The sequence below is a fragment of the Rhineura floridana genome, chromosome 2 (assembly GCF_030035675.1).
Source record: "Rhineura floridana isolate rRhiFlo1 chromosome 2, rRhiFlo1.hap2, whole genome shotgun sequence".
NCBI lineage: Eukaryota > Metazoa > Chordata > Lepidosauria > Squamata > Rhineuridae > Rhineura > Rhineura floridana.
Genome location: NC_084481.1, coordinates 159,824,677 through 159,968,855, shown reverse-complemented (window position 1 = coordinate 159,968,855; position 144,179 = coordinate 159,824,677). Strand labels below are relative to the sequence as shown.

The 144,179-nt window shown below is 41.6% G+C and overlaps 2 protein-coding genes across 15 annotated transcripts; one reads left to right on the top strand and one right to left on the bottom strand.

Moving 5' to 3' along the window:
• The first annotated feature begins 3,366 nt into the window (after nucleotides 1–3,366).
• On the top strand, nucleotides 3,367–16,275 carry ATP6V1D (ATPase H+ transporting V1 subunit D). Its single transcript, XM_061613181.1, has 9 exons — nucleotides 3,367–3,609; nucleotides 7,348–7,465; nucleotides 7,666–7,745; nucleotides 11,157–11,224; nucleotides 11,990–12,034; nucleotides 12,703–12,806; nucleotides 14,049–14,115; nucleotides 14,902–14,980; nucleotides 15,608–16,275. Exons 1-9 carry the CDS (start codon nucleotides 3,569–3,571, stop codon nucleotides 15,744–15,746), a joined length of 741 nt encoding a protein of 246 aa, XP_061469165.1. The 5' UTR covers nucleotides 3,367–3,568; the 3' UTR covers nucleotides 15,747–16,275.
• Nucleotides 16,276–28,491: 12,216 nt separating this feature from the next.
• PALS1 (protein associated with LIN7 1, MAGUK p55 family member) lies at nucleotides 28,492–130,308 on the bottom strand. Of its 14 annotated transcripts, none has more exons than XM_061611048.1 (15): nucleotides 130,218–130,300; nucleotides 110,234–110,431; nucleotides 105,714–106,233; nucleotides 92,336–92,544; nucleotides 79,784–79,861; nucleotides 78,993–79,139; nucleotides 76,358–76,519; nucleotides 74,213–74,290; nucleotides 58,749–58,932; nucleotides 45,917–45,988; nucleotides 44,837–44,908; nucleotides 41,472–41,639; nucleotides 40,491–40,693; nucleotides 38,643–38,753; nucleotides 28,492–31,199 (listed from the first exon to the last, which is right to left on the bottom strand). In XM_061611048.1, exons 3-15 carry the CDS (start codon nucleotides 106,114–106,116, stop codon nucleotides 31,023–31,025), a joined length of 2,064 nt encoding a protein of 687 aa, XP_061467032.1. In that variant the 5' UTR covers nucleotides 106,117–106,233; nucleotides 110,234–110,431; nucleotides 130,218–130,300; the 3' UTR covers nucleotides 28,492–31,022. The 14 variants fall into 14 exon arrangements, with proteins under 14 accessions (XP_061467032.1, XP_061467030.1, XP_061467029.1 ...); XM_061611046.1 differs by lacking the exon at nucleotides 130,218–130,300 and adding an exon at nucleotides 124,623–124,815; XM_061611045.1 differs by lacking the exon at nucleotides 130,218–130,300 and adding an exon at nucleotides 124,334–124,579.
• Between the last annotated feature and the right edge of the window lie 13,871 nt (nucleotides 130,309–144,179).

The following is a 144,179-nucleotide window of genomic DNA, read 5'->3' as shown; positions in this document are numbered from 1 at the left end:
ATGGTATTGTCTGCATATCTTAAATTATTGATGTTTCTTCCTCCAATTTTCACACCTTCTTCATCTTGGTCCAATCCTGCTTTCCGTATGATATGTTCTGCGTACAGATTAAACAAATAGGGTGATAAAATACAACCCTGTCTCACACCCTTTCTGATGGGGAACCAATCGGTTTCTCCATATTCTGTCCTTACAGTATCCCCTTGTCCAGAGTATAGGTTGCGCATCAGGACAATCGGATGCTGTGGCACCCCCATTTCTTTTAAAGCATTCCATAGTTTTTCATGATCTACACAGTCAAAGGCTTTGCTGTAATCTATAAAGGACAGGGTGATTTTCTTCTGAAATTCCTTGCTCCATTCCATTATCCAACGTATGTTTGCGATAGGATCTCTGGTGCCTCTTCCCTTTCTAAAGCCAGCTTGGACGTCTGGCATTTCTCGCTCCATATATGGTAAGAGCCTTTGTTGTAGAATCTTGAGCATTACTTTACCTGCATGGGATATTAAGGCAATAGTTCGGTAATTACTACATTCTCTGGGATCCCCTTTCTTTGGAAGTGGGATGTATATTGAATGCTTCCAGTCTGTGGGCCATTGTTTAGTTTTCTGTATTTCTTGATGTTTGTCAAAATTTGGACAGATTCAGTCTCAGTAGCTTGTAGCAACTCTATTGGTATGCTGTCTATTCCTGGTGATTTGTTTCTTCCAAGAATTTTAAGAGCAGCTTTTACCTCACATTCTAAAATTTCTGGTTCTTCATCATATGGTTCCTCCGTGAATGAATCTGTCATCTCTTTTATAGAGTTCTTCAGTGTATTGCTTCCATCTTCCTTTTATTTCATCTTGGTCAGTCAGTGTGTTCACCTGTTGATTATTCAACGTCCCTACTCATGGTTTAAATTTCCCTTTCATTTCTCTAATCTTTTGGAACAGGGCTCTTATTCTTCCCATTTTGTTGTCCTTTTCTATTTCCATACAATAACTATTGTAATAGTTTCCTTTGTCCCTACGTACTAGTTGTTGTATAGTTGCATTTAGGGTTCTGACTGTGTTTCTATCTCCTTTTGCTTTTGCTTTCCTTCTCTCTTTAACCATTTTAAGAGTTTCTTCAGTCATCCATTGAAGTCTTTCTCTCTTTTTAACAAGAGGTATTGTCTTTTTGCATTCTTCCCTGATAATGTCCCTGACTTCACTCCATAGTTCTTCTGGTTCTCTGTCAACTAAGTTTAAATCCTCAAATCTGTTCCTTATTTGATCTTTATATTCTTCCGGGATGTTATTTAAATTGTATTTTGGCATTATGATTGCTTTGTTGCTCTTCTTTAGCTTTACTCTGATTTTCGATACGATCAGTTCATGATCTGTACTGCAGTCTGCTCCTGGTCTTGTTTTTGCAGAAAGTATGGAACTTCTCCATCTTCTGTTTCCAATTATATAATCAATTTGATTCCTATATTGACCATCTGGTGATCTCCACGTGTACAGTCATCTTTTTGGTTGCTCAAAAAATGTGTTGGCAAGAAACAAATCATTGGCTTCACAGAATTCAATAAGTCTTTCTCCTGCTTCATTTCTGTCAACTAAGCCCCATTTCCCCACAATTCCTAGTTCTTCTCTGTTCCCTACTTTTGCATTCCAGTCCCCCATGATTATCAGCACATCTTGTTTTGGTGTGTGATCAATTTCCTCCTGTACTTCTGCGTAAAATCTCTCAAATTCTTCTTCTGCGTTTGATGTTGGAGCCTAGACTTGGATGTTATGTTAATAGGTTTCCCGTTTAATCTCATTGATACCACTCGCTCAGACCTTGTGTTGTAGCTCCTAATTGCTTTTGCTACATCACTTCTCACTATTAAAGCAACTTCTTTATTTCGTTTCTTCTTTATTTCTCATTTCCTGCATAAAATATTTTGTAGTTGCCTGACTGAAAATGTCCCATTTCAGTCCATTTTAATTCACTCACGCCAGGTATTGTAATGTTGATACGCTCCATTTCTTGCTTGACAATTTCTAACTTTCGCTGGTTCATGCTTCTCACATTCCATGTTCCTATTGTGTGCGTCGTACAACTCCGGACTCTCCTTTTGCGTCTGTGTGCATCAGCCTCTGGGCTTCCTTTCGGCTTTGACCCAACTGCGTCATTAGTCACAGCGCTACTCGTACTTGTCCTTTGTCCTTCCCCAGTAGCTCGGTGAGTGCCTTCTGACCTGGGGGTCTCATCTTCCAGCACTATCTCGTGTTGCATTTTGGATACTCTGTTCATAGGGTTTTCGTGGTAAGAGGTATTCAGAGGTGGTTTAGCATTGCCTTCCTCTGAGTTTGGATGCATCTTAGTCTGGTGTTTCAGCTTTGACCATCCGCCATGGGTGCCCCTGCTAGGAGTCTAGCCAGTGGAGGCAGAGTGCCTGGATATCTCAGGCTGTAACCCTCACTGTACTCTTACCTGGAACGGAGTCCACTGTTCATAACAGGTACAACTGAGATTTGTTTGGATTTTTAGCCAAAAATCCCCTCACAAACCAGGCTGTAGGAAATATCAGTCTACCGTAAATGAAAGTGCTACCCTATTCCCATCAGATCCTCCCAGAACAAATTCAGTGCTGTTGCATGTATATTATTTATTTATACTATTTCTATGGCCATTAATATTTAAAAATACCTCCAAGCAATGTAAAGAAAGTAAAAAAATCTAGAACCCTAGTAGTCCATTGATTTGCATGTCGCCATACTGCTTTTTAAATGTTTCAAAACTTAAAGGAGGGAAAAATCAAAATTTTGCACACTAAATAAGAACTGAGTGAGAAACTGCAGAAACTCTTTGCTGAAATTTTCTGTTTGGTGGCGGGAGCGGGAGGACACGCTCCTACTATCCAGTCACACTTAAACTAAAATCCTGGATGTCTCCGCAGTTTTTTGTATAATTTTCTCTTCTGCTCCAGAAAACCAAAGAAACAAATAAGGAATCTAGAATTTAAACCGCCTGTGTGAGTCTAAAATGCAAACCAACATACAAAATATATGGTGTAATTGGAAACCGCTTTGATTTTTTTCGTTATGAATAACGGCATATAAATACTTTTACAAAATAAGCTTCCAAGACAAAGAATAAATTGATCTTATTAAATAGAATCCAAAGGACAGAACGACGCCATCATTGGGAATATAATAACCTTTCTATTTTTAGTGGAAATTCACTTGTGCACTACTCCCTATTTTGTTCTATTTCTCTTTGACATATAATCGCCGAAGTCTCCGCAGACCATAGATTTTCTTAAAAAGTTCTTCCATATTGAACTCTATATTTTTGCCGGGTACAGACACGTGACTTCCGCCGCCCTGAGCACAGCGACGAGTTGAACACCAACGGCTTAAGGAAAGTCCTCGCGGAGGCCCCGTCTTCTCCTCCGTGAGGGGCAGGGGGCGGGGTTTAGTTGTAGGAAGCGGAAGCAGAGGCCGGGCTGCCCTTGGTAACCAAGAGGAGTCACGTGACGTGTGAGAACGCAGCTGAGGGAAGGAAGGAGCAAGCGGTGTTTCTTTAGTGATCTCCATCGAGCGCTCCGGGCAAGATGTCAGGCAAAGACAGGATCGAGATCTTCCCTTCGCGGATGTGAGTGGCGCTTTTCTTCTAGCTCTCTGGCTCGCTCCTTTCGGGGCGCTCCTTGATGATGGATGGGACCAGGCAATCCTTGCCTGTGGGCCCCATAGCCTGACACTGTGTATGCTGAGGGAGTATTACTCTCAAATTCAATCTGCCATGGATGAGTTAGTCCTTAACACCTTTTTGCCATCCTCTCGCTGTCACGGTGATAGCAACGTGCATTTTCACACTCTTGTCAGAGCAGGCAGATTTGTAAAGTAGGTGTGTAATTATCGCTATCCAGTGACCCTAAGAGCCCAATGAATGGTACCTATTCTGGATTGCACAACTTGGAATTAAAGAATGTGGCGTTTTGGTGCAGTGGTTAAGGTGCTGGACTACGACCTGGGAGACCAGGGTTGGAACCCCCACACAGCCATGAAGCTCACTGGGTGACCTTGGGCCAGTCACTGCCTCTCAGCCTCAGAGGAAGGCAATGGTAAACTACCTCTGAATACCACTTACCATGAATCTGGGGAGGAGAAGAGAAAGAGTGGATTGCTTGGTGGGGTTTGAGAGAGTTGTTTGCCAGGAGAGAGTGAAGAAGGAGGGAGGTGGAGTTCGGATTAGTATTGAGTAAAACCATATGCTTATGTGCCTTAAGAAGAAATCTTGTTAATCTTGTTAGCTTTGTTATCTGTAATAAATACTTAATTTGGTTTACCAAAGGCCTGATCCTTGGCTGGGGTTTCACAGACCAGAAGGGAGGGTAAGATAATGACCAAGGCTGAAGGGGAACTGTAACAAATGGTGGCAGCGGTGAAGAGAATAACAATACCAGTATTCAGAGTCTCTGGGAATACTAGTATTGGGACGTTACTGGTGGTTGCCTAGCAGGGGGATCTGTTGAGATCTGTGCTAGAGCGGGGAGAGAAATCATAAGAGAGAGCGGTCTGGACTGGTGGAGTCCCTGGTGGTGCCTAGAGACAGGCAGTAACCACGAGCAGGTAGGAACCTGACAGGGAGAGCCAGGGAAGGACGCATCATTGGGTCGCCATAAGTTGGAATTGACTTGAAGGCAGTCCATTTCCATTTTCCGACATGGGGTGCAGGATTGAAACTCTTGTTGCAAATTCTTGTTTAAATCCCTTTGTTCTTACTCAGATATTCATTGGCCTTGTGTGGGGATTTTACTCTTGGTTAATATTGATCTGTGTTATGTTTAGAGGGTTGTGGGGAGAATGAATTAGAATAGAAGTATTTTTACCTATCATATAAAAATCCTTCCTTCAGACAAAGACTTGTGGAGTTAAAAATGTGGAAGTGAAATCTGAGTTATTTTCAGGTCAAAACAGCCCATGCTTTGTCATATAGTCATATGTCTTTGACAACTATGGAACAGGATTGTCGGTTTCTCTTAATATGAAATGTTTGGAATGTGTCATAGCAGGGACACTGGAGAATTATTTCTAATATATTTGTATTAGATAGACTTTCTTTGTAGGAAGAGGATTGTAGGATCGAGCAGTGTTAAAAGGACCAGGGGAAGAAAGCCTCCAAGTGATGCTTAGAAATAGAAAGCTTATTCTAGTACATAGGATTGCAGCCTTAGTAATTCTAAAATAGTAATTACAAAAAAGTAATTGTGTTTAGTTTTCAAACTGAATTTTGAGTTGGAGGACTGAACTTCCTCATGGGCGCTCTTAGTTTGAAGTTTGTAACTCTTCTTTGTCTTTTCTGGGCCATAAATTTTACTTCTAGTATCTAGACTGGCATTTTCTCATTTATACACATTGCAGTACTGTTCTGTTTACTGGAAGTACCATTGATTTTGGTGGCTGTATGTTAGATTGCAGCCCTGCAGTACAATCCTGGGCAGAGTTGGGTGTCTCTAAGTCTGTTGATTTCATTGGGTTTAGGCGTGCCTAACTGTATAGAATTTTTAAGCTGTTGGAGCAGAGATGGGGAACCTTTGACCTTCCAGATGCTGGTGGAGTCCAACTCCCATCATCCCTGACCATAGGCTGTTCAGGCTGGGGCTGATGAGAGTGGGACTCCACCAACATCTGGATGGCTGTTGCTTCCCCAGCCCTGTGTTAGAAAGGTTTGCAATTGATACTCTGTGCAATAGGAGTGCAATCCTATGCATGTCTATGTAGAAGTAAGTCCCATTGAGTTCAAAGGGACTTACATCCAGGTCAATGTGTATAGGATTGCAGCCTAAGTATCCCTATTTTTCAGGTTTTGCTGAACACTGAGTGCATAATTAGTAGAAAGCTTTCTTATTCTGATTGGATAGAATCATAGAGTTGGAAGGGGCCTAGAAGGCCATCGAGTCCAACCCCCTGCTTAATGCAGGAATCCAAATAGGCTGCTGCTGTTGCTAGCTCGATCCTTTGGAATACTTGGGTTGTATGCACTGCTTCCCCTTCCTTTCCTCTCTGCTCCCCCAAAATCTGCTCTGTAGCCCCCTCCCCAGTCCTCTGGAGTGATTTTCAGAGTGCCTAGGGAGCTGCAAGGGAGAGAAGAGGTAGGGGAAGTTTCATAGCATGAGCAGAATGGCAGTGTTGGATCCAGCCCTCTCTGCATAAACAGCCTTGTTTGAATGACTGTCCACCTGGTGGTAGTATTTAATTTATGACCTAAGAATGTTGGGAGGCCTGGAGTCGCATATAAGTGAACTTCCAGTACTAATAACTTATAATTTTAAGTATTTATTTCTTTATGTTTTGTGAAGAAGAAAGTGAACATGGCCACTTGGTTGCGAGTATGGATTCCTGTTGGCATAAATCTTATACAGATCAGCACACTTCCAGTATGTTTGCTAAATCTAGCCTGACATTCTTGATGGTAAACAAAACCATGTTTAGTGTCCACACATAGTTTTGCTGAATCTTGTTTCAACTAGTAAATGAGTTAGCCTGAGATACAGAGGCAGTCGTGCAAGCCAGTCAGTACAGGAATGCAAATGCCAAACTTTGCCGACATTTTGAAAAGTTTCCAGTTCTGTTCCTTAAGTTGATTTTCAGATTAGGCCATTTCATTGAGACTCATTGTAACTCTTTAAACAATTGACTTGAAATTTCCACACTCAGCATTTCCAGTGCTATTCAGAATTAGTACATTGTTAGGGCTCCAATTACTTTTCCTTGGAAATCGTGGGTGGAGACAGCAGTTACCCAACAGTCACAAATCACGCAAGTCAGGCAAATTTATAGAGTGAGTACAGGCAGTTGTACTCATCCTGAGAAGATTGCAAGCATGTTGAGAGCTAGTAGTGTCCAGCTATTAGGTGAGGCACATGTTTTTGCCTCCTTACTATGATTGGAAAAGTGAGATAGAGGGGTGTGATGTTTGGCTCATTATGTGCCAGTTTTCAGATAGCTACCATTGGTCAAAGGATTCCCTGTGCCCATGCTGCCATTCAAGCATTACCAGGCAGGTAGCTTTTCTAACCTGTACATGAAAAAAGTAGTACATGATGTAGCTCTCATTTTGGCTTGTGTTAATGGTAATAGAGGCGGTTCATAATGCCAAACACATTCTTGAGTGGGGAATGTATCATATGACAGAGCAGGGTTTTTTTTTTTGTAAAAATACTCATTGGTACTGAGAACCTGCACTTCTTTCTTTTTTTTTTGCTGCCCATGGCACCCATTTTGTTACTGTGACAGAGTTAAACTGATTCTGAAGTTCTCCCTATAAAACAGGATCATCTTCAGTGACAAGATTAAAAGTATTTCTCTGTCCCTTTTCTGAATTTGACAGGGCTCAGACCATCATGAAGGCCCGTTTGAAAGGAGCCCAGACAGGTCGCAACCTCTTGAAGAAAAAATCTGATGCTCTGACTTTGCGATTCCGGCAGATTCTAAAAAAAATTATTGAGGTAGGGGGCTTTAATATATTGGTTTTACTTAGAAATTCTTTAGTTTTATTTCATATCATATATGCTATTACAAGAGCAGGAATGCGTTTTTCTCTTTTTAAAACAAAAAACAAAACAGCCCCATGTCACACTTAACTCCCTTTGTCAGTAGTCACCTCAGTGCCGCCGTCTGAAAATATCCTTTTTTGTTCTATTTGCAGACAAAGATGTTAATGGGTGAGGTGATGAGAGAAGCAGCTTTTTCACTTGCTGAGGCAAAGTTCACAGCTGGAGACTTCAGGTAAGGCTCAGAAACGTAGGTGTAGTGGGTGGGGGCTTCCATGTGAGACACTGGGCCCTCTTCTCAAGACGTGAACTGTTGACCCCTTTCTGTTTGTGAAGGAGATTGAGATGAAAATTCCTGTGAGATGAAAAGGCAGAAGGCAAACCCATTGGAAATTAGAATTGTAGAGTTTGGAAGGGTCCTATAAGGCCATACAGTCCAACCCCCTGCTGAATGCAGGAATCCAGATTAAAGCATAACTGACAGGTGGCTGATGCCATTGTCATACCACCCTAACAGCTAGGATGTTTTTCCTGATGCTCAGTCGAAATCTGGCTTCCTGCAACTTGAGCCCATTATTCTGTGTCCTGCACTCTGGGATGATTGAGAAGAGATCCTAGCCCTTCTCTGTGTGGCAAACTTTCAAGTTCTTGAAGAGGACTCTCATATTTTCCCTCAGTCTTCTCTTCTCAAGGCTAAATATGCAAAGTTCTTTCATTCTCTCCTCATAGGGCTTTGTTTCCTCCCCTGATATTGCTTGTTGCCCTCCTCTGAACCTGTTCCAGTTTGTCTGCATCCTTCTTAACGGGCGGTGTCCAGAACTGGATGCAGTACTCCAGATGAGGCCTAACCAGTGCCAAATAGAGGGAAACTAATACTTCACATGATTTGGGAACTATACCTTTGTTAATGCAGCCTAAAATAGCATTTGCCTTTTTTGCAGCCACATCGTAGTCTTGGCTCATAATCAGCTTGTGATCAACAACAATCCCATATATTTCAAGAGGGTCAGCAAAGATAATCAGGCAGAAGAAAAATATGAGGGCAGAGAGTAGCACTTTGGAGTCTATCAAATCTAAAACCTTGCTTTTTCTGCTGATTGACAAATGACTCCTTGAGTTTCTGTGGCTTTATGTTATGGTAGGAGCCATTACTTACTCTTTTAAATTAACCTATGCTGCGTAAGAACATGTTTTGAATACTGATCAACATGGGTTTGGTGTGGTGATTGCTTTGAATGCTATTAAAATGGCAGTTTACTATATTATGACTTTATATACATTGTAGGAATATTCTGCATCCATAAAATGTAACTGCCTATTTTGCAGGTGTAAATCATCCCAACTATCACATTTACGGATAACAAAAATGTAACTGCATCTTTTACTGGTTCAAGAGCTTGAGACATCAGTTCAGCTTAGTATCTGAAAAAGAAGTATCTCCTATAGTTGATACTTGGTAGGATAGCAAGATACTGTGTCCTGTATGCACTTTACTGTGATTAAGCTCCAATATTGGGTCTTATGTCTGAGGAAACATACATAGGATTGTGCAACACAGAATCATAGAATAGTAGAGTTGGAAGGGGCCTATAAGCCCATCAAGCCCAATCCCCTGCTGTCTGCAGGTACCCAACTTACAGCATGTGCTCAGTTTTTTAAAAAAATAACTGTGTACATTGTGTTAGTACTAGGTATAACTTCCAGAAAACATAAGAACATAAGAACATAAGAACATAAGAAGAGCCTGCTGGATCAGGCCAGTGGCCCATCTAGTCCAGCATCCTGTTCTCACAGTGTCCAACCAGGTGCCTGGGGCAAGCCCGCAAGCAGGACCCGAGTGCAAGAACACTCTCCCCTCCTGAGGCTTCCGGCAACTGGTTTTCAGAAGCATGCTGCCTCTGACTAGGGTGGCAGAGCACAGCCATCATGGCTAATAGCCATTGATAGCCCTGTCCTCCATGAATTTGTCTAATCTTCTTTTAAAGCCATCCAAGCTGGTGGCCATTACTGCATCTTGTGGGAGCAAATTCCATAGTTTAACTATGCGCTGAGTAAAGAAGTACTTCCTTTTGTCTGTCCTGAATCTTCCAACATTCAGTGTGCCGTCCTTCTCCAACACTCCCTCTCCCTCTCTCTGCCATCCCTTTCATGGGATTTGGTGGAGCCTGAACTACCCTCTGGGGCTGCAGTAATCTGCAGTGATTTGCTCTCACTTGCTTATTTGCCAGTTCTGGAGGTGGGGGTTGGGTATGGGTGGAAGTACTCTTTATTTCCTTTTCAGGGCTCTTGCTGTGTCCACTCAAGAAGCAGCTGGGTGCAGGGGAGTCCTCAGGGGGGGTGCTGCAGACAGTGAGGAGGGCAGGCACCCTCCCCTTGGATTTTGTCCCTCAGCAGTGCAGCTTGTGCTCACAGGGAAGAGCAGTGCTCCCTTCTGAATCTCAGTGCCTTGGAAGAGCTCTGGCTGGGTACCCATCTTCATGCACCCTCCCCAAATGTGCACAGTGTAATTTCCTCCGTCACCTATTACTTTGGACAGCTGCTTCACCTGGTGCCACTTGCAAGAATTAAATCTAAACATGTATTCAATCAATAGCCATCTGTCTCTTGCACTGGACAACGCAAAAGCAGTATATCTACATCCACTGTAGGCAAAGTCCAAGTGATACATCTGTCTGTCTCTTCCAGCCATAGTGATGCCTACCGGCTTTATAACCTGGATGTCTTTGGATACAAGATTCACAGCAAAATGGGCATTTATGGTTCTGTGCCCTTGCTCTTGGCACACAAGCCTGATAGAACTATTGGGATCTTCTGGCTGAATTCTTCAGAAACTCTGGTGGAGATTGTCTGTCCTGAATCTTCCAACATTCAGCTTCTTTGAATGTCCACGAGTTCTAGTATTATGAGAGAGGGAGAAGAACTTTTCTCTATCCACTTTCTCAATGCCATGCATAATTTTATACACTTCTATCATGTCTCCTCTGACCCGCCTTTTCTCTAAACTAAAAAGCCCCAAATGCTGCAACCTTTCCTTGTAAGGGAATCGCTCCATCCCCTTGATCATTCTGGTTGCCCTCTTCTGAACCTTTTCCAACTCTATAATATCCTTTCTGAGATGAGGTGACCAGAACTGCGGCTGCACCATAGATTTATACAATGGCATTATGATATCGGCTGTTTTATTTTCAATACCTTTCCTAATTATCCCTAGCATGGAATTTGCCTTTTTCACAGCTGCCGCACACTGGGTCGACATTTTCATCGTGCTGTCCACCACAACCCCAAGGTCTCTCTCCTGGTCGGTCACCGCCAGTTCAGACCCCATGAGCGTATATGTGAAATTCAGATTTTTTGCTCCAATATGCATAATTTTACACTTGTTGATATTGAATTGCATTTGCCATTTTTCCGCCCATTCACTCAGTTTGGAGAGGTCTTTTTGGAGCTCTTCGCAATCCCTTTTTGTTTTAACAACCCTGAACAATTTAGTGTCATCAGCAAACTTGGCCACTTCACTGCTCACTCCTAATTCTAAGCAAAGAGATTGGAAATTGCACCTACACATCTTTTGAATACTTACTAATGCTTACATGTGAGAATGTATTGCATATGTTCTTGCAAAACGAAAGTTCATTTGTTTTTACAGTACTACTGTGATACAGAATGTGAACAAAGCTCAAGTCAAGATCAGAGCTAAGAAAGACAATGTAGCAGGTGAGTGTCTTGTAGCTAAGCATAATATACCCACATTATAAGTCTTGGAAAGCCTTAACGTTACTCATTGTGGTTTGTAATAGGATCAGAGAGTTGGAAGGGATATTGGAGGTCACCTAGTTCAACCTCCTGCTCAATGCAGATCTGAGATCTGGGATGCAACTACAGCATTCCTGATAGATTGTTATCCAGCTACTGTTTAAATACCTCCAGCAAAGGAGAGCCCGCCATTTCCCGTGGTAGTCTGTGATACTGGCAAAACAGCTGTTGCCATTAGGATGTTCCTCCTAACGTTTAGCCAAAACCTGTTGGTTCTAATCCTGGAGCAACATGAAATAAGACCGTTCCATCGGTTGTGCAGTGGCTTTTCAGATATTTGAAAACCATCATGCCTCACCTTCACTTTCTCTTCTCCTGCCTAAGTATACCTAGCTCTTTCAAGTATTCCTTGTCGGATGGTTCCCATACCCCTCACCATCCTGCTTGCCCTCCTCTAGACACCCTCCAGGTGTCCCTCTTAAAATGTGGTTCCTCTTACACACCTAACTTCAGAGGATACTTTCTGGTTTGTTTAAGCCACTGCTTCCCATGACATCTGAAACTGGAAATTGTGGTTTAAATGCTCCCTATAAACCAGGATTGTATCAGCTTTAGCTCCTTATAAGGGTACAGTCAGGAGCCATAAGAGAAAACTAGATGGAGGCTGGAATGGAAATTAGGAAATATAACTTGTTAATTACACAAGTTGTGGTGTGGCTTTTACAGGTGTGACCCTTCCTGTTTTTGAACATTACCAAGAAGGAGGTGACAGTAAGTAAAAAGTGATTTTTCTTCTCTTTATCTCAAGAAGCTTTGGTGTGAACCCAAATTTACTAAGCTATGTTTGAGAGCCCTAAAAACCATATTTTTCTGTCATTGGCCTGCGATATAATAGACTGTGGTTATGTCAGGTTTTTACGGCTTTCCAGTAAGCATTCATCAGTTTTTATCTCATAGAGTTGGTTGCTTTTAGGTACTGGAGGAGAGGTTAACATGTGGAAGCTGATAGGAGAAGCTGCGAAATCTTTCCACTATCCTTTGAGCACCTGGTGCCTTTTAAATGGAATCCTGAGCTTTGGGAAGTAATAGAAAGTGTTGCTATTTTCTTTAGTTTGGTCAAAATTGCATTATTTGGGAAATATCTGAAGGGTCCCCAACCGTCAATTAGATTTTGAGGGTGCAGTGGGAGGAGATGGGGAAATGCTATTGCATGAGGGGAAATTCATTTTGCAAGTGACCTGACAGCATTGGACATCACCCTTTATAATTATTTGTATTTTCCATATTGGAACTGGAAATTGAGATGAGTGGCTTGGCATTTCTGTCATGCTTGGAACCATCCTCCACTCTCTAATGTCTTTTGGTGATTTAGTGTTCTGTTTGGAGGTTGACTTTTCTTCGTAACGCAACCGCTACCTGTATCGGATGAATTGTTTCAGGTTATGAACTGACTGGTTTAGCCAGAGGTGGGGAACAGCTAGCCAAACTGAAAAGGAACTATGCCAAAGCAGTAGAACTTCTTGTGGAATTGGCCTCCCTGCAGGTAGGTGAAGACAGAAAACTGTCAAAAGGACCTCTGGTATGGCTACGTTGTCGGACATCAAACAAAGGATTGTAGCTCAGTGGTACAAACCTTTCAAAGGGAAGGGCCATAGCTCAGTGACAGAGCATCTGCTTTGCATGCAGAAGGCCCCAGATTCAGTCCCTGGCATCTCCAGGTAAAGCTGGGGATGTACCTAGTCTGGAATCCTGGAGAGCTGCTGCTACTCAGTGTACACAGTACTGTGCTAGGTGGACCAGTAGTCTGACTCAGTTTAAGGCAGCTTCCTATGTTCCTTTGCTCTAAAAAAATATTATTTTTGTGAGGTTTTTTTTAGCATCTCCTCCCTTTTCTGACACATTTATTTATTTATTGTATTTGTATACAGCCCCATACCCAAAGCGCTCTGGGCGGTTTACAGTAACATTCACCTGCACTTGTTTTAAGATACCCTATGAGTGCGAGAGGGAACTGTGTTCTGTGCTCCACCTAGATTGTACAGTGCTACCTGGGAGTGGCATTGGAGTAGGTGTAGCTAAGTGGCTTTAGATTGCAACCTTAGGACTTGACTTGATCTTGACTGATTAGGTGGTAATTGCACAGACTCCCACCTTGTTTCACTAGGATCTTGCTATATTCTAACATCTTTGAAAGGAGCCCACCACTTTTTTGTAGGTTTGTTGAATCTGCCTATCAGTTTGTACAACACTGTGTGCTCACTTTTGTGTGCATGTGTGGATATATATGTTGTACAGTCACCCCCTCCCAAGGTCACTGTAACAGCATAAGCTATAGAATCTTGAGTAAGAGTTTACCAACACATCCACTTCCCACCTTACAAATATTTATGTATTTATTATTTGATTTATAACCTGCCCTTCCTCCCAGCAGGAGCCCAGGGCTGCAAATATAAGCTAGAATGTTGATAAGTCAGCCCTGGGAGCAGTGAAGCAAGCCTGTTTCTGTTTTGCCATTTCCCCCCAAACTAGGCTGGTGTATAAAAAGCTGTACTAGCAAGTTTGGAAGACTACACTCTCAGTAAATACTGTGTTTAGGGAAGCTTGCATATGAAATACTGGATGAGTGACTAAACCTGCATGATGCCAGATCAGTTCATCTTTGTTAGTAATGAAAGTCCCATATATTTATGGGCATGTCTCTGCTCAGGTCCTAGGAGCCAACCCACCATGCTTTTTGGCAAAAATAATGTCTCATTTTGTACTGATTTTTTTTTCTTTTATGTAGACTTCGTTTGTTACACTAGATGAAGCTATCAAGATAACCAACAGGCGTGTGAATGCTATTGAACATGGTAAGTCAAAGGACATAATCCTTGTCATTTTCCTTCAGATGTCCTGGACTACAACTCTTGGGGATGTTTGTAGCCCCAAACATCTGGAGGGCATCAGGCTGGGAGAGGCTCCCTGAGATGCTCTTGAGCATAGATAGGCAATGTTATCTAACTATGGGCAATGACCTGGACTAGTGATACTATGCAAATCTTGGAGAAGAGATTGCAGCCACTTTTCTCCTCGCCAGTCCTTTTTGCCTAGCATGCTATGTGAACCAGGCCTGTATGGAGAGCAGCGGTCCATATCTGTACTTGCTGTGAAATTGGTGTCTGCCCACTTTAAATTGGGTAGTAGCTTATGCTCTCTAATATACATCCTCTTACCACCATGGGATTCAGAGTTGTGATGGAAGGTTTTTCTAAGATCCCATTTCATAGCACTACCTTTGAAGAGGTCAGAATCCAGAAGAATCAGTTCCATAAAATGACATTTTTTCCACAAACATTTCAGAACATATTTCAATTTTCAGTCTTTTCATTCCAATAATGTACTGGAAACCTCACTTTTTGAGCAGGAAATCTGAGACTGGAAGACCAAGCAGTGCCTCATGGAGTGTATTTTGTTTATTTCTATTCAGTGTGTGTGCTCTCTCTTGCACATATATGTTACGTGTTTAAGATCAGGTTGCTGCAACTTGTGCATGTTACAGTTCAGAAACATGGGTGTCAGTCACCAGAATAATTAGCTTTTTTCATGGCTGCCCTCGAGTTTCTATATTTATTAATAGCACTTCTACTTTTTCATAGTGATTATTCCCAGGATTGAACGTACACTATCTTATATCATAACTGAATTGGATGAGCGAGAGCGAGAGGAGTTTTACAGGTGAGTGATTTCACAATCCAAAACCAGAGAATTTTGAATCTGAAAAATATTCTTAGTTCATAGTTGTGCAAGATAAGAAAGATAACATCAAAATTCATATTGCATCAAAATGCATCAAAATATGCATCAAAATGCATATTGGTTGCATTTTTTTCTGTACTTTCAGAGCATCTGAAAGAACGGAATTATGTGGAGAAATACAAGTGTGAACTGAGTTGTACATAGGTATAGTCAGCAGCTGCTGAGACCAGTGTCCATGATCACAGTTGTACTTTTCCTGCCCTCTGTGGTCTTGGGAATAGCTGTTGACCACTGCAAGCTGTGGGTGGAATCCAATTGGTGCCTTTGTGGTCACAATCTTTTGATGCAGTGCATGTCTCTGTGCACCAGGCCGCTGCAGAGAATGGGATGCCCATGTATACTTCCTGCATCCCTGTCTAGCTGTCCCTTTTCTGCTTGGAGATTGTCCTAGCCTTTTCAAATTCTTGGTGAAACTGGTAATAAATCCAGATAAGATCTTTTCATATTTCCTATGGTGTGTGTATGTGTGTGTGTGAAGAAAGGAAACGAGTCAGCTATTATCTGCCCACCAGCTTTAGCAATAATTTAGACTTTTTTGCTCTGCAGATTAAAGAAGATCCAAGAGAAGAAGAAGATACTGAAAGAAAAGAATGAAAAACAGCAAGCGCTGCGGAAAGCTGCTGGAGAGCATGAGCCTGCCAATTTGCTGGCAGAAGAAAAGGATGAGGATCTTCTTTTTGAATAGCTGTGTACATCTATCTGTACAATGCAGGACTCAGCAGTGAGTTTGAGATACAGTTCTGGACACGTTGTAGCATTTTGTTTGGTGTATTAGCCTGCATTCTCCACTCTGGATTTATTCCAGGATTTTTTTCTATTGTGGAAAACAGCTAATATTTGTCCACTGGATACATGCATGAAGTAGAAACACTTCCAGTTCTACTTACCTCCATTTCATTTAGTTGGCAGAGAAGAACTGAAAGTTTTGCTTCTGTTGTTCTTTCTGCCATACTTAGGCTTCATTTTTTTCATATACTGCCAGATTTTTGTGAGCAAAGTTACTGTTTTGATCTGTTTTGTGTTCACAAGTGACAGCAAATACAACAACCTTGCAAATCTATTAAACGAACAGGATTTTTTCAAAACCTGACCAAAAAAATCTGTGTGCTTATCATACTTTGTTCCTTTTTTTAAAAAAAGGAACTGCTTCTGTTCGATGTTGAATCCGCCGAATCATCTGCTTGTGCTGAAAAATCAGTAAAGGAATCTGTCTACACTTGTGTTGCGTAATTTTTGTAAAACACTCATGAAATCTTCAAACTAGGTAGATGAGAACAACCTGACTGCACAGATTTTCTTTTCTTTCATTTGAGCAAGTATTCTATAGTTAAATGATCTCTGAAGTAGCTGGAAAAAGGCCTCTCTCTGTCATTCTTTGTCATACAGTGCATGCTTATTTGGCCTGCAATTTGACAGTAAGTTGTGATTCTCTATGCCTAGCAATCAGGTTGAAAAGCATGTTGTAATATCATGCCACTTGATAAGTGATCCTATACAATAGAAGGATATTAATCTTTATGGAATATGGGTTAAACATAATGTGATTCTGCCCTTAGACTGTGATCAAAAAAGGTACAATCATTTTACTGTTACAACTGAAGGTGCATTTACATGGGCATATAAGCTTAGCATTCTGGATACTCTGTTCATATGGTTTTCGTGGTAAGAGATATTCAGAGGTGGTTTACCATTGCCTTTCTTAGTCTGGTGTCTCAGCTGACCATTCTGCCTTGGGTGCCCCTGCTAGGAGTCTAGCCTCTTGGTGTAGACTCCTGATGGCATTGCTCTTAGATTCTTCGACACTCTCAAACCCACTCACCATGTTAAGGTGTGCATTCTAGAGGGCATCCAAAATGCAACACAAGGTAGTGTTGGAAGATGAGACACCCAGGTCAACAGGCACTCACCAAGCTACTTGGGAAGAACAAAGGACAAGTACGAGTAGTGCTGTGACTAATGACACAGCTGGGTCAAAGCCGAAAGGAAGCCCAGAGGCTTATGTGAGAAGCATGAACCAGGGAAAGTTAGAAATTGTCATGCAAGAAATGGAGCATATCAACATTACAATACTTGGTGTGAGTGAATTAAAATGGACGGAAATGGGACATTTTCAATCACGCAACTACAAAATATTTTATGCAGGAAATGAGAAATTAAGAAGAAACGGGCTTGCTTTTATACTGGGAAGTGAAGTAGCAAAAGCAATTAGGAGCTATAACACAAGGTCCGAATGATATCAATGAAATTTAACGGGAAACATATTAACATAAACATCATCCAGGTCTATGCTCCAGTGGCAAATGCAGGAGAAGAGGAATTGGAAAGATTTTATGCAGAAGTACAGGAAGAAATTGATCACACACTAAAACAAAATGTGCTGATAATCATGGGGGACTGGAATGAAAAGTTAGGGAACAGAAAAGAACTAGGAATTGTGGGGAAATGGGGCTTAGGAGATGGAAATGAAGCAGGAAAAAGAATTGCTGAATTCTGTGAAGCCAATAATTTGTTTCTTGCAAACACATATTTTGAACAACTGAAAAGATGACTGTACACATGGACATCACTAGATGATCAATATAGGAATCAACTTGAGTATATGATAGGCAGCAGAAGATTGAGAAGTTCCATAATTTCTGCAAAAACAAGACCAGCAGCAGACTGCAGTACAGATCATGAACTGGTAATATTGAAAATCAGAGTAAAGCTAAAGAAGACCACCAAATGCTAAAATACAATTTAAATAACATCCCAGAATAATATAAAGATCAAATAAGGAACAGATTTGAGGTTTTAAACTTAGTTGACAGAGAACCAGCACTGTGGAGTGAAGTCAGAGACATTATCAGGGAAGAATGCAAAAAGACAATACCTCTAGTTAAAAAGAAAGACCGCAATGGATGACTGAAGAAACTCTTAAAACGATTCAAGAGTGAAGGAAAGCAAAAGCAAAAGGAGACAGAAACATGATTAGAACCCTAACTGCAACTATACAGCGGCTAGTATGTAGGGACAAAGAGAACTAATTACAATAGTTATTGTATAGAAGAGGACAACAAAAAGGGTAGAACTAGAGCCCTATTCCAAAAGGTTAGAGAAATTAAAGGGGAATTTAAACCAAGAGTAATAACGGAAGCACACTGACTGACTGAGATAAAATAAAAGGAAGATGAAAGCAATACACTGAAGAACTCTATAAAAGAGAGTGTGCTTTATAGATTACAGCAAAGCCTTTGACTGTGTAGATCATGAAATACTATGAAATGCTTTAAAAGAAATGGGGGTGCCATAGCATGTGATTGTCCTGATGCGCAACCTATACTCTGGACTAGAGACAACTGTGAGGACGGAATATGGAGGAACTGATTGGTTTCCATTGGAAAGGGTGTGAGGCAGGTGTATTTTATCACCCTATTTGTTTATATGCAGAACATATACGGAAAGCAGGATTAGACCAAGATGAAGGAGATGTGAAAATTGGAGGGAGAAATATCAATAATTTAAGATATGCAGATACCATACTCTTAGCAGAAACCAGTAATGATTTGAAATGAATGCTGATGAATGTTAAAGGGGAAAGCACAAAAGCAGGACTACAGCTGAACGTCAAGACTAAAGTAATGACAACAGAAGATTTATGTAACTTTAAAGTTGACAACGAGGACATTGAACTTGTCAAGGATTATCAATACCTTGGCACAGTCATTAACCAAAATGGAGACAAAATCAAGAAATCAGAAGGCTAGCACTGGGGAGGGCAGCTATGAGAGAACTAGAAAAGGTCCTCAAATGCAAAGATGTATCACTGAACACTCAAGTCAGGATCATTCAAACCATGGTATTCCAGATCTCTATGTATGGATGTGAAAGTTGGACAGTGAAAAAAGCGAGTAAGAGAAAAATCAACTCTCTTGAAATGCTAAAATTATGAAACCGAGGTTATCATAGTTTGGACACATAATGAGAAAAGACAATAATGCTGGGGAAAACAGAAGGGTGTAGAAAAAGAGGAAGACCAAACGAGATGGCTTGATTCCATAAAGGAAGCCACAGACCTGAACTTACAAGCTCCGAATAGGGTGGTTTATAACAAATGCTACTGGAGGTCGCTGATTCATAGGGTCACCATAAGTTGTAATCGACTTGAAGGTGTATAACAACGAGCTTAGTACAAAGATGTCCCCAGCCTCTCTTTATACTTTGGAGGGGGAATTAGCACCTTTAGCATTGCCTACTTACACAGCTATGGTGTTGTGGTACCCTCCTGTGCTTCATGCATTAAATGTTTCTAGTTTTACTGAATTAAGAGGGTAGGAGGCTCCTGGGGTAATCTGTTCTAATTTGTCCCCCGCGTGCTGTGGTTTATGTCCTTTATGATATCTGGAGGGGATTTGCCTTAATTTAGTAGTGTAGTGGCAAATTCAGAAGTGCAAGCTCTCTTCATGATAGTCATGCTTCCTTCTAAGATTATACAATAAAATGAGCTTTATTCTCTCTTCCTTGTTTGGAGAACTTTCCCTTTCTGATGCACTACAATGACCAATGCAGATCTCCATGTGTTGCCTTTCAGCTAGATCTATTGTTTTCTGTGCATGTACAAGGGCAAATGCACTAAGATGCTATCAGGTAAGGAACTTCCTTTGCTGAGTTTCCCTGCTTGGTTGTCACACTAAGATTAGGAGAAACTGCATTTGGGTAGAGCAATGAGCTTTGGGAAAGTTAAGCATGGAACTTCCTGATCCAAATTTCTGGTGTTGGCTGCACCTCTCTCTCTGTCTCTCTCTCTCTGGCATATTCATTTGCATTTCACTTTACCATGCATGACATACATCTATATCATTTAAAGCTAAAACACCTTCTTTCTCTCTCACACACACACATATACTCTTCCCCTTAAATGTATTTTTTCTCTCTTTACTTCCTCCTCCCGGCTTTGGGCTGGAACAAAACTAAACGCCTTTTCCCTCCCCCCCTTTTGGCTGCTGGGTTGAGAATAAGATCCTTGTTGACAAACAAACTGGAGGGCATGCAGCAGAGAGAGCGAGAATGCCTCCTTCAGCCAAAGTTTTCCTCTCCTCTACCATCTCTTCCATTTTCATTTGGTTGCTCTTCATTGTCATCTCCACACTCCTCAGCTCTTCCTAGACGCACTTTCTTCCTCACCAAGACATCCCTAGGAGCCAATCAACATGAAAGGGCAGTGTGTTAGCTACTGAGAAAACTCTTCTCAGTTGTCCGCTTGCCTTCTGTCATTCTGATTGGCTCCAATCAGCAGGACAGGATGCTATAGTTTTGAAATAACACCTTTTTGAACTAATAACTTGACATACATGTTATACCTGATGAGGTCTACAAGTGTGCAAGCTTTCAAAACAATCTGATAAAATTTGCCACAGGTGCAGCAGGTTACAAAATGCTAGAATTGTCCCTTTCTATTTCAATTTTTATACAGGTACACTATATTTTTCCTAATTTTGGTGAGAACTATTGGCACACTTTATTCAGGCTTGCTGAGAGAGACACACTTTCATTGGTTTAAAGTTCTGAGCACTGGTTCAAACGTTAAGGTTTTCCAACCTCATTAAAGCCTATGGCAGCAACCAATGTTTAAAAAATAGTGTGCCCACCCTAAAAATGTTGAAGTGAAAAATTATTGCAGTGTTTGCAGAGAGCCACCTTGTGTGTGCTACATAGTGATGCGGTATTAAACTAGGGCTTGCTAACCTTGTTGGTCTGTGAGCACATTTGGAAACTTGACAAAATGCTGTTGGTACTATACCCCCTCACACACCTCAACTCCTCCCCCAACTTTCAGAACGGAGAGTTGTCATGCTGTTGTTTGTTTAAAACAAACAATGCTAGGATATACACCAAACGTGTATGTTCATTATAGAATCGTTGGAAGGGGCCTATTAGGCCACTGAGTCCAACCCACTGCTCAATGCAGAAATTCAAGTCAAAGCATACTCATAGAAAAGTAATTAAATGGTTATACCTGCTAATCAATGAAGTTTATTTCATAATTAAGAAATTAGGTTAGTGTTAAAGCCCATGAAGATGTAACGCTTAACCTTAGGTTAAGGCGATTCAGGTTGCAAGTGTCTCAGCCCATGGCCCGTTAACCATGGTTAGGGAGCATTACGGCTCCACTGAGCGAAAGAAGTGTGATTCAAAGATATTGGTAAATAGAAAGTAAACAAAACATGCTATAGGATTGTGAAAAGTATTTCTGTCTGTGTATGTAGCCATCAAAATAGATGATCTGTGCATAGAAGTGCATATATAACTGAACTACAAACTATATTCAAAAATTAAAGATACAGTACTACTTTCATGTTTAACAGAACATAATATTGTAATACACTTTCTCTTGAAAATTCAATTACTGAAAAAACCAACAGTCTAAAACCATCTCATGTTGTCTCAAACTCCACAAGGCAGGAAATTGGAAGCTGCAAGGCTGATACCTCAGCAGATGTGCCTCATAACACAGCAACCTTCTTTGAAGACATGGTCCAAGCGCCAATCAGGTGGGAGCTTTCAAAGAGGTTTCTTGTAACTGCTGATTGTAGGCTTCAAAGGAGCCCGCTGTAACCAATAGAGGGGGAAATGTTCCTTTAAAAAGAGCATTTCCCGCTCTGCAGAGAAAGCTGTTTGTATTCAAAGCTCTTCCTCCAGTGCTTTGAATGTAAAGTGCTTGCTCTAGAAAGAAGAAAACGCTCCATTTAAACAGCATTTTTTTCTTTCTATAGGAAGCAGGTTTTAATCAAACTGCTGGAGGAAGGGCTTTGAATACAGCTTCCTCCAGCCCCCTTGCCTGTAACAGGGAGTTCCCAAAGGGCTTTGCAGTTACCACCAATCAACTGATTGGCAGTACCGGCGAACCCATTTGTGGCTCAGCTGCAACTTTACCTGTCCCACACCTGATGTCATATATCAGGTGTGGGGAACCTTTGGCCCTCCAGGTGTTGCTGAACTACAGCTCCCATCAGCCCCAGCAAGCATGGTCAATGGCCAGGGATTATGCCATGTGTAAGGCAGGTGGGTGTAGCTTGGCCAAAATGTCTTGACAGGCCTAATTCTCCACCCCTACTGTGTAATGCCATAAACTGTGCTTGCTTCCAACTTACCCTCTATGCACCCACACTTTCCCTTGATGTTTTAGGCCAAGGTAGTCACCTCAAATGCAGCATTTTTAGTCTTACTAGGGTTGGTACACTGTATACTATAAAATAATTGGGTAAAGTTTCATTTTCTTCTACTTTACGTAGTTTCCTTTTGCTATCTTGTATCTATTCCTATGCCACCAAGAACATAATTTGGAATGGCTCTCTTCACTACAACATGCTTTCAGTTTCTTCATCTGCTACTACACTACCCATGTTTCACTTAACCATTAATTTGTATAGAACAGTAGTTTCCAAACTTTTTTCTCCACAGACTACCTGAAAACTGCTGAGGGTCTTGGTGGAAGACTTAATGATTTTTTTGCCAGCTGTGGCAATTGTAATTCTATAGAATTCAAATTGTAATACAATTAAATACAATATAAGAAATAAAAATACAATTAAAAATCAATATGAATATTCAATGTGATGGATGTGTTGCCCCCATCTTCAACCACAAATCCACAGACAGGCCATGGACCACCTGAATAAAGCTTGTGGACCACAGTTTGGGAACCCCTGGTACAGACATTTTTTGAATTAGTTACTAATACCAGAAAGCTGGGGCGCCACTATAGTAGGGCAAAACAATATGGCAGGGTTATTTTAACTTTGGGTAATAAGTGACCACCAACAACATTTTACATCTTAGAGATGGCTGGCTGCTTACTTAAAGGAGTATCCTTTCTGAGAGTGATGCTCTTCGTCAGCATATTTTAATGCAAAAGTATTATGATGCTAATTTTCCCTTGGAAAAAATTTATTCTCCTTAGTTTTTGTGGTATTGTAGAAGGAATATTATCTCACCCTTTCCACATTATACAGCCAGGCTACACTTTATACAAAAAACAAACAGTACTACATCCAGGAAGTGGACGGATAACTCCAAAGTATCATAGAAGGCATGTTACCTGAGTTTTGAATTCAGAGTAAGATTAATACAACACAACCTATGTATCAGACAGCTGGTAAAGCACAGTGGGGAGGAGATCCTGGCTGGAAGTCCAGAGTCTATGAGTTCAAATCCCCGCTCGTGTCTCCTGGGTGTAAAGGGCCAGCTAAAGATCACCCCCACAGTGAGTGGCTCAGGGGTTACGTGCCCTGCCACCTGTGCAGCCGTGGGCAAGCTGCATAGCCCCAAGAAGCCCAGTTGCCCCCCAGCTGGCAGTTGCAGACAAGGAAGGGGCTGGCTCGTGCAGCTGTGGCAAGCTGAGCAGGCCCTAGCCAGCCGGGGAGGACTAACCTCAAAGGGAGGCAATGGTAAACCCCCTCTGAATACTGCTTACCATGAAAACCGTATTCATAGGGTAGCCATAAGTCGGGGTTGACTTGAAGGCAGTCCATTTCATTTTTCAACCTATATATCAGCTTCCTTATCCCCCTCAATTGGACCAATAAAAAATAAATAAAGCAATAAGTGACCTTTATTTTTCGTAAGCAAATAATGTTGCAAGATATGCTAATTCCTTTCCAAAGGACAATGAAAAACCTCCACGATTAAACATACATATTCAAGTTTCATTTTTCAGTCAAGTACCTTGCCATCATGATGTTACAAACTTGTGCTGAAGTATTAAACCATGTTAAAGTTCTCTTGAAACTTTTAAAAAGCAAGACTGCCCCCCCCCAGTAGTTTTAGGCCCACTTCAGACATTTGTCTGGTTCACATGTCATGGTAAGCTTGCGACTGCTTTTCTCCATTTTTTTTTAAACTCCCACGTCACACTGAGCATGTTGTCTTAACCTGGGCTTGTGGTTAAGCTCTCTCCTCACTAATGACAAACTGTAGCTAAGAATAATACCTTGACTATAGCTCATGGTCAGTGAAGAGAGAGCTTAACCATGAGCCCACATTTGGATTAGCTCAGTGCAGGGGGGGGGGGGGAGAGATAAAGATGGGAGTAAAAAAGATCAAGAGGCTGGGAGCCTGGATGTTTGTGCAGCCCTGGTAAGCCATAGTTTAAAACCAGGCCATTCTGATTATGCAACTGCCACTGGCAATTAAATCATACAGCCAACTCTGTGAAGCCAGTTACTATATGAAGCTGTGCCTAAGCGCTTCTGGGGCAAGTATTCTGCCAAGATACCATAAACAGAGGGTCTTAGGTACTATACCCAAGTACTCTTTAAAACTCACATCCTGACCCTACAGATAAGTGCTTGCACTGACATAGCTACAAGGGCAATATCTGCTTGACAGATTAGTATAAAAGTTTAGGTGCACAAGATTGCACTAATGCAGCTGAATGCCTAAAGGGCTTCAGGGTAGTACAAAAGGGAGCTGGCTTTTGTTTTCATCCCTTTTGTTAGTACATAATGGCTTTATTTTATTTATTAATTATTTGATTTATATCCCACCCTTCCTCCCACCAGGAGCCCAGGGCGGGAAACAAAAGCATTACAAACAGTTTGGGGGGGAAAATGGACTGTCTTCAAGTCAATTCTGACTTACGAATAGGTTTTCTAGTCCAGCACCTTAACCACTGCACTACACTTTAAAACATAATAAAAACAGACTTTAAAATACATTAAAACATCTTTAAAAACATCTTTTTAAAGCTATCAAGACATCTTAAAAAAGGCATATTGTTTTAAAAAAAGGTTTAAAAACATATTAAAAAGCAATTTTAACACGGACACAGACTGGGATAAAGTCTCAACTTAAAAGGCTTGTGGAAAGAGGAAGGTCTTCAATAGGTGCCGAAAAGATAACAGAGATGGTGCCTGTCTAATATTTAAGGTGAGGGAATTCCACAGGGTAGGTGCTGGCACACTAAAGGTCTGTTTCCTATGTTGTGCGGAAGGGACCTCCTAATAAGACGGTATCTGCAGGAGGCCCTTGTGATGCCCCTGTAGTGTTTGTATATTTATGGAGCCAGTTTTGTAGGTTAAATATGGTAAGTAGAGTGAGTTGGGAGGGGGGAATACATGTGATAGAATGTTGAGGAATGCTGTGATTGGCTGAGAGTCTGGTGGTTGAATGTATAAATGGGAGAATGACAGTTGGTCAGAGGTTCGGTTCTGGTTTGGGGTTGAAGAGGGTGAGGATGGATGTGTATTCAGACGGGTAGTGAGGCAGGTTTAGGACTAAAGTATATGAAGTAAAAGAAACTATAATATGTTGAAGATCATTTATATGTAAACACATGCATGACAACTGAATTCAAAGTAATCTTGTTTATTCCCAGTGTTATTTAATAAATCTGTTTGGTTTAACATGCCTGATCCTTGGCTGGGTTCAGAGAAGGGTGGGCAGAGCAAATACCAAAGTTGGAACCAGTATCTATGGTGGCAGCGGTGAATGGTTAGCGTATCAGCAGCAGGTATCCAAAGTCAACCCAGGGCTGTAGTCTTTAAAGACAGAAAGATACAGGGGGAGTTGTGGCCTGAAAGTGTACCTAGACACTTAATAGCTATCTGTTAAAGGAGGAGACTAAAAAGCACAGTCTCAGGGCAGCATTGCTTTCCAGTGTGCCAGGTAGTGATGCCTAGTGGTGGGATCATGAAAAATCCGTGCCAGGGCCAGCACAAGAGAGGAGGTCTGACAGCCCTCACCTGCAGAGCATAGTGATTGACTGGGTATATAAGGGGTTAGGCAATTTTTCAGGTATTCTGGTCCCAAGCTGTATAGGCTTTGTATGCCAAGAATAGAACCTTGAGCCTGGCCCAGTAGCAAATGGGCAGCCAGTGCAATTTTTTCAGCAGTGACATGCTGGCAATACCCTGCCCTAGTGAGCAGTTTTGTACCAGCTGCAACTTCTGGACCAACCTCAAGGGCAACTCCACATAGAGCGCATTACAGTAATCTGGAGGTTACCAGTACATGGACAACAGTGGTCAGGCTATCCTGGTCCAGAAAGGGCCATTAGCTGTCTTACCAGCTGAAGCTGGTAAAAGGCACTCATGGCCGCGGAGGTCACCTGGGCCTCTAGTGACAAAGATGGATCCAGGAGCACCCTCAGACTACAGACCTGCTCTTTCAGAGGGAGTACGACCCCATCCAAAGCAGGCAACTGATTATCCGAACTCGGGAACCACCAACCCACAGCTCTTGCATCTTGCTAGGATTCAGACTCAGTTTGCTGGCCCTCGTCCAGCCCACCACTGAGTCCAGGTAGTGGTCTAAGGCTTGCATGGCCTCTCCCGATTCAGATGTTATGGAGAAACAGAGCTGGGTATCGTCAGCATACTGCTGACACCTCATTCCAAATTTCCTGATGACCGCTCCTAAGGGCTTCATATAGATGTTAAACAGCATGGGGGACAAGATGGTACCCTGCGGCACCCCACAGCACAACTGCCAGGGGGGCAAAAGATAATCACCCAATGCTATTCTCTGAGAGTGACCTTGGAGATAAGATCAGAACTACTGTAAAACAGTGCCTCTGTGATGTTCCTGCTTATATTGTAAATATGGCAAGTGCTGTTTATATAGAAGACATATGGTAAGTGAAGTGAAAGAGGAGGGGAGAGTACATGAGCAGTAGAATGCTGGATGATTGGCTGAGAGTTTGAATGGCTGGGAGTATAAATGGAAGAATGACAGTTGAATCTGGGTGGTGCTGTTTAGAAGGTGTAAGGAGGTGGTGTTTGAGAGGTTGAGAGAGAGGTGGAGGTTGAGGTTGTGTTTAGATGGTGTTTGGAAGAGGTGAATTGAGGAGGTGGATGGTGGTCGGTGTTGTTGAGAGTGAGTCGGAGTTCTGAGGCAATTAGTAAGAAGTCAAGTACCTAACAGAATATAGATGAAACCATACGCTTGTGAAACATTCTAAAAGTAATCTTGTTATTTCTAATTCTTAATAAATATACTTTCTTGGTTAAACATAAGCCTGATTCCTTCAGCTGGGAACACATACCAAGGGGAATAGCAAAGTAACCAAGGCTGAACAGTTGTATCGAATGGTGGCAGTGGCGGATCGGAGGAAAGTGTATCCAGTCCCACAGAGAAACCCAGGGCTGTATGCTTCAGAGACAAGAGGCTGCGGGGTGGGGTGGGGTTGTGAATTACCTATACCCATAGACACAAGGTATCAAGATAGCCTGGCAGAGACTAAGGCACAGTCTATTGGCTAAAAGGGATACAGAGTGTGGGGTAGTAAGGCCTAGCAGGGGGATTTGTTGAAATCTGTGCTAGAGCTGTAAAGGGTAAGAAGAAAACCTGACGTTCCTGTCTGCCGGCAGCCACAATTGAGAGCTTCACAGGTGGTGCTGGGGGAGGACGTCACAGCCTCCAATACCCATTTCACCAAGTTGGCCCAGAAGGATACCATGGTCAATGGTATCAAAAGCAGCTGAGAGATCAAGAAAGAGTAACAGGGTCGCACTCCCCGTCCTTCTCACGATAAAGGTCATCCATCAGGGCGACCAAGGCCGATTCAGTCCGTAACCAGGCCTGAATCCAGACTGGAATGGGTCAAGATAATCTGTTTCATCCAAGAGTACTTGCAATTGCTGCACCACAACCCTCTCAATCACCTTCCCTAAGAAGGGGGAATTTGCGACCGGTCGGTAATTGTTGCAGACCAATGGGTCCAGGGTGGGCTTTTTCAGGCTTTAGGATGTGCCACCATATCACTGTGGATGTATATCAATAACTTGGAGCAATCTTGGCACTGCATACCATAACACTACAGACTATGCTCAAGCTGCAGTCCTTTTATCCAACCCTCTACATTTTATTTCCTGGCACAATGGCCTGCAGTGCTAAGCCACTAGGAAGTTAAATATGTTAGCTTACAGATACATTTACAGTAGTTTACGTGCTAGAAATATAATTTTACATTTTTACATTAGTGTGTAGTTTATAATATCTCAAAATAGAGTGCAGGTAGATATCAAGCTTCAATCACAGATTTTATAGGTTTAGACATGCTTACCTTAAGAAGAAAGGTTGTTATTCCCTCACCCTGTCTCTTTCATTTTTAAAGAAACAATATTATAGTCACAAGGAATATCTTTCACTTGGTTAATGAAGTATTTTTCCAATTTAACTAGCTTAGAAGAATGGAATAGCATTAAGACAAAGCTAAATATAAACACTGGAAAAGGTTTATAATTTTTCTTTCCTCATTTTCCTTTGCCCATTTTTCTGTATGACAATATTGTGGAACATCCTTCTCCAAACATTGGTAGTAGAGGAACTGACCATTTCAATTTAGTTATATTGATTGATTTCTGAAAGACCTGTGAATTATTACTGTTTGCCACAGTTGCATTTCTGTAACCAGAGTTTGAATTTTTAGGCCACCACTCTTAACTCAAAAAGGGGCAGGTGGCAGGCGCATTTAATATATATGGGAATTTCTCCATACAGAAGACTATATCCAGTTAAGTACTTAATCATCTCAGAAATTCAAAAGGGATTTTCTGCTTAACATACATCATTCTTAACACACTGACTGTTGTAATATGCCAAAAGCAGTATTTCATATACTGTCCTAGAGTGCAATATGGATTACATCAGCATTTTCTTTTTTTTTACATTTAAACATAAGATACTGAAAAAGTTTTTAGATTTTTTCCCCATGGCTACAAAAGTAATTAAATTTAGATCTCATGGACATCAGCACCATACCTCATAAAGGATGACAAATACATACATTTCAGTAATCCACAGACTAAAATGATGCAGATATAACACTTTCCTTTCCTTAGCCATAGTTAAAGAAGTGGGAATAGGCCATAGCACTGTGTGCTCTTTTCCTCCCTAGACCCTTCTCTTTGAGTGCAAATTCTACCATCCTTAATCATAATTCTTCTACTATCCTTAACCATTGCTTAGTATTGTAACTTTGGATTTGTAAACAACTTCAGATACTGGTTTCAGATACTAGGGCATAAGCTTAACCATGGTTAACGGGAGTGTAGAGATAGCTAAGGCAGTGGGGCAGGGAAGTGTGTGACAAAGGAGGGGGGAAGGATTGTATGATCCCATAGTCCATTCCTGATCCCCTAACCATGCTTAAGGGGTGGGAAGTATTACATCGGCACTGGCCCAGGCTTTACGAATTTTTACTATCACATCAGAGCAAAGGAAGAAACACAACAACATTCATTTTTGTGCTTTGCATTCTAGACAAAGTTGACAATTTGAGATAAATAATTACTTTTGAGGTTTGACAGGGATACACAGATAATTCCATATCACTTCTATTTTCCATCCAAAGGTTTTATTGGATGGAGGCACACTGTTGAGTGATTTTACAATCTCTTGCTGCTACACTCAAAGACTATTTGCATATATGCTGCATAGGATAGGAGCTGCTGGGTGTTTCCCAATTTCTCTTTTCTCTCATGGTGGGGGAATGGACCATAATACTAACTGAATAATTTCATTCTTAAATAGTCCCCCCCCCACTCTCCATATGTCAGTATATACTATGTTTAGCTATGAACACAAAACGGAATCTATCCTGCCTGGATTTTCTGTTTAATCCTTTAGAGAAAAATATAAAAGAACATGGAAAGAAAGCTAATTCTTAAACTATTTGGTTATATTCAACTGCATGTTGAAGTAGTTCCAGTGTACGACAGTATATAAAAATAACAGCTATGATTGAGAACAAAGAAAAACTACTAATATTCACATTAAGGGTGCCACCCATAAAGAAGCAACAAAACTAGTCAGTTTCAAAGGCAGCTACAATTGGAGAAAATTCATAAATGAAATAGCTGTAATATCTGAACCTTCATGGGTATTTTCAATTTCACATAGAAATATACTTGTTCTAGAAAGAGAACACACCAAGTTCCTAATTTAGTAACATTCACATTCTCCCACTACTCATTTTATTTTACAACTATATCAATTAAGTCCAGGGTGAGAACTGGGCTATTTAACATTATTAACTCCAGTTAACTACCTACATGACCAACAGCCATGGGACATCTTGTGCCTAGGTATAAAAATACAAGAAAATACTCTAATATTTATCATCCAAAAGCCTGTTTTCCTGGTTATAAAAAGACACTTTTACACTGTACGGAAGCAAAGTCATTGCTTTTTAAAAATAATCCATATAAGAATTTATATTTTCATAAAAATATAGCTTCCTTTCTAAATTTTTCTATAGTTCCATGGAATAACAGTGGCTCCCAATCAACAGATACAGCGAAAAGGAAAAGATCCATAAAATATCACATCTAAAATATCAGTGTGTATATACCTTCCATGGGGTTTATGGTTATTTAATAATGTGAATCTGATTTATAAACTGAAGACAAAAAAAACTGAAATACTTACAATGTACACATTTTCAAAAATTGCAGTGTGACTGGATAATGGAATGTTTTATCACTAAGAAACTGAAGCCCAAGAAAGCAACTTCAGATCAAAGTAGCCCCTTTATACAACTGAGAGGATTTACAGATTAATTCCTCCATTTCCCTTGCATATGAATTCTTTTATCCGATATCCTATAAAGGTATCTTTGCAAGCTACAATAATGTCCGCAAAATAATTAATTTAAAAATGTTAAATAACAATTAACAATTTTTAGTGATGAGGGATTGTATACATAAATTTACCTTGAGAAAAAACTATAGACAGAAAAGGTAAACTTAAAACAGCCATTTGAAAGGCTCTTCAAATATTAAAAATGTAGTGGCTTGTTCAGAATGTCCATGCCTGATAAAAAGGTAGTGAAAGGCCACACATTCTAAATCACAGTAGAATTGTCTCAGACTGCATGATTTTTTTTTAAAAAAAGTACACTGATCATCAGTGCACACAGAGGACTATAGGTTAACAGGATGAGGTTTCTGCTGTTAGTCAAGTTCTTCCTTGGAACTGTCTTTCACCGTAGCCAGGATGACGGAACCCACTGAGGTTCTGTATCAAGTTTGTTAATTAAACGAAGTAATTCTTGGTATGCTTTATCAATATCAGAATTCACAATAGCTGTATCGAAGTAATGGCCATTATTTTGCTCCATCTCTCTGGTTTTTTCTATAATTTCTCGAAGTTCATCTGGCTGAAAGTGAAACACAAGTCAAAAGTAAATATGCTGTGTCAGTGGATACATACACACACACACACACACACACACATGTAAACAAATATTGAATCTTGTGCAAAAAGCAGCACTAGGCTGCTAGGAGGAAACAAAGTGTTAAAATACAGGCAGGCCTGAAAATCAAACCATGTGTTATTAGGGGACAATCCTATCATCCCAGGGATCATAGAATTTGCAGGACTGGCTCTTGCCAATAGCCATGGTCATCTCTTCTTTCCAAGCAGTGACCAGGTCTGAATAGAACTGCTGATTAAACCTGCAGGAAAATCCCCAATGATCTCAGCAAGCCATCTGGATCCATTAGGATTTGGCAGCAGGACATCAAATTTGCATCTTCACCCCTTCAGTGGCTATAAGTAGCCTTAAAGTCAAAGATGATCAGACATGACCTGTCTATGACAGAGTCAGTGCTGGCTCCTCAGCACAGATCATCTTCCACCGTTCAGTACAGAATCCCGTTCCGTGCCCGGTACTTCCGGGCAAAGGGGCGAGTTTGTGGCCACAGCCAAAGCTCAGGCCGCCATCGGGCGTGCACGCGGCGCGCCGGCGCGCCATCGTGACACACAGGAAGGAGGCGGGGCGGCTGAAGGCCATTTAAGGCCACTCCACCAGCCTCCCGCCCTCCTTTGAATTTTGGCGGCGGCTGCTGCGCGGCGCGGGGAGCCTTCAGGCGCGGGCGAGGCATGGGAGGCCTTCCGGCCGCGGCGGGGCCTTTCGGCCGCGGTGGGACCTTTGGTGCGCCAGCCTTGCGGGGGCAGCAGCGGCGGCGGCGGCGGGACGCAGGGGGCCTTCTGGCCCCGGTGAGGCACGGGAGGCATTCGGGGCACGGCGAGGCCTTTGCTGGGCCGGCCTTGCAGCTGCGACGAGACACATGAGGACTTCCGGCGGTGGCGAGGCGCGGGAGGACTTTCAGCCGCGGCGAGGTGATGTAAGGAAGATTTATGGTTGCGTGCCTAAGCACACTTAGAGAAAAAATAAGGCCGACTGAATGCGGTGAGAATTACTTCTAAGTAGCATACAAAGGATCAGCCTGCTTATGCTATTCTTCCCAGTTGCCATCAAGAGGTCTTTTTCAGCCCTTGCACTCGGTAAATAAGATCTAAACTAGTGCTTTGTTGTTTGATTGTTAATCACGCAATGAGTGCCAGCCAAGGACCTTTACCAGCTTCCTTTTAATTACTTGGTTGGCTTCTTGGTTTTTCTTGAAAGCACCATCCTGTGCATTAGTGAGAATTGCAAGCATGGCAATGAGGTTAAGAAAGATTTTGGTCCCCAAACTACTTGATTAGTCCTGTTGATTCTCTGTGGCTGTTCATAAAAAGGCAGCTGATTCATTATCTCGATCTACCCATGGAACTATAAAGAGCAAGCTAGCATTTAATCCATGTTTTTCAAAGTATCCTAGCAGGAGGATATGTTAATATGCAGTGGAGATGGAAAATGCATCTGAAGTTTAAATGAGTCAGAACTGCAGATCCCTGGATAGTGGGAAATTCAGGTGGTTGATTTTTGTTTGAACATCAAAACCATTCAGTACAATTTAGTTGAGTGTTTTTGTTTAAAAAACAGCTGCTTATTTTTGTTGTCAATCATTTAATTCCTGTGGGATATATATAATTATTTTAATTCCTGATGTTCACTTCCCTGAGAACTGAAAATGCAACAGAAGGGTGGGATATCAGTGTTGGCTGTAATGTATGTATGGAGTGAAGGAGGGAGTGCCATTTGGGCTTGTCTTTAGGCAGCAAAAAGTTTTGGGCCCTCACTGCACAGAATGGTGAATCAATGTGATACAATGTGTGACAATACTGTTTAAAAAGGGATTCAGTTGAAGAACCAAACTGAGGTACCACAACAGTTTATGAAAATGAAAAGCTAGGTGATCTTATGATTATAAGTCAGCCTTCCCTAACCTGGTTTCCTCCAGAGCTTAGCAGCCATGGGTTAAGAACATAAGAAGAACCTGCTGGATCAGGCCAGTGGCCCATCTGGTCCAGCATCCTGTTCTCGCAGTGGCCAACCAGGTGCCTGGGGGAAGCCCGCAAGCAGGACCTGAGTGCAAGAACACTCTCCCCTCCTGAGGCTTCCGGCAACTGGTTTTCAGAAGCATGCTGCCTCTGACTAGGCTGGCAGAGCACAGCCATCATGGCCAGTAGCCATTGATAGCCCTGTCCTAATCCTCTTTTAAATTTAATCCTCTTTTAAATTTCACCCTCCTGCTGCCTGTGGCCGCCACTTCTTTTGCAGAATAACCTAGAAAGATGCTCTGTCATAGCGTAGCGGCCATTTGGATTGGAGCAATGCAATGTAATTACAAAGAGCAGAGGCTTTTTGAGGAGGCTGGGGGGCAGCTGGAGACAGAAAGGAGACGGCAGGAGCCAGTAGGGACCCCAGTTAGTGCTGCAACCTCACCTCCAAAACTACCTCTACTCCAAAATGCCATAAACCTCTGTCCTAAAACCCATTTAATCTGTGATATTCTGAGTAAAAACACATAGGATTCTGCTGTATGCGTGCAATCACATGCACCCTTCCAGGGGAAGAAGTAACGATACACTCGGGGATTTTCTCATAAGTAAGTATGCATAGAATTGGTCCAATTCATATTTTTCTGAGTAAATTATTTAAACATAATGGAATTAATCACGTGCAGGCTGCACATTTGCTTGCATCTTCTCTTTAGCTAGTTTACAAACTGGTCTGTAGATAAGGTGCCCACCTTTTTTACAGGCCTCTAGTCCTGTGCCTTTAAGAGGCATTTGATCTGCAGACAGTAGAAGATGACATTGCTTAACTCCATGCCATCTAATAACTGCTGAATACGAACCTGCTATTAAAGGCACAACAACAAGCCAGAAGGATATGTGGGGCCAGGTCCCCTCAAAGGAGTGGGAAGCAGCCCCCAGCAGAGGCTGCTCGAGAAAAGTGTCCCTTCCCAGCTACGCTCGAGGGCTATGGACCTTGCTTGCAGACTGCCCAGTTATGGGGAGACTCATTTTATGATGTGGTTTTTCTTTATTATGCGGTTTTCCGGATCCTATGGACGCACTGGTCCAGGGGACAATTGATGAAGACATACAGTTGGGCAGGGTTATTGGCCCCTTCCCATCATCCCCTACCTCAAAGTCTACCTGATTCACCATCTGTCATACAAGTAGGGTCAGTCAGTGATGCCTTATGGGCAAGTGTGGCAGCTAATCTGCCTGCATTGCCGGCTGTTACGGTGGATTTTGAGCTGCTGAGTTTTGCCTGTTAAGTCAACTATGCAGCAGAGCATTACCTAGGGGCTGCTGTATTCTTGCATGGAGCACTTCAGCCCCTTCTTGGAAGGGACAGTCAGGAGACGAGAGGGCTCAGAAGCAGTGGCGCACTACTTTCATGATTTACAGTTCACGGGTAGGGCAGACTTTGGGTGCATGTTAGCACCTGATGGCACAGTTTATAGCGTAGCTATGAACTGGGGGGTTCCTTTGGCAGCTGGGGAAAGGCTGCCCTGGAAAGCTTGAACTGTTGCAGATCAAGATCCTGGAGTTTTCAGGGGCTGGGGAAGGTGTTTGCTTCCTGCCCTTCAGGTGTTGGGGGCCTTCTACGGTGGGGGTTATGGTGCCATAACAGGGATTTCACAGCCTTACCACAAGTTCAACGTTTTTGGCTGCCTTATGCGCCAACCTGTGGTGTGGCCCCCTCCTTTCCTGCGGCGCGTCAATGGTGTTTCAGTTAGAGGAAGGACCGACTCAGCTAGTCCCATACCGCATACTGGGAGGTGGGGGAAGGGAGTCAGAGATGGCCATATGCCTATCTGCTGCCCCAGCATGCTCACCAGCTATCAGAGGGCAGGAGGGGATTCCTGGGAGTTAGGGGCTGGCAAGGGCTATGCAAAGTGTGGCCTATTCCAATGAATCACGTGCTGGAATTCATCACAGATGGTAGGAGTGTAGCTTGTCTGTCAGTGTGTCGCAAGGTAGGCTGGCAGGGGGCCTTTAGGACCATTCAGATGTCTTGGGATATGTCATGTGCTGGCCAGCCGGCCCATGCACACCCCCATACCCCTTATCCTCATCATCCGTGTTCACCTGACCTGCCAGGGATTGTAGATCAGTGAGGTGCCGTGTGACCATCCTGTTTCAAAGCTCAGCAGTTGCATGTAGCGGCCCTCACACTTAATTTGGAGCCTTCCAGATGGGGGGCAAGGGTGTTTGGGGGCCAGGTCAGACTTCCAGGCAGATCAGGGGTACAAGAGTCAGTCCACATTATTTTACCCTCCCCCTGGACTGGACACTTCCCCATGACGGCGTTATAGTGTTTTTGGCCTGAAGCTACAGGCCTGGTTGCCTGATATTCAGGGGGAGAGATCTTCCCTTATAAAGTTTCAGTCTAGTGTCGCAGTGCCCGGGAGCAGACCCAGGGGGGTTTGAGGGACATGCTCCTCCGGAATGGGGGTTGCCTACCCGGCAGTGGAATTGCCTACCTGGGACGGTCTATTTGGTTTTGGTATATGCAGGTGCACGCCGTCAGGAGGTGGAAGTAGGGGGCGCATGGAATACATTCACCCTGGGGGCGAGTCTGAAGGTCCGCGACCCAACTGTTCACGATTGTTTCTGTTTTGGCAGGTTGCTGGATGGGGATGGAGCAGACGCGCAGCCTACTCTGCAGCCATGGCATGATCTCATAGGCTGGCCTTGGGGCCGCAAACGCACATTGGTTCACAGCTGGGCCTCTGATGGTGGGCCACAGTTTGGTGGCTGGGTCGACAGAGTATGCACTGGAATGGTCTCCTACCCATGTTGTTCCAGCAGGGTTCAGGGCGGAAGGTTCTGCAGGTGGTGGTCATTCCCCTGGGTGGGAATTACCTTGGTTACTGAAGGGCAAGACATGTGAGGACATGCAGTTGAGGCCACAATAGCATCTGTTCGTCTGCTGTGGTCAGACATGGAGGGCAAGGCCCTCAGTGGCAGGCATGTGAGGACATGCAGTTGAGGCCTCGGTAGCCTCGGGTCGTCTGCTGTGGTCAGACAGGAAGGGCAAGGCCCTCAGTGGCAGGCATGTGAGGACATGCAGTTGAGGCCTCGGTAGCCTTGGGTCGTCTGCTGTGGTCAGACATGGAGGGCAAGGCCCTCAGTAGCAGGCATGCGTGGACATGCAGTTCGTGGGGCAACGATGGCATCTTCCTGATGGACCTGCAGAGGGGTCTGCACGAGATTCTTATTGGGTGTGGGGTAAAGGGAGACTAAACAGAGACTTGTCCCCCTTTTGTGGCAAAGAAGTGCGGGAAAAGGTTTAAAGGGAAAGGGCAGCTAGGTGACACCTTTAGGCACCTTTGGGGGCGATTGGCGGTCCGGGGGCCTGCAGCTCAGGGCTATACGGCCCGGGGGGCAGAACACGGGCCGCCTTTGGGGCCAACGTGCCTCATCCGCTCGGAGTTTCACGGCTCCGGGGGGCGGTGATGCGGGTTGGACACCCTACACATCTTCTGGGTGTGGCCTGAGCTGGGGGTCTGGCACAGGGCAGCCCCGGGCTCAGGCAAGGTTTGGTCGCCCTATGGCTGCAAGCAGGCTTTGCCTGGATCATCAGAATGCTCCCGCACTTGATTTCCCCTCTGCAGGTACATTATTCTAATTGATTCCATTTAATAAAGTGGCCCATGATTTAACCCAATGAATGGTGTTTGTGTTTTATTTCGGCAATAGGCCACAAAACCAAGTCCACTGTGTGTCCTGCCACAAATGCTGGCCCATTTGAGGCATGGCCATGGTTGTCATGGAGGCCATAAACTTCTGAACTACTTCAGGTGAAGTAACTTTGGCATGAACATTAACATACCCCAAGACAATCTGCTTCAGGGTCTTCAACACTATGTCTGAGATTATCTCCGAGAGTTCAGAGAGGGAGACTTTTGGGTAGCAGAACACACAATACACCAATAAAACCCCTGCCCTGTCTCAGATTTCCAATACAATAGGGCCCCACTCATATGGCAGGTTAGGTTCCAGACCCCCACCGGAAAGCGAAAACTGCCGAAAAGCGGATCAGCTATACCACAGGGGTCTGGAACCTAACTCACGGATCGCACCAGAGAAGATCAGATCTTTCCCTCCTCGGGCGCGATCAGCTCGAGTGGGAGACTGATCACACCAGAAGAGGAGAAGATCGGCTGTAGCGAGCTACAGCTGATCTTCCCCTCCTCCGGCGTGATCAGCTGGAGTGCGTGAGTCTGACTGCCCCCGAGGAGATCAGCTGTAGCATGCTACAGCTGATCTTCTCCTCCTTCGATGTGATCAGTTCAAGTGCGAGTCTGATCGCGCCAGAAAAGGAGAAGATTGGTTGTAGCGAGCTACAGCCGATCTTCCCCTCCTCCGGCGCAATCAGCTGGAATGTGGGGAGCTCCAGCCCCCCCCAGCTGATCACCCCGCTGGTGCCGTATTAACACCGAAAAGCAGGGCGCCGAGAAGCAGGGCCCTACTGTACCAGATACACACACTTGATCCCAGCTATCTGCCGGATAGGTATCTGATCAGGCAGACTGAATCTGAATCCCTAAGACTACAACTATACCCGCTTTCAGCCAAGGCTAGACAGCTCCTCTGCTGTGAAACATGATTCTATTTTAGATAAAACCGAATACAAAATGTAAGATAAATACATTTTTAGTGATCACCAGCAGTAGCCATCTCAGATTTTTTTTGCTTTTTTTTGGTCCTTCTCTAAGTAATGCACTAACACAACTTAAGCACATCATCAAACACAGTTGGTGGCAGAAGCTGGGAGGAACACGTAAGTACAGTTCTTTTGACATATTCCAAAAGAGACCTACTGGAATCTGGAAAAAAACCCTATTCTACTGGAAATCCACATCTGTTATACATTCTGTCTAGTATGAAGTCAATATCAAGTTACGGATTTTTTTTGGTAGAACCAGTGTACGTGTGAGCAGAACAGATTTCTGCTAATGCAAATGGACTTCACCTTCTTCTCTTCTCTCTGCAGCCCTCAAAATCTGCTACAGAGGGTTGGGGAACCCTCCCTGCCTGTCAGAGGAATGTGGCGGTCTCACTGCTTACCAAAGGAATGACTAGTGTCAACAACCTGGCCCCTCAAGTATTTAGTCTACATACTGCTGAATTGTTTACATTTTATTATACTTAAAATTAAGTGCCCCAATCCAGTAAGCACTCTTCATATTATAAGATGTTTATCTGGACATAAGTGGCAGAAGGTTGTCGCACCGCTAGATAGGAGCAGGAGAACCCACTGACTTTGAATTCTGCGGCACACAGTTAGGTCTGCAATTCTGCCTGTGTCTTCTCATACTGAATTTCTGACAGCTTAGCATATTTGTGGCAAATACGTATCAAAGCACTGGGGGCTGTAAGCACTGTTAGAAATGCTATATGCGAGTATTACCTTTGGATTTTTGCCCTCTTTTGCCAGTAACACACGAAGCCGCTCTTGGGAAGGTGGTGCAATGAAGATAATATAGGGCTTCAAATCTGAATTGCGTAGGCTCTTCAGTGACTGATGGGAAATATAAATTTGTACTATTTATTTTTTCATAAAAAAAAAGCAAAACCATTATTCACATCTATTGCCAATACAATTTAAGCATTGCAAAGTTATGCAGAAATAGCAAATGTCTATGCTAATTATTACGAAAGATTTCTAACAAGAAAAGCAGGTTCCTGAAGGAACTAGTTTAACAAGTTAAAACATGCAACGTCAAAAATCTTTCAGGTTTGGATAGCACAAATAATCTTAAAAATGAGCTCAGGTTAAACTGCATGAACTATACAAGTGAGGAAAAAGATAGTGACACAGAAACTGTAGCTGGAAGCTGGAATTGATACAGGGTAGCTGAATCCAATTTTCTTAATACTGGCCCGTGCTATTTATCTAGATGACAGTCACAGACAGCAGAAACATAAAGACTACAGAAAACAGAGACAAAGCTACAAAATGAACACGTATGCATCTCTATTGACTGTTTTTTATAATCCAACTACTCTAAATTTGGACGGGCCACATTCTTGCCATGAGTTGCTCTTTACCTGGAGAACAAGAAAGTAATATAGCACACCCTTGCAGAGTATGATGAATAATATTACAATTTGTAATATTCATGTATTTTTATAGAATAATTTTCTGTTTCCTTATACATAGGCTTGAAGACAAAGATCACATAATTCAAGAGTTAGCAATATATGGCTCACAAACTCCTTTAAATAACAGCTAACAAGATGAGAATTCTGAAAAAAATCTACCTAACATGACCACAGCAAAAGCTGTGGACACATGAAGATCCCATGCTTATAGTTACTTCTCATTGTGCATGGCAAATGAGTTACACTGATGATTGCTATAGTAAATACAAGATGTAAATGGGAGACTGAAAGCTGGATTAAGGCATGCCCACTGCATGTTTAAGGATGAATATCTGCCTTTCATATGTCAGTGGTGGCAAACATTGGGACAGAAAAACTTAAAATGGGTAGTCTCCAAAGAGAAAGTTGAAGAGTAATGTTTTTAGGAATTAGTATTATGAAAACTGCTCACTACATACGGCCATCGAATGTACAGAGTGGGCAACTACTGTGCAAATTTCTTGCTGCATAGAAGCAAGCACAAATTCAGCATTAGAAAAGCTGCATATATCTTGCAAAGAGGCTAAAGACTGGGGACTCATTAAGAATTCGCTGTATAGTTAACTCACAGTATAATGGTATACGTGTCTACTCAGAAGTCAGTGTTGGAAATGGGGCTTACTTCCAGGTAAGTGAGTACAGGATGGCAGCCTAGGCTTTGGTTTAGGGTTAGCATTGAGGAAAAAACAGGGTTCTTGTGCCTTTAACAGCTGTTTAGCAGGCAGAAATTCAATGTCAAGCCTTTTCTAGTATGGAAATACAATTATGGGAAAACCTTCTTCCTGACTGCTCTCTAATTTTGTGTTTGTGTGACACCACACCCCCATGGCAGCTATTTGTGACTGGTACCCTTAACACTCAAAATCTGAAATGTGTCCTCTGGTCCAAAAAGATTGGTAACCCTTGTTCTAACTGAACTACTACAGCCTAGTACAGCCTTTCCCAACCAGTGTGCCTCCAGATGTTGTTGGACCACAATTCTCATCTTTCCTGACCATTGGCAATGCTGGCTGAGGCTGATGGGAGTTGTGGTCCAACAACATCTAGAGGCGCACTGGTTGGGAAAGGCTGGCCTAGTACCTAGAATCTCAATGTTCAAAAGAACTTCTATTACCTGCGTATAAAGATTTAAGAGGCATATCTTTCCAGAATTGATCACTTGCCGAACAGAGTCTGTGCTGGTACCATACAGATTCTTCTCAAATTCACCATGCTCAATAAACTTTCCTGCTGCTATGTCAGCCTCAAATGCTTGCCGTGATACAAAATGGTAATCTCTGCCAGCTACTTCATTGTCTCTCCTATTTCGTGTTGTATCTGAAAAGACCAGTAAACAAATCTAAGTTAAGACTAGTACATCTTTTGATTGTGCCGAAGACATTTTTATGTCAGTTTGCAAGGCTTTATAAAAAACAGCTACTTTGAAAGAAACTTTTTTCACCAGAATGTTGGTATGCTAAATTAACAATGTTGGTCATTAGAGTCTTTATAAACCCTTAACTGGGCTTAAAAATAGTTCCATAATGCAGCAGTCTTGAAAGATGTCCAATTGTGCATAGCACATGTCTAGTCATGCAAATGAACTTCAAAAAGTTATCACATGAAGCAGGAGGTGTCAGTTGTAACTGAAACTATAGGAGCACACACGGTAGCAAAATCACCTTCCTGTCTATCAGAATTTAACTAAGTTACTTAAATAACTGCTTTGTGAATGGAGTCAAAGCAGCAATGCAATTAGCACAGGACTTTGTGGCAGAAGTCCAGGGCCCTATTCAGCAGAATAAGCAAGAGGACCCCAAAACATAGCAGGGCCAGCTTACTACGCTTTTAGTTAACTGAAGTAATACACATCATCATCTAAAAAGGTGGCGGGGCGAAGGCCTAAGACCATTACATTCAAGATCTAAAATTACATAACTGTTCCACTGGGTCAAAGGACATTTTATTCATGGTAAATCCGAGTATGTGTATTATGGAAGAATTTACTAAAGCAGCTTCCTTCCATACCAAGGTGTATAATGGACTGAACATTCAAAAATGACATAAGGCAGCAAGAAGTGGATTTCAGAACATGTGTCCCATCCTTTCAACTTACGAGGAACTGCAGAAGCAAATCTGTCAGCTTCATTATTCATTAGCCTTTGCCGCAGTTCATTTTGGCCGCAGTTCTGTGGACCAATCAGGGCAATGGGCCGTTTCCTATTTGCTGGTTGGTGATAAAGTGACATTTCCTCATAAGTCAAGATCTCCTCATTGTCATAATCTTCAAAAAGAAAGTCCAAAATAAGTATGACATTTTCTCATTGGTTGTTAATTGGTTGTCAGCCCTTCTATCAGTTTATCAATAGGGGAAGGAGAGAGAGAGATCCTTCCTCACACAACCATTCCCCTTTATTTTCATGATTACTGTGCTGGGATGCAAGTAGATATTAGTTTCACTATTTCTTGTCTAACATCCCTCTCTTTTTCTCATTATTCTTAATTGAATTCACTAATAGACAAAAAAACCGTTGCGGATTAAGAACGTACCTATAGCCCACAGATATTTCTATCAAACTTTAAAAAGCAGGGAAATTGGGTAGCTATAGTGAATGCACCAGGGGAGCAGGAGACCTGATCTCCTCTCTGAGATATAGGACTGCCCTACAAATTCATCAAAATGCAAACACCATTTGGGTTGGTCTTTCACAGTCCAATCCACTTCCTGTGTAGCTTGGAAGAATTTGGTAACATGTGCCTCTGAGCATATGGTGAATGGTGGCAATACCTGCCATCTCCAAAGATGGAGAATTACATTTTTGTATGCTTGTTGGTGTTCTTACTTTGCTTCTTTCCTGTGTTACTATTGTTTCTACAGAAAATCTAATGTAGAAAATTTTATTTCTCTCATTATTCATCCTAGAAATCTGTGTCAAATTTATTTTTATTAATTTCAAAGCCTTTTTATTGGTCAATGTCATATGGTGAAGACAGCCTTTTGTGTTTCAAACTGGAGGTTATGTTCTGTTTCTATTTTGGGTGCATTAACCATTGAATCTGAAACTGCAGTTTGATGTAAAATCAGACTGATTACAATATGTTGCTACTTAAGCAATAACTCAAGCTGTTGGGGAAAAAACAAACTTGGCCTGCCCAAGATGCATGTTTTCAGCCTGCAATGCTTAAACTACTCAACTTAAGGAAAGGTGGGCATGGTCAATTAAAAACATAGAGCACACCTAGAAATTTGCTAGAATATATTTCACCTCCCGCTGTTTTATCTTGTGCAAACTGAGACACTCCTCATGTCCATTGGAAACTATTATACAGAATAGTCAGTGCCATTATTCCACAATAGCTTTTGGTGTTTTTTTTAGTGTTGCTGTACTTCACATATTCACAGAAGCAGAAGCAAAAGAAAATGATTTACTACAGGAAACTTCTCGAAAATTGCAGAGTAAATCAGACATATTTAAAGTGACTATCTGAACTATATCAACTGTCTTAATATTGTTGATTCCTCTCTGCTAAAACAAGATCTGTACAACACATGTCTTGTTTCTGTTATTTGGGCTGATTGCAGGTGTTGCCATTACTCACCATATGCTCAAAGGCACATGTTACCAAATTCTTCTAAGCTACACAGGAAGTGGATTGGACTGTGAAAGGACAACCCAAATGGTGTTTGCATTTTGACAAATTTGTAGGGCAGTAGAATATGTCAGAGAGGAGGTCAGGTCTCCTGCTCCCCTGGTGCATTCACTATAGCTGCCCAATTTCCCTGCTTTTTAAAGTTTGATATTTCTCTGCTTTTTAATCCAGGGGGTCAGAAATGGGATCCTGGGCAAGTTTGCTGAGAATGGATTGATCATTTTGCATGCTTATTGAGTCTGGTGGGATTTATTCCCCTGCAATCACGTTTAGGATAGGTGAAACTGACCACAGGGGATGGGAAGGGGAGGAGGAGGAAGGGCAGGGGGGTGGAGGGGATGGGAGCAGGCAGGAGGGGGCGGGGAGGAAGAGGGCAGGTTTGAACATTTGCAGAAATATATGTTGGCTACAGGTACGTTCTTAAAGTGCAAGGTTTTTTTTTTGCCTATTAGTTAATTTCTTTTTAATCCAGGAGCTAAGAAATGCGATCCTGTGCAAGTTTGCTGAGAGTGGATTGATCATGCGCATGCTTATTGAGTTCAGTGGGATTTACTCCCATGCAATCAAGCTTAGGATAGGTAAAATTGGCCATGGGGGGGAGGAGGAGGACAGGGAGGGAGGGAGGGCTGGAGTAGGCAGGGGAGGAAGAAGAAGCAACAGGGGACAGGAGGAGGAAGGGAGAGGGAAGGAGGGGAAAGGCAGGTCTGATCATTTGCATGCTTATTGAGTTCAATGGGATTTACTCCCATGCAATCATGGTTAGGATAGGTAAAACTGACCATGGAGGAGGAGGAGGGGAGAAGAGAGGAAAGGAGGAGGGGAGGGGGAAAGGAAGGAGGGGATTAGAAGGGAGGGGGAGGGGCAAAGAAAGGGAAGGGCAAAAGGTGGTGATGGGAGGGAGGAGGAGGAGGAGGGGAGGGCAGGTTTGATTGTTTGCATGCTTTTTGAGTTCAATGGGATTTACTCCTGTGCAATCATGCTTCGGATAGGTGAAACTGACCTGGGAGAGGGGCAGGGATGAGGGCAGGAAGGGGAGGGGGAGGAGGTTGGGTGGGCGGTTGGGCACTAGGCAGATAGAAAGCCCCTTTCCTTTCCAAAAGGAAAACACTGGGAACAGTATTATTGTTTTTTAGCGCTTCCTCCACCTTATTATTCTACAGCAGGCACATGTAATCTCCCACCCAAATTTAAACCAAAGCTGTCCCTGACCATATCCACACCAGACATTTCTTTCACTTTAGACAGTCATGGTGTCCTCCAAAGAATCCTGGGAAGTATAGTTAGTGAGGGGTGCTGAGAGTTGCTAGGAGATGCCCTGTTCCCATCACAGACCTTATATCAGAGCAGGTGACTGTTAAACCACTTTGGCCACTGGAGCTCTGTCAGGGGAATAGGAGTCTTCTCTCAGCACCCTTCACAAACTACACTTTCCCGGATTCTTTGGGGAAAACCATGATTGTCTCAAGTGAAATAAAGTTCTGCCATTGGTGTGGCCCCGATTAGCCAAGTGAAGTAGCTGTGAGTCTGGCTTTTAGAACGCTGAGAGTTGGTTCTTACTGAGCATGCCCGGGCTTATCATTGACTTCAATGCTAAATTTGTTAAATTAATTAAAAATTAAGTGTTGGTCACCTATAAGTTTTCATTCATCATAATGCTTGTAAAATAATTTAATTTACCTACTTATTGTTGACTCAGCTTGGTGTTATCTTGATAGGTGTATTACTACAAATAAGTCTATTTCATGAATTTTGTTGAAGATTCAAATTGCATTTTGATATTTACACTTTAACTAGAAAAAATCTTTAAAGTCACTTGCAGTCTCTTCTTACCATCATTTTTATTGGCATTATACAAAACTTTTTTCCGTTTCTTTTTATTTTTCTTCGCACACCAAAGTTTCCCTAAAAGTTAAGAGAGTCAAAGTTGTCAAAATATAACCATCTGGATTCCTTTTTTTTTGTAATTTTTTTTATAAAGCACCTAACATTGTGAGGTATCATACAAATATTAAACACAAGGCACACCTACCTACACAGACTTACAATCTAAAGCAGAGATGGCTAACTTGCACTCCTACAGATATTGCTGGTCTGCAACTCCCATTGTTCCTGTTCACTGGCCATGCTAGCTGTGGTAGATGGGAGCTGGAGACCAACATCATTTGTAGAGTCACAGGTTAGCCACCCCTGACCTAAAGGAAGATATATGGCATGTTAGGGAGGAAGGGAAAGTAAGGAAAATGAATAAGCCATGGTGAACAGTGTTTTAGGGAGGCACTTGAATATCAAAACACAAGACAGATGTCGTATTACAAAAATTATATCCATGGTTTTCCAAATATCACACAATTGGCTATACTAAATGATAGCAAGAACAAGTGCTGTAGAAGAAAAGTCAATGGAGATTTGCACTCTATACTTGTTTCGCTATCATGTAAGGGAACTGCTGCTAATAGTCTTCTGTCAATGAGATCACACAGGTAATATATTAACTGTCCATTTCTTTATTTTTAATTATTTAAATACAAATGTATATACACATATACACATCAAAGTATTGCATCTATATATATATGTAATCAAGAAAAACAAATCAGAGTGCCATTTCTGGATCCTGAGTCAAAGGGTGATGTACGTCTAAGTCATGCTCAGAATAGACCACTGAGATCAATAGACTTATCCACCGATTTCAATGGGTCTGAAACATTGGATATCATCCTAAAAGTTGGAATATATTGGCAACAGTTGCTTAGTCAATTTAGCCCTTCCTCAAACGTATGAAAATTATTTTGGATATGGGTTCATTATGAGTGCAGCATTTGGCCTGAGAAAGCAGGGGTAGAGTTCAAGGACTGAATTCTATCTAACAGTATGAGTTGTTGCAGGTATTTCTTGAAGATTTTAATTTACCTGATTTTTCTGGTTCTTTGTCTTCCTCTATAGTTTGCTTCATAGCTTCTCTTTGCTGCTGAAAGCTTTTCCCTTAACAACAGAATACAGGTAAAATTAGTAATTTATTTATTTATTTATTTATTATTTGATTTATATCCCACTTCCTCCCAGTAGGAGCCCAGGGCGGCAAACAGAAGCGTTAAAAACACTTTAAAACATCATAAAAACAGACCTTAAAATACATTAAAACAAAACGTTAAAAACATTTTTTAAAAAAAGCTTTAAAAACATCTTTAAAAAGGGGTTAAAACATTATTTTAAAAAAAGAAAAAACATATTAACAAACAGTTCTAACACAGACGCAGACAGGGATATAATGAGAATATAGTAATGCGAAATCACTGCCATGACAAAGTACACCTCTGCTCCAAGAGTGCCCATATTTTGAAATGGGCTGAGATTTTGATTCCTATAAGAGTTCTGAGGAAGATAAACCCAAAAATAGAGATCTTCCCATAGGGGTGTTGCAGTAATGGCATGGGGGGGGGGAGCCTCTGCCTCAGAATCCTTACATTTTATTTTTTTTAAAAGTTGTAAAGTCCAAGACATCTACAGAATCAGGAGTCCTGTTGGGAACTTGGTCACAACAGCTGTCTTAACTCACCAAAGGGGAAGACCACACAGCAAGAACTCAGAATTGGTTTTGCCAAGGATTCAAATTTAGAGACATCCCTTCCTCCCTCTCTCCACTGCAGAAGCAATTTTCATTGCATTTGAGTGCTTGTAATTCAAATGTAAAGGGGAAGACCCTTTGAAGATATTTAGGGATATGATTATTTTAGCCATAGTCTAGAGTCCCATTAGGTGTGGAATAGGATACACACAATCAGCATCCATGAGTGGCATCACAAATTGCTTCCGAAACTTTTTTTTGTGTTTCAAAAGCATCTTCTCACAAAGTATACAGGGCTTCTGCTGCTAGAAGAGTCTGAACTCCAATTGTACTTGGTTATGTAACAAGCTTTCTATACCTAATAGTTGTTTTGGGAGTCAGGTATGTTTGTGTAAGCACTCTTATTTACATATATATTTTAAAGGTTATGAAAAATATAATGCTAAAATATGCCTATCCTCCATCTAGATTGACTAGATAAACATTTTTCAACATTTATTTATGTACCGTCCTCTCACAAAACATCAGGGTGGTGTACAGCAACATAAAAACATTTAAAAGCAATACAAAACAATCATTAAAATGACTGGCTACTCAAAAAATATTTCCAACAGCTGCATAGGCCTATTGGCCCAAAAGACTCTTCAAGAGAGCCCAAAAAGTCAAAAGTGAGGATTTATCTACTGTCCACCAATCCAGTAGCTTCTTTGACTTTTAACCTAAAGGAGGTATGTTGTCTGATACATCAGTCCCATCAACTGAACCATAATTCCTTACACTGCAATCTTTCCATTTACAGAATACGCAAGCCAGGAGGAAGGAACCAATGAATTTAATGTTTTGGACATGGGAGGACAAAATTCAAATACTTCAAGATTTTTCTTTGGCACAAAGAACTAGAGGAAGTTTACAGAAAACATTACCATTATGTTAAACCAACAACGAATGCCAGCACTATTAGCTAATCTGTACTTCGCCTATATTCCTAGGCTGTGGTCAGTAATTAGACTGGCATCCCACACTGATACCTCCTTGCCTCTCTACATCTTAATCCTTACTAGTTCAGTCAGTGGTGACAACTGGGAAGTTTTCCAGCTGCTGCTGTACCTTCCATCAGTGGTGTTACTAACAAGACATACAAACTATGATCCCTTCTACAAATGGTAGAGTCCTTTGCATTTAAGTGAACCTAACCCTGGTCTCTTAAGAGGCAGACTAAGCTGGGACTATGATGGTACAACACCAGCAAAAGAAGTGCAGAAACTGAGAAAGACATTTTCTTAGTGATGGCACTAGTTTAATTAGTGTTTTAACAATGGAGGATTACAGTGAACCAGAAATAAAATAGGTGTACACTATTATTTCCAAATACATATATTCACTAATAGGCAAAAAAACCTTGCGGTTTAAGAACATACCTATAGCCCACAGCTATTCTATCAAACTTTAAAAAGCAGGGAAACTGGGCAGCTATAGTGAATGCACCAGGGGAGCAGGAGACCTGAACTCCTCTCTGAGATATTGAACTGCCCTACAAATTGGTCAAAATGCAAACACCATTTGGGTTGGTCTTTCACAGTCCAATCCACTTCCTGTGTAGCTTGGAAGAATTTGGTAACATGTGCCTCTGAGCATATGGTGAATGGTGGCAACACCTGCAATCTCCAAAGATAGAGAATTATATTTTTGTATGTTTGTTGGTGTTTTTCTTACTTTGCTTCTTTTCTGTGTTACTACTGTTTCTACAGAGAATCTAAACTAGATGGTGAAGACAGCCTTTTGTGTTTCAAATTGGAGGTTATGTTCTATTTCTATTTTGGGTGCATTAACTGTTGAATCTGAAACTGCAGATTGATGTAAAATCAGACTGATTCCAATATGTTGCTACTTCAGCAAGGACTCTAGCTGTTGGGAAAAAAGAGGATGCATATTTTCAGCCTGCTATGTTTAAACCACTTCATTTAAGGCAAGGTGGGCACGGTCAATTAAAAACATAGAGCACACCTAGCATTTTGCTAGAATATATTTCACCTACCACTGTTTTATCTTGTGCAAATTGACACACTCCTGAGGTCCACTGGAGACTATTCTGGAGAAGTCAGTGCCATTATTATGTTTGGAGTTTTTTTAGTGTACATTTTGCAAAGTGTTGCTGTACTTCACATATTCACAGAAATAGAAACAAAAGAAAATGATTTCCTATAGGAAACTTCACTAAACTTGCAAAGGAAATCAGACATATTCAAAGTGACCATCTGAACTATATCAACTGTCTTAATAATGTTGCTTCTTCCCTGCTAAAACAAGATCAGCACAGCACATGTCTTCTTTCTATTATTTGGGCTGATTGCAGGTGTTGCCACCACTCACCATATGCTCAGAGGCACATGTTACCAAATTCTTCCAAGCTACACAGGAAGTGGATTGGACTGTGGAAGACAAACCGAAACAGTGTTTGCATTTTGACCAATTTGTAGGGCAGTACAATATCTCAGAGAGGAGTTCAGGTCTCCTGCTCCCCTGGTGCATTCACTATAGCTGCCCAATTTCCCTGCTTTTTAAAGTTTGATAGAATATCTGTGGGCTATAGGTATGTTCTTAAACCGCAAGGTTTTTTGCCTATTAGTGAATTTCCCTGCTTTTTAATCCGGGAGGTAAGAAATGGGATCCTGTCCAAGTTTGCTGAGAATGGATGGATCATTTGCATGCTTATTGAGTTCAATGGGATTTACTCCCCTGCAATCATGCTTAGGATAGGTGAAACTGACCACAAAGGTTGGGGAGGGGAGGAGGAGGAGGAAATGCAGAGGGGAGGACTGGGAGGGGAGCAGGCAGGATGGGGAGGGGAGAAGGGCAGGTTCGATCATTTGCATGTTTATTAAATTCAGTGCGATTTACTCCCATGCAATCATGCTTAGGATAGGTAAAACTGACCGGGGGGGGGAGGGAGGGCTGGAGTGGGCAGGGGAGGAGGAAGGGAGAGGAGAGGAGAGGAGAGGAGAGGAGAGGAGAGGAGAGGAGAGGGGAAAAGCAGGTCTGATCATTTGCATGCTTATTTTCAATGGGATTTACTCCTATGCAATCTTGGTTAGGATGGGAAACACTGACCATGGGGGAGGAGGAGTGGGAGTGGGAAGGAGCGTATTGGAGGGGGGCAAGGGAAGGTGGAGGGGAGGGCAGGTTTGATCATTTGCATGCTTATAGAGTTCAATGGTATTTACATCCGTGCAATCATGTTTAAGGTAGGTAAAACTGACCGTGGACAGCAGGAAGGGGAGGAGGGGGAAGGGGAGGGGGAAAGAGGGGATTGGAAGGGGATGGGGAGTGAGGGGCAAAGGAAGGGGGAGGGAAGGGGCAAGAGGAGGGGACATGAGAAAGGAGAAGGGAGGGTGGATTTGATCATTTGCATATTTTTTGAGTTCAGTGGGATTTATTTCTATGCAATCATGTTTGAAAATGAAAATGGACTGCCTTCAAGTCAATCCCCACCTATTGCGACCCTTTGAAAAGGGTTTTCATGGTAAACGGTATTCAGAGGTGATTTCACCATTGCCTTCCTCTGAGGCTAAGAGGCAGTGACTGGCCCAAGGTCACCCAGTCAGCTTCATGGCTGTGTGGGGATTCGAACCCTGGTCTCCCAGGTCGTAGTCCAACACTGACCCAGGGAAGGGGCAGGGAGTGGGAGGGGAGGAGATTGGGTGGGTGGGCACTGGGCAGAAGGGAAGCCCCTTTCCTTTCCAAAAGGAAAACATTGTAAACAGAATCATTCTTTTTCAGGCTTTCCCCCACCTTTTTATTCTACAGCAGACATATGTAGCCTCCCACCCAAATTTAAACCAAAGCTTTCCCTGGCCACATCCACACCAGGCCTTTATTTCACTTTGGACAGTCATGGCTTCTCTCAAAGAATCCTGGGAAGTGTAGTTAGTGAAGGGTGCTGAGAGTTGCTAGGAGATGCCCTGTTCCCCTCACAGACTTCAATCAGAGTAGCTGACTGTTGAACCATTCTCTCAGGGGAATAGGAGTCTCTTAGCACCCTTCACAAACTACACTTCCCAGGATTCTCTGAGGGAAGCCATGACTGTCTCACATGAAATCAAAGTCTGGTGTGGGTGTGGCCCCCTGATTAGCCAAGCCCAGCAGCTGGGAGGCTTTTAGAACTCTGACAGTTGGTTCTTACTGAGCATGCTCTGCGCTATCATTGGGTCCCAGCCAAAATTTATTAAATTAATTAAAAATCAGCCAGGCATTTTTTAAACTTTTAAACTGCAGCAAATGAAGGTCAGAGTATGGGGCAATGTCAGTATTAGGATTACAGGTACTCTGTGAACATGGCTGATTTTTAATGAATTTCAACAGATTATGAGAACTCTCAGAGAAAAAAGTCCAAAAGGGCTCTGAGGTTTTTCTCTCTCTTTTTACACTTTGAACTGTCTATTCTCTCTGACTGTTTTGTGTATCGCCATGAAAATTAACAGGGTTGTTAAGCAAGTGTTTCTGAGTTAAGGACTATAAATTATGTAATGTTTTGTTTTGAAATGAGCTTATGGGAGGCATCAGAATGGCATGGGGGGTATTTTCAATTTAACATTGAGGAATGTGAAAAATCCCCGCTGGCTATAGTATACAGCCACTCTCGTGGCTGTATAATTTTAACATATGAAACAGGGTATTCACCAATAACAAGCAAATTACTTAAACAAATAGTCTTGTAGAACCTTAACTTTATTATGGACCAAAACTGCACCTCCTAAACTGACCTAAAACTTTTGTCACCAGGATTCGTAAGTATTTAAAACAAGCTCTTGAAGAGACGCCGAGGTCAACTCTGCTAAGGCTTGTTGATCCTACCAAGGGATGTTAAGGTACATCATGTGAGATTTGGAGTAATTTACCTCCAAGCCCACTGTATTCTAGAATTTAGCCAATTCTGCCTTCAAGATGAGGATTTCTTTAGATGGGTCGGACAATATAACCAGAGTGTCATCTGCAAAAGGACTTATAACATGCTACTTGACTCCCACATGAATTCCTTTAATCTCCTCACTTGCTCTAATCTTTTCAGCTAAAGCCTCAATGGCTATTGCAATCAGAAGAGGAGAAAAGGGGCATCCCTGTTTAGTCCCCCTTCCCAGGGCAAACATGAGTCAAGAGCATTAACCCTAACAGTTGCTATGGAGTCTGAATATAGCTGGTATACTAAATAAATATTGCCCAAAGTCCAATTTGCTTTACAGAGGGAGTAGAAAATGCTTATTCAAGATAATCAAAGGCCTTGAATCTGTCTAGGGAGAGAAAGGCTACTGCCTTCCTAGTTTGTTTACTGTGGTGAAGGATATTCAGCAGTCTTCTTATAGGGCCACTGATGTACCTCCCAGGAATGAAGCCGACTTGATCTTTTTTAATGTATTGCTATTTAATTTAAACGCTTGACCATGATTGCTGTCAAAATCTTCATAAAGATGTAGGAGTGAAGCCAGACCATAAATCACATGGTCTCCGATTTCTGTGTACTAATGCCCAGAGTATGAAAAACTAACAGGACAAACTCAAACTCTTAATACAGGGAGGGTAAATACGACTTGATAGGTATAACTGAAACTTCATGGAATGACTCCCACGACTGGGATACAGCAATTGAAGGATGTAGCTTGTTCAAAAAGAACAGACAGGATAGAAAGGGAGGTGGAGTCGCACTTTATGTTAAAAATATATATCCTTGCACAAAAATACAGGAGGATGAGCTTGGTAGCCTTACTGAGAGTATCTGGATTAAAATTAATGGGGCAAGGGATAAAAAGAACATGGTGGTTGGAGTTTACTACCAACCACCCAATCAAGGAGAAGATGAGAATGAAATGTTTGAAAAGCAAATGCCAATGTTTTAAGCAGGCATGATGTAGTAGTAATTAGGGACTTCAATCACCCTGATATCAGTTGGGACACAAATTCTGCTGAACACGGCCGCTCCAAGAAATTGCTGAGTTGTCTTGGAGTTAATTTTCTTCTACAGAAGGTGGAGGAAGCAACTAGAGGATCAACTATCCTGGATTTGATTCTAACTAATACAGATGACTTAGTGGATGAAATGGCAGTTATGGGAACTCTGGAGGAAAGTGATCATGTTATATTTGAGTTCTTTATTTTAAAGGAAGCAAAAGCCGAGAGCAGCCATACACACACCCTGGACTTCATGAAAGCCAATTTTAATAAACTCAGAACAATGATAAGTAAGGTTCCACGGGAAGCAACCCTAATGAGAAAAGGAGTCCAAGATGGGTGGGAGTTTCTAAAAAAAGGAAATTCTAAAGGCACAACTGCAAACAATTCCATGAAGAAAAGAGGTAGAAGACAGCAGAAGAAGCCAATGTGGCTTACCAAAAAGCTTAGAGATGACCTGAAAACAAAAAAGGACACATACAAGGAAATGGAAGGAAGGCCAGGCCAAAAGGGAAGCGTACAGACAGGAAGCATGGAATTGCAGGGATGGTGTCAGGAAAGCTAAAGCTGAGAATGAGCTGAGGTTAGCAAGGGACACTACAAGCAACAAAAAGCTCTCTTCAGCTACATCCATAGTAAGCAACAGAGAAAAGAGGAATGAGGAATGGCAAAATGATAACAGGTGACAAAGAAAAGGCAGAAAATTTCAATTCCTACTTTGGTTCAATTTTATCCCAAAAGAGGGTCTATGATCCTCCTGGCAAATGTGAAGTTGAAGGGGCAGGTTTGCAGTTTGAGATTGATAGACAAATGGTCAAGGAATACCTAATCACTGTGAACAAGTTCAAATCTGCAGGGCCTGATGAACTGCATCCTAGAGTATTGAAGGTATTGGCTGCAGAACTCTTGGAACCACTGCCTATTATCTTCACAAAATCATGGAGGCTGGGTGAAGTGCTGGATGACTGGAAGAGGGCTAATGTCCCAATCTTCAAAAAGGGCAAAAACAAAGAACCTGGGAAATACAGACCAGTCAGGCTCACATCAATCCCTGGGAAAATTCTGGAGCAGATTATAAAGTGGTCAATCTGTAAGCATCTTGAAAACAATGCAGTGATTACTAGAAGCCAACATGGATTTATCAAGAACAAATCCTGCCAGATGAATCTTATCTCAATTTTTGATCGGGTAACCTCCCTTGTAGACTGTGGGAATGCTGTGGTCATAATAAATCTCGACTTTAGCAAAGCTTTTGACAGTGCCTCATGATATGATTAATAAACTAATGTGGGCTGGATGGAACAACTATAAAGTGAATCCACAGTTGGCTATAGAATCATACTCAAGGAGTGCTTATCAATGTTTCCTTTTCAAACTGGGGAAAGGTAATGAGTGGGGTACCTCAGGCTCGGTTCTGGGCCCAGTGCTCTTCAACATTTTTATTAATGACTTGGACGAGGAGGAGCAGAGAGTGCTTATCAGATTTGCAGATGATACAAAATTGGGAGGGATAGCTAATATCCTGGAGGAAAGAAACAAAATTTAAAGTGATCTTGATAGGCTGGAGCATTGAGCTGAAAACAACAGAATGAAATTTAACAGGGATAAGTGCAAAGTTTTACACCTAGGAAAAAGAAACCAAATGCAGTTATAAGATGGGGGTTACTTGGCTCAGCAATATTATATGTGGGAAGGATCTTGGAATTGTTGTTGATCACAAGCTGAATATGAGTGAACAGTGCAATGTGGCTGCAAAAACACGCAAATGCTATTTTAGGCTGCATTAACAGAAGTATAGTTTCCAAATCCCATGAAGTACTAGTTCCCCTCTATTTGGCACCGGTTAGGCCTTATCTTATTGCATCCAGTTCTGGACACACTTTAAGAAGGATGCAGACAAACTGGAACAGGTTCAGAAGTGGGCAACAAGGATGATCAGGGGACTGGAAACAAAGCCCTATGAGGAGAGACTGAAGGAAGTGCGTATGTTTAACCTTGAGAAGAGAAGACTATGGGGAGATATGATAGCACTCTTCAAGTACTTGAAAAGTTGTCACACAGAGGAGGGCAGGGATCTCTTCTCAATCATCCCAGAATTCAGGACACGGAATAATGGGCTGAAGTTATAGGAAGCCAGATTTCAGCTGAACATCAGGAAAAACCTGCTAACTGTTAGACGGCACGACAATGGAACCAATTACCTAGGGAGGTGGTGGGCATTCAAGAGGCAGCTGGACAGCCCCATGTTGGGTATGCTTTAATTTGGATTCCTGCACTGAACAGGGGGTTGGACTCAATGGCCTCATAGACCCTTTCCAACTCTACTATTCTATGATTCTATGAAAATCTTTTCCTAATTAACCACAGCAATGGGTCTGTAGGAAGCTAGGTCCGCTGGGTCCTTGCCAGGCTGCAGAATTACTGTGAGCCAAGCCTGCCTCCATGAGTCAGGGATGTCCCCTTCCTCACTTCAGAATGTTATTGAAAACATTTTTTAAGTGACGGACTAAAACAGCAAAGAGTGACTTACAGAACTCACCAGGAAGGCCATCCAGTCCTGGAGCCTCCCATGCTTGAGGGCTCCAGTGACTGCACTGGCCCTTTGTGATATGTCTATTAAGACAGGAACAGGTAAGCCCTGCAAATAAGCCTCAATTGCTGAGGAATCTGGCTTAAGAGTGATTTCTCACAGAAAGCAGAAAAACAACTTATTCATTCCTTCAGTATTACGAAGACAGAAAGGGTGGGCTATGCCAAGTCCAAACACCAAATTCCTGGTTTGCTTTTTCTCCACTGTCCTTGCCAATAATTTAGAGTTCTTATTATTAAACTCATAGTAAAGGCTACCTATGTAAGCCAACTGGGTGGAAATTTTGCCCACCTCAAGCACTTGTAAGTCTAGTCTCTTGACCTGCAGGGGCTAAAGAATTCTACTACTCCCTGTGGCTGGTTGCCTCTTCTCTAACAAACATGTCTCCTTCAACAGCCTCTGCTGAGTGCTCTCCCTTAGATGCTTTAAAAATTGAGTTCTAACAGAGGAGGGGCGTGTGAAGAGCTACTGACCTTGTCCACAAGCTGTTGAGACACAAAAATAAAATCAATGCAGGAATATGATTTGAACCAACTTCAGAAAAAGGACTTATTCCAGGTTGTTGGGTTGTACTGATGCCAAACTAGCACTGCCACCTGTAAGAGGTCTGCCAAAAGTTCCAACAGAGGCAGGCATCTTCTGTCTAAACTGTCATCTAACACTGCATTCAAATCACAGGCAGGATTACTTCTCCGTTTGAAATGTCCCAGTACTGCTATTAGCTCTTAGTGAAAGCCATCCTGAGCCAAGTTTGGAGCAAACACAGAACAAATTGTGAACGAAGACTCCACCAGACTCCCCCTCACCAAGATGTGATGCCCCCTATAATCTGACAGTCTCCCCGAGATAATAAACTGGTAGTGGTGTGCCGCAATAATGGCCACTTCCCCAGATTTCAAAGTTTCTGCTGCTTCATACTGCGCCATCAGCCAAGCGCTATATTCTTTGAACTCTTTTTGTGATAGTCTCCTGGAGGAGAAGTATGCCTAGTTTAAATGACTTCAGTCTAGTCAATCCTCTTTCTTTTGATCACCGGGCCCAACCCATTAACTTTAAAAGAAATAACTTTCAGAGTTGTCAGCACCATGAAACAAAGTAAAAGCCCTTAGGGGCATGCACAGCCCTCTCTCTGCCCCCATTCCCCTCCCCCCAAGAACTGAAAAGTGATGACCCATACATATGAACAAGAAGTGAACAAAAACAAGAACAACCATAATTAGTACAAGAGATCCATGGAGGAAGAGAGCCCCTGCCCGGGACTCTCTGCGACTAGGGACCAGGTCCCTTCTCATCCCATGGAGAAAAAAACAAAACAAATGGAGCATAGATGAAAGTGAGCACAGAATATATTAAGACTTCCATGCAGAGGAGCACTTCTTAAAAGCCCTGATAGCACTGAAAATATCAAAATGGAATAATGCTTAATGTTCCAAGTAAACCAAGTAGCAGAGACGTCAAGTGCATCACCTTTTAAAATCCTCTGGACCCTCCCAGGAAGTGCCCTGGGAACGTAATTGACCAAATGTCAATAAGGAGAAACCAGCTGGGTGAAACAGACAATTAAGCTAAAGAGGAGTGCATCGTGTCACTTTCTTTCTCTTCTCCTTCTTCCCACATCTGGTAGGTAAATGGAAATGGACTACCTTCAAGTTGATCCCAACTTATGGCTACCCTATGAATAGGGTGTTCATGGTAAGTGGTATTCAGAGGGGGTTTACCATTGCTTCCCTCTGAGCCTAGTCCTCTCCTAGTCAGCCCCTTCCTTGTTCGCAACTGCCAGCTGGGGGACAACTGGGCTCCCTGGAACTATGCAGCTTGCCCACGGCTGCACAGGTGGCAGGGCACGTAGCCCCTGAGCCACTCACTGTGGGGGTGATCTTTAGCGGGCCCTTTACACTCAGGAGACATGAGGGGGGTATTTGAACTCACAGACTCTGGACTCCCAGCCAGGCTCTCCTCCCCACTGTGCTATATCAGCTCTGTAACGAGTTCTTATTCCATGTCATATCCCTGCTCCCTCCTGGCTGCCCTTTTATTCCTTCTGTAACCTCTCTGAAATTCAGTGCAGTGAGGAGCTCATCTGTCTGGGCTGCGTTTGCAGTGTCTGTGTCAGTATCAGTGTCTGTCCACTGTGGCAGATGACCAGGTGAAAAGGAAACCTCCAGTGATAGGGAATCGCAGCTTGTTGGAGGGGTTCTGCAAAAGATTTAAATGCTTTCCTCCAGTGCAGGGTCTCCAGATAAAGTCTTGATATACAGTACATGCACTTGCTGTTCCTGACACTGGAGATTCTGAATGCTGTTCAGTGCCTTGCCTGTTGTTGGAACGTGGTAAAAGCGGACTATGTCTTTTGGGAGTGCAGCTACAGGCAGGCCTGTTCCCAGAGCCCTATGTGTTGAACAGATGTCATACTGTTAGGTTCAGGTCTGGAGAGCAGCTATTGATCCACTTGATGAGGAAGACAGCCGTATTACCCACATCCACGCCCTAATGTTCTATCTGCGGTGCCAGAACTTGAGCTGAAGTTTACAAATCTTGTCTGACATTTTATTAAATTTCTCCTGATGTTTTTGACGCTTAGCTTCATAGCTAAGTCTGCTGTGACTGCAACCTTCTTCACTTGCAATATTAATTACTCAGCCAAATCTCAATAGGCTGCATCATAGTCCCTCTGGAGTTGTTGGAGGTAGTTTGGTAGCTTTTTAGGGGCACCACCATGCACCATCATTTTCACAAATTTGGGGGTCTTTCCCACTTCCTATTCGAATATCTTCCTCATTATCCAAGGACTCTGAGCTAAAGTCTTCTGGAAGTCAAGCAGAGGTGCCAGGGTGCTTCCAAAGATGGTATTCTGCTCTGCGCTTCATAACCCCAAGATTTGCTCTTGTCAAGTTTGGATCTATTTCATCTAGTGCTCCTTTTGACAACTAAACAGGTTGCCACCCTGGGCTCCTACTGGAAAGGGCAGGATATAAATCTAATAATAATGATGATGATAATAATGATAAACAGTCCCCATAAATAGGAGCGCTAAAGTTTCACACATCCATCTTGGTCGCTAGCCAAGCCACCCCTCTGAAAGTTAATTATTCTTAAACATTTAAATAATAGATCTGATGACCAAAAAGTATGTATACACAATTGTCTTGCTATGCCTGACAAATGGAAAGATTCCCATCTCCTAAAACCAGCCGTCAAAAGTCACTAGCGGTTACACATAGTAGCAGCTGTTTGTGTGCCAGGCTCTTTGTCCTACAGAGGACATCAACTTCCTAACTCCAATATGTTCCCTAGATCCATGGTAAAAAAATAAGACATCTTTCCATGGGAGTTGAAGACAGGGCAATTAGATAAGGATCATTCCCTTACCAATGTTCAGCTTTAAAAATCATAGACCAGATCAGCAAGCTGTCAGAACCGACCAAGTAATAGCTTTACAATTTATCATTTTTTAAAAGGGAAAAATGTCAAGAGATATATTGTTAGCATGAGGATTATAAGAAATAAAATGTTATTTTCTTTGACAATATGAAGCAGATCAAAGTCCAAAACAAAGCAACAGCTCTGTGGCTCACAAAGAGTGATATCTGAAACTTTTATTTTAAAGAAGCCATGAACATACACAGAAATATTCCATGATTAAATACCTGGAATGAGGCCTGCCAAAGGCTGATTTTCTTCATCTCCATCTCGATAGGCCTGCCACCAGTTTGGATCTTCTTGGCTGATCACATGGAGTATATCTCCCTTTTGAAAAGATAAGCCTAACTCTCTGCAAGGGACATAGGGGTCATCAGATGGATCATAGTCAAAGTGAGCTTTCACGTGGATCTATAAAATAAAGAGGTATACACATAAAAATGGACTGAGCTCCAGGTATTCATCTCTGATAAGATATTCCTTTTGTATGCAAGTCATTCCACTCTCATTTCAAATACAAAATGAAAAGCTTGTACATAAATAGAAATACAAGGTATTGGTATAGACGGCAATTAAAAATTAGAAACATTTTAATTAACTGGGCAGTAAATCTGAAGTGGAGAGAGGAGGTTTCCCTACCACTCAAATCAGAAGGCACAGATTCAAATTTAAATGAGACAGGCCCACAAGAGCACTAATTTTCTATTCTCTGATAATCTCCTAATCTCCATTGTCATGGTCAGATCACTTTCTGGTGGACTTTAGATTTATGGCTCTGATCCTTCCCTGCGGGGTGTGTGTGGACAGATTAAGGTGGTCCGCCCCCGGAACCTAAAGGAATCCACAGGATTCCTGAATGCCCTGAGGGAGTTCCCAGCAGATAAGAACATAAGAACATAAGAAGAGCCTGCTGGATCAGGCCAGTGGCCCATCTAGTCCAGCATCCTGTTCTCACAGTGGCCAACCAGGTGCCTGGGGGAAGCCCGCAAGCAGGACCTGAGTGCAAGAACACTCTCCCCTCCTGAGGCTTCCGGCAACTGGTTTTCAGAAGCATGCTGCCTCTGACTAGGGTGGCACAGCACAGCCGTCATGGCTAGTAGCCATTGATAGCCCTGTCCTCCATGAATTGGTCTAATCTTCTTTTAAAGCCGTCCAAGGTGGGGGCCATTACTGCATCTTGTGGGAGCAAATTCCATAGTTTAACTATGCGCTGAGTAAAGAAGTACTTCCTTTTGTCTGTCCTGAATCTTCCAACATTCAGCTTCTTTGAATGTCCACGAGTTCTAGTATTATGAGAGAGGGAGAAGAACTTTTCTCTATCCACTTTCTCAATGCCATGCATAATTTTATACACTTCTATCATGTCTCCTCTGACCCGCCTTTTCTCTAAACTAAAAAGCCCCAAATGCTGCAACCTTTCCTCGTAAGGGAGTCGCTCCATCCCCTTGATCATTCTGGTTGCCCTCTTCTGAACCTTTTCCAACTCTATAATATCCTTTTTGAGATGAGGCGACCAGAACTGTACACAGTATTCCAAATGCGGCCGCACCATAGATTTATACAACGGCATTATGATATCGGCTGTTTTATTTTCAATACCTTTCCTAATTATTGCTAGCATGGAATTTGCCTTTTTCACAGCTGCCGCACACTGGGTCGACATTTTCATCATGCTGTCCACTACAACCCCGAGGTCTCTCTCCTGGTCGGTCACCGCCAGTTCAGACCCCATGAGCGTATATGTGAAATTAAGATTTTTTGCTCCAATATGCATAATTTTACACTTGTTTATATTGAATTGCATTTGCCATTTTTCCGCCCATTCACTCAGTTTGGAGAGATCTTTTTGGAGCTCTTCGCAATCCCTTTTTGTTTTAACAACCCTGAACAATTTAGTGTCGTCAGCAAACTTGGCCACTTCACTGCTCACTCCTAATTCTAGGTCATTAATGAACAAGTTGAAAAGTACAGGTCCCAATACTTATCCTTGAGGGATTCCACTTTCTACAGCCCTCCATTGGGAGAACTGTCCCTTTATTCCTACTCTCTGCTTTCTGCTTCTTAACCAATTCCTTATCCGCAAGAGGACCTCTCCTCTTATTCCATGACTGCTAAGCTTCCTCAGAAGTCTTTGGTGAGGTACCTTGTCAAACGCTTTTTGAAAGTCTAAGTACACTATGTCCACTGGATCACCTCTATCTATATGCTTGTTGACACTCTCAAAGAATTCTAGTAGGTTACTGAGCCAGGACTTTCCCTTGCAGAAGCCATGCTGGCTCTGCTTCAGCAAAGCTTGTTCTTCTATGTGCTTAGTTAATCTAGCTTTAATCATACTTTCTACCAGTTTTCCAGGGACAGAAGTTAAGCTAACTGGCCTGTAATTTCCGGGATCCCCTCTGGATCCCTTTTTGAAGATTGGCATTACATTTGCCACTTTCCAGTCCTCAGGCATGGAGGAGGACCTGAGGGACAAGTTACATATTTTAGTTAGCAGATCAGCAATTTCACATTTGAGTTCTTTGAGAACTCTCAGGTGGATGCCATCCAGGCCCGGTGATTTGTCAGTTTTTATATTGTCCATTAAGCCTAGAACTTCCTCTCTCGTTACCACTATTTGTCTCAGTTCCTCAGAATCCCTTCCTGCAAATGTTAGTTCAGGTTCAGGGATCTGCCCTATATCTTCCACTGTGAAGACAGATGCAAAGAATTCATTTAGCTTCTCTGCAATCTCCTTATCGTTCTTTAGTACACCTTTGACTCCCTTATCATCCAAGGGTCCAATCGCCTCCCTACATGGTCTCCTGCTTTGAATGTATTTATAGAATTTTTTGTTGTTGGTTTTTATGTTCTTAGCAATGTGCTCCTCAAATTCTTTGTTAGCATCCCTTATTGTCTTCTTGCATTTCTTTTGCCAGAGTTTGTGTTCTTTTTTATTTTCTTCATTTGGACAAAACTTCCATTTTCTGAAGGAAGACTTTTTGCCTCTAAGAGCTTCCTTGACTTTGCTTGTTAACCATGCTGGCATCTTCTTGGCCCTGGCGGTACCTTTTCTGATCTGCGGTATGCACTCCAGTTGAGCTTCTAATATAGTGTTTTTAAACAACTTCCAAGCATTTTCGAGTGATGTGACCCTCTGGACTTTGTTTTTCAGCTTTCTTTTTACCAATCCCCTCATTTTTGTGAAGTTTCCTCTTTTGAAGTCAAATGTGACCGTGTTGGATTTTCTTGGCAATTGGCCAGTTACATGTATGTTTAATTTAATAGCACTGTGGTCACTGCTCCCAATCGGTTCAACAACACTTACATCTCGCACCAGGTCCCGGTCCCCACTGAGGATTAAGTCCAGGGTTGCCGTCCCTCTGGTCGGTTCCATGACCAACTGGTCTAGGGAATAGTCATTTAGAATATCTAGAAACTTTGCTTCTTTGTCATGACTGGAACACATATGCGGCCAGTCTATGTCCGGGTAGTTGAAGTCACCCATTACTACCACATTTCCTAGTTTGGATGCTTCCTCAATTTCATATCTCATCTCAAGGTCTCCCTGAGCATTTTGATCAGGGGGACGATAGATCGTTCCCAGTATTAAGTCCCTCCTGGGGCACGGTATCACCACCCACAACGATTCTGTGGAGGAGTCTGCCTCTTTTGGGGTTTCGAGCTTGCTGGATTCAATGCCTTCTTTCATGTATAGAGCGACTCCGCCACCAATACGTCCTTCCCTGTCCTTCCGATATAGTTTATATCCAGGGATAACCGTATCCCACTGGTTTTCTCCATTCCACCAGGTCTCCGTTATGCTCACTATATCAATGCTCTCCTCTAAGACCAAGCACTCCAGTTCTCCCATCTTGGTTCGGAGGCTCCTAGCATTAGCGTACAGGCACTTGGAAGCAGTGTCTCTCTTCAAGTGTCTTTGGCACTTGTGGTTTGGCCTGTGGTAATTTTGCTCTTCTGAATTTATATCCTGTGCCCCTGCTCTCACAATGTCTACTTCTAGGCCTACCCCTTTTAAAATTTCATCATTTCTTTGGTTTTTATCCCAGGGGGGAGGTTTATTCCAAACCGGACCTTTCTCAGCTCCTGTCGGGTTGACCCTGTTGAAGCCCTTGTCACGCTGTGGAACAGCAAGGCATGTTGGGCTCTTGACAGGGTTGCCCCCGAGCACCCTCTCAGGCATTGTGGAGCCTGGTTTGCAGCTTGGTACACCAGTGAGCTAAGGGCAATGAAACAGGCTGGATGACGGCTGGAGCACAAGTGGTGAAAGACGTGCTGTGAGGCTGATCGGGCACAAGTAAAACATCATAACCGTGCCTACTGTGTGGCGGTGAGGGCAGTGAAGAAGGCCCACTTCTCTGCCTCCATCGTATCCTCAAGTAGCCGTCAGGAGTCTGTTGACATCAACGCCAGGAAACTGTGAATGGTTTGCTAGCCACTTTGAGGGTAAAGCTGCTCACCTCTGTAGCAGTCTTGATGCCCCATCCACATCTTATGTAGTCCCCAATTTATTTATTTATTTATTATTTCAATTTATATACCGCCCTTAGCAGAATAGCTCTCAGGGCGGTGAACAAACAAGATAAAATACAATATATCATAGTAAAAAATCACAAAAACATGTACAAACAAACAACAGAAAGCACAACAAAAACGAAATACAACACAAATTAAGAAAGATACATGTTAAAAGTAGAAAGATTAAGAAAATTAAAAGATTAAAATGCCTGGGAGCATAAAAAGGTCTTTACCTGGCGCTGGAAAGATAGAAGTGTAGGCGCCAGGCGTACCTCTTCGGGGAGGCTGTTCCACAACTCAGGGGCCACCACAGAAAAGGCCCTAGATCTAGTAACCACCCTCCGGGCTTCCCGATGAGCTGGTACCCGGAGGAGGGCCTTAGATTCTGAATGAAGTGGACGGGTAGGTTCATAGCGAGAGAGGCGTTCCACAAGGTATTGAGGTCCCACGCCGTGTAAGGCTTTATAGTCAAAACCAGCACCTTGAATCTCGCCCGGAAGCAAATAGGGAGCCAGTGCAGACGCGCCAGAATAGGTGTTATATGCGAAGACCGACTGGTCCTCGTCAATAGTCTGGCAGCCGCGTTCTGCACCAGCTGAAGCTTCCGAACTGTCTTCAAGGGCAGCCCTACGTAGAGCGCATTACAGTAATCCAATCTTGAAGTTACCAGAGCATGAACAATGGAGGCAAGGTCGTCCCTGTCCAGATAGGGGCGTCTCCCTGTCCAGATAGGGACACAATTGGACCCTTGGATGATAAGGGAGTCAAAGGTGTACTAAAGAACGATAAGGAGATTGCAGAGAAGCTAAATGAATTCTTTGCATCTGTCTTCACAGTGGAAGATATAGGGCAGATCCCTGAACCTGAACTAACATTTGCAGGAAGGGATTCTGAGGAACTAAGACAAATAGTGGTAACGAGAGAGGAAGTTCTAAGCTTAATGGACAATATAAAAACTGACAAATCACCGGGCCCGGATGGCATCCACCTGAGAGTTCTCAAAGAACTCAAAGGTGAAATTGCTGATCTGCTAACTAAAATATGTAACTTGTCCCTCGGGTCCTCCTCCGTGCCTGAGGACTGGAAAGTGGCAAATGTAACGCCAATCTTCAAAAAGGGATCCAGAGGGGATCCCGGAAATTACAGGCCAGTTAGCTTAACTTCTGTCCCTGGAAAACTGGTAGAAAGTATGATTAAAGCTAGATTAACTAAGCACATAGAAGAACAAGCCTTGCTGAAGCAGAGCCAGCATGGCTTCTGCAAGGGAAAGTCCTGGCTCAGTAACCTACTAGAATTCTTTGAGAGTGTCAACAAGCATATAGATAGAGGTGATCCAGCGGACATAGTGTACTTAGACTTTCAAAAAGCGTTTGACAAGGTACCTCACCAAAGGCTTCTGAGGAAGCTTAGCAGTCATGGAATAAGAGGAGAGGTCCTCTTGTGGATAAGGAATTGGTTAAGAAGCAGAAAGCAGAGAGTAGGAATAAACGGACAGTTCTCCCAATGGAGGGCTGTAGAAAGTGGAGTCCCTCAAGGATCGGTATTGGGACCTGTACTTTTCAACTTGTTCATTAATGACCTAGAATTAGGAGTGAGCAGTGAAGTGGCCAAGTTTGCTGACGACACTAAATTGTTCAGCGTTGTTAACACAAAAAGGGATTGCGAAGAGCTCCAAAAAGACCTCTCCAAACTGAGTGAATGGGCGGAAAAATGGCAAATGCAATTCAATATAAACAAGTGTAAAATTATGCATATTGGAGCAAAAAATCTTAATTTCACATATACGCTCATGGGGTCTGAACTGGTGGTGACCGACCAGGAGAGAGACCTCGGGGTTGTAGTGGACAGCACGATGAAAATTTCGACCCAGTGTGCGGCAGCTGTGAAAAAGGCAAATTCCATGCTAGCAATAATTAGGAAAGGTATTGAAAATAAAACAGCCGATATCATAATGCCGTTGTATAAATCTATGGTGCGGCCGCATTTGGAATACTGTGTACAGTTCTGGTCGCCTCATCTCAAAAAGGATATTATAGAGTTGGAAAAGGTTCAGAAGAGGGCAACCAGAATGATCAAGGGGATGGAGCGACTCCCTTACGAGGAAAGGTTGCAGCATTTGGGGCTTTTTAGTTTAGAGAAAAGGCGAGTCAGAGGAGACATGATAGAAGTGTATAAAATTATGCATGGCATTGAGAAAGTGGATAGAGAAAAGTTCTTCTCCCTCTCTCATAATACTAGAACTCGTGGACATTCAAAGAAGCTGAATGTTGGAAGATTCAGGACAGACAAAAGGAAGTACTTCTTTACTCAGCGCATAGTTAAACTATGGAATTTGCTCCCACAAGATGCAGTAATGGCCACCAGCTTGGATGGCTTTAAAAGAAGATTAGACCAATTCATGGAGGACAGGGCTATCAATGGCTACTAGCCATGATGGCTGTGCTGTGCCACCCTAGTCAGAGGCAGCATGCTTCTGAAAACCAGTTGCCAGAAGCCTCAGGAGGGGAGAGTGTTCTTGCACTCGGGTCCTGCTTGCGGGCTTCCCCCAGGCACCTGGTTGGCCACTGTGAGAACAGGATGCTGGACTAGATGGGCCACTGGCCTGATCCAGCAGGCTCTTCTTATGTTCTTATGTTCTTATGTAGTTGGGCTACCAGACGAAGATGGTAAAATGCATTCCGTGCCACCGAGGCCACTTGGGCCTCGAGAGACAAGGAAGAATCGAAAAGAACCCCCAAACTATGTACCTGTTCTTTCAGGGGGAGTGTAACCCCATCCAGAACAGGGTGAACATCCACCATCTGAGCAGGGAAGGCGTTCACCAGCAGTGTCTCGGTCTTGTCTGGATTGAGTCTCAGTTTATTAGCTCTCATCCAGTCCATTATCGCGGTCAGGCAACGGTTCAGCACATCAACAGACTCACCTGAAGAAGATGAAAAGGAGAAATAGAGCTGCGTGTCATCAGCATATTGATGGCAACGCACTCCAAAACTCCTGATGACCGCACCCAGCGGCTGCATGTAGATGTTGAAAAGCATGGGGGACAAGACAGACCCCTGAGGGACTCCACAATGGAGAGTCCATGGTGTTGAGTGATGTTCCCCAAGCACTACCTTCTGGTGACGGTCCGCGAAGTAGGAGCGGAACCACTGCCAAGCAGTGCCCCCGACACCCAACTCCGCGAGTCTCCCCAGAAGGATACCATGGTCGATGGTATCAAACGCCGCTGAGAGATCAAGGAGAATCAACAGAGTCACACTCCCCCTGTCCCTCTCCCGACAAAGGTCATCATACAGGGCGACCAAGGCTGTTTCGGTGCCAAAACCGGGCCTAAAACCGGATTGAAACGGATCTAGATAATCGGTTTCATCCAAGAGCGCCTGGAGCTGGCCGGCAACCACCCGTTCCAAAACCTTGCCCAAAAAAGGGACATTCGCCACCGGTCTATAGTTGTTCAAGTTATCTGGGTCCAAGGAGGGTTTCTTTAAAAGAGGTCTCACTACTGCCTCCTTGAGGCTACCAGGGACTACTCCCTCCCTCAAGGAGGCATTAACCACTTCCTTGGCCCAACCGGTGGTCCCAGCCCTGCAAGCTTTCACTAGCCAAGATGGGCAAGGATCCAGAACAGACGTGGTTGCCCGAACCATTCCAAGCACCTTGTCCACTTCCTCGAGCTGCACCAACTGAAACTCATCCAATAATGAAGGACAAGGCCGTGCTCCGGATACTTCAATGGATTCATCTGTCGCAACATCGGAGTCAAGATCCCTGCGGATACATGCGATCTTATCTTGAAAGTGTCCAGCAATTTCGTTGCAGCGGGCTTCCGATGTTTCCGTAGTATCGTGGGGGCCAGAGTGTAAGAGCCCACGCACGACTTTAAAAAGCTCCGCTGGGCGGCATAGGGATGATCTAATAGAGGCAGCAAAATAAAGCTTCTTTGCTGTCCTTACCGCTTTTGTATACAACTTATTGGTGGCACTTACCAAGGCATGATTGTATCCACTGGGAGTTTTCCTCCATCTGCACTCCAGCCTCCTCCTCTCATGTTTCATCGTTCTCAGCTCCGGGGTATACCACGGAGCTGTATGAGCTCTACAGCGGAGGGGGCGCGCGGGAGCAATCGTGTCAATAGCCCGGGTCATTTCCGTATTCCACAGTGCGACCAGGGCCTCAACAGGAGCACCAGTCCTATCAGCCGGAAAATCTCCCAGAGCCCTCTGAAAACCTGCGGGATCCATCCGGCTCCGGGAGGTGTCCAGTGCAACATCTGCTGCAACTTCTTGGGAACGGTTTCAGTTGATGTGACCTGAAGACGTAGACAAGGTGCTTGCGATGATGCGGCCAGTAACGTGTCCTCTCGACCTTTGCCCTCCTTGGCTTATTAAAGCTTGCCGAGGGGGTTTGACCAAGTGGATCTAGGGTGTGGTCAAAGTATTATTATGGGAGGGAGTGGTTCCAGCCACCCTAAAAGAGGTGGTGATCCGACCACTCCTGAAAAAGCCAACCCTGGACCCATTGGTTTGTGACAACTACCGACCGGTTGCAAATACCCACTTTTTAGAGAAGGTGATTGAGAGGGTTGTGGTGCAGCAATTGCAAGTACTCTTGGTTGAAACAGATTATCTTGACCCATCCCAGTCTGGGTTCAGGCCTGGTTATGGGACTGAATTGGCCTTGGTCGCCCTGATGGATGACCTTTATTGGGAGAAGGACAGGGGGAGTGCGACCCTGTTATTCTTACTTGATCTCTCAGCAGCTTTTGATACCATTGACCATGGTATCCTTCTGGGCCAATTTGGTGAGATGGGTATTGGAGGTACTGTTTTACAGTGGTTCCGATCCTATCTCCAAGGTCACTCAGAGAACAGCATTGGGTGATTATCTTTTGGCCCCCTGGCAATTGTGCTGTGGGTTGCCGCAGGGTACCATCTTGTCCCCTATGCTGTTTAACATCTATATGAAGCTCTTAGGAGCAGTCATCGGGAGCTTTGGGGTGAGGTGTCAGCAGTATGCTAACGATACCCAGCTCTATTTCTCCATAACATCTGAATCGGGAGAGGCCGTGCAAGCCCTGGACCACTGCCTGGACTTAGTGGTGGGCTGGATGAGGGCCAACAAACTGAGTCTGAATCCTAGCAAGATGCAGGAGCTGTGGGTTGGTGGTTCCCGAGTTCGGATAATTGGTCAGTTGCCTGCTTTGGATGGGGTCGTACTCCCTCTGAAAGAACAGGTTAGTAGTCTGGGGATGCTCCTGGATCCATCTTTGTTGCTAGAGGCCCAGGTGACCTCAGTGGCTAGGAGTGCCTTTTACCAGCTTCAGCTGGTAAGACAGGAGCAGCCGTTTCTGGACCGGGATAGCCTGACCACTGTGGTCCATGCACTGTTAGCCTCCAGGCTGGATCACTGTAATGCGCTCTATGTAGGGCTGCCCTTGAGGTTGGTCTGGAAGTTGCAGCTGGTGCAAAATGTGGGCACCATGTCACCCCAACATGTATTGCCAACATGTCACCCCACTGCTGAAAAAATTGCACTGGCTGCCCATTTGCTACTCGGCCAAATTCAAGGTTCTAGTTTTGGTGTACAAAGTCCTATACAGCTTGGGACCCCTTATATACCCGTCTTACCCCTTATATACCCAGTTGATCACTGCGCTCTGCAGGTGAGGGCCTCCTGCAGATACCATCTTATCAGGAGATCTGTTCTGCACAACATAGGAAATGGACCTTTAGTGTGGTGGCACCTACCCTGTGGAATTTGGCGCCTATTGAAGACTTTCCTCTTTCAACAAGCCTTTTAAGTTGAGACCTATCCCAATCTGCGTCTGTGTTGGAATTGCTTTTTAATATGATTTTTAAAACCTTTTCCCCCCCTAAACAATGCTTTTTTAACCCTTTTTATTTAAGATGTTTTTAAAGCTTTTATAAAAAAGTTTTTAAAGTTGTTTTGTTTTAATGTACTTTAAGGTCTGTTTTTATGATGTTTTAAAGTGTTTTTATTTATTTATTTATTTATTTTGTTTCATTTTTAAACCGCCCATAGCGAGTAGCTCTCTGGGCGGTGAACAAAACAGGTGCTTTTGTTTGCCGCCCTGGGCTCCTACTGGGAAGAAGTGGGATATAAATCAAATAATAAATAAATAATAGATAAATAAGTTTTAAAGAGTGACAAATCCTCATGAGAATACTGAGAAAAATCCTATAAGAACTGGCAGCTAAAAAATTTAATCAGTGGAGGTGACCACATGAATACTATGATTCTTGTCTCTCCTCCGCTGCACTAGAGCTGTTTTGCAGATGCTGCATTAAGGCATTCTATTAGTAGTTTTCATATTGACTGCAAAATAAGAAAATTATTGTCATACTAGGGGTGCCACTCCCACTTGCTTTGCTCACTCACCCACCCTGCCATCTAATCCCTTTCCCCAAACTATCTCCTCTCCTTAGAACTCGCCAAAAGCCTTTTATGATTCTCTCCCTACTACCTTCTCTCTCCTCCCTTTACAGATTGTTGAGCCTCTGTGTCCCTACTCCTTTCACAGATTGCCGAGCGTTCCCCCCTCCCTTTAAAAATTGCCAAGCCTCCATTTCACCCCCATTAGATCTTTTCCCAAGAAAATAAGGAAAGCAGAGGAGGGAGGCTTTGGCAAGTCACACAGGAACACTCAGGACACAACAGGGCAGCTCTTCAGCAACCGTCCTGCTCTCCCACCACCCACCACTTCTCTCCTCTTTGCTCTCTACCACTGAAGCTGAAACGGCGTTGTTGGTGAGGTGGGCAGCGGTGGAGGCAGCAGAGCAGGACAGTTGCTGAGGAGCTGCCGTAGCTTGTTGTGACTATTCTCTTAGGGTTCACGTGGCCTGTACATCAATGTTTTCCTCCAGTGATGAAGGTGGAACTAACTACAGGACAGGCTATTATATGATACCAAAATAGCCTCAATAACATGTCTGTTAAGGTTGCGGCCATTAACAGCTGTAATTTCCTGACGTTTTGGAGCTTGAGCGAACATGAAAAGCCCTTTACATAACATGTTCAACCAGAACGTTTTTGTTAATTGAATGTATGTTAATTCTGCATTTAATTTTAGAGCAATCTATTTAGTTGAAGAGTTTGCCTCTGCCCACCTGCAAAACAGTATAAGCCATTATGCAATGTATGTGAACCCAAGAGCTGGGCATGTCTGTTCTCCTGCTTAACTATCCCAAGCTACCTGTCCTTTTCTTTAAAGACCATAGAGGTAGCACCGGTTTCTCTATCTGAACTGTTTTGTCAGAGAAAGTGTAGCATCACAAAGCTGCAGCACATGCATACTCTTTTCTGAATTAAAAGGGAGGTGGTTGGGAAAAGAGTGCCCCAAATGCTTCTCTGCATTTATTATTAGAAGGTTTTTTAAAAACAAAATCAACCAGTAACACAGAGATAGCAGAAAGATAGAAAACTACTGTTTGACAGACTTTCTTGTAGTGAATGCCAATTTTAAATAAAATTGATAGTTTAATTACAAAAACATTGATGTTTGTCTCCCCTCCCTAACTTGTATTTCTTAATGAGAAGTCATTCTGTTTACATGAGGTAGGGTGAAAAATGCACCTCTGGGCCCAATGACATGCAGAAAAGAGGAAACTGTATCTCAAAGATGGGGATGGGGTCTTTATTTGTACAATATGCCCAAAGCATCTTGGCCAAAAAACGCTTTTATCAAGAATTATGTAAACAGACAATGACATAAAAGTTGTTAAACAGATATTGAACCACACATGAAAAAGTTAAAAGCTAGAATATAATATTATAGAATGGGAATTCTATACAAGTCAAATGTCCAATGAGAAACCTATTATGAATTAGAAACAGCCATAACACGTAAAAAACAAAACCTTACTCACTTTCTCATTTCTTAAACTGATTTCCAAAGCTTCCATTGTACAAAAACAAAAAACTATTAGGCAAAATCTCGTGAGATGCCCACCTCAAACTATACAATTAAACATGTTTTGTCAAGCCCAGGTGTTTGCACTTCATATAAAGATGAGAGAAGAAAAAGGGAATGTCTCTATATTCCCAGCCTGGTGGTACTTTCAGGGAATGTATGTAAACCAGTATCTTTCTATACAGTGGAAGTTGAGATTATAAAACTAAATGTATCTTTCATCCATTTACTGTATCATTTATGTTAAGAAGGGAAAAATCTAGCTTCTCATTTGGGCCCTTAGATGCCACTCTTTTTAACTTCAAAATCCATTGTATTTCTTTTCTAAGTGATTTTTTTCCGTTGTACTTGACGGACTTATTCCACTGCCCATGTTCATCAAGCACAAGAGAACATTTTACTCAGAAAAGAAATACAATTCTTATGTCATTATCTTTTTAGATAAATCCTTGATCTCTTGGTTGGACTCTCTTCGTGATCTGGAGTCTTGTGATGCTGTTCTTAGTTTGTTTCTTACTTATCGGGCTGTTCATTTAATGTGTTGGCTGGGAGTTGTGCATCAGCCTCTTTTCCCCTCTCAGATGGGGTACCACAGGGCTCAGTTTTAAGACTCTTGTTGTTTTGCCTTTTGTAATATCCTTGGGCAACCTTATTCAGTCTCATGCCCTTCAGTATCATTTGTATGCTGATGACACAGTTATATTTTTCATCCTCAGAACTCTCTTCTGATGTCCAACATTGTATTATGGCATGTCTTTTGGACAATTCAGCCTGGATGCTTTATTGGTGCCTGAAACTTAATATGGCGAAGACAGAATTGCTCGTCTTTCCTCCTATGCCCTCTTCGCAATACACATTTTCCATCACTATTAACAGTGCTCCTCTCAATCTTGTGGAGGAAGCATGTAGCCTTGGTTTTAGTTTTGACTCTTCTCTTTATTTTGTTCCCCACTTTAAGGCTGTAGCAAAGTCCTATAGTTTTTCCTCTACAATATTATAAGAACCAGACCTTCTTTGTCTGTCTCCTCTGCAAAGTTGTTAGTTCATGCTTTAGTTATTTCTCACCTTGACTACTGCAATTTTCTTTTGACTGGTCTTCCACAAACTCATATCAGTCCCTTGGTTTCTATTCAACACTCCTCTGCGAAGGTCATTTATTTGGCCCATAATCTTGACCATGTTCCTCCACTTCTGAAGTCCCTTCACTGGCTCCCTATTTATTTCAGGATTCAGTAGAAGCTTCTTGTTTTAACTTTTAAAACTTTACGAGATCTGGCTCCTCCTTATCTCTCAAGCTCTTGTTTCTCAAGAGCTCCACTCGGGATCTCTGCTCCTTATATTCTGTGCTTCTTACTTACCCAAGGTCATTTGCTCTTTAGCTTGACCTCGTCCATTTTTTCTTTCTGCTTTGTATTCCTGGAATTGTCTCCTGGAGCACTTGTGGACTGGTCCCTCAATTTCAGTTTTTAATTCTTATTTTAAAATCTTCCTTTATTCCAAAGCTTTTGGAATTTCAGCTTAGCTTTTTTATTTTTTATAATTTGGATACCTAGAGTATGTGTATTTGAAGTCCTTGCTTTGTCCTCTAGTTGTTTCTCTTCCCTTCCTTTATTGTCCTCATTTTATTTTATTTAGATTGTTCACCTTTTGGGCCAGGGGCTTGTTTCTATTGTTTTATTTTATGTACAGTGCCACATGCATCTGATGGCACCATTCAAATAAATGATGATGATGATAATAATAATAATGGGCATTTTGGCTGAAACGCACTAGTTATTTGTATAAATAAAGAATTCATCCTTCTTTCTGGAAACTTTGAGATAGTTTTCTCTTTTTTGAACATCATTTTTGGATGCTTCATGTTTTTGGTGTGTTTACTCTGAGCTCAGTAGAAGGGTACTTATTCTTCTTTGATGAGTAACTGTAAAAGGAATATTCTGGTGGCACGGAAGAAAGTGAGAAAGGAGCAGGAAAATGACTCTCAACTGAAAGCATATTTCAGAACAAGGCAATACTTATCAGTGAGCATATACATCTGACACTTCAGAAATAAACACTTAATGGCAAGTATCTGCACAGAAGAGCTTAAGGGATAAGATTAGTACAAGAAAAAGCAATTCCTGCTCAATATCCAGTACGACAGCCTTATTTCTCCATTATCCATTAAGACATAAGCAAACACTGAAGACTTTTCTAAACTGAAAGGATCTCTATCTAAAGTCTGTGCAGTTCTGCGGTGAAAATGAAGAGTCTTTATATCCAATGAATGTACAAGTTAATGTGAAATGAGATGAACAATTAATGGATTGTATTCAAAAACTATGCGAGTAGAAGATGACTTGCACAACAAGGCTTCCTTCCCCTCCTACTGGCCCCTGTGCCCCCCAAAGTCCTCTCTTAGAGTTAGGGGACCTCAGGGAAGGCCTGGAATGTAGTACAGGGAGAGCTGAACATTTAATGGAAGCAGCTTGCATGAACAGCACATGATTAGCTAGAGACTTCTGCTCTGCTTAGCAGCTAAATGAATGAATGAATGAAACTTTATTTTTACCCCGCCCTTTTTCCAAACTGGAACTCAGGGCGGCTTACAAATAAAACTACATGTAGTTAAAAACATAGAAAAACATACAATTAAAATACAATTAAACAATACACAACCTTAAAACCTTAACAGGCACTTAAAATCTAAAAACAATTTAAAATAATACAAATAATAATATAAAACAATAAAACAAGCCTTGTAAAGCCCAATCCTAAAAAAGCTCAAAAGCCTTTTACTCTATCATCCAATCCTTATCTACTCTTTCTCCTGCCTCTTACACAGGAGATCCAAGCCATCTTCTCTACTCCTCCTGGACACTCATGGGTCTTTAAGAGTCCCAGGGACTGTTTTTATTTCATTTCTTTCTCCCCCTCAAATAAAACGCCTACTGTAGAAAAGGTACAGCTTCGAAATATCAAGGATAAAAATAGTTTTACCAGTTCCTTCCCCAGGTAACAAATGGATTGCCTGTGTTATGTATTCAAACCAGAGTCCAAAAAGTGATATTTTGGGGCAACTCCTTACAACTGCTGAAATGAAAGATTTCAAAATCTCTTCTCAAAGTATGGGTAAATTAAATATAGTCTATTCTTCAATAAAGGAGACATATACAGTTTTGATAGCAACAAAAAGAGAATATAAACATCAACTGAACACCTGAAATTTACTCAGTTATATACTCTGAATTTGCCATAGTCACATACCACTGTCTCCTTGATAGGTGGAGGCTTGCTCTGCTGACTGGGAATCAGCACAAATGTCAGAGTGCCATGCATGTCCGCCTATGAGGAAAAGCACACTAGTAACTAACAACTTAAAAACACCCTTGAAGTTAGACATTCACTCATGGTGAGCAACAGTGGCTTGGGTGGAAGGGAAGGGAGGAATTTCAAGTTATTGTTCTTGCCAGTGTTTCTTCTCCCTGAACTCTAATCAGTTTCCCTGTCTCCTTTTGGACATGGTATGACATATTTATGCAATATACTTCTTCCTTCATTTCAGAAATTAGCTTGATCCACCACAAAAGGCATAAGGAGGTGGTGAATGGCAGCACATGCTTCAGACAACTGTTGAGAGACAGAATGCTTGCTTAAATGGATCTCTGGTCTGATCCAGGAAGGCAATTCTTGCGTTTTATGTCTCAATCCCACCTCTTATTGTTAATAGGCAGGGCTGGCCCACACATTGCGCTCATAAGTAGCATGCCAAGCTAGCGAAGCGTTAAACAAGGCAGATGGAGCTCCTAGTGCTGCACACTTAGAATTTGCTAAGGGACTGGGAATGACACTCAGAGCCAGGATGATGCAGGAGAAAGTGGAAGGAGAGTCACTGCCTTGTAGCTAAAACCAATCCATAGGAATAGAATATCATGAAGTTTATTGGGACAAGAGGTACATATAACATTATGTTTAGAAATAGAAGAAAAGCAAAAGGATAGCCCAATCCTAGGGCAAGTCTGTATCACAGGGTCTCAGTTGCAGTTCATTTCATTGTTTAGTTCCAATTTATTTTCTTGTTACTGTTTGTATATATGAATTAAAAACAAGCAGAATTCAACGGAGGAACAAAATCAGAAGTAATGTGCAAGCAGGTGCTCCAGCTTCCAACTTGAAAACAATTGGCTGTAACGGAAAGTTGGGAATTTAAGGTTAAATTATAAAAAAATCTATATAAATACATGTTTTAACAGTTGCTACATCTAGGTCCCACTTCCTTGTTAATATATGTGGAGAGCCCAGTTAATATATGTGGAGTTATCTAGCTTTCAGCTGGAACTAGCTAGTCAATCACACTCACTGAAGTCCATGCTATTCCTTTGCTAGGAAAATACCTTTTGATTTGTCTCAAATATTACTTCTTGGAATGGGTCTTCTATAGCTTGTAAGGGAGAATGTTACTGCCTATTAATTAACTAGGTCACTTTTACAAGACTGTAAGTCTTAGACACACTATATTTGTTTAACTGACTGCAATATTATGTTCTCTGTGTTCTTGTTAATAAATTACTTTTTTTAGTTAAAGTAATCTAATATATTCTGATCTATGTAGATTCTGGATTCTATTATCTGTCAGCTTACATTGTTGCCTTGGGCTTCTCTCTGAAGCTACTGAACAGATACTGTATATTTTAAGCTTTAAGATCTGGAGGAATAGTGACTAAGTACCTCAGTCAAATCTCTCCCCCCCACAAGAACATTTAGAGCCCTACTATTCTATTACTTCAGTAAGCAGTGACAACTATTGATTCACTGGGATATTTTAGGGTCAGTGATAAAATCAGGCAACTGAAAACCCATTTATATTGGCTTGCTTACACAGTGACCCTCTGGGGTGCCAGGTTATAAGAATAGGAGTTGGACTTGGGACACTTCTTAATATGTCCTAGTACAGACTTGGGGCACTTCCTAATATGTTCTGGGACATACAGGGGAAAAGCAGCTGGTGGCGAACAATCCAAAATCTAGACATAAAATTCTAACACGCACACAAGCCTTCAGGTAACATAATCTTAAATGCTTATCCATAACCACTAAACCTGCTTGCATAAAATGTTTCACTCCTAGATTGGACTGGTAGACCTCCATGAAAGAAGAATTTCAGAAGTGATGAACAGGTATTAACAACCGTCCAAGCTGTTGTCATTTGTGCTTCATATGCTGAGGGCAATTTTGAGATGCTGCCCTCCTCTGACCAATATAAGACAACAGAAGCTGTCTATGCAGTGGTCAAACTTTTTAAGCATAACTTGACAAAACATGAATGCCTAAACTGAAATTTAACACATTTAAATGGACAAGTGGGGTTATAGTAAGTAGCAGCATATTATGAAAGTAAAAGACTCAACGTACCAGTAAATCAAAAACCTCATTAACATCTTTTCCACGAATTTCAATTCCATTAATTTCTAGAACTTCATCACCTTCATGCAACAGCCCACTCTTCTCTGCAGCACCTCCCTTCACTATTCGACTAATGATGACTGAATCCATTTCATTGCGTACCGTAGCACCCTGAATAATTTAAAGTGACAATTTAAAAGTATCAGAAATATTCTATAACAGTGGTGTAGTGGCTAGTCTAGATTTGGGAAGACTTGGGTTCAAATCCTCCATCAGGTGTCTTGGGTCAGTCTGTACCTCTCAGCCTAACCTACCTCACAAGGCAGTTGTGAGAATAAAGGGAGTGTATGCTGAATGCCACTCTGAACTGAGGATGGGCAGGGTAGAAATATAACACATATAACAAATAACTAATATTTCTGAAAATACACATTTTCTACAGTTTCTAAGCAATATTTCAGTTCTATAATTAGCACATTAGAGAAAGGTCTAAGAGAAATAGAAAGGTCTAAGAGAAAGAAAAAACAACATAGAATGAGTTCTAGTTAAGTTTAAGGCAAGGAAGAAGAGTGTGTAGTTCATCAATACATGTTTCCCAATTTTAGCTGGGCTTCTGAAAAAATTTCTTCTGCAAGGATTTTAATTACTGATTTACACTGTTTTTATGCTGTTCTTATACTGGTATTTGTGAGTTTTATGGAGAATGCTTTTAATTGTTTTATTATTGTTATTGCAGATTTGTTACCCCTGATGACACTCTTAAAAAAAGGGATATAAATACCACAAAATACCTATCTTCTTACTAATGAATGTGTTACATTAGTACCATGTTTTGTGACTCAATGGGTCAGAAGGTGTCCTTTGCTTTTGCCACTGTATAGCCATAGTCTAGGACAGTTACCCAGAGAGTTGGAGGGGTGCAAGGAAAGGATTACTTCATCTCCACGGAGTGGCAATTTTATGATTCCTTCTGATCCACAGAACCACAAACATTGGTTAGTGTTTTTTAAGGTATAAACATCTCACCTTAAGGTGTGGGAATGAAATAGCTATGTGGGCAGTATTGCCCCTTCTCCTTTCCCCACCTCTCATGCTCACCCCCACTTCGCTCAGTGTTTTGAAGTGGTTGCTTCTCAGGCATTTTAGCAGTAGGCATGTGTGTTCATACGCAAGCGAGATCTGTGGTTTGGGGTGGTATTTGTGTAAATCAATAAACATCTGGCAACCCAATGTATGTGGCAGCTGTGGCATCGTCTCCTTAGCCAGTGTGTCTGGAAGGGTAAATCTGCAGCCACTGCTGTTCAAACCTGCTCCTGGATGTATTAGGTAATTTCTAAAAAAGAAATGATTAGTGGTGCTATTCCATAATAGTACAACTACAAAAATAGTAAAATAAAAATAGTGACACACACAAGACAGCTTTGAGTTATGCCCTGTACATAGTGAAGGGAGATTGGCAGCTTAAGGGGAATCTGCCTAGAAACATGAACTCCTTTCCCCCAAACCAAGAAGACAAGAAAAGGGAAGGCTTCCTCCCCTTTTCCTGGCTGCTCTCTTTCCTATGCCCCAGTCTTCTCAGCTCAGCTAATGAATACTTTGACTGACTACATACGGATATCTTGCAACTGCATCTGTATTTTTTTAAATTAGAGGTAACAGCAGTTGTTACTGGGCATCCCCCCATAAGGGGAGGAGAGGGTTATCTCTTCTCTCCCCATCTGCTTTCAAAATGTAGATTTCTCTTCTGTATGGATAGAAATTCTGGGGAAAATTCTTCCCATTGTTTTTTCCTAGGAAAATGGAGTGAGGGGAGGGCTTTCTGAGAACAGCCTCCCCATACCTGTATTTCATTAAGAAAAAGATGCAGATTCTGCCCACAAGGCCACCAGGACCAGCCAAATCCTGTGATTCTCCTTATTCACAGGTCAAGATTGTTCTCCAATCTGATTATGTATCTGTAAGTATGGAAGGTGCTTTTAATTCAATGTGAGTGCTGCTGCTTTCAAGGGGAGCACTAAGCAACCCCTGAAAATAAGTGCAATCATTTTTAAAAAGCAATAGCACAGCTGAATTCCCCCTAATTAAAGATCTAATTGAAGTGTGGAGGCTGAGGATATCTAGTTTCGGGAAGCAATTTATTAGTTGAGAGCCAGTGTTGGACCTGTTTGAGATGAAGGGAAAGGACACAAAATGGCTCTGCAATCAGGAATGCAGGGCAAGTGACAAATAAAAGAGGAGCATCCCCAAAACCTCATTCATCATCCCCAGGGCAACTCCTCTCGCTGCTCCCAAATGCACATTTTCACATTCATACTTGCAATGATATTTTGATGCTATGCTGCTCTTTCTTTCCTTATAAGATTTTCTGAGGTAAGAAAAATGATGGTTGCACACTAGGAAAATATGGGAGGATTACAAAAGGTTCACAGTGTTATCTGGGCCTGAAGGAGACATGTCAATTGCACATTAAAAGCCTCATCTGGGATTACTCCACGGAAAGGTATTGGCACTTCTCTCCTCTCTTATATCAGAGTGAATGTGTCAGCATTTTTCAAAGACAAGAATGTGTCCCCAAAATCTGACCAAGTAATGAAAAAACATGGCATTCATATTTTTCTTGGATCTTTTGCTTCAGTATACTCACCAATGGAATATCTCTAGCCTTTTCAATGCGAACTATTTTAACTGTCTCTCCTCCATACAGACCAACATTTTCATAAATCTTTTCATCTGTCACTGGCTCTGGTTGCATTTCCTGCTCAGCAACTTTATCATGAGCCAACAGCAGTGCCTAGTGTAAAACAAACAGTGCCATTTATAGAAATTCATATTCACACATTGGAGGTAATTTGTTTTAAGTGGGATGGTTTAAAAATTCCAAGCAGATAAAAAGATGCAACTTGTAGGCTATGGTCCAAGACAGTCATATCTTACAAGTCTTCTCCTACTTCAGCACGGATGGGTTGCCACATAAATGAGGACTATAACCAAGAATCACGATTCAATGAACAAAGGACTGTGCTTTTATAAATACAAGCTGTGAGCATTAACACAACAGAAAATAGCCATTGCTAATTTGCTATCATTTTCATTTTTAATTGCAGTTGTCCTATGAAGGCACAGCACATGAGGTAGCTGCATATTCCTGATGAGACGTTTGACTCATACCTGTATCATACATATTTCAAAATAGCAACATATACATATAGTACAGTATATTGCCAGAATTTTGAAGTCTATTTTAGGTATTTCCAGTCAAAGAGATAAGCTGGTGTTTAGTGCGTCTCTGCCCAGTATGCAACTATTATTTCTCTGAATCATGACCATGGAGTTTAGGCTGGAATTTAAAAAAAAAAATCTTTTAAATTATTTACTATATATAGACGTTAAGAAAGAAATGGGAATGTTTTATACTTCAAAATAGTTTGTTCATACCTGAATATGTGGGGAATTCAATAAAGAATTAAGTTCCAACCCATCTTTCTGATGGCTTGGCTTCAAAACACTCTGTACCTGAAAGACAGGTAAACACCCAAAATTAGATGACACCTAGTATCCTACCCGATACACCCCCCATATGTTTGACTGTAAGGATGTCGTTCTAGAACTAGAAAGGACACAACTACCTGTTACATTAGCAAACACTGGTTCCCAAACCATTTTCTTAGGTTACATGCACACATATTTACACATTTTTAAGGGGAAAAAAGAGGCTGAGGGTGGTTAACGCTATCTTTCACCCACAACTATTTCTCCCCAAATGTGTTCAGTCTGCAAATAAGCTGATGGGGGAACTGTCTAGAATACCACTTGTAGAGCAAAAAGTAGTGGCAGGAAATGGCTAAGCATCTCCTCCTACCATTTCTCCCCTGAAAATCCCTTAACCCACGGATATAATTAAAAAAATATGGTATTCCAACCTTGTCTTTTCTGATTAAGTTTGTAATTCCACCCTAAACTCCCTCTTAAAGGGCAATTCGTGCAACTAACAATGCAATCAAATACCAGTGCGGTGTAGTGGCTAAGGTGTTGGACTAAAACCTGGGAGACCAGGGTTCGAATCCCTACACAGCCATGAAGTTCACTGGGTGACCTTGGGCCAGTCACGGCCTCTCAGCCTCAGAGGAACGCAATGGTAACCCCCTCTGAATACAGCTTAACATGAAAACCCTATTCATAGGGTCGCCATAAGTTGGGATCGTCTTGAAGGCAGTCCATTTTTCAAGAAGTAAGTCCCACTGAGTTCAGTGGCGCTTACTCCTAGTAAGTGGGTATACGATTGCTGCCTAAGTAAAAGACTGACTAAATGGTATAGGACTACAGTTTAAGGCAGTGAGTCTTATTAGTCAGTCTGTTTTTTTATTGGCCAATACTGATTTTTCTATATAGCAATTCATACTAACACATGAAAAACTGCATTTATAGAGTAGTAAAGGAATAACTATGCAAATTTATATTTTGATAAAGATGCATGAGATAGAATGTTAATATCCATATTTCACTGAAAACCTATTCATGTGGAGGCTATCAAAACAGGTAAAATAATTTCCAAGGGAAGGAAATCTATGCATATCACAGACCATACTTCCCATTTCTGTACTTCAAAGTAAATGATGTTTCCCTCAAAACTAGTGTAGCACTTGCTTTTATCCACTATCAATAACTTGTTAATAGCAAAAAAGAATAATGAAGGGGACTGCAGGTGCGGAAAGCTTTTTTGCTTGGTTTTTCTAATCTGAATTTAAGGCAATCAGTAGAGCAGTAAAGGTGACTTGACTGGATCACCAACAGCATCTAATCTAGTCAGTTCTATTCTTAAATCTTTAAAAGAAATGCGACAGTTTTTCATTATATACTTATAAGGTTTCCAAAATATAATTAAAATTAATTTATAATAAAGTAATATACATGGTCCATATCAGGCATGGGGAACTTCTGGCCCTCCAGATGTTACTGGAATTCCCATCATCCCTGACTATTGGCATTGCTGGTTGGGGCTGATGGGAGTTGGAGTCCAACAACAATCTTTGAACTATATTAACCAACAGATGTATGGTTTACTTTTCTAATAACTATTAAAAGATCATCAATTTGCAATCAATTGGTTACATTGTTGATTAACTTATTTATAACATTTATATATAATAACACATCAATAACACTACAATGAAGTATTCATGTATTTTGTTTTCTATAATGGGTACATTTTTTGATCTCCAATATTTAGAAAGAAGATCCTTGCTGCACAGGTCATATAATGCAATTTACTAACTCTTAATTGTATCCAGTGCAGCACTAATACAAGGATGCTCCTGCAGGGAGAATGAATCCCCTACCACATAATGCAGCTCCCCGAGCCCCCCATAACCCTCTTCGGAGAATCAGGGACTCTTAGGAAATGCTTCTGATGTGGAAGAATCAGGGAAAATAAGGAGGTGGCAGCTTGTGTGAATAGATTTTCCCTATGTTGTTTTTCCATAATAAACATTCTCTCAGCTGACCAAAATATTAAAGTCAGGATCATAAATAATTGCTGCAACACATTTACCAGGACTTAACTTATTTGTGTCCCAGTCAGTCTGCAAATCACTTGACAATGAACTGATGCTGACTTAAAACTGAAAGGTTCTGCAGTGTGTCCACAGTAAAACTTATAAGTTATCCAAACAAAAATTATTCTTCAGCTTGAGTACTTATTTTATCTGCACTGTTTATCCATACTGATATTTATTTTATTTTATTTATTAAAGTATTTATAAACCACCCTTTTCATAAAGCACATCAAGGCAGCTTACAACATACAAAGATATAAGAAAATGTAAAAACCAATAAAACTTCATTAAAAGCAATAATGAAAGCATCAATAAATACTGCATTGGTTAGGGAGAAATTCATGTGACAAACGCATGTCTAAAAAGTTACATTTTCAAGAGAAGCCAGTAAGAAAGAGAGAAGATTCCTGCCAGACCTCTACTTGTAAGGAGTTCCACAGGGCAGGGCCTGCCACACTAAAGGCTTGGTCCTTGATGAAGGCCATCTGAATCTCAGGGGGTGGGAAACCACCAAAAGTGCCCCATCAGAACATCTCAGTGATAGAGATGGAACATGAGGAGTCAGGTAGTGCTTAAGGTACTTTGGGCCCAAGTTGTTTAGAGCTTTGTAAATTAAAACAAGCACCTTGAACCTGGTCCAGTAGCAAACTGGCAACCAGTGTAGTTGTTTCAGCAGTGCAGTAACATGTTGCCAATAATCTCCTGTAAGCAGTCTCGCTGCTGCATTTTGCACTAGTTGCAGCTTCTGCACCAGATACAAGGGCAGTTACAGACCAGATACAAGGGCAGCTCCACATAAAGCACATTACAGTAATCAAGACTTGAGGTTACTAATGCATAGACCACTGTGGTCAGGCTGTCCTGATCCAGGAATGGCCACAGTTGGCAAAGCTATCAAAACAGGCAGAAAGCACTCCTGGCCACAGAGCTTACCTGAGCCTCTAGTGACAGAGATGGATCAAGAAGTATTCCCAGACTGCATACCTGCTCATTCAGAGAGTGCAACCCCATCCAGGACAGGAAGCTGACCTATCTCCTGGACACAGGAACAGTATTTCCAAAATTCAAGCTCAGTTTATTCACCCTCAACAAGTCCACCATTGCATCCAGGCATCAGTTCAGGCTTGCACAGCCTCTCATTCAGATGTAAGGGAGAAAAAGAGCTGGGTATCATCAGCACACCGATGGAACCTTGCTCCAAAATTCCTGATGACTGATCCCAACGGCTTCATATAGATGTTGAATAGTACTGGGGACAAGAGTGCGCTGTGGCACCCCATCGTATAAACACCAGGGGGGCAAGGAGCACTCTCCCAATACTACTCTCTGGACACAACCCTGCAGGTATGAAAGGAGCCACTGCAATATAGGGCCACCAATGCCCATCTCGCAGAGCCAGTCCAGAAGGATACCATAGTTAATGGTATCGAAGGCTGCTGAGAAATTGAGCAGAAGGAGCAGGGTTGCACTCCCTCTGTCCTTCTTTCTTTAAAGGTCATCCATCAGGGTGACCAAGGCTGATTTGATCCCAAATCTAGTCCTGAACCCAGACTGGAATGGATCCAGAGAATCAGTCTCAGCCAGGAATGTTGCACCACACCCCTCTCAATCACCTGTCCCAGGAAGGGAGTATTTGCGAACAGGCAATTGTTATTTTAATCCATTGGGTTCCAGAGGGCTGTTCTTTTCAGCAGTGGCAGCGTTATTGCCTCCTTTTAATGCAGCAGGCACCACCCCCTCATGCAAAGGGGCATTTACGACTCCTTGGACCCATCTGGTCAGTCCTTCTCAGCTCGATTTCAATAGCCACAATAGGCAGGGGTTGAGAGGTCATGTAGTTGGATACATCCCTGCAAGCACCCTGTCTACATCTTCAGGTCTCATAAACTGAAATGGATCCCACAAAGTTGGAGAAGTCAAAGCACTGGACACCTCAGCTGGACCTCTAGCCATAATAGTAGCATTTAAGTTGCTGTGGAGTAGAGCAACCATCCTCATAATGATCGGTCACAGCAGGCTTCTGTTGCCTCCAGAGACCCATCCCTACTAGCAGGTGAGACCAGAGTCCAGACAATCCAGAGGAGTTCTGCTGGACGATTACTTGAGACTGCAATAGAGGCTGCAAAGTAAGACTTCTTCACTGCCTTACTGCCTTATTATGCTCTCTAACCAGTGCTCAGTCAGCCTAGGAGCAAGTTCTATGCCACTGGCACTTTAGCTTGTTTCATTGCATGCAGCTCCCTAGAGTACCAGAGGGCACCACAGGCTCCACAGAGCCAGAGAGAGTGCTCAGAAGTGATTGTGTTGATAGCCCCTCCACATCTCATCATCCCACAAGGAGATGAGAGCCTCGGCAGGATCTACCCACTGCTCTATCCACTGGAAAGTCCCCCAGAGTATTCAGGAATCCATCAGGATCCATAAGTCTCTGGGGGCAGACCATCTAAACTGGTCCCCCACTCTTGCGGAGAGGGATATTTGTTGTGAGTCCAAACCTCATTAGGAAGTGGTCTGATCATGAGAATGGAGTCACAGAGACCCCCATTTCCAGACCCCCTCTCCCCACTTGGGGCAAAGACAAAATCAAGGGTATGTCCTGCTCTATGTGCTGCGCCAATGACAACCTGAGATGGTCCCATGGTTGCCATGGAAGCCATGAAATCCTGAGCTGCTCCAGCAAGCCTCAGCATGAATGTTGAAGTCAACATTCATCTGGGATTTCTTCAACACCATGCTCAAGACTACCTTGGCTAGCTCACTCAGGGAGGCTATTGAGCAGCTGTATGGGTGGTACACCAAGAGCATCCCTAGTCTGTCTCTAAGGCCCATTGTCAAATGCAGGCCCTCAAGTCCTGCTCCAAGGCAGAGCATTTTTCTGGTGATGGAGGATGAACTCTGGTAAACCATGGCAATCCCACCTCTCCAACCCTCTAGCATGGTTTGGTGCTACACCGAGACCCAGTAGGGCAGAGCTAGGTAAGATGTGGTCCACAGGTCTCCCCCACCCAAGTCTTGGTGATGCAAGCCAGCTGCAATTAAATGGTGAATGACCATGGTCTTATTAGACGCCAATCCTTGCATTTAGCAACATCACCACTAAGCTACTGGGCACAGTGCAACAGCACCCAGCACTACCATGGGACTGTGGGGAGTCGATATATGCACAGGACACAAGCATATGTTATGTCTCCCCCCTCCCCATCCTCGGCCATGCCTACCTCTCACTTCGATCACCGAGATACATGATATCAACTTACCCCCATCCCCCCCAACACATGCTGTAAGCAGCTAACCACCAATCAAAGCAACACTCAGAGCATCCAACACTCACAATACAGCACCCATCCAATCAATCAGTATACAACAAGAAGATACACAAGCAACAGGGAAGGAGGGAGAGAAAGAAAGAACATGCAGCCTCAGGCAGCCTACCCTATTGATCGCCACTGTAAGACACAGTGCCTTGCAAAAGTAATCAGACCTCTGACCAATGCTCCCATATTACTGAATTACAAATGGTACATTGTAATTTCGTTCTGTAGGATATTTTATTTTGAAACACTGAAACTCAAAATCAATTATTGTAAGGTGACATTGGTTTTATGTTGGGAAATGTTTGTAAGAAACATAAAAAACTGAGACATGTTGCTTGCATAAGTATTTAACACCTGTGCTGTGGAAGCTCCCAGGTCACATAGATGAAACAAATTGCCCTATTAAGGATACAATTACCTTACCATTGGCCTCCACCTGTGAACCATTAAAGTTGCTGTCATATTGTCAGGATAAAAACCTCACTGTTGAAGGATCATTGGTCAGGGAAGTGAGAGATAATGTAACACAAATGGATAGATTAGAAAAAGGGTACAAAATAATATCCAAGTGTTTTGGATATCCCAATGAGCACAGTTGGATCAATAATCAGGAAGTGAAAGCTGCATCACACCACCCAGGCACTGCCAAGAAAAGGTGTCCCTCAAAACTCAGCGCTCGAACAAGAAGGCGATTTGTGAGAGAAGCCAGAGAGGCCAACAATCACTTTGAAGGAGCTACAGAGTTCAGTGGCTGGGAGTGGAGTAATGGTGCACCAGTCAACCATATCAAGAGTCCTGCATAACACTGGCCTGTATGGGAGCGTAGCAAGAAAGAAGCCATTACTCAAAAAGTACCATCTGAAAGCACATCTGGAGTTTGCCAGAAAGCATGACAGTGCCCCAGCTGTGATGTGGGAAAAGGTTTTGTGGTCAGATAACACCAAGATAGAGCTTTTTGGCCAAAATTCAAAGCACTATGTGTGGTGAAAACCTAACACTGCTCATGCCTCAAGACACACTATTCCTACAGTGAAGTATGGTGGTGGCAGCACCATGCCGTGGGGATGCTTCTCATCAGCAGGGACTGGGCATCTTGTTAACAATGAAGGAAGAATGGATGGAGCAAAATACAGGGAAATACTGCAAGAGAACCTGCTTCAGTCCACTAAAAAACTGAAGCTTGGAATTCATTTTTCAGCAGGACAATGATCCTAAGCACGAGGCCAAAACAACACTGGAGTGGCTCAAGAACAAAAAGATGAATTTCCTACAGTGGCCCAATCAAAGTCCTGATCTCAAACATACTGAGAATCTGTGACACTCTTTGAAAATTGCGGTCCACATGTGACGTCCAACCAACCTAAACGACCTGGAGCGAATCTGCCAAGAATGGGCCAAAATCCCTCTGACACTGTGTGAAAAGCTGGTATTTACCTACCCCAAAAAACTTAAAGCTGTTATTGCAGTGAAAGGTGGCTCTACCAAATATTAATGTGTGGGGGTTGAATGCTTATGCAAGCAACATGTTTCAGTTTTTTATGTTTCTTACAAACGTTTCCCAATATAAAATCAATGTCACCTTACAATAATTGCTTCAGTGTTTCAAAATAGAATACCATACAGAACTAAATTACAATGTACCATTTGTAATTCACTAATATGAGAGCATTGGTCAGAGGTCTGATTACTTTTGCAAGGCACTGTATGTGTGCGGTAATAAAGTTTGACATTTGTGTAGCTAAACTTCTGAATCCATTCTGCATTGCAAACACTTTTACCCTAGTTCTTTTTACTCACTATGAATTGGTTAAAGTGTTTTTACCACTTGTTTATCAGACTTCCTTCCAATCTTAATGGTAGTGATCGGAACTGAAAATCTGAGCTAGTACTGTCATTTTTATTATGATGTGGCCATAAAATCAGCGTTAATTTTTATCTGTTTTCTATCGACTGTACCCTTCTATATAGTTTTAAATAATTATTTTCATAGGGTACTGAATGCTAATCGTACTCAAGAGTAGATCCACCAACATTAATAGACATAACTAATATAGGTTCACTAATTTCATTGGTCTACTCTAAGTAGGACTTAGTTGAATGCAACCCATACTTTCATTTTTTGAGAAATAAAGTCCTAAATAATGTAATGGTTTTTTACTTGGTATCCTGGCTCTTCCAATATATTGCATTCCTTTCTTCAATTGTATTCCAATAGGAAAATACCCTGGAATGTGGCCGAGAGGGGAATCATATATTGTTCAATGATAATTGTTCCTGAAACAGTGAGATGTGGTTGTGAGGACATGAGCATTTTTCTTTTGTTTTAGAAAGGTCACATAAATGTTTGTGTGCTAAGAAAATGGTATAGGACACTGGGAGAGGAGTGGGGAGAGTGTTATTTGTCTCCTGTGATGCCACAAGAACTGTCCAATATAGATGTCTGCAATAGGGGTAAATACATACCCTGCTGTACTGCTGGATGTGTTACTAGAAACTAGTTACAGTTTTTTCCAGGTAGTGGTCAAAGCATTACAAAAGCCTGTAAAAGCAGTTTGATAGAGACTGAGGTATTTTCATTGGGGGACGTTTGGCACTACAATTTTAATTCCTAGACCCTGAACACTTAGTTGGTTCACAGTCTGACATTCAGATCCATAAGAAGCCTTGCTTACAAAAACAGTCTGAGTTAATATAGCAGTTGAGTTGTATAATCCCGTTACATGTACTGATTCACACTGCTTTTTACTTTCATTGGCAACCATTATTGGAAGCCTTTTTATCTGGAAACTTTGATGTATCCACCTTTGTTCTCCCTTGGTTTAATATGCACCACTGAATAAGATTTTATATGTCAAGTATGGAGATACTGGAAATTTCAGTCATTGCATATTAAAGCCAGGAAGACCGTCTTGGCAGAACAAATTAGTTTGAGATGTGTCTCTATAATACTTATTGGGTGGAGAGAGAATCTGTGCTGAAATTGAGCAGCATGCTACAAATGTTGGGGAGGCTCTCAGAGGTGTTTGGCATAATGCAGGGGAGAGTCTTCTTGTTGTACCATCTCAGCTTTGGAATGCCCTCCCCCCCAAACTGGAAATATTACTGGTACTGATGCTGTTGAACTTTGGGCACCAGTTAAAAACCTGGCTCTTCGCTTAGGCCTTTTTTAGCATTTAATGCCAGACTGTTTGCTGTATCCTTTTTCAACTGTAATTTATGGCTTCCATTGTTAGGTTGCTGTCTTTATGCTGATGTATTATATTTTTAACTTTTAACTTGCTTTGAAATTGCTAACAATGAAACATGGGACAAAAATATTTTTAACAAATTTGGTAAGGAGGGCAGCCATGGAGGAAAAAGTACATGTCTCATACCAAAGGTCTCAGTCATGAATCTTGACAACACAGAGACTGTGTGACTGAGTGGTTCTCAGATCCAGGAATTAGGTGCATTGCCTATTCTTGATGGGGTTGTACTCTTCCTGGAAGAGCAGGTATGTAGTTTTGGGGTGCTCCTGGAAACATCATAGTCACTGGAGGCCCAGGTAGGTGTAGTGACTAAGAGCACCTCTTACCAGCTCCAGCTGGTATGCCAATTATAATTGCTTCTGGATTGTGATAATTTGGCCACAGTGACCCACATGTTGGTAACCTCAAGATCGAACGACTGTAATGCAGTTTATGCAGCCTTGGTCTTGGTTTGGAAGCTGCAACTACTGTAGAATACTGTGGCTAGGTTGTTTACTGGTGTACCCTACTGCATGCATGAAACCTCTCCTGAATGCACTGCACTGTTTGCCAATTTGCTTCCAATCCAAATTGAAGTTTCTGTTATTGTTAAAAGGCCCTAAGAATTTGGGGCCTGGTTACCTGGTAAAACACCTTCAACCATATGAACCTGCCCATGCACCAAGATCTTCAGAAGAGCCGCTCCTGGTGGTTCCATGGTCTGCTCTAATCTATCTGGCATCAACCAGGAAAGAAGTCCACCACATTGTGGATAATCCCCCCTTGGAGATCTAGCAGGCACCCTCAGTAATGTGTTTCCACCAGCCATTTAAAACTTTTCTGTACGCTCAGGTATTTGTAGATTGCTGGCTTGTTTACTCTCCATTTATTGTGTTTATTATGCATCTACCCTTTCTGCATATTTTGATTTTTTAATGAAATAGTTTTATCATGCTGTGTATCACTTTGGTACACCACATGTAAACCAGTATAGGAATGCTTTTATAAAACAAACTAACAAATAAAAAATATTATGCCTTTAGAAATGCTAAGCCTCTAAAATTTCTAGATATTCCTGTTTTCCATGGTCTCAGGCAGCTGTCAATAATAACGGTATACTTGCTTACTTACAACGCCTTGTTTAGGGGATGTTTTTTTGCTGTTTTTTTGTGAAACTATTTTGCACTTTGGGTGAGAAGGGGACATCAATTTGAGATGGAATAGCTCACTGGGTGACCTTGGGCCAGTCACTGCCTCTCAGCCTCATGAAAACCCTATTCATAGGGTCGCCATAAGTCGGAATCGACTTGAAGGCAGTCCAGTAAGCAGTATATATTGCCTTCCTCGATGTCCATGTATGTTATTTTGTTTTGAAAGCTATAAAAATTATAAACGAAAAGCGAGAAAGAAATACTAAACTTATTGTCTATTATATGCTATGGGATTCAGAATTTTAAAGTCTTGCTAATGTATTACAGAACATTCCAAGTCAAACTACTGTCTTGAATGTTGCATCAACTGATCTTTATGGGTCAACACTCAGACTGTATTTCCCTAATCCTGCCCCCCAATTTCGTCAAGTTTAACTGGTTTTAAAATCAATGCAATTAAATTTGATGTTCAACAGCTATTTTTATAACAGAGACAGAGCGCACCACATTATTTTAGGGAGTTAATCTCCACACAAATTCCTTAAGCCTGCATGCTTTACTCAGCCTCCTAATTAAATTAAAGTTTCAGAAAAATAGATAAATCATATTTTCTTTGCTTTGTTATTAAAATTACCTATGGCCCCCAACAATAGTTGAGGAAATGCTTAGACTGAGAATTATCCCACATACTACTCACCTTTAAACGTTCAAAATAAAATACTTTGGTTATATTTTATATGTAACCCCTCACCAATCATTCAGAAAGTACTATGTTCTGGTAGGGTGTTTGCATAGCATCCATGTACATATCCAAGCTATACAAACCATTCCCTCTCAAAGCTGCCTCCACAGGATCTCCAAGCTGCTGCTTCAAATCCTGAGTTTAAAAAGCAGCTTGTGGACTCATGAGAACGTCAAGAAAAATACTTTATATAGAATGTACAGTTTTCCATAAAGAAAATTGCAACACAATCAAACCCCCTTTTCTTGATTCCCTTAAATTTCATATTACCATACCGTATGTGAAAATGCTTCATTGAGGAAGGTATAGGAGTTGCAACAACAAAGACACAAATGAAAGAAGTGAAACTAGCTCTAGCTCTCGAAGAGCTCATGGTCCTTTAAAAAAGGGCTATTCTGACAGGCATATACTTGGAATTAAGCAGCTGCTCCCATTGCATTTCTGATAGGGACCTTGCAAAAAAGTTATTCCAAATTTGTTCTTAAAAATGCAATAAATTGCAGCCATAATTCATTGGCTATAAATCTTTTTCCAAGATGGTTGATTCTGTCTCATCCTGTAATACAAAATCTGCTATTGAAGCTTCTTAGCCACTCTACAGAGGCTAGGTAATTAAATTTAATTAATTTAATTATAATTAAAAACTTAAGATTTTTTGTTTTAAGGTATGATATTCTAATAGATGTATGTTTAATATTGTAGCCTATTCAAATATAACAGAGAATGCATGGGGTGTGTACATACAAATACAAAATCTCAACAAGCAAAATATATTTTAGTCTGAAGTGCTTTGAATACTTTAAAAGTGTTATGTATTCTAAGTATTTATTTATATATATATATTTAAATTAAAACTATCCGCATCTCAACCATCAAGGAATTCCAGACGGCAAGAAGCAATTTGAGTGCATGTAAACATTCAAAGCATTTAAACAAATAGGCAGGCTGTAAACATACTTTAACTTGCTGTTCCAAACTAGCAAGGTTGTTAGTCTGCAGAAACAACAGCTGAAACAAAATTCAGTTTATCTACAGAATTTAAGTTAACAGAGACCCACTATCTGATTGAGGTACTGAATGAAGTCAGATATCTATGTGTGCATATATATGCAATTGCTTGGCATCTGTAGAAATTACATGTTCAGTGTCTGATACTATCAGCCTGACAATACTGATAAAAGTTGGCAGTTCACATTTACTCCTAACCATGTCCACTTTTGCTTTGTCTAGTAATTTTAACATGTTAGGGTCACAGAAAAATAAAACAAGTTGCCAGATGTGGCAGAAACAAAAAAGGCAAAGGCTTGCTTCTCGATCAACTCAGATAACTATTTAGATGATAACCAAAATATTAATTGTTATATTAAGTTGCTTCATTTCCAATACACTTCCTTCTTCAGATGCTATTAATTTAGTAAGAGCAATTCAATGCTGAACAGAATACAATGGTGATGATTCTTTGATATTGGCCGGGATCTAAAGAGCTTCTATAAGAATACTCAAAGGCTTGGGCATGTCCAATGGGATTTTTGACTGTTTCTCTGAGCTACTATGCTGTATCACAATGTGCTTTTGGAAATCTTCCTAGGTTCAAATGTTATTTCACATGTGGCATTGTAGGGCTGCTGTTTAACACACAATAGCAACAAGCCCAATGTCTCTTTTGGCATGCAGACTAGTTAGATGATCCTTTGAGCATAATTCAATAGTCAGGACCAAAGCCTTAAGGAGGAAGCTTGCAAAAGATCAGAGATACAGTATTTATTTTAAATCAGTTAGGATAGTGAACACTAATGTTATTTGTGATCTTACAATTCTACAAAAGCTAGCTTCTCAGAGTTTCAAGTTATTGTCTTCTGGACAAAGAAAGCAGATAGTAATATAGGCTATGCATAGGGTTTTCTAAAAAAATTATTTTAATGACATGCCTATGATTGGCAATTTGGAATTAGCTGACTACTACTAGTTTAATTACTAGATGGGAATGCACACAATACATACCTCTTGTGCAAGCTCTTGTGCATTGGCGATAAGAGGGTATGGTGGACTTGTTTTGTTCATATGCACAGTAACAGCATTATGTATCTTAAACGCATTTTGAAAATCAGTGTTTTGGACAAGCTGTAAAATTAGAGCAATTTCTTCTTGACTTTGGGGATCTACCAGTGTGTGCTGGACATGTTTGAGGGAAGATAGGAGGTCATCAACTTCTGAAAAGAAAACAGATCCACATTAATTAGCCTGAATGTACAAGGTTAAGAGAGACAAAAAAAATTTCTTCTGAAGAACTTATGATATAAGCTAAACAGCACAGAATAGAGGAGTAGGTATTTGCAGAAAAAACTAATTAGTTAAACTAATGTTTCCTTCTTCAAATTATTTTTGCTATCATAAACATCAATTTTGATAAATCTTAGTTAACAGTGACATAAAATTATCATTCAACAGTTGTCCTACACATTTTTAGCATATTACTTTAAGTCAAGACTAATGAGTCTCCAACAAATTCTAATAGTAGCATTTAAGATCCACAGTTTATTACCCAATGGCCCTGTAAACACATTACAGTAAACAATAGTGAAACCTTGGCTTCACATTGTGGTTTATTTGGAGTGAAAATAACCCCCCAATTCAGACACAATGCTAAGCCAGGGATCATGCTTTATTTCTCTTGTTTAAAGCAGGAAGGACCAAAGCAGGAGACCAAAGCAAAGTAAACCATTCACTGTGATTTACCATGATATGCAAAACAAGGTAATTGTCTCTGCTGACAGTCCATCTTAGAATTTCTGAATTTGCCCCCTCCTTCTATACTTATGCTGCCTTCTTAGGCTTCAAAACCCATCACTAATAAACTCTGGCACACAATAGCCAGGCATGCAGCTATACATATGCAGCCTGCCACTGCATGCTTGCAAAGTAAATCCCACACTGGCATTAAAGGAATAGAGCAGGATCAGTAAGCCGTTTATAAAGCCACTCTTTCTGAACTCCCTTCTCAAGTAACATTGGATGTGAGCGCATTATGAGTGCAGTCACCCAGATTAATCTAATGTGGATCACCAAGGATCCACTTATCAAGGAACAGTCACTTATCAAGGAACAGGTCTTGTTGGGTGGGTGGAGGCAGCACTTGCTTTAGGATCCCATCCCTCCCTGACACTTCAGGCCACTTCTTCAGGGTGCTTCACGCCACCTAATGCAAAACTGCTCACGCTCATGAAACTACTTATCCTGAACATGAAGGTTCTTAATACCTCTGTGTTATGCTCAGATGATTACATATAAATTACGCACTATTGTCAGCGCTCCTGAGGCAAAAGTCACAACTCTCTTTCCTGGCTAAAAGCCAAAAAATTTAAGGGGAGGAAGAGAGAAGAGGATAAAGCAGAGAAAGCTCTATAATTCCACAACACATCATAAAACCTAAAATATGAAAGGAAAAGACAGCAGAAAACAAACTCCTAAAGTTATGATCTCTGATTGGAACATAAAGGATTTTTATCTCACTTCATTATTTCAAAGTACAAATGTCAAAAGATTTGACTATCACTCTTTAGAAAGGGTTTAAAGTAAGTAATATCTAGAAGCAGGTGGTATACATATTTTATCAAAAGCACTTATTGAAAGTTAACATTAAAAAAGGTAGCCAAGAGAATAATCTGATTCACATGTCACTAAGCTATACATGTCATTAAACTATAAACGATGGTTTATAGTTTAATTTCAACTATGGTTTAAGATGAATGAGCATACTGGTGCACGGTACTCAAAAATCCCTGTGGCACTCCTTTCTTCAGCATGCCGGGGAGGAAACAAGAAGGCTGGCTTGCTGACATGAACAAATGATAGTTTATCATTGTGGTTTGTTAGGAGAAAAACAAGCTATGAACACTGCTTTGCACATTATGGCAAGTCAGCCTCTGGTTTGTTCCCTCCCCAGCACACTGAATTAACGAGTGGGGAACAGGAAGTTTTTTGAGCTAAACTATGGTTTAATATGATGTGTAGCCAGTTCAATATGGTAATATAAATTGGTAGACAAGATGTGTCAATATTTGCACTCTCATGTTAATTCTACAGCAACATTTCCCTCTCCCTCTTCCATATTAAAGGTTCTTAATACACATGTGAGAGGTACACTGATGAGCTCCAGCAGCTCAAAGAATCCAGAGTAGAGGTCCTACAAGGGTCAGGGTTACACTATATGGCTTGCCCAGCTTCACTTAGTCTGCACCATTGCAGCTTAAGGTTCCTAAAACAGGGCTGTAAGATACTGAAATATGTATTTCCCTGAATTTCCCAGCACCTCCCCAAACAAAACATGAACACCTAAAGAGGTTAGGGAAAGATTGCAAGAATGAAGGCTGAAAGGGTAAAAGAGCAAACACATTCCTACTGGTAATGTACAGTAAAGATGAATCTATTCTATCTTGGCTTAATTACAGTTAAACTTGTAAAGCCATTTTATACTTAGCTATTTTTTAACAGCTACGTATAAAATGGCATTGCAAGTTTAATTCTAGATTTGGTACTTCTGTCTTAAAAAAATAGATACATCATGCTAACACCCATTTTTCTGACTAAACAATTAATCATGCATTAATATTTACACTCTCCCCCACCTTTCTTTCAATTAAAAAGAAACACACACCAGGTCCCAAAGTGCTATCTGGATATTCTACATATGCACAGGAGCTTTTAACTCTCCTCTTGTAGTGGCACTGTACAAAGGCCAGAAGCCCTCTAGAGTAGAACCTCATGGAGTACAAGGGGCTACTGCCAGAAGGAAAAAGTTGCCCACTGCTCCCTCCCAAGCTAGTGCAGAAAGTTGTCTACTCACAATAAAACAAGGTTTCTTCTCAATGCTATAGAACTGTTAGACGCCAAATACTATTTCTCTACGCGATAATCTTTTTATTTTCTATTATGAATTAAGCTGTGCCTTTTTCTGGTTTCAGCAGCAGCAGGGAAGATATCCATTGTGTTTATCATTCCAGAGAATAAAGAGATGTGCAACTGTAGGGGAGGATTCTTTTTCAGTATGACAGGAAAGAAGATTAGAAGGAGTGAAAGAAAATTGTTGCTGGGTCATATTAAATAAACGTTAAACTAGGCATTTCTGAAGAAGGGGGCAGGCATATCTGTTCTACTAACTGAAACACATTCTTATTTGGGGTCAACACTAGAAATTAGCAGGTGGAAGTCTATTTTCTTTCGGAACCTCCATGTCCAAGGCAATGCACAACATGATTTGAATATGACAAAGCCAAAACGCAGATATGTGTTCAAGTGAAAAAAAATGGGAAAAGGTGTATGGTGTGTGCACGCGTGCATGTGTGTTTAGAAGAGCTACAGTTTGGGGCTTTGTTCCTTGAGAAACAAAATTTGAACTATAGCCAACGTGTATCCTGAAGAGAAATCACTAACACAAATAGAAAGAATAGTGCTCTGTGCAAAAATGTGTTCTTTAGAATACAAATTGCTTATCACTGAGGAACATAACAAAAATGTGTTCTTTAGAATACAAATTGCTTATCACTGAGGAACATAATATATCAACACGTAAAGTGGTTGGTTCATTCATTTAGAATTTTGAGAATACTCATTTGACAAACTGATGAAGGAAGAAAATGTTAGTGACATATCACATTCTGTATACAACAGCAATCATACAATGGTTCTTTCCAAACAATAAAATAAAACAAAAAGTATAGAATGCTTTCCACATTCCACATCCACACATTTTAACAGTTTGACAGCTTTCTGAGCAAGCTAGGTTTTTTTTGGGGGGGGGGGAGTTCCACAAAAGTGTTAAATCTTGAACTGATAAATTCAGAAAGCAGAGAGTAGGGCATGCTTACAAAAATGCATGCTTTAAGTACAGCACAGCTCTTGAGTGCTTATTTTCTTCCACCTTTTGTAATTTAAAGATGTTAGTATTCAAGAGCTGAATTAGAGCTCCTCATAAAGCATAACTGCTTTGAAGGCTGAAGGCTTGAGATCTCATTTGCATAAATTTCACATAAATATGGGTATTTTCCCTGCAAACTCCTCAAATGTTGAATGTCATTAATCCTTGTATTTGTGCAACAATAAAAATTCAGTCTTATTTTACTGGAGAATAAAAAATAGCCAAAGAGCCCCAAAGCAGTAAAACGGGTGGATAACCTGTGGCCCCTCTAGATGCTGTTTCACTCCCCATCAGCCCAGCCAGAATGGCCAGTGGACAGGGATGATAGGAGTTGTAATTCAGCAATATCTGGAGGGCTACAGGTTAGCCATCCCTGCATTAAAATATTAAACGGAGATTTCAACTCATCTTTGTCTTTTATCACCTGACTAGCCATTTGATAACATATGGAAGAGAACATTCCTTCTCAAAATGAGAGGTAGTTTTCTAGATTTTATTATACATATTTATCTTGACCATGATATTTGTTCAGAGGTCTCCCAACACTAACAAATCTGCATCAATCTAACCAAATGGGCACAACAATTTCTTATCGTAAGTACAACAGTCCATTTATACTCTGTGCATATTGTACTCTAAGGCTGCAATCCAATACATGTCTACTCAGAAGAAAGCTCCACTGGGTTCAATGGGGCTTATTCCCAGGTAAGTGTGTATGCTGTCATCCTATATACACTGACCTGGGAGTAAGATCAATGGAGTACAGTGAAACTTACTTCTGAGTAATTATGCATAGGATGGGCTATAACCATAATTTTAATTAGGAGAAAGGCCAGTGACATTCCAATTTGTTTTGGGGTTTTTTTGCTCATGTTGCTACAAGAATTGTTTCAGAACAGTCACAATAAGGCTTTTGACCTCATGTATGCTACAAGAACCTAGCTGCATTAAGGTCAGGATGTTAGAACATACTAAGAATGGCACTGATGTACACTGTACAGATTGTGACTGATCTGCACTCATAAGTGATCACTGAGATCTATAGGCTTGTATTTTCAAGGACCACACCAAGTCTTTCTTGCTTTCAGGACAGCCACAGCTATAACACCTGTTGAAGAATATAAAGTGGGAATAATCATTGGTCTGGAAAAGGGATGCTTTAGTAAGGGGAAAGGGTCATAACACTATTGTCAAGGTGTGACAGTTAAGATTCTGAAAGTAGAGATCCCCATCTCCTTAAAATCTTTATTATGAATGAAAGGGGCATGCACTAGTTAGTTTCAGCTTCAAGAGACGGACTAGTATGATGGAAAATGCCTGTTTCATATTTTTAAAATTCAAATAGCATCAGCTAGTGGGAGTGCTGATAATTATGTAACCCTTTCCCTCCTCTGTTCAGTCCTGAGGAAAATCCCTCTTCTGAAGGTTGCTTTTTGCAGGGGGTGGGATGGGGTGGGGTAGAGAAACACTAATTAATGCCAAAGATGTGGCCCCAAACAAAGAGAATTCCTGACCTTTGGGGCTTTTTCCCCACTGACCTTCTTCACAAAACAGACTGACAGGGGAGTAATATATAATCATGCTCAAAGCCAGTCTCAATAACTTTAGGGGAACTTGCCACCTAAAGAAGGCACATGGAAATGGTATTAAGCAAGACCACAAATGAAACAAAAACATTTAACAAGTAGCTCCTAAACAATGTCCAAACTGTGAATGCTGCCTAGACTGTATTTTGAAAACTCAGCAAAGAATCATCTTTTTTGCCTATGCCTCCATAAAGTCCCATCTGGAAGAGCTTTTCTCGATAGTGGAAGGGTTGAGGATGGGCTCTCTCCCCCAAAAGATTAAACCATTCCATACCTGCTGTGATGGCTTTCATATACGTTAATCCTCCCTGCATGACATTTTAACTTACAGGAACATAACAGAAAACTTTAATGAGTAAAAATTGTAATGTAGAATACAGCCTGTACATAAAAATTCTGCAGCATTTCCATATGAAACCATGAAAAATGAAGCTTGTGGGAACAGCTTAGTTACATTGGCTACATGAAACAAAATCTATTAATGAAACACAGAATTAAGATATAAAATTCTGAATTTGGGCACCACATGTACAGTAGGGCCCCACTCATATGGCGGGTTATGTTCCAGACCCCCACCTAAAAGCGAAACCCGCCGAAAACTCCTTCAATAAAATAACACCTGATGCCCAAAAAACGCTGTAAAATCGGAACAAGCACCGTATGAGTGGCTTAATCTAATTTAGCCACCATATTAGTGGAATGCAGAAAAGCAGGCCGCAGAAAAGCGGGGCCCTACTGTATACCTTTAAGTCTGGTTACTGGCCTGTAAAAATGGAGTCATGACTGAAGCATGTTTTCAAATTAAGTCTCTTCTCATTATCATAGCAACAAATTCAGGCTGCTTGCTCAATTCATATTTATAAAGATAAAAACCTTTAAAAGGCAAGATATGTCAACAATTTATAAAATTGATTCAGATAGCGACAGTAACTTAAATGAAAAGTTGAAACACTATCATACTGTAGCTGGCTAATCATTTGTTGCAGACATAAGCGAGTAGGCAGATATCTATATTGATGCAAAGAGCTGTCTTGGATGTAGCCTTTATACTTTCATAAATAGATTGTTTCAGAAACTATTTTTCCCCATGGCAATGCTAATTTTGCCCAAGCGCCTTACTACAAAAACATCCTTGCTCAATTATACATTCCACCAAACCATGTTTATGGAAACTTAATCATAGTTTAATGCGATGTTTGAATGGTCAAACCATGGTTTGCAACTAGCTAGCAAACCAGAAATCGGAAACCATAGGTAGGACCTGAAACAAGTGTTTCAATTTAGAGTGCTCCTCTTCAAGGCTTCATGCATTCCATCTGCCCCCTCTTCCATTTTCCCCACCCCTCCAACCAGTCAGCGTTCTGTACTCACTGAGTATGGTTAGTTCTCACTTGGCTGTTTCGGGGTTCCTTGTGATGCCCCTGTTATATTTGTACAGTATTTATGGTAAGTGCGGGTTTTGTAGTCTAAATATGGTAAGCAGAGAGTTGGAAGGGAGAGTACGTGTTGGAATGTTGAAGAATGCTGAGTTGTGATTGGCTGTCTGCGTGGTTGAAGGTATAAATGAGAGGATGACAGTTGGAGAGGGGGTTGGTTAGTTGTTGATTTTGGAGAGGGTGGATTTGTGTTTAGGCAGGTAGCGAGGCAGGTTTTAGGACTATGATATATAAAGAGAAAATTTTTATATGTAACCACACGCATGTTGACTGAACTTAAAAGTAATATTGTTTATTCCTTGTGTGAAATAAATAAATAGTTTTGGTTTAACAACACGTCTGATCCTTGGCTGGGATATTACAGACCAGAAGGGTGGGCAGAGCAAATACCAACGCTGGGAACAGTATCAATGGTGGCACTGGTGAAGGGATAGTGTAACAGCAGCAGGTATCCAAAGCAACCCAAGGCTGTAATCTTTAAAAGCAGAAAGATACAGGGGTGTTGTGGTCTGTAAGTGCACCCAGATGCTATGTAGCAATCTGTGGAGGAGACTAAGGCAGTCTCAGGGCAGTATTGCATTACAGAGTGTCAGGTGGTGGCGTCTACTAGTGGGATCGTGAGAAACCTGTACTGGGGCCAGTGTGAGAGATCCATTACGAGACCAGACTGCAGGTGGGGGTCTGATATTCCTCCCTTAAGGTTTTGTTCTAAAAATGTTATTGAATTTTGTACTGTTATTGAAAAACTTGGGGATCCACCAAGCCTGCTGATATCTCCCTCTTGTGTTCGGATAGTGCTGCTTTGGCTGCACAAGAACTGGCGTTCAAAGAGGTGAGTTTGTTATTAGTATATATTCACTAATAGGCAAAAAACCTTGCGGTTTAAGAATGCACCTATAGCCCACAGATATTTCTATCAAATTTTAAAAAGCAGGGAAACTGGGCAGCTATAGTGAATGCACCAGGGGAGCAGGAGACCTGATCTCCTCTCTGAGATATTAGACTGCCCAACAAATTTGTCAAAATGCAAACACAATTGGGGTTGGTCTTTCACAGTCCAGTCCACTTCCTGTGAAGCTTGGAAGAATTTAGTAACATGTGCCTCTGAGCATATGGTGAGTGGTGGCAACACCTACAATCAGCCCCAAAAATAGAAACAAGACATGTGCTGTGCTGATCTTGTTTTAGCAGGGAGGAAGCAACGTTACTAAGACAGTTTATAGTTCAGATGGTCACTTTAAATATGTCTGATTTACTTTGCAGGGGAGTGGGCAGGGGAGGAGGAAAAAGGAACAGGGGAGGGAAGAGGAAGAGAGAGAGAGAGAGGAAGAAGGGCAAAGGCAGGTCTCATCATCTGTATGCTTACTGAGTTCAATGGGATTTACTCTATGCAATCATGGTTAGGATAGGTAAAACTGACCATGAGGGAGGAGAAAGGGGAAGGAGCGGATTGGAGGTAGGCAAAGGAAGCGGGAGGGGAGGGCAGGTTTGATCATTTGCATGCTTATAGAGTTCAATGGTATTTACTCCCATGCATTCATGCTTAAGATAGCTAAAACTGACTATGGGGAGGAGGAAGTGGAGGGGGAGAAGGGGAGTGGAAGGGGATGGAGAGGGAGGGGCAAAGGGAGGGATACGAGGGAGGAGAAGGGATGGTAGGTTTGATCATTTGCATACTTTTTGAGTTCAATGGGATTTATTTCTGTGCAATCATGTTTGAAAATGGAAATGACTGCCTTCAAGTCAATCCCGACTTATGGCAAACCTACGAATAGGGTTTTCATGGTAAATGGTATTCAGAGGTGGTTTTACCATTGCCCTCCTCTGAGGCTGAGAGGCAGTGACTGGCCCAAGGTCACCCAGTGCGCTTCATGGCTGTGTGGTCTCCCAGGTCCTAGTCCATACTGACCCGGGGGAGGGGCCGAGAGGGTAGGAGGAGGGGGAGGGGAGGAGATTGGGTGGGTGGGCACTGGGTAGAGGGGAAGCCCCTTTCCTTTCCAAAAGGAAGACATTGTGAACAGTATAATTGCTTTTCAGCATTTCCCCCACCTTTTTATTCCACAGCAGGCACATGTAGCCTCCCACCCAAATTTAAACCAAAGCTGTCTCAGGCCACATCCACACCACACCTTTATTTCACTTTGGACAGTCATGGCATCTCCCAAAGAATCCTGGGAAGTGTAGTTAGTGAAGGGCGCTCAGAGTTCCTAGGAGATGCCCTGTTCCCCTCACAGACCTTCAATCAGAGTGGCTGACTGTTAAACCAGTCTGGCCACTGGGGCTCTCTTAGTGGAATAGGAGTCTTCTCTAAGCACCCTTTACAAACTACACTTCCCAGGATTGTTTGAGGGAAGCCATGACTGCCTCAAGTGAAATCAAAGTCTGGTGTGGGTGTGGCCCCCTGATTAGCCAAGCCAAGCATCAGGGAGTCTGGCTTTTAGAACACTGACGGTTGGTTCTAACTGAGCATGCCTGACACTATCATTCAGTTCAATGCAAAATTTCTTAAATTAATTAAAAATCAGCCAGGCATTTTTTTAACTTTTAAACTGCAGAAGATTAAGGTCAGTAATAGGATTACAGGTACTCTGTGAAGATGGCTGATTTTTAATGAATTTTAACAGATTATGAGAACTCTGACAGAAAAAAGTCCAAAAGGGCTCTGCCGTTTCTCTCTCTCTTTTTAGACTTGAACTTGATTCTCTCTTGACTTTTTTGTGTATCGCCATGAAACCTGAGATGTTGTTAAGGAAGCATTTCTGAGTTCAGGACTATAAGTTTTGTAAGGTTTTGTTTTGAAATGAGCTTATGGGAAGCATCAGAATGGCATGGGGGGTATATGCAATTTAACATTGCGGAATGCAAAAAATCCACGCTGGCTATAGTATACAGCCACTCTTGTGGCTGTATAATATAGGATTATGATTTGAAGTGGTTCTGCAAATCATGGTTTGTTCTAACAATAGTGTGGCATATCTTACTCAACATACTATCATGCAAAATACATAATGCGTTTTATGTATTTTAATAGTATTTTATGCATTTTAATTTACTGTAATCTTTTGTCTTTTTATTGTGTATTTTATTATATATGTGTGCGATTTTATTGTAGCCACCCTGAGTGCCCTATTGTAGGGTAGAAGGGCAGAATAGAAATATTTTAAATAAAATAAATTATAGCCATTGCTTTAATTTCACTGCAACCAGAAACTTGGGTACTGAGGAAACAAAGTGAAACCAGACAAACTCTAAATCACTGTTTCGTTCAAACCAATAATTTGCACAAACCACAGTTTGATGTGATTTCTGAACTACCATAATGTAAACTAAGCTTTCACTTGAAGATGATAGCAGCTAGAAAATTATCATCAGTTTTCAGTCCTGTTAGGCATTACCATTATTATTGTTGCCTTTTGCCCAGTGTCTCCCCTATCATGGAAGTTTGCCTTTCCATTTCATCCCCTTAACCTCTCAGTGTGGTGTGTTACATTTACTTCCATTTCTATATATATAAAAATGTAAGCCCTTATGCCGTCACACCATCATGACATCACATCACGAAGGCAGGGGCGGGGCGAGCTATGCAAAAGCACAATTGCGGCCTGGACCTCAGCAGCTGTGGCCTATACAGGAGGCTGAGTGAGAGGCCAGGTGATGGGAGGCTGGGTGACAGGAGGCCAGAGTCTGCTACAGCCTGGGCAGGAGGCCAGGAGAAGCTGGGTGGTGAGTGAGAGAGGGCAGGTGGGAGGCTGCCAGTGGAGGCTGCAGCCTGAGAAAGAGGTTGAGTGGGAGAGGCTGGTGATGGCGGTGGTAGAAGCACCTCGGAAGTGCCAGCTGACAGGGAAGCTCATCAGACAGGAGAGGTCAGATGAGAGGCCAGCTGCAGCCTGGGCAAGAGGCTGGTGGCTATCATGAGCTCAGTGGAGTGGTCCTGGAGTGATGACAAAGCTACAGAATGGGACCTGGGGGAGGGTCCTAATAGGTTGCAACCAGGAAGTACTGAGACAATAGGCTTCAGTACTTTTAACAGTGACCATGTCAACAGAGAATGCTGGCTGATTAGGAGCCTATCCCTTCTTCTCCCAAGTAGTTGTTGCCATGCACATCTCCTCTAGAGGAGGAGGATCTCGATGAAGTGCCACCCCCCCCATCACCCCAGACTCACAGGCAACTGCACCAGCAAGCTCAGCTGGCCCCACTTTCTCACCTAGAAGGAGTGCTAGTTTGCACACAAGATCCCATTCTGTGACACCTTCACGCAAGTAGAAAGGGTCTGCCCACACCTATTTCAGGATCATGGTGGGTGTGTACAATTGCTGCAACAACATCTTAGCTTTGAGTTGTAATGCCTAATTATGCTGTGTAGAGATACAGAATCTTGTGTAGCCTGTAAGCTGACCCATGAAGTGTTCTAGACAAGGGTCTCATTAAACACACTGGAGAAAAATACACCAGTGAGTCTGAGTCTGTTTCCAACAGGCTTGGCCAGGAGAGTGATGGTGGCAGCACGAGCAGCAACTTGGCTGTGCCAACTTACTGGGTGGCTGAGACTTATGGGAGGAGACCCGGCGGCTGCAACCTGGGTGGGAGAGACTGGTGGTGGTGGTGGCGGCGGCAGCCACCATAGCTCAGTGTTTGGGCTAGAGGCCAGGTGGCAGCTAAGACAACACATGGGCGGGAAGACAGGAGGTAGGCAGAGCTGGCAAGCGTAGTGAACAGGAGCGGCAGCCCTTCGTCTTAGTAATACTAACATTTTGCTTGGTCTCTCTGTTGCTCAGTCACATTTGCTTGTGAATCATGTATCATACAAATAGAAAACCAATATTTTTGAAGCTAAAGCGCCCCTCTCCAAATGTCATGGTGCAGAGTACACAGTTTCCAAGTAGTATGCAGCCATATGAATTAGCAACATATGTGCAACAGCTGTTTGACAGTTACTTGGTATGATTACACACTTCAGTGTGATATAAAAGGCAAGGAAGCTGCAAGCATTGAAAACGTTTTACACAAACAGCTTTGTTATGATTCTCTCTTTAGGGGAAGGGCCATTGATCAATGGAAGAGCATAGGATTTGTTTTTGAATGTTTGATGACATCATGTCTACTCATGCAATGGTTGTGGAAGGCTACTTCAAAACAGTGAGTTTTTAGAGTTATGAAGGAGTTGTACATGTCTATTTAGCTAGAATGCTATGATGTATGTATTTTGGGCATGGATCATTGAAGATACTTATCTTACTTTACTAAACTTCACCTACAGGTTGATTTATTGTAATATACTCTGGATGTAGATTGAAGCGCCTCATCCATTTAATGACTTATTCTTAGTGATAAGATTGTCATATGCATGCTGACAACTCTCTACACATAAATGTTCTTAGGCAAGATGCTCCAGTGGGTGTCTGCCATGCAACACAAGGAACCTTTCGATAAAACTGATTATCTGGATCCATTTCAGCCTGGTTTCAGGCCTGGTTTTGGCATGGAAATAATCTTGGTCACACTGAATGATTTATGCTAAGAGAACGACAGGGGAATTGCACCTCCCAGATCTCTTGATGGCTTTCAGCACCACTGACCTGGTATCCTTGTGGACAGACTATCTGAGGGCTGGGAATTGAGGGCCTGTATTTCACTGGTTCTATTCTTATTTGGAAGGCAGATTTCAAAAGGTACTGCTGGGGGAACTACAACTTCAATGGCTCCTGGTCCATTCCAAAGCACAATTCAAAGTGCTTACTTCTCAAGCCCTAAATGGCTTGAAACCTAGATTACCTACTCTCACATCAACCTGCCTGTGCACTAAGATAATATTTGGAGGCTCTCCTTCACCTAAATTGAAGTGGGTGGCTATTGGGGTGAAGGCCTTTTCTGTTGTGGTGCCCCCTTTTGGAATGCTCTCCCTAAGTAAGCTCCACTGGTGCCTACTCATGTCTTTTCAATGCCAAAGACCTTTTTATTTTCCCAGGCTCTCTGATCTTTTGTGATATTGTTTTACGCTGCATAGTATCGGTTATTTGACACTTGTGTTGTTTTGCCTGTTCTGATTTTTTGTTTAGTTTAACTGTGATGGTTAGCTGCCCTGGAAATAGATTGAATGGCGGGGTATAAATTTGTAAAATAAACAAACCTTTATAGTACTCTGAGTAATTTTATGCGTGCTTGCTGTGTGCACACAAAGTTAGGATTCTGCATGTTTGACCTGTCTGTGATATTCAGGTATTGTGTTCTTAAACCTCTCTCAGTGTAAAAAGAAATCAATTACTGTATACCATAATTATGACTGTTTTTTTAAACTGTCAGACTAAAGATTAATTCTATTTTCCAAACAACTAATTAGCGCAAATTTGCTTATTTTTTTTGCATCAAGCCCAATTTTGTTTTAGAAGCCTTAAAATTTAATATAAATATAAATGTAAAGTTTTGATCCAAGCAATACATACCTAGGATTTTCACAGCACAATGTGGGCTCTCTAGAATAACACCTTCTCCTGTATCAAACATAGGGTTGTCTATTCCAATTTTGGGAGGAATTTGAGCTAGTTTCTTCAGCCGCATAGAAGAATTAAGGTCCAGTTCCTGTTTCTTTCCGTCTTCTTCCCGTCTTCGCCTCAGATCCTCTTGCTGTTGTCGAATTCGCTCAAGCTGAGCACTGCGCCGCAGAGGCATCATCCTGGTTCCCAGATCTCCAGGACAATCAACAGCCATCTCTCTGTGCCTCTGAGCCTCTTCAAGAGGTGCAAGATCCACATTTTTTGTTTCATTGTCAGAATCTTCGGTTACATGCCCATTCATATGAGAGGTTGTCATTGTTGTATGTAATAAGCCGTACCACTTGTCAGACATAAACTTTATTATAAGGCCTATTTTCTTGAGGGTACCACTTAAAATCCATTATAGTATTAACCAATTCTTCATATGCATTACCAGACCAAGATTAAAAGAAATATCCAACCGGAAAATCTGAGAAAATATAAAAAAACACAATAAAGTTAATTTCCATATCTAATGCTACCATTACATCCAGTTTCTATCAGTATATTTAGTGGGAATACTTAAATACATTGAGGCTTTCACTTTCCCTGCCCAAGGTAAAAAGTCAATTGTTGTCTAGTGAAGTATTCAATTTTGAGGCATTGCTACAGACATAAATGCAAAAAATTACACTGGCAGAGGAAGGAGAGGATCCTGGAGGTGAACATGTGTTCGTCTGTATAATCCATGCACTTAGAAATGCCCAAGGCTGTATGTACAATATCCTAGCATACAAGTGAAACTGCACTTGGATTACACCTACAGAAGATGACTTAATTATAATATAATTGTTTTTAGCATTTATTTTACAGATCAGTTAGTGACACTTTATCACAGATTTTTCTGCCAGTAAAAGTCCTTGCTTCAGGAACTATTTGCACTAACCCTCTTTTCCCCCTCCAATTTTTCAAGAAAGGTAGTCTTTCCTAAGGCAAGAGAGCTATCCTAACACCTGATCTACCTGCTGATGAAGGGGCTACTGGCTCAGCTACAACAGAGGACACTGCTGTGTCTGCTGAAAGCGCAGAGAGTGCACACTGCTACTAGTAATGTCCCCACTGATGGTAATTATCATATGGCCCTCAAAAGGCATGTAACAGGAATGGAGCAGGGCTGGCAATGGATCCAAAACTGGCCTGTTTCTTGGAGAGACATTCAATCTCTGTGCTCTTCTACTATGTCAGTCTGGAGTTAACACAGCAAAAAAATGTCAGGACCTGCACCTCCCTTCTGCTGTGGCTGGTGCAAGTGACAGAACTTCAGATACAGTGGTGGATCTGCCACTTTATCGTGTCCTGCTGTTCCTGGCCAGGGCTTCATTTGTGCTGTTACCTAGCTTCAGATTAACTGCTCCTCTATTACAAACTAATGCTTGAGTACCCCACCTCCACAAAGTATCAGTTTCTGTTCTTTCCTGGAATGTCTTTGTGAATAACAACAACAGTTCAGGTTTTTAAAAATCGAAAACAAATTTGCAGTTTCATTATGGCCATCTTCATAGTAAATACCTTTGAAAATCATTGTTTTGCACTGACTAAAACTAGGTTGATTCCTTCCTACTTTGACTCACACTCTACACTTGGTGTTTATCATTTTGAATGTTTTGAAAATATTAATGTGCTCTGAGCAATAAATATAAATGAGAACATGCTTCATATTATGCTACATACAGGTGGTGGTTTTTAAAAAAATCTTATTGCTGAGTGGTTTAAACATTTAATTAGTACATGATGGCTGTCAAGGAAAGATTGACTGTTTGACCGTGGAAAGGTTTCAAACTTAATAAAACTAGTTTGTTTACTCTGGTCAATTCCCTTTACTCCCATTTACTTAAATTTGATCATGGAATCTGAAGGAGTAGGTGTTTCTTAAAAATTAAACCCTATTCTTGGTCTTAGTAATCAGTAATAAAGAAAACACAGTAAATATAACTTTTAATTATAAACTGAATGATGAAATTGAAAATATAATACAAAACTGAAAGTATCATAAATCACCAGGGCTGTATAGATTTGAACATGAATTCTTTCAGATAAAAGAGAGACCATAATACATAACACCATAATAATCACGGACATTCTCTTGGACAGTAGAAGCCACAGCTGTATAGGATTTACAGACCCAAAATATATGTCAGTCAATGTCTGGTTCACATACATGTATAAGTAAGCAAGCATCTGGTACATATAGATAGCAAGCAAAAACAATTAAGCCACAAGCTATTTCAACTATCCAGTGAGAACATGTGAGAGAAATTGATTTGGGGGAGATTTTTCTATGAAAAAAGACAGCAAATAAAGCTTTAAAGTAAAACAGTCAATTGGTCCATCAACAGGATATTAGTTGTATTCAACTAAGTCCTACTCAGAAATTAATGACCTAAATTAGTCATGTCTTTTAACTTCAAAGGGTCTACTCTGAGTAAGGCTAGCATTGAATATCACCAAATGCCCTTATAAGGATCAATTAAAAAGTTGTAAAACAGTCACCAAACTTTGTAGAATTTATCCAGCCTGGATATGTTACACCATGGGTGTTCAATACGTGGCCCACCAGATGATGGGAGAAGTAGTCCAACAACATCTGAAGCACCATACATTGTCTACCTGTTAAATAAAAACTCCAAAGGGTGGAGTGGGAGATAGTAGAAAAGCACTACTGTGAACCATGGTTTAATTTCAGAAGTGAAGAAAATGTAATTTCAGCATTACAATAGAAGCTTCTCTTTTATGACTCATGGATTACATGTATGGGATGGGATCATGGTACATGCAACACAGGCCCCTTCCCAAACAAGTCTGTACTGGGACAAAAAATGGATGTTTGGGCCTTGATGTAATAATGTAATTATTATTATTACAATTATTAATCAGCCACCCTCCATCCAAAGGTCCCAGGGTGGGTTATAATAGTTTTAAAGTTAAAAATAACCTAAAACCACATCACAAAAAATAGGGTGAGTCATAAAAATATAGATCTCAGGTGTCAAAGGCCAGGGTAAATAGGTAGGTCTTTAGCAATTGCCAAAAAATGAACAGTGAAGTTGTCAGATGCATCTTATCTGCAGAGGGACTTCCACAACTTAGGAGCTAAGTAAGCTTTCTTCGCTGCCACTCAGTAGCCATGACGGTGCAACCTTAACCATGTTCAGCAACCTGCGCTCCAGCCATGGACCCTCCTATTTCATCACACACAAATCACTGGAGTACCAAAGTTACCTATGTATTCCACAATAATAGTGAAGGCACTCAGGAGTGATCATGTCAATGGCTCTATGCATCTCACCATTCCATAGTGAGACAAGAGCCTCAACAGGAATGCCAGTCATGTCAGCCGGAAAATCCCCCAGAGCATTCAGGAATTGATCAGATTCCATAGGTCTCACAGGGTGGACCATCTCAATGGGTCCCCCAACTTTGCAGTAGCTACATTTAACCCAAACCTTACCACAGAATGGTCTTTCCATGACAATGGACTCACGTAAAGTCCCACAATCAACAGAATATTATCAATCTGCTCTGTGCCAAAGACCAGGTCGAGGGTACGTCCAACCACGTGTTAGGGCACTGATGTACTGAGACAGCCCCATGGTTGCCATGAAGGCCATGATGTCCCATGATGTCCCAAGCTGGCCCATTTGAGGCAGCCTCATTTGGGATACTGAAGTCCCCCAACACCAGTGGAAAATTTGTACAGGTTTTTGAGTTCCATAGAACATGCCAGACAAAACTACAAAGTGTACTGTCATACCTATTATGGATCTCTCAAATAAACGTGGGTAACATTTAGACAGACCTACACAGTGCAAAGCTTCAGATTATGATAACTTCACACACAGCATTAACAAGGTTATGACTTATTTCTTGCACACCAATTTGAAAATATCAATTCTTTTGTACTACAGAGTACAAAAAATATTTTTTGTACATCAGAGCAAAATGGTTAACACAAATTCAAAGAAATGCATTGCCATTTAATTCATCAGAGAACCACCAGTATAAGCAGCATTTAGTTTTTATACTTGCAAGGAACGCCACACTACTGCCTCTGTGAAAGACAAATTAAGATTATTTTAATCAAATTTAGCATTTGTTGGAAGGAGGTGGAGAACACCACCAAGAGTCCCAAATCAGATCCTTGCTTGTCCAATTTGTCCAGGACTTAAATCTGTGGCTGAAGCATGTTGATTGATCACAGTTAGCCAACATTCATAGCCTGATTATTGCACTAGCTAATACCAACTTTAAGTTCAAAATCACTTTATAATTTCTAGTAAGCAGCTGAAGTGTGTAGGTGGCAGGAAATGTTCACTCTAACGGAAGACTTTAATTAATAGACATTGCAGCCCATATAAAAAGATGCCAGTGTTGAGCAGATAAGATACTGAAATAATGGAATGTGCCTTAACTTCCTTTCTTATGCCTCCCACCTTTGGGCAGCAGCTGGAACTTCTCATTTATACCAGATTAGTATTCCACTGGCACTCTGAGAAGCTGACTGTTCGTTTCTATAGCAACAGCTTTGCCAGCAAGCATACAACTTGTACATCATGAAATCACAACCAGTCTTTCCTCTATCTTCTCAGATTCTTTTCTTCTGAATTTAGGTAATGATTAGCCTCTTAAGCCTGTTAAACAGAAAATTAGATGATTACTCATATGCAAAGCTGTATAACATCTTTTTACTAGCTGTATGAAACTCAGTCGGCAGATGGCTAAAGCTTCCTAGTAAGTAGTAGTAATGATGCCAAAACCTCTAAAGAAAAACATGTAAACTATTTGATCTATTTATGTCAGTCATCTGAGAGCATTTAAACACTGAATGACTCCAGTGAAAATTCCCCTTTATGTGATAGGTGCAAAAAAAAAGGGAAAAAAAGAAGCAGATTCTATTTAAAAACTTCAGTCACCAAGTTCAGTTATACTAATGCTATGTGCACTTCAGTAAACCTTGAAGAATAGACTGCCTAAAAGTTCAGCTGATTAATTAGAGCCACCCACCATGGATATTCTCATTATTCATTTCCTGTAAAGCTTATTCAGACACAGGAGATAAAATAAATTCTACCCACCTAGAAAATAATATTTCTTTTCCCAATGCCAATGTATTAGGTATCAGTTTCTAAACACAGGCAGAATGAATGTTAGGAGGTCTCACTTTTATCGTCAAACCCATTTTTGCTTAGCTCCAAAGAACAATGTATAGTGTTCTACGAGTACAATGTGGCTTTTCCGACCCACTTCTTGGCCTTCAAACATCCACGTTAAGGGTCAAGGGAGCATCAAGCGTGGTGTGTGGAACACTGGGGTGGGGGGCAGAGGAGAACTGACAACCTCTCTCTGTACAGAAGCAAAAGGTGCTTTAGATCCAAACCACTACTTCTTCCAACACAGTTTTAGCAACTTCAGTGTTAACTGCTAAGAGCTTTTGGAAGCTTGCCCCTGTGGATCATTACCCCTTCTCCAGGATTCAGACAAAGTCTGGAAGGATAACTAACACTCTCCCCTCTCCTCTGCTTTTCAAAGTATTACTGCATACATTCCCTTCTTCACCCCTTTCTCTGAAACTGAAGTCACAATGTACAGCTGCATCTGTCCTGTTTCTTTTTCCTTTTTGGAAAGCCTTCAACAGTTATCCATTTAATTACTATTTGTTATATTCCCTTAATAAAACTAAGCTCTGATCTCATTTCTGCTACTTTTTTGGGTATCTTATTTCCAAAATGGTTCCTCTCTTTGGACAATTCCACCAAAGCTCCGTATGGCGCAGCCCAGATTGTTCTGGAGGTCTTCCTGGGGCTATAGGGAGATGGAGGGTTGAGGATTAGAAAAAAAGACTAATTGTATGAACTGCCTTCCGCTTGAGCAGCTATTGAAAGCAACCCTATAAATCACTGAAATACCAGAAGAGTTTTAGCAGGCCTAAAGATCCAGAAGGCAGGCTAATGCACTAGAAGTATTGATTTTTTTATTAAAACAGGTCAAATTCAAGCATGCAAATTTGGTTGTCTGTATCAGGGGGCAAGGTATTGTGGCACTGGTGTTGCATCAGGGGAATGCAGGAGTGTTATAGTAGGAGCAAATTGTCTCTTATTTGTGCCAAAGAAAAAAATGCATGTATGAGGAAATTTAACAGTAACAGACATTCAGAAAAAGTAGCCTACGTTAACTGAGAAATTATTAGAGACTGTTTTTTTTAATATTGACATTTAATTAGAGACTGCTTTTAATATTGGATTACTAAAATGCACTATGTGGGGCTATTCTTAAGGTTTGTCCAGAAGCTGTACTTAGTGCAAAATGCAGCAGCCAGGTTTTGACAATTTTGCTGAAAGAATTGTATGGCATTGGGCTGCCTATATGCTACTGGGCTCAGTTTAAGGTCTTTTAATTTTCACTGGGACTACCTTGCCCCCATATTCCTGCTTAGTCCATGCACTCATCTGATAAGACCTTGTTGGGGTACCACATGTTCAGCATATGGTTACTGACAACAGAGCCTTCAGTGTGGTTCCAGCAGCATTATGGAACTCTGTCCCCTTGGCAATTAGACACCTGTTGAAAATCTCTGTTTTATTCAGGCCTTCCCCAGCTGAACTCTTTTTAGTTTGCAACAAACATGATCAACAAAGAATAATTTTTATTATTTCATATTTTTAGTCTCTAGTTTCATATTAAGGATTTTTTAAAATTGTAAAATAAATTCTTAGAGAAAACAGATTTATTTGGGGGAAAAATCCAGATGACTATTGTTAAAGATTTTTATCTGCAGAGATAAAGTGCAATTAGAGAATTGTACATTTTGTAATTTTCTGCTGGGCTACAACTTTTTTATATATAATTAAGGTGTCATATAACATGAAATTTCATTAGAATGTTAAATCTATACAGCTATTAAGGGTTTTCAAAAGCACACACAGGGAAATTTCTCCTAAAAAGGATCAGCTCCACAACCTTACAAAGTAGTAATGATTCAGCTAAAATTATTGCTTGCTTACTCACACTATCTCCTGAATTCTATGTCAGCTTGAGAACTGATTATTACAAAAATCTATGTCCATTTCTTGTTGTTTGTTTTAATCTATGCCCATTTCTTGTTTAAGCCTATGGATTCAATAAACAGTGTCATGGGGATGTCCGAAGTTTCACTACTTTGTCTAGTTGGTTTGAGGGGTATAGTTTTGTGTAATAATATCAGAATTAAATGAGGCAGTAATGTTATATTTGACAAATTATGGTTTGTGCTTGCTCCTCCCCTTCTAAAAATAATGATGGGCTTTGAAATTAGTTTAACTGAAGGCCTGGGAAATAATTAAGTCAGAAATAGAGATTATACAACCCAATTATTTAACTAATGGCACAGGACTCTCTTCAGCCGTGAACACATTTGGAACACAATACAATAAAGGGAAAATATTTTACAAATGCAAATAACTATATATTTGCATTGTGTGAGCCTAGCAAGTCATGACTAAGACTAGGTACCTGTTTGACAAACTGAACAAGAACAATAGTTGAGTTTTATATTGTAGAACAGGGGTGGTCTTGCCTGCCATGGGTCCCATTTGGCCAGCAAGGCTAATTTCTCCAAACTATGACTATTTGACCTATACCTGATGTCATATGTAATGTCAAGTTTGTGATATCAGCTGGATTGGCTGTGCAACTGAGTTCTCTGGAACTGATGCCTGCAGAAAGCAGGGTTGAAGTCAGTGCCCTTCACCTGATAGGTGGTGATTTCAAGCCTGCTAGATTCGTTGCATGACTGAGTTTCCTTGAAGAACTCAATCACGCAGCTGTTTCCTGCAAACCACAGCTTTGCCAAGTCTATGCTTGGAGCTTGGGAAGTGCTGCACAAGAGACTTTGACAGATGGGTGGAACAACCCACCTGTCAATCATATGGCATCATGCCAGATGTTTGCAACTGCAAACAGATAACAAATTGTACTTTGAAACTATAATTTTATGCAAGGTTTTTCTATACAAGTTCCAAATACCTCACAGCAATAACAGGCTACAAACACATTAAAATTATGAACCACTTTTCAACTCAAGAGATTACTACATTTGAAAGAGGAACAAAAAGTAACTCATAACCTGGGACATTCCTGAATATTTTAGAATTTTACAAGAAAGAGACCTTTCACCATCCGATGATGTCAACTTGGAATTGCAGTATTCGGCTACACCCTCTTCAAGCAGGAGTGGTTTTTGTTAGTCATCACTTTAGTTTCATTCCATTCATTTTACATTTACTAGAACTCTGAGAGCAATGACATCAGATTTTACAAGCTTCACAGATAACTATTCCTCTCATGACATGTCAGTCTTTTTAATGTTGGTGTTTCCAGTGCCACCACTTGTTCAACTGCATGTGGAATGCTAGTTTTGACTTACTTTCCATAATGATTCTATAATCAAATTCCCTAATGTACCTATAGCTGCATATATTTTCTACCAAACTCTAAAAAGCAGGGAAATTGGCCAGCTATAGTGAATGTGCCAGGGGAGCAGGAGACAAGACCTCCTCTCTAAGATACTGTACTGGCCTACAAAGTTGTCAAAACGCAAGCAAAATTTGGGTTGGTCTTTCACAGTCCAATCCACTTCCTGTGTAGCTTGGAAGAGACCAGTGGATAGGGTGAGAAGTGGGATAAGAAGCAGGGTAGTCTATCCCACAGGATGACAGCACTTCTGGCAGGTATGCTTTCACTGAATTGGAAAACAGCATATGTCAAGGTATTGCAGTCCTTGCCAACCTAGTGGCCTCCAGATCTGTTGGACTACAATTCCCATCATCCTTGATCATTAGCTGTGCTGGCTGGGACTGATGGGAGCTGGAGATCACTTGGAGCACCCCAGGTTTGGGCATGCTGAAGTATTGGATCTTCCTTGTTCACTCCAGTATGACTTTTTTCTCAATATATGGAAAGACCCAGATTCAAGGCAGTGAGGTGTCTGATGGACAATTGCAAGTCCCCTCTTGAATACTAGGTTGAAAAAATTGTGGACATTTGCTACCCAAGATGCACCTTGCATTTTGAGAAACCCATAGGAGCCCCCACAGAGATTGAACTGCCACACCCAATTCCAGTAACAAAAACATTGTCAAGCTAAAATAGAACTAAAATAGAACCTTAGAACTAACAAAGCAAATCAGAAACCCACTGCAATATTCTCCAACAGAATAACATTTATTACACTAGGAGTGGGCAGGATAGATAAGGACCTATTGGTAGACTTTCAAATGCTTTATAGTCTCTCTGGCTCACCTTGGTAGCCAAGCCAAGCCAAAAATTGTGGCTGCCAACTTGCAGCCCTTGTCCCAGCCACCAGGGAAGCCCCTGTACCACCTTTTTCTTTGGGAAAGGGAGGTGTGGAATGAGCCAAATTTGGCTGCTGCAGCACCTTCAGGTGTCCAGCACCTTCTAGCACAGCAGTCAAGGAAAGCAGCTGAGACACCCTTTCCTTCAGGAAAGGCTGGTACCAGAGAAAAGGCTTTATCTGCTGTTATGTGAAGGTACTCAACAATTCTGTAACATCTGTCAATGAAGCCTCTGTGCCACCCTGGTTTAGTGGTTTGCCTCTACATGGCAGGATGCTCTGGGTACTTTGGCGATGTAGTTACCAAACAACCTCTTAGCCTACCTCTGAAGTTTACAGCTGGGGAGGGACAGGGATAATTATGGCAAGTGAAAATTGTCAGGGCCTCTTTCCAGTAGATCAGCATGAGCGTCTAATAGCTTAACTACAAAAGTGCTGCAGTCCTAAAAGCTCCTACTTGCCTGATTTATGGGCAAGCTGTAATCCGTGATGTTCTCCAGTGCAGTTGTAAAAAAAGAACATAAAGAATTAAAAATTCTGACATACAGTTGACCAGGTTGAAAAACCCCCCTCCTCTTCTACCCACTCCACAATGGCTAGCCTTGTACTAATTGCTTCTCTCTGTGTTAGTGTTCTTCACTGGTAAAATATGAATACTGATTGTTTGCCTTTACCAAGGCCTTTGAACAGGTCTTGAAAGAGTTTTGTATTAGGAACTCTCATCTGTGGTAACTGAAATCTATATTTGTGCCTTTAAGTTTCTGTCAGCCCAATGTATGGCTCATGTGTGTACATAACTGTCTTTGCCCCTGAGCCACCATTTTGGATCTGGCTCCCCTCCTCCTGCCACTATTTTGTACTCAGCTCCAACTGGTGAATGCTATAGTCTTAGTATTAAAACCAAAACCAAAAAAGTGGATCCCAAAAGCCTGAACTCTGCCCACTCCACCCTAAATTCTAATGTAGAATGCTTTCCCCGCTTCCCCCCCAAAAAAAATTCAACCGAGTACCAGTAAAATAGATATTAAAACCAAAACAGAAGCATAACTATTAAAAAGGACTTAACTAAAAATGCCTATTGAAATAAAACTGTCTTAAATGTAAAATACATTTAAAAGCAGACAGTAAAGGGGGCCAGGTGCTAGTCTAGGGAGGCATTCTATAATTTGGACATTACAATAAAGAAGGACTTCTCTTTTCATCCCCAAATAAACAAACTTCCATCAGTGGAAAACAGAAAGCAGGACTTCAAAAGCTGAGCAAAGTTCTTAAGCAGGCTCACGTTTGAGGAGGCAATTCCTATAGAGTAGGGATGCTGAATAATCAGGGGAACACACTGACTGACCAAGACAAAATAAAAGGAAGATGGAAGCAGTACACTGAAGAACTTATGGAGGAACCATATGATGAAGAACCAGAAACCAGAAGCGAAGAAGCACCAGAGATCATATCGCAAACATACATTGGATAATGGAATGGAGCAAGGAATTTCAGAAGGAAATCACCCTGTGCTTTATAGATTACAGCAAAGCCTTTGATTGTATAGATCATGAAAAACTATGGAATGCTTTAAAAGAAATGGGGGTGCCACAGCATCTGATTGTCCTGATGCGCAACCTATACTATGGACAAGAATATTCTGTAAGGACAGAATATTGAGAAACCAATTGTCTCCTCATCAGAAAGGGTGCAACACAGGGGTGTATTTTATCACCCTACTTCTTTAATCTATATGCAGAATATATCATACGGAAAGTGGGATTGGACCAAGATGAAGGAGGTGTGAAAATTGGAGGGAGAAATATCAATAATTTAAGATATGCAGATGATACCATACTACTAGCAAAAACCAGTAATGATTTGAAGTGAATGCTGATGAAAGTTAAAGAGGAAAGCACAAAAGCAGGATTACAGCTGAATGTCAAGAAGACTAAAGTAATAACAGAAGAGTTATATAACTTTAAAGTTGACAATGAGGACATTGAACTTGTCAAGGATTATCAATACCTCGGCACAGTCATTAACCAAAATGGAGACAATAGTGATGAAATCAGAAGGCGGCTGGGACAGGGGAGGGCAGCTATGAGAGAACTAGAAAAGGTCCTCAAATGCAAAGATGTATCACTGAACACTCAAGTCAGGATCATTCAGATCATGGTATTCCTGATCTGTATGCGTGGATGTGAAAGTTGGACAGTGAAAAAAGCAGATAAGAGAAAAATCAACTCATATGGAATGTGGTGTTGGAGGAGAGCTTTGTGCATACCGTGGACTGCGAAAAAGACAAATAATCGGGTGTTAGAAGAAATTAAACCAGAACTATCACTAGAAGCTAAAATGATGAAACTGAGGTTATCGTACTTTGAACACATAATGAGAAGACAGGATTCACTAGAAAAGACCATAATGCTGGGAAAAACAGAAGGGAGTAGAAAAAGAGGAAGACCAAGCAAGACATGGATTGATTCCATAAAGGAAGCCACAGACCTGAACTTACAAGATCTGAACAGGGTGGTTCATGACAGATGCTATTAGAGGTCACTGATTCATAGGGTAGCCATAAGTCGTAATTGACTTGAAGGCACATAACAACAACAATGGTGTTAAATCAGAAGGGAAAGAAAGGAAGAACAGGTATAAGGCCAAAGAGAAAGAGCAGCTGGGATAAACATTCGTCCCTGCCATGAACTCATTTAGTAGTCATAGGAAACAACTATTTAGAAGTCCCCTCTGCTGCATCTGTGATATGGGGATAACACTTACCTACCTTATAGGTTTGTGCCAACGATTACTGAGGATGTATGCAAAGTACTCTCAACACTCAAAAAACATTATTAATTATAATTATATTTAGTGTTACTTTATTATGCCTAGACACTGGAGGCAAGCAAGGAGAACTCAGGATATTGTAGAGTTGGAAGGGGCCTATAAGGCTCCAGTCAAACACCCTGCTCAATGCAGGAATCCAAATTAAAACATACCCCACAGGTGGCTGTCCAGCTGCTACTTGGATGCCTTCAGTGTTAGAGAGCCCACCTTCGTTAATTGGTTCCACTGTCATACTGCTCTAAGAGTTATAAAGGTTTTCTTGATGTTCAGTCAAAATATGGCTTCCTGCAACTTGAGCCTATTATTCCATGTCTTGCACTCTGCGATGATTGAGTTGAGATCCTGGCCCTTCTTTGTGTGACAACCTTTCAAGTTCTTGAAGAGTGCTATCATATCTCCCCTCAGTCTTCTCTTCTCAAGGCTAAACACACTCCATTCTTTCAGTCCTCATAGGGCTTTGTTTCCTATCCCCTGATCACCCTTGTTGCCCTCCTCTGAACCTGTTCCGGTTTGTCCGCATCCTTCTTAAAGTGCAGTATCCAGAAGTGGATGCAGTACTCAAGATGAGGCCTAATGGAACTTTGGTTAGGGATTTGGGCCATGGAACAAATCTGGCAGCAAGGTCAAAGAGGAAGCCAAGGGAATGGATTTTGGACATTGATTCTCATCTATCAGCCAAATCTTTGTGTGCAACTCACTAGTTCATATGTTACAACAAACTATGGTGGCAGCCTCCCTCCTGTGTTTCTCAGCATTAAGTAATACACAAGCTGTTACTGTTCTCTGTCCCTCTCTTTTTCATGCAGGGGCTCATTGATGAAGGGGTGCTTATGGTACAGAAACTTGCACACTGCCTAGCACTGAGAGCTGCTGGATCCTCTTTACACTGCACAAAAGACAATTCTATGCCCTTTTCCAGAGCTTGGAGCTGGAGAAGAACGGTCACTGACTTTGCATTGCACTTTGGAGGTGCTTGCCTCTAAAATGTAGCACAACAGAGGGAAGGCCTTGCCCCTTTCAGACAGTGTTGCGCTGCCACCAAAATGTTGATTGGCTTTCAAGACCAGACAGAATTTGTGGACCCTTTAATTGTTATTTTTTATTTCAGCCAGACACTTTTTCAGAGTTTTAAGTGTCTGGCAACATCTCTGGAGTTTTGTTTGATTTTGGCAGATGCAAAGGAATCTTCTTTTAGTAAAGACAGAAAAGACTGCAGGTAGATGGACCCATCTCACAAAAAGTATAATATTTTATGGTTCCAAAGCTGCCATCTGGCAACTCAGCAATGACCAAGGAATACTCACAAAATTCAAAGAAAGACAACTTGCAGATCTTGCTGGTGTCTTACCAACTCCAAGAAGCAAAATAGCAGTGACAATGCATTGAACAGCAAGATAGCAAACCTAAAAAGGGCAGATGATCAAGCAGGCACAGATAGTAACTGATGCTACAAATACAGCAGATATACAGGGACATTCAACACACCTGGCTTGCACTAGGTTCAGAGTACTCACACTCAGATTTCAATCAGGTGGATGAGGCTAAACCACTGTAGTATATGTATAGAGCTACACCCACATCTAAAAGAACAGTTGCGAGGACATAGAGAAGAGATGGTTAAGCTTCTAAAGATACAGAACTCAACCATGACACACAGAATTGCTGTCTGATACAGCAGTAATCTCTCTTCACATGTGAAGTTTAAATTCTTTTTACATCAGATGAAGGTAACATCCATACACAAATAAATGGTAGCAGGGATACACACTGGAGAAAAACTGTTAGATCTAATTGCTTCTTGTGTATTAAATGAACCATCATAATGGTTCTAGTGAGCAAGTAGACTATTGTTCCTCTTCAAGTTTGTAATTTTTTCCTTAGCATCGTTGCATGCTTCAGAATGAAACAAAGTGTATCAATCCTGTTCCAGTTCCTTACCTCTCCCTCTATACACAGTCCTATAATTGTACTGATATATTAGAACCCATTTTTGTTTTCAAGTGCTGAGATTTCTTTTAGTGATGCTTCCAAAGTTTTTAATTTCAAATCAAACTGAGGCATTTGTCCATCACTGATCTCATCATGTCATGTAGACCCGTTTCAGATTATGACTGCTATTGTCACCAGCACCATACTGCTTTCTATGGACTGACTATATACCAGTAAGTAGTATGGTGCTACAACATGGAATAAGTGGCTCAGATAAAACTCTCTTGTGCACAATCAAACCCAAGTTAAGTACTTTTAATTCTCATTTATTGCAAGGGGAGAGCTTAAAGCAGGCATTTAATTCTCCTGTTGAAATTAATGGGACAAAGTACTTCACCTGAATTTTGCTCTTAAGAGTTTGAAAAAAAAACTAAAAGTTTAATGTTTTTGTTTGCCACCCTGGGCTCCTTCTGGGAGGAAGGGTAGGATATAAATTTAATAATAAATAAAAAGTTCAGCAATCAAAAGAAAAGCCACAAATCAGAAGCATCTGCTCCCCTCTCTAAAGTTTCACCCAGATAAGGTGCTTAACTGTTACTATAACATCAGGCAATGTCTCACATCAAAGATGATCAAAAGCAGATTTTGTATCTCCAAAAACTAGAAGGGGTATTACTTTACTTACTTTATCTAAAATTGTTAGATCAAATATTCACAAATTGTTACTAAGCATGTCATTACACAATAAAGCTTCAACTCTGAAGTTCAGGATTAAGTTTGTTCCCTATACGATCTGTGCTTATTTATCTAAGGCATTATCCTTTCAAAGCATTTTTGAACTACTTTACATCTAGAGCTTACTTGCAGTTGAGATTTTTTATTAACTTTATTTAAATAATATTGAAGAGAATTCTGCCTTTCTGATTTCTGTCTTTAAAGCTTTAATTCTGACACATGGAATCTGAAAACTCCTCTAGTAAGATTTCATGAGGCTAACACAATTGGAAAAAAAACTTTAGCCACTGCACACCTCTTCCTTAGGGAATCACATAACAAGGGTACATTTCCCCAAAACATTAGCATAAAGAAAACAGATTCTGATGGATGTGCAATAAGAATACATTATATTGGTGATATTTGGGATATAAAATAATCTATACCTATAAAATTTAATTCAGGCAATCTATTTAAAATATTAATGGAGTAAGAACAGAAATATTAAATTGTTTGTGGTCACACTATGAAAGGTTAATTAAAAATAAAAGCAGAAGATAATGGCATCTCCCTGTTTGGCACATTTTTGATGGCTAGGGCTAAGCTAGAAGATAGGTTTTAATATAAAGCATTTCAATTTTAATCTTTTATAAATACTGTACTACACTGGGATTCTCCAGACTGACTTTGTTGCTAGCTGGCACCCTTTTAAGCTTTAAATGACTGGGCAGAATAGTTGTTTCAATGGCCAAAGCAGATCCTTAATACCACTAGTTCAAGAATGACTTATCGACCACCCAGCAGGAGAAAAAAGCATAGCTGATCACATCTTAGCTCATTAACTTTAAAAGTCTCCCTTAATTCTACTGTTGCTAACCAAGAGACCAAATTTAGAACTCATCTTCTAGCTTGAAAAGAGTTCTCTCACCACTGGGAGGGAAAGATCCAAAGGAAATACAATTCTTTCCTTCAGAATCAACAGTTTGTTTCTTGCAAGGTTGATTCCTATGGAGGTTAAGTTTCTGGGAGTGAAAAATCTTAATATACCACTGGAACTAACCATGCCTACACAACCTTCTTACATAGCTTAGAGAAGTCTGACAACAGTTCAGAAGCACATAAGCAAAGCAGCTGTTTTGCATTATGTATCTTAAGATTTATTAGCTGCCTTTCCAAACTTAATTACTTAAGGTGGCTAAACATAAAACTACTATATACCAATAAAACCACCACTCTAATACAACACAAACATGGATGTGACCTATTAAGCACTTTAAGTCTCTGATGTCTGTTACACTGAAAACAGTGCAACTTAGCAGTGCTTAGCTTTGAACATAGGAACACAGGAAGCTGCATTATATCAAGCCAGTCAACTGATCTAGCTAGCTCAGCACCGTCAACCTTCAAGACAGCAACCTACCAGGGGTTCAGGCAGGATTCTCTCCCAGTCTTACCTGGAGACACTAGGGAATGAATCTAGGATCTTTTGCATGCAAAGCACATGCCCTACCACTGAGCTACAGTCCTGCTTTGCTTGGATTGTGGCTGGATTGTGCCCCACAACTTTAAATTACATTGGCTGAGTGAGGGTCACATTTGTTAGCACTGACAGAACCATTCTGTTGGCAGCAATCCTTACATACAATGAGTTGTATGCAACTCTACATGAGTTGTGTTCCACTTGTACAATGGGGCTTCCCCTTCCCTGCACAGCCCAAAAATCTGTTCCAGAGGGTCCTCCAACTCTCCAGAGCAGATTTTGGGGGTGGTAGGGGCTGCAGGGGAGAAGTTTAGTGGCACCAGCAGAAGTCTTCTGTGTAACCAGAACAGCAGCATTGGATACAACCCAGTGTACTCCTATGCAGCCTCTGGCTGTGATTCTAGGCATATATTTCTTGGAAGTAAGCTGTATTGCAATAAACTCACTGAAAATTGCTACTAAAGTAGTATAAATAGGATTGGGAAGCATAGAAAAACTTTCATTTAGACATTAAGAACATGACTGAAGTCCAGTTTTTGTCCACAACCTTGACTATCCCATGCAATCATGTGTTTTCAAGTCACCTGCTGCATAAAATCACTTTCAATTAATCAGTGACAGTTAAAGACCTATCTCTTCCTTCAGGCCATCTGAATATCTATGTATATGGCCTGCACAGTAATAAAGTGACCAGTGTTCTTGTTTAAGTTGTTCTTCTTCTAATTTAAATTGTATTTTTAGTTTATGCTTTATTGTAGTTTACATTGTTGTGACCCACCTTGAGTTCATTTACAATGAACAGCAGGTAATTTAATCTTCTCTTGCAATCCTCAGATGCATTTACATTTATTTGAGAAGACAGCTGCCTTTGCAAAACACGAAGTAAAAAAGCTGAACCTCACTGCTCCTAGAAACAGTAATGTCTATTTAGCCTACCAAGCCCATCCAAAATTTGTGGAGCCCTTTAAGTGTTCCTTTTATAGTAAGGTTCACCTATTTAATTCAACTTAGCCCCATTTGGGATCACAACATATATTGACAATTAAACATTCAAATGCCATCAATACACCATCACAGAGATGGAAGCAAGGGGATGAAATATTTCAGATGCTAGTCTTTCTCACAAAACCCACAAGAGATATAGTTATCACTTACTGTTCAGCAAAAGCAAGCACATCTCCTGGCATTCCTGCCCCCTCTTGCTGGACAACATGCTAACACATGCTGCCATATGTCACGTACACAGTTCCAACTGTCATCAAGATTAACCAAAACAATTTTTGTGTGTATGGGGCGTTGGGGACATAGCTTTGTACTTTTACACAATTACAATATCAGGATACATTCACAAGGACAAAAAAACTTTATCTAGAAAATACTTTGTAAGACCCACTTTCCTGATCAGGGCTCCTGACTGGTATCGCAACATTAACCCATAACATCTAATTCCAAAGCGATAGACTTGTGTGTCGGTAATCCTTCCTGCAAACGTTCTATATATGTCTGAAGAGGCTAATGACTTCACAAGGCCAACTCCCCAAACACGGGATTTCCAGCTGGTTGCGAAAAGGGGGCAGGATCAAGCGCAGGACACATTGAAATAGAACGTGTGTTAGCCAACAATGGAAGTAGCTACAACCTAAAAAACCCAAGAGACAGCAACGGCAAGAAAGGCCCGACTTAAACCGAGGAATTCTCCGTGCCCGCTAAGGAAGCAGCCCCAAACGCGGATTATACATAAACCTTGCGGGTTATACAAGGACGGCAAAATTAATGCACGAGCCCGTAACTACAAGAAAAAAAATGTCAACAAACAAGACTGCCACTTCAGTTTCCACTTAGGCACGTATACACACAGAAAGAAGATATGAACAAGCAGGAAGAGAAAGCCCAGAGGAAAGGCGGGGTTGAGGGTGGGGAAAGGTCTCGAGAAGTAACCAGCCAGACACAGAGACAAAAGTTCACACAGCAAGGGGGGGGGGAAGGGAAGGGAAAGAAGGGACTGAAGAATACATGCAAGAGGAGCAGCGCCACCTTCTCACCGACACGCTCCTCCCAACCAGACACCTCAGAAAAGTGGTCTCCGTTACCACAAGAGCCCCCAAGGATCCGAGAGAGGGGTTGGGCGAGTAACTTGGGACAACCCAGAACCCCAGAGACGGGAGTTTCCCCAACGTCCGACTCCCCTCCCCCTCCTCTCTCTCCGGGACCTGTTGAGCGGCTTGAGGGCTGCGGAAGAAAAAGACGTCTCACCTTCACATTCCTGTTGATAACAACAACGTAAATCGTGAGGGGCGGGAGGCGCGGCCAGCACAGCTTTACTTCAGGCCCCTCAAAATAGCAGACATGGGCCAGAGACAGGCGGCGAGTCAGAACCCTCCCAATTCACCCCGCGCGCAGCCGACAGCGCGAAGCACCACAACTTCGGGCGCCGCCGTTGCCCCGCCTCCTGTGCCAGATCCCCGCATCGAAACCTTCTCCCCACGCTGTGCGCATGTGCACACCAGTTTCTCCCCCCCCCCATCCTCAAGCCCTTTCTCACTAGGGTAGGGGGCGCTGCTGGAAAGGTGTTCCTTCCGTCCGCTGCTGAGCTTTCTCTAGACGTCACGGTCGTTGAGCGCGAGCGAGCACCCTTTCCTTTACCCCCCCCCTCGTATTCCCTCCTCCCGTTCCTGATTTCATCCAACCGCAGTTTGCCAAATCGGGCAAAAATGCCTTCGACGCTGTGAGGGAAAGGATGGTGGGTGGTCGTGGAAAGTATGAGCGGTAGGCGGGGCTATCGCCACTTCCGCACCCTGTGACTTTAACAGTAGCACAGTAGGTCGAAACTGAGCAGGTGAAATCACTGTATTTGCTTAGTGACCTAACAGTTGAGTTTCTCTCATGCGTGTATGTAGCTGGCAGTTCAAGATGATTATATAATTTTGTTAATTAATAAACAGCCTTTTAATTAATTAGTAAGTTAAATGTAGGCAATATTTACATATCACCAAAACCCAAATAGGTACCTTTTTGAAGTGAACAATAACTTACATTAAACAGCAGTAGTGTAGCTGTCCAGGGTCTTGGGGGGTCTTAGATCCCTTACTTTTTTCAGAGCAGTGTCCCAGCAGGATCTCTATGTCTCTAGCATCCTATCAGACAGCATGAAAGGGGAGTATGTTCACTGAGAAAAGTCTTCTAACAAGCTTCCTTGTCCTTTCCTGCTAACTGGAGCCCATTAGAGTAAAAGGAGATGAGTCAGCCATCGAGAAGGCTCTTCTCAGCAGTTAACGCTCTCCCCTTTCACGCTTATTGGTTCCTAGGAATATCTGTTGTTGTGGAAGAAGGGTCCAAAAGGATCTCATTCTTAACCCAGCAGAAAGGGGGGGCATGGCTGTGACTAACATGAAGGGACCTTGCCCTTCAGAATTTGCCACTACACTACTGCTTAACACATCACTCGTTTGTTTAAAATTGAGGACCATATTTAATATTTCTCTTTTCTTTCTCAATTATAAAAATGCACCAGAGCCAAAAGAGCACGAAAACAAAATTGGTGTCATCACCTCATTACCCCCTGGACAAAACTTGCCCTCAGCCCTTCCTTATCTCGCCCCCCCTCTCTTTTTATTCTGTGCCACCTCCACTAACATAGGAGGAGGAAGGCCAGAGGAAAAGGCTCCTGCCCATTTATAATGGTGCTGGAGAGGAGATTTCAACAGGTGTTGCTTACATGACAACCTACACCTGCTCACAGTCCTTCCTGCACAGCTGTTAAAGGTGCAGGAATCTTGTCCTGTTTTGCATCTGGCCTTCATGCATGACAGCTAAAGTTATAAACGGGGATGGGAAGCAACCTAGTATTTTATTTAACATGATAATACTCTTGGCAGATGCCACCACTGAGTTTTTAATACATGTTAGTTGCTTAATTTTTTTAAAAAATGAAACAGTCCTCCAAGCAAGTACACAAGATTACAACTACAAGACAGACTTTTATAGTAGTTGTTAATGCTTTTTGAAGCTTCACTAAGGATATACTCCTAAGACTCTTACAAGTAAGTCCCATTAAATTAAGTAGGACTTACCTCTGAGTAAACATGCACAAGACTGTATTACATGGTTGTAAACTCTGTACACTTACTTGGGAATAAGTTCCACTGAAGTCATTGAGACATCCAGTTAAAAGTAGTAAAGGATTGGTCTGTACACAGGCTGCTTAAATCTGATTGAAATTAGTGGTATTGAAGCAGCCTAACTGCAAAAACTTGTGTTGTAAAACTATGGGTAGAGAGAGACACTTACTGTTCTGCCAGTTCCAGTGCATCCCCACTTCTCTTTTCTGAAAGTGGGGGTCCCCAACACTAGTCAAACCCCACCCCTTTTTACTGTAAAACCTGTTGGGATCAGCTCTGGTGATTGTTTTTATTTTAAATTTACTTTGAAGAGATTTTGCAACTGATTGGCAGATTTATTTATTTATTTATTATACTTGTATACCGCCCCATAACCTGTTCCCCTCCAGGTGTGGCTAATGAAAATGCTTTGCTGTAGGCAACTAGCATGTTCATAAGGTCAATTCTGTAGATCAGAACTGAACTGTATTTTGTGTGCTCCTAGTTGAAATTTCTCTAAAACCTAAGACACTTTTACGAGAAGAAACATCTCCATGTGAAATATCCCGCTATTGATACTTAGAGGTAACACTTAAAGTGTAACAACATTGGTAAGTAACCTTTATTTCTTTCTTGTAGCAAAGCAATAGAAACAAAAACATGGAAATGGAAATATCTGAAACTTAGAAATTTTCTGAAAATAATACAGTGATCTCTAATTTCATTCTGTAGTCTATCCCAGAGATAGATAGAAAGTAAATCGTGTATTGGAGGATCACTGGCAAATTTCTGGTGGCATACAGGGGTGCTGGAATTCTTACAAAGATCTTTGGACTAGATAGACTTTGATCTAATACAGCAAGGCATTTTTTGTTCTTTAACAAGCCTGCATGTTACTAAGTATCAGTTCTAAGATAACAATTTATGAATAACAAATGATGTCAAGTATTATATTTAATCAATCAAACAAACAATTAGATTTATATCCCACCCGTCCCCCAGTAACAGCCCAGGCTGGCAAACATAAGCACTAAAAACGCTGTAAAACATCATAAAAACAGACTTTAAATTACCACAAAACATCCTTGAAAACATATTAAAAGAAAACATCTTTAAATATATATATATATATTTAAAAAGCTTTAAACACATATTAAAAACAATTCCAACACAGAGACAGACTAAGATAAGGTCTCTACTTAAAAGGCTTGTTGAAAGAGGAAGGACCCAAAAAGATAACAGAGATGGCGCCTGTCTAATATTGAACTTAGCCCAGAATCTTTAACTTCGCCCGGTAGCTAATAGGTAGCCAGTGCAATTCTTTCAGCAGTGGGGTGTCATGCTGGTGATACCCTGCCCCAGTGAGCAGTCTTGCTGCTGCATTTTGCACCAGCCACAAGTTCCGGACCAACCTCAAGGACTTCCCCACATAGTGCACATTACAGTAATCCAACCTGGAGGTTACCAGTGCATGGACAACAGTGGTCAGGCTATCCTGGTCCACAAACAGCTGCACCTGCCTTACCAGCCAAAGCTGGTAAAAGGCACTCCTAGCCACAGAGGTCACCTGGGCCTCTAGCGACAAAGATGGATCCAGGAGCACCACCAGACTACGGACCTGCTCTTTCAGAGGGAGTACAACCCCATCCAAAGCAGGCAACTGACCAATTATCTGAACTCGGGAGCCACCAACCCACAGCGCTTCCATCTTGCTAGGATTCAGACTCAGTTTATTGGCCCTCATCCAGTCCACCACCGAAGTCAGGCAACAGTCCAGGGCTTGCACAGCCTCTCCTAATTCAGATGTTAGAGAAATAGAGCTGGGTATCATCAGTGTACTGCTGACACCTTGCCCCAAATCTCCTGATGACCTCTCCCAAGGGCTTCATATAGATGTTAAACAGCATAGGGGACAAGATGGTATCCTGTGGCACCCCACAGCACAACTACCAGGGGGCCGAAAAGCAATCACCCAGTGCTATTCTCTGAAAACTACCCTGGAGGTAGGATTGGAACCATTGTAAAACAGCACCTCCAACACCAAGTCGGCTCAGAAGGATACTATAGTTAATGGTATTAAAAGCTGCTGAGAGATCAAGAAAGAATAACAGGGTCTCACTCCCCCCGTCTTTCCCCCGATAAAGGAGAAGGCGACTAAGGCCAATTCAGTCCTAAACCCAGACTGGGATGGGTCAAGATAATCTGTTTCATCCAAGAGTACTTGCAATTGCTGCACCACAAGCCTCTCAATCCTTTCCTTAAACAGGTGGTATTTGTGACCAGGTGGTAGTTGTTACAAACCAATGGGTCTCAGGATTGGCTTTTTCAGGAGTGATCAGATCATCACCTCTTTCAGGGTGGCTGGAACCACTCCCTCCCATAATGATGCATTGGTCACACCCTGGATCCACTCAGTCAAACCCCCTTGGTAAGCTTTAATAAGCCAAGAAGGGCAAGGGTCAAGAGGACACATTGCTGGCTGCATTGTTGCAAGCATCTTGTCCATGTCATCAGGCAACATCAACTGAAACCGATCCTAAGACATTGCAGCAGACATTGCACCGAACACCTCACTGGGGACTACAGTAGATGTGGATGGGGCATCAAGATTGCTACACAAGTGAGCAACTTTATCCTCAAAGTGACTTGCAAACAATTCACAGTGGGCTTCCAAATGGTCCAAGAGTCCATTTCCTGGAATTGATGTCAACAGACCCCTGACAATATGGAAAAGCTACACTGGACAGCTACTTGAGAATGCAATGGTAGCAGAGAAGTGGGCCTTCTTTGACACCCTCACAGCCACACAGTAGGTATGGTTATAATATCTTACTCATGCCAAATCAGCCTCATAGCATGCCTTTTGCCACTTGATCTCTAGCCGTCGTCCAGCCTGTTTCATTGCCCTTAGCTCACTGGTGTACCAAGGTGCAAACCGGGCTCCACAATGCCGGAGAGGGCACTCGGGCAACCATGTCAAAAGCCTGATGAGCCTTGCTGTTCTACAGCATGACAAGGGCTTCAACAGTGTCATCTGCTCTATGTACTGGGAACACCCCCAGGGCATTCAGGAATACAGTAGATTCCATTAGTCTCTGGAGGTGGACCATCTTAATCTGTCCACTACTCCTGCAGGGGAGGATCACAGCCATAAGTCTAAACTTCACCAGGAAGTGGTCTGACCATGACAATGGAGTGGCATCCACCCCCCTCCCATCTCCAGATCACCCCTTTCTCCCTGTAGAGCAAAAACAAAGTCGAGGGTGTGCCCTGGCCCATGTATCGCGCTGATGACAACTTGAGACAGCCCCACAGTTGTCATGGAGACCATGAAGTCCCGAGCCAGAACCCTAGAGGCAACCTCAGCATGGGCTCTGAAAACACCCAGGACTATTGTTCTGGGTTCCTCCCAAATCATAGCTGAGACAGCCTCCACCAGCTGGGTCAGAGAAGCTACTGGGCAGCAGGGTAGACAGTACACCAGCAGCAACGCTAGTTTACTGTCTGCTTGGCCCAACACCAGCTGCAGGCCCTCACAGCCAGCTCCAAGACAGAGTGGTTTCGGAGATGGAAGTTTTGTAGACCACAGCAACTTCTCTCCCCCCTCCCCCCATCCGTGCAACCTGTGCTGGTGATGCATTGAGTATCCAGGTGGGCAAAGCTTGGTCAGATCAACTCCTCCCAGCTCATCCACACAGGTCTTGGTAATGCACACCAAATTGGCACCCTCATCTATGATTAAATCATGGATGAGTGTGGTCTTAATGTGTACTGATCTGGCGTTAAACAATAGCACACACAAGCCAGTGGGCACAGCAGGTGAGCAACGAGAAACCTGTCTATGAAAGGAGTGGGAGAGAGGAACAAGGCATAGATAGTCTTGCCCTTGTCTTCTGTGGTAGTTCACCACCTCCTCATGGCTATACCTCCCTCTGCTCATGATCACTGAAATTGAGGTGGTGTTACCCATGTCCATCCTTACTAAGACTCCTCCTAAACATCTGATATGGACGTATCAAGAGCCCACCAACAAAACCTACCTGAACCAGTTATCCCAATAGGCATTGGAGAGAACTGAGAACAGTCAGACCCACTCAAAAGCTTTCACACTCGGCACATCTACTCCCCCCCATCTCACACCGAGAGAGGGCCAGCCTTCTGCCAGCTGCAGACTCTTGTTCTGAAGGCATCTGGTGGCTTCCTCCTATAATTCAATTCACTGCACAGGTTCTCACCCTGCTCAAGAACTACACATGCACCATACACCCTCCCCACTACCAATCTCCTGTAGATTGGTTTAAAGAAAAAACACAGAAGGGGGTAGCAGCCAGGCTTTTATGTCCCCTGACCCAGCCAAGAGCTGATGCAAGATTGACTGTAGCCTTTCTCTGGAGTCAGGGTCAGGCAGGGAGTCCCAGTCCTTGCAGCACTTACCTGGGACCTCAGCCATCTCAAGAGACAGCAACCCAGAGGAGCGAACAAACAAACACCCAAATACTCAGGTACTCACTCCCAAGTCAGGTCTTCTCCAGTCCCCCAGTGCTGCAGCTGTTCCCTTACTTTGCATATTTGCACTCCTGCTTTGCATATTTAATAGACCTTGGTGGTCAATGAGGATTCTAGGTTTTAAAAAATGGTAAACCATGCAAAGCTGAAGTTTTTGAAGTTGCTGGAATCTTTGAATTTGTTGGAATCAAAACTATATAAAAATGAAATAGGTAGTAAAATAATTACTTAAATAATAAGTTTGTCTTTTAGAACCAGTTAATAGCTGAGAAATCCATATACATTACTTTTCTACTTGGATATTGCTATTTTTAAGTGCTGCTAGTTTTGGATGCCTGCCTGTGTGGAACAATTATTTTCTACTGATATCTGTTCGAGTATCTAGTAAAGCCAGGCCAGGTGCAGGTTTCATATTTTATATTAAACTTCAAAACAATTTCCTCTATTAGACCGGTAAGTTTCTTCCTGTACTTGGGGAAAAAAATACTGTAGCTTTTAGTAACCTTTAGATATGTAACTCAAAATGTAGATGTAAATAAATAAAAACAGAACGGAGTGTGGAATTGTTCTCTAAAAAAATCTCATTGGCAATAGGAACAGCTGTGAAGTTAGCATCAATCCAAACTCCACTGATACACATGGTTCTCTTCTGGACATGCCTGCTGCCTCACTGGAGCACATTATTTGGACACCTCAATTTTCAATTACCTTTCTATTGGTAATAATTTTCAAAGGGCTATCTGTGATGTTCCTGTAGGTTAAGCATCTGTAAATATGGTAAGTGCGGGTCTATTAGGTGATGTATGGTAATTGACTGAGAGAGAAAGGGAGAGTACACGGGTGAGAAGCTGAAGTATGCTGGATGATGATTGGCCGAGTGGCTGGCTGGCTGAAGGTATAAATGGAGGTTTGTGTGATGAGGGGGGAAGAAGTTGTTTGGAGTGAGGTTGGTTGGCAGAGTTCTGAGGGAAGTTTGGATTGTATTTGGCTGATATTTAAAGAGCATATATATGAACAGAAACATAAAGAGTGACCATATATGAAACCATACACTTGTGAAACATTCCTAAAGTAATCTTGTTATTTCCTGTTGTTAGTAAATAAATACTTATTTGGTTTACCAAAGGCCTGATCCTTGGCTCGGGGAATATACAGACCAGAAGGAAGAGCAAGGTAATTACCAAGGCTGAACAGAAACTGTATCTAATGGTGGCAGCAGTGGAGATATTGTAACAAGTCAAATATCCAGAGCAACCCAGAGTTGTATGCTTCATATATAAAGATACAAAGGGGTTGGGAACAGCATAGGCACACAGTCACAAAGTAACAAGCTATAGAGAGACTGAGGCAAGGTCTCTGGGAGTACTGGTTACAGGAAGTGACTGGTGGTGCTGCCTAGCCGTGGGATCTTGTGAGATCTGTGCTAGAGCGGAGTGAGAAAAAATAAAAATGACAATCCTGACTGGTGGTGCGCTGAGGTGGTGCCTAGTGAAAGGTGGTAGCCACAAGCAGGTGGGAACCTGACAGGGGGAGCCAAAGGTGGGATCGTCACACTATCATGTTAGTTTGCTATGGCAAAAAACACGTCGTACCTTAAAGCAGAGGTGTCAACAGAATTTATTGGGCTCAGTACAGTGTATGTGGATTGGGTCCCCTGTATTCCCACCCACACCGCCCCGCCCAGCCATCTATTGCCAAGAACTGCTTATGACAGACATTACCAATATGGCCGGTTATTTTAAATCCACAGTTAAGATGAATTTCTTTAACAGATTTTTAATCTGCCTTTCAGAATTCCTGCCTTCACAAGGCATTTAACAATGGTTATAAATAGTTCAAACACCATAATAATATAACAGTCCTCCTGACATTTTACAACAATTTTTTTTTAATTGCCAACCCTGATAATAATAATAATAATAATAATAAATTTAATTTTTGTGTCGCCTATCTGGCTGAAACCACTCTAGGCGACGTACAACATTAAATTCAACAATACATAATAATACAATACATAATAAAATACAATGCAGTCAACAATAACCATTTTAAAAAGCGGCAGTACAGGGCCATCAATAGACAATTTTAAAACAATATAAAGAAATTAGCCCACCCCGGGGACCCCAAATGACAAGAAGAAGAAGTAAACAATAATCTAAGCACATGCAGCTTTACAACTTAGATGACTGAATCAATTCTCAGCCTAACCTACTTCACAGGGTTGTTGGAACAGAGACAGATGTAAAAATATATACACAATAGTTATAGTTTATTGTCAAAAACAATTGGTCATTGCACAACATTTTTTTAAAATGCAGTATTAGTTTCCTGCCAAATAACAGCAGTGACACCTAAGTAAGCACTGCCTAATTGCTTTTTACAAAAGGATAGGGAGTAAAGAGATATTAAGACCCCAATCTTTCTATGTCTACTCAAAAGTAAGTCCCATTGACTTACTCCTAGAAAAGTGAATATAGGATTAAAACCTAATGCAAGGCAAGCAAGTTGCAAGGCAGGTCAGTCATTTGCAGGAGGAGCTCAGAAGGATCCTTCACCCAGAGGTTGAGGTCCATTCTCACTCTTTCTGGAGTGACAGGCTAATAACTGAGATGGCAGAGTTGGGGGTGGGTTGAAAATAGGGATAGAAAGATCTGTCTGTTTCGGTTCTCTCTGTTTCTAATTTTTCCAATGTTAAATTCAATTCTCTGTTTCTACAGCGATTTGTGGATTTAAAAAAAAATCCTCATGAAAATTCTCCTCCATTTTACTGTGAATTTCTCCAAATAACATTTTTGTAGGCAGTTTTGACAAAGGTACACATTTTTGCAAGCAATTTCTCATCATTTCATGCCTTTTTGCATGTTATTTTCACTCATGTATTCTAATATATGCATTTTTTTATAAATGTTTAGCTGGCAAACTGCATCCCAAAATTCTAATAAATGTGAATTTCCAAGGATGGCTGTATTTTGGTTCTCATATTGTTTTGGAAATTGCAAATCTGATAAATTCTGCCTGAAATGCAAACTGAATTGAAATTCTCACTCATCCCTAGTTGTGAGGAGCCCTCTTCCTCACTCCTCTGGTCGTTCTCTCAGCTACTAGGCTCAGGGCAAGGGATACCTGCTGCTGCGCTGTTGGATCAGCTTGCTTACCTCATGTAGCTCATGAGTGAGTGAGGCAGCAGCAAGCAGCAACTGTTTAGCAGTGTGGTGGTACTTGTACAAATTTTCACCCTATGCTCCTCCATCAGCGGCCCTGCTAGTAGATATTGCCGGTGCCATTCAAATTCACTTAAAATAATGGCTGTTTTGCCATTGATGCCAGTGGGATGTTGACAGGTGTGTGTCTGTGAAAGCGAGAGAGAGAAAAAAACACTCATCTTCCTTGGTATTGTTACTTGCTAGAAAACCAGCCACTCACATCCCTCCATGGCATGTGTGTGCTGCTTTCCATTCCTGGTGGTGGTGTGTCCACTCATCAATCACAGCTTTGACTTTACTCATTGGCTAAAAACCTGTAGTGAGATAAAAGGATGTTATCATGACCCAATTCCAATGAGTAATAACTGATAGAGAGAAAACAGACACGTCTTGGTCTACCATCACAGGCAGTAGATTGGGAACAACAGCAATTGAAGCCACACTTCCCAGTATGTGAATTCTCTTTTACCACTATTGGGCAAGAAACAAACCATCATGCAAATAACAAGGTTCGTCAGCAGTGGGTTGAAGGGGGTTGAGCTGAGTATACAGAAACACTGCTTATATGGATGTAAGGAAGTGAGGTCAGAGGTAAATGAAATGCAAATAAAAAAAGAAAAACCAGACAGTGTTGATTTCCTAAATACAATACCATACCAACCACATCAAGATTCCTATGAGTAAGGCAGACAACTCAGCATCCCGCAACCAGTCAGGGTTCCTAACCAAAACTAAAAAAATCCTGGCAGCCAGTCAGCCAAGGTCACAGAAATCCCCATGCAGCACAACCTGACCTACAGTCAGTGCAGAATGCTGCGGCACAATTGCTGACATGAACGAGACCCTATCAGCACATAATACCTCTGCTCTGAAATCTGCACTGGTTGCCGATTTGCTGCCAGGCCAAGTTCAAGGTGTGCTTTCCATGTTACGGGTGCCACGTAGTACTTGTTCTGCTCTTGTAAGAAATCAGTTCAATCAAATATTTATTGCATGGCCTTAGGCTATCGCAGGCGAACAATCATTTTCATACATCTATTAAAACATGCATCAAATATACAAACTACTAAACATGCTAAAAATAGTGCAGAATATGGCAGTAATGCCTAGCTATCCGGCTATCCGGCACATACCTTGTGAGGCCAAGCCTGATATTACCCTAGCTGGTTTGCCATGTCTGAATGTTTTACCCATAACTTTTGCACTGCTAGGGCAAAATGAGCTACCCTGTATGTGACCATATAGTCATTATCAGCTAGAAGGAAGGGGATAAGACTATCGGCCTGGAAGTCATCCTGTAGTTTAATCATATCTCCTAAAAATTTGTCCCTAGGATGAGCATATAGGGAGCATTCAAGCAGGTAGTGGGGCAAATCTTCTACCACTCCGGCTCCACAGATGCAAAGGCGCTGTTCCCATGGGATCTGTTGATAACGTCCTGACAGAACTGAAGTTGGCATCGTCTGGAGCCTGAGCGCTGTAAAGGCCTGCCTCAACTGAACTGGAATGGAGTAGGTCAAATAACTCGCCCTCAAATGGTCACGCTTGAATAAGGTGAACCACTTAGAGAACCTGGAGTTGTCAATCGCTAATCTATCCATCCATTCAGAATGACGGAGAATAGATTCCCAGTACTTCTGTCTACTCTGAGTGGGAGCGGTTGAGACAGGGATATGGTATCTTTGAAGAACTCTAGTTAGTTTATTACTCCAGAAAGACTCTGATGTGGCTGACATGTAACAGGCCTTCAGGATTACCTTTGCTGGTGCATTAGCTATCGCACCCCAGAACGTAATCAGTATGCTATGAACACGCGCACTTATAGGAGGTAAGCCAGTTTCTGCACGCAAAAATGCCGCTGGAGTACCCATGGGTAGCCACAGGGTTTTTTTAAGAAAGCTATTTTGAATAGCCTCAATAGTGGGTAGAAGTGAGTCCTCCCAACCCCATAATGCTGCCCCGTACAGAATCTGATTCAGCACCTTACTTTGAAACACTTTTAGGGCCGGGGCCACAAGATTACCCCCCTCGGTCCTGTAAAATCTAAGAATGGCACCGGCAGTTCTTATAGCTGTGGATTTCATTGACACCAGCTGTTGTTTCCAAGAAAGCATGTCCTGGAACTGAATACCTAGATATTTGAAAGAACAACACTGTTCAATTGGGTGTTCCCGATGGACCATTTACAAGGACAGTGTTGTTTCCCAAAAACCATAATCTTTGTTTTTGCGTAATTAATCTGAAGATGTTCCCTGTTGCAATAATCATTTAAACGCGCCAGTAGTCTCCTTAAACCTATTTGTGTGAGTGATAGCAGAACCATATCATCTGCATATAGGAGCACTGAGACTTTCCTGTTCCCAACTGTAGGGGGGAAATAGTCTGGTCCCGCTAACTCTGACACTATATCATTAAGATATAGGTTAAAGAGGAAGGGGGCCAGAAGACAGCCTTGTTTTACCCCTTTGTCCGCCACTATTGGGTCTGTTAAAGAGCCAGTAGGGGCTATTCTAATTCGGACATTAGTGTTAGTGTACAGTTCCTTAATTAGAAACAGCAACCGTTTGTCTATATTTGTTTTGACAAGCTTCGACCACATCCAGGGCCTATCGATTGAATCAAAAGCGGCCGCCAGGTCTACAAAGGCCACATAAAGATGTTTTGTAGGCCCTAGGATGCTCTGTCGGGCAACATAATATAAGGTGAAACAAAGATCTATGGTGCATTGCCCTTTTCTAAAGCCAGCCTGTTCCGGGGAGATAACCTGGTTTGCTACCTCCCATTCTTCTAATTTAGTCAGCAGCTGTTTGCTGTATAATTTCCCACTAATATCCAGTAGACTAATGGGGCAGTAGTTGCTGGGGTCTTGTCTCTCCCCCTGCTTGTAAACAGGAATTACAATGCTCCGTCTCCATCCCTCTGGAATAATCCCTGTGTGATTAAGATAGGTAAACATTTTAGCTAAAATAGGTTCCCACCATTCCAAAAAGTTTTTGAAAAGTTCGGGCGGTAACATATCCTCCCCCGGAGCCTTTCCATGTTTTAGTGTGGAAATGAGGGAGCGAATTTGCAGCGGCGTAACCGGGGGCCACTGTGGGAGCTCTCTCAGGTCAGGAGGGGGCCCGGGATCAGCCTTTACATTCAGATCGGTAGAAAGCCTAGTAAAATGCTCCTCCCATATCTGCGCTGAAATGTTACCCATTACCAGGTGTTTACATGTCTGCATCCCCCTAGCTACCAGATCCCAAAACCGCCTCTTGTTACCCTCCCTAATTGCTTGATCTAGTTGTTGCCACTGAGATCTTTGTAAGAAATCAATCCTTTAGCATGGCAGTACCTATGCTTTGGAACTCCCTGCCTATTTACATGAGGCAGGCCCTTCATTGTACCCATTGTGGCACCTGCTAAAAACATTTTTGTTTAGGTAAGCCTACCCAGGCATGTAAAAACTATTATGTTATATTGTTGGTTTTATTATTTGGAATGTTTTTAAATATCTGCCTTTAACTATTTTTGCCAATAATTTTGTTTTAATCCCTTCTATAAACTGCTTTGAGGTTTTGTAAAATAAAGCAATATATAAATGTTATAAATAAAATAAGTAAATAAATTTTAGAGTCACTGTGGCCCTTGGGTTTCTTTCCTCTTTTAGGCACAAAGGAATCTGCCTTATACTGACTCAAGCCATTTGCTCAGTACTGATGACATGGACTAGCACTGGCTCTCCAGGATTCCATCAATAGTTTCTTCTAGAGATTGAATTTTGGATGTTTGCATGCAAAGCATGTGCCCTACCACTGAGCTATTGCCCTGTTTAAAAAAGTATCTTTTAAAATTGTTCTTTTCAGTTTACTAATGAATGCACAGCATACTAGGGCAGATCCATACCATGCATTTAAAGCACATTCAACATACATTTGAAGCACATGAATCCCACTACAGAATCATGGGAACTGTAGTTTGTTAAGGGTGGTGGGAACTATAACTGTGAGGAGAAACTACACTTCCCAGGATTCTTTAGAGGAAGTAATGGACTTTAAAAGCAAGTTGGATGTGCTTTAAATGTATTACGTGGATCTGTATTACTTAGTAAACTTTTCCTGCATATAAATCATTTTAATTAAATTTTAAAATGAAAATTAGCTACAAAATTTACTAGGTGACCATGGCTACGCACCATCTCTCAGCCTAATCTGCCCCTCAGGGTGAAAACAACAGAGGGGGGGCATGACCACCCCAATCATAGTGTGAAATCAGATACATATCAACACATAGTATGAAAAATATTTATATAAGCATGAATGTCAAAGATGTTTATTATTTACATAACCTATTTATTTATTCATAGATATTTATAGTGCAATCCTATGCATGTTTGCTCAGAAGCAAGTCCCAATGTATCCAATGGGGCTTACTCAGACAGGGAAGCAAGCACAGTTCAGTGATAAGGAACTGCACTCACCCAATTCAAGAATTAGAATCATGCCACTTTAAGCTGTTTTGCAACTGTTTTATATTTGTTTTATGGCTATTGGATTTTAAATGGCTTTATTTCTTGTTGTGAGTTACCTTGGTTTCCAACTCACAGGATTGTTGGAAATATTCCGTATGCTCACACACTGGAGATGTAAAAATACATCATATAATATATAGTTTATTGTCAAAACCAGTTGGCCATTGCAGAACATTTTTTTAAAAGTATTAGTTTCCTGCCAAATAAAAGCAGTGATACCTAGGTAAGCACTGCCTAACTGCCTTAAAAGGATTGGAGGGGGAGAGAAAGATTTACAACACAACCCTTTTCTATGTTCACTCAAAAGTCCCACTGATTTTCAGCACAATCCTAACCATGTCTACTCAAAAGTAAGTCCTACTGAATTCAATGGGGTTAACTCCCAGGTGTGTGGAATTAGCACTGAAGCTTTACTCCCAGAAAAGCTTCATATTGGGAAGGTTTTCAAAACAGGTTATGAGTAAGACAAATAAACTGCCCGCTTTCACAGTCCAGTAAAATTTAAACTTGCTTGACACCTTAATCAGAAAAGTTTAACACTGCAGCATGTACACTTTTTAAAAATTCTGTTCAAAAATTATTTGAAAAATAAAATTTATAATTTGCCATTTTTGCAAGTAATTAAAAAACCCTGCATGTACACTTTTATGCCCACCAAGATCCTCCTGTAATCTTCTGTTGTAGTGCAATCCTATGCATGTTTACTCAGAAGCAAGTCCAAATCCTGTACAGAGAAAGTACTCTTTATGCTGCTGAAAGCTATATATTTACTGAATTCCTGATGTGAGAAGTAGGAAAAATAAGGTGTTCCCAGAACTTGAAATGGGTTTTAGGTATTGCCTGGGGGGGTCACCAAAACTTGTCAATCACAATTCTGACTTCACTTATTGACTACAATTCTGAAAGGACAGGGATTAGAGCAGATGGTATTAACAGAAGTTGCGGGGGGGCATTGGCTGACATTTTGGTTTATATCTTTTGAACCAGACCACCTAGAAACTTAATTTAAAAAAAATGTAAGTGAAGAATCTGGAGATTAAGGTGACTCACCCGGAGAGGACCCCAAAAAACTAGAGTTTCCGGGCAAAAACTGGAGACCTGGTAACCCTACACAGGTGAAAGAGGACTGTAACTATTGTATAGGCAAAGTCAAGCTTTTGAGTTTGGTTGTTCCTGGGCAATCTCTCAAAAAAGGGTGAGACAATTCAACAGATTAAACTTCATTCATGTAAATTAACACATTCTCTGAATGGAGAAGGAGTGATGGGGAAGGTCACTGCCTTTCCCTACCCCTGGCCTGGCCCTCTCATCCTCTCCACCAGTGAGGGGGCAGGAATGGATGGCACTATGCACCTCTACTCTAATGCCCCACCTAGAAATGTGGCTACCCCACCTAACAAGGAAGGCTAGCTACTGGGCTTTCTGGCAGCCTGCCAGTTTAACATAACACGCTTCTAATGATGTGGACTTTATTCAGCAAATGCTTATGCCATAATAGATTTGCTAGTCTTTAAGGTACCACAAAACTCTTTGGGCAGTATTCAACTCTAGTCCTAATCAGATGAGATCCACTGAAGTTAATAGACATGACAAATCTTAACATTATTTTCAATAGGTCTACTCTGAGTACGACTTAGTTGACTACAACCCTTTGTTCTTTTTACTGCTGTAGGTCTGATAAGCAAATTTGTTCTGCTTATTTATTTATTATAAAACAATTAATTACAAGTCCATGTTCAATGTCCACATTAATTATAATTATCTTATCAAAAGGAGAAACATCTGTACAAAAAGACTTAGTTGCTGGACTACAGGACAAAGTACTTGATAATGTTGCCCTCTGGAGGAGGAATGGGACACCACAGGAAGAAAAGTAGGAAGAGGAAACAATTTCTAGGCATTCTGTAATGACAACCACATTCTTTCACAAATAATGAAGCAAGCAGGGCCCCCTATATTCTATCCAATTTTTAATCACTTATTTAGCACTTTTGCAGTCCAGTCCTATTAATGTTTACTCAGAAATTGTCTTACTGAGTCCATTGGCTCTTAGGATTGCTGTATTAATATAAAAAAACCTACATAATTTGTCTATGGCTGAGATGGAATGTGGGTTAAGACTTTCTAGATCAGCTCTCTCTGCTGATCACACTAATTTTATTTATTTGTTTATTTATTATATTTATATACCACCTTTCCTCCAAGAAGTGCAAGGTGGCGTACAAACATTATTTTGTCCTCACAACAACCCTGTGAGGTACGTTAGGCTGAGATACGTGACCAGTCCAAGGTCACCCAATGAGCTTCATGGCTGAGCAGGGATTTGATCCCTGGTCCAAGTTCGCCATTCAACCACTACACCCCACTTTAATTCAGTAATGAACTATAGGATTAGAACCATTTGTTTTCTAGCGGATTGTGATGTCCCTGTATTTTAATATCTGTAAATATGGTATGTGCGGGTTTATTAAGCGATATATGGTAAGTGACTGAGTGAGAGGGGGAGTACATGGGCTAGAATGCTGGAGAATGCTGTATGATGTTTGGCTGAGTGTTTGAATGGCTGAAGGTATAAATGAGAGGATGACAGTTGAGTTGGGGGGAGTTGTTGAGGAGGTGGGTTGGTTGATGAGAGGGATTTTGGAGGAGTTGATTGGCAGAGTTCTGAGGGAGGCTTGGATTGTATTTGGCTGATATTTAGGCAATATATATATGACCAGAAACATAAAGAGTGACACTATATGAAACCATACGCTTGTTAAACATACCTTACATAATCTTGTTATTTCCTGGTGTTTATAAATAAATATTTCATTGGTTTACCAAAAGCCTGATCCTTGGCTGGGGCTTTCACAAACCAGAAGGGTGGGCAGGGTAATTACCAAGGTTGGGAAACAGTATTATTGGTGGCAGCGGTGAAGAGATAGTGTATCATCAAGTATCCAGGGCAACCCAGGGCTGTATGCTTTATCAGCACAAAGATACAGGGGGTTGTGGCCTGCAAGTGCACCCAGACACACAGTAACAATAAGCCAGAAAGGAGACTAAGGCAAAGTCTCTAGCAGTATTGTTTACTGGTGGTGCTGCCTAGCAGTGGGATCTTGTGAGATCTGTGCTAGGGTGAGCTAGAGAAAAATAAAAACTATGTTTCTCCCTGGTGGTAGCCATGGGTGGGAGCCTGACAGGTGGTGCCAGTGGGGAGGAACATTACACGGATATCCTTATGATAAGCCTCCATTCACCTGCTCATATTCCATTGTGATATATGCCATCAACTGCCAACACTGATCTTCTGGCTTCTACACAGGAGAAGCAGGTCATTTTTCACATACAAAATAAATGAATACAAATCTGATATCAAAAAGCACAATATTCAGAAACCGATGAGACAATATTTCAAACTCCCAGGATGTCCTGTTACTGACCTTAAAGTGTCTATTCTTGAACAAAGGAAATTCAAAAGTGACTCCAGTGTGAAACTGCTGAATTACAGCTTATCAAGGTTCTGTTATATCACCTGAGGCCTGAATTGCAATGGCATGTATTTATACCACTACAGGTGTTAAATTAGTACAATGTTATGTGTGTTATCTACGTTGCTTTTTGAATGGCCATTGTAATTATCATAGTGTGTGTGTTTTGCATTTAATTTCATTTTGACATTGTTACTTACATTTTTTTTACAACCATGTGGATAAGCATATTTTCCCAACATAGGATAACACTTTATGCATCTGATAAAATGAACTCTAGTCCATTAGAGTTCTTTGAGACTGCACAGATAGAGGTGATCCAGTGGATATAGTGTACTTGGATTTCAAAAAGCTTTTGACAAGGTACCTCACGAAAGACTCCCAAGTAAGTTTACAATCATGGAATAAGAAGAGAGTCCTCTTGTGGCTCAGGAACTGGCTATGAAACAGAGAGTACGGAGTAGGAATAAAATAACAGTTATCCCAGTGGAGGGATGTAGAAAGTGGAGTTCTCCAGGTGTCGGTATAAGGACTTGTGCTTTTTAACTTGCTCTTGTGTTCAGGTCTTGGTTGTGGGTTTCCCACAGACATCTGGTTGGCTACTGTGAGAAAAGGATGCTGGACTAGATGGGCCACTGGCCTGATCCAGCAGGCTCTTCTTATGTTCTTAAAGCTTATGCCATAATACATTTGTTAGTCATTTAAGTTGCCACAAGACTCATTCTTGTTTTTGTGGCAGCAGACTAAGATGGCATTCCTTTGAAAATTGTTTAATTTTTGTGTTAAGTTCAGTAAAGGTCAGGGCCCGGTACCCTTAATAATTGTGTAGAGGGAGATATCTGACCAGGTTCACCATCTCTTATCACAATGCTACAGTGATGGAGAACTTATTCCTTCTGAAAATCTACACAAACTGCTCAGTTCCAGGTTCCTTTACCAGCTGAAGCACATGTTGTTGTAATGTGCCTTCAAGTTCATTATGATTTATGGTGACCCTATGAATCAGCAACATCCTATAAAGTGCAAAACACTGGCATCTCCTGGATTATGTAATTGTCCATGCCAGAGATCGTCGTGATGTAATCCTCACTAGGGCCATGACAAGTGCTGATGACTGCTGGACAGATCACCAATTAATTCGATCCACTATGGCCATTAGTATTGTTCCTCTACGTAGGCTCCAAGAAAGAAAACCAAGGCGTAAAATGAACATCCACACCCTTCAAGATCCTATTAAGTGAGCCTGCTTTCAAACAACTCCCAAGAAACATCTACCGACGGAACTCCTTGAAAATGTTGAGGAACACTGGATTAAACTGAAGACATCCATTACTGCAGCATGTGAACGAACTATTAGATACCAAACTAAGAAACATCAGGATTGGTTTGATGAGAATGATAGTGAGATTGAACATATCATCGACAAGAAAAGGAAAGCCTTCCAGATATGGCAGAAAGACATTAACTGTGCTGCTAAGAAAAAAATTATGCCAGTGCAAAGGCTGAGGTCCAAAGAAGAACTAGGGTACTTGAGAACTCCTGGCGGATAAAGAAAGCTCAAGAAATCCAGCACTTTGCAGATGCTTACGATACATGGGGCTTTTTTAAAGCCACAAAGGCCATCTGTGGACCAACAAATTACGGTACAGATCCCTTATATTCAATAGATGGTACCAAACTTCTTAAGGATAAAGAGTCTATTGCACTGCACTGGAAAGAGCATTACCACGACCTCCACTCTATTGTGGCTGGTGAGGTCTTCTTGCAAATTCCACAACAACAAACTAGAGACGAGCTTGCAGTATCCCCTAATTTGGATGAAGTCAATAAAGCCATCAATCAAATGAAGAACAATAAAGCTAGTGGACCTTATGGGATTCCTGCTGAAGTCTTTAAAGAAGGTGGGCCTGAACTTACAGAACAACTTCATAAGCTCATCCAAAAAATCTGGATGAGGAAGATCCTGGAAGACTTTAGGGACACCATAATCATCACCCTTTTCAAGAAGGGTGATCAAACAAATTGTGGGAACTATAGTTATCTCTTTTCTTGCTACCGCAGATAAAATCCTTGCAAGGATCCTCGCAAATCGCCTCCTATCACTAGAAGCTAAAATGATGAAACTGAGGTTATCATACTTTGAACACCTCATGAGAAGACCTGATTCACTAGAAAAGACCATAATACTGGGTAAAACAGAAGGGAGTAGAAAAAGAGGAAGGCTGAACAAGAGATGGATTCCATAAGGGAAGGCACAGACCTGAACTTACAAGATATGAACAGGGTAGTCCATGACAGATGCTCTTG

Excerpts from the sequence above, each read along its gene's own strand:
- ATP6V1D (XM_061613181.1), top strand. The coding sequence starts at position 3,569 with ATGTCAGGCAAAGACAGGATCGAGATCTTCCCTTCGCGGAT. Across the intron at positions 14,116-14,901 it reads TGTGAATGCTATTGAACATG|TGATTATTCCCAGGATTGAA; the intron begins GTAAGTCAAAGG and ends ACTTTTTCATAG. Across the intron at positions 14,981-15,607 it reads GAGCGAGAGGAGTTTTACAG|ATTAAAGAAGATCCAAGAGA; the intron begins GTGAGTGATTTC and ends TTTGCTCTGCAG.
- PALS1 (XM_061611053.1), bottom strand. The coding sequence starts at position 106,116 with ATGTCTGACAAGTGGTACGGCTTATTACATACAACAATGACAACCTCT. Across the intron at positions 76,520-78,992 it reads AGGCTAGAGATATTCCATTG|GGTGCTACGGTACGCAATGA; the intron begins GTGAGTATACTG and ends TAAATTATTCAG. Across the intron at positions 44,909-45,916 it reads CAAAGAACCAGAAAAATCAG|GGAAACTTTGGTGTGCGAAG; the intron begins GTAAATTAAAAT and ends CTTAACTTTTAG.